The sequence below is a fragment of the Myotis myotis genome, unplaced genomic scaffold (assembly GCF_014108235.1).
Source record: "Myotis myotis isolate mMyoMyo1 unplaced genomic scaffold, mMyoMyo1.p scaffold_m19_p_7, whole genome shotgun sequence".
Taxonomy (NCBI): domain Eukaryota; kingdom Metazoa; phylum Chordata; class Mammalia; order Chiroptera; family Vespertilionidae; genus Myotis; species Myotis myotis.
Genome location: NW_023416379.1, coordinates 75,356,165 through 75,500,343, shown reverse-complemented (window position 1 = coordinate 75,500,343; position 144,179 = coordinate 75,356,165). Strand labels below are relative to the sequence as shown.

Sequence of the window (144,179 nt, the reverse complement as noted above, 5' to 3'; positions counted from 1 at the left end):
TAATTGGTTCTCTTAAATTTGTGTTCCAGAAACACAAATCTGGTTCCAAAAGATTGAAGAGTTCTGTAAACCTCTAGTCAATCGTGAAATCATAAAATGTTTGTAGCAGCATCTTTACCCATGTCCTATTGCTTCAATGTATTTGTGAAAGTTACTCAAAAACTTATTCCTCTCTCTTCCCAGTTTTTTAGACCACCCAATTCTGTGTGTTAGAATAGCTTGGTATTTGATGAAAAGAAGACAATAGTAAATAAGCCTTATAGTGTTCACTATGTCTGGGGTCTTATTCTAAATACTTTACATTATCATTAATTTTTAAAACTATTGCGTTGTAAGTTATATGCTGTTATTATACCATTTTAAAAATATGAAATCTGAGGCACAAAGAAGTTACATGCTCAAGGCAACTCAATGAGTTGTGGACTGGTGTTCAGTCCAGCTTTAGAAAGCCCACTTTCAGCCACTATCTAGACCAGTGATGGCGAATCTATGACACGCGTGTCAGAGGTGAAACGCGAACTCATTTTTTTTTTGGTTGATTTTTCTTTGTTAAATGGCATTTAAATATATAAAATAAATATCAAAAATATAAATCTTTGTTTTACTATGGTTGCAAATATCAAAAAATTTCTATATGTGACACGGCACCAGAGTTAAGTTAGGGTTTTTCAAAATGCTGACACGCCAAGCTCAAAAGGTTCGCCATCACTGATAGATTCTCTCTCTTTCTAATGATGGTACTATCTTTTTTTTTTTTTCCAATGGAGAGACTATTGGATGAGAGCTAGCATGGGAGTCACATGCTAGCCCCATCATCTCTTATGTTGAAAAAACAGAAAACATGGTCACATTTCATAGCTCAAAATGTGAAGGAAATACACAGTCACTACGTACTGGTTCTGCCCATCTTCTTGCTTTATTAGACTGACCAATAGGGTTTAAGAATCCAAGAAATAATAGAAAATGATTTGGTGCTCCTTCACACATATTTGACTTTATACTTCACATTGTATGAAAAAATATATAAGACAAGTGTCTTCATTCACTGGTGCTCAAAGCTAGTTAAAGAAGAAAAACGTACAGACAAATTTGAAACTGAGGAATGTCATAGAATTGAACCCGAGTTCAATTGTCTGGACATTATTCAGACATAGTCACATGGTGCAAAGTCTAAGCCTTCTGTAAGGCCAAAAGGAGTGGAGAATAGCTGATTCTAAGAAATCTTTTTTTTTTTTTTAAATATATTTTATTGATTTTTTACAGAGAGGAAGGGAGAGGGAGAGAGAGTCAGAAACATCGATGAGAGAGATACATCGATCAGCTGCCTCCTGCACATCCCCCAGTGGGGATGTGCCCGCAACCCAGGCACATGCCCCTGACCGGAATCGAACCCGGGACCCTTCAGTCTGCAGGCCGACGCTCTATCCACTGAGCCAAACCGGTTTCGGCAAGAAATCTTGATTTTAATTACCAGAGCTACCATATGATTATAATAATGGATTAAAGCAAACAAATAATGCCCTCCTGCTCACTCCCACACTCTAACTTTGGTCTTCCTGTCTATTTTTTCCAGGGGGGCAGAATGTAGGAGATTGGCAAGAGAAATTTCATAATCAGGAAATCACAATTTCAAAGTAATCAAAAATATGTCACCACATTTATGAATATAAATTGCAGAGTGACTCAAACTACACTAGGCAACTTGATTTTCATAGTCACTCTTTTAAGTAGATAGAAAATATTTTTATCATCTCTATTTTAAAAAGGAAGAATATGGAACTCGACATATTTAAGTGACTTACCCAAGTAAACAAAGCTATTAACTTGGATGTTATCCAGATCTTCTGATCCAATTCCTATGCTCCTTTGACTATAGCCTTAAGATTTTTAATTAGGATAGACAGAAAAAAAACAACACCCAAATCTCAGTAGCTTACCCCAAAAAGCTGCCTTTCTCACTCTTGCTTATATGGCCCACATGGTTTGGCAGGGTGTTCTGCTCCATATGGGTACCTTGGCTGATGAAGCTTCTCTACCTTGGAGCTACACCATCTGGAACTTGATGTCTCCTCAGTTGCTGAAGCAAAGGAACAGAGCACTGAAGGGTCTCATACCAGCAGTTAAATACCTCATCATTTCTTCTCATAAAGACATTATTCAGACATAGTCACATGGTGCAAAGTCTCAGCCTTCTGTAAGGCCAAAAGGGGTGGAGAATGGGATGTGAGTCAGCACTAGAAATCTTCTGGCATGATGACCTTGGATGAATAATGCTCACAGGTAGAAAAGGAGCATTAAAAAACATTATGAAATAACTTTTCATACCCCAGTTTCCTGCAATTAATTTTTATGTCTACAAATGTCAGAATCAAGAAATAACATGCATTTAAATCCAAAACACATCTAAGTGAGGAGGTGGAAGAGGAGGAGGATATAAAGGGGATAAATAGTGATGGCAAAAAGAAAAAAAAAAATTAAAAACCCTCAAAAAGTCCTTGTACTCTGAAAAAACAACAGCCTGGATTGTCCCGAGGTTACTGACAATCCTTGTTTAGGACTGAACTTCTAGGTGGACCCAACTTAATATGAAACAGAATAAACATAGCAGCAGGTTTGCTTATTAATTATTTTTTTTTCCTGATAGCAAAACATTACAACTCCCAAGATCTATATTACTACAGCTAGGTAGAGCTGTGCTATATTTGTAGCTAGAAGTATTGAGCAATTACAATGGGCCATTATAAGGAAGGGTTATCATTCAGTATTTGCCCTAAACTCAGGAAGCTGGAGAAAGTAGCTAGGTAAATGACTAGAGCATTTCTTGGAAATCAAAGAAACAGCATGATTTAATAGAAAAGGGTGAACTGCACAATCAAATGTTCTTGCTTTGTTTCTTGATTCTGCCATTCATTGAGCCTCAGGCTGGTTCAATATAAAAAGGATATAAACATTAACACCTGTCTTACTGGGTAATTGTGAGAAACCAATGGACCATTTTTTTTTTTTTTTTTTTTTACGAAATCACTCTCTGGGCTACAAAGGACTAAAATAAAACTTAGTTGTTATTCAAAATGTGTTGGGTTGGTACAGAGGAAATAAATAACCATGGTCTGACCATTGAAAATGTGGCCAGAGAAACTTTCAGTTCTTAAGTTTGTTTTTTTCTTAGTTCTTATTGTTGGTATTCTAAACATGGTACACTCTATTCTTCCTTCCTCTATGTAGGTTCAAGATATTTTATGGCTAGGAACAATGATCACTTTTAGAACCATTTTTTCCTGAATTTAATTTTACATAATTAGTAAAAGTAAGGAGAAAAGATGAAATAAAGTTATTTTGTCCTAAAACATTTGCCTATAAAGATATCCCAGCCCTGGTTGGTGTTTCTCTGTGGTTATAGCATCAGCCCATGCACTAAAGGTGACAGGTTCTATTTCTGGTCAAGGGCACATAGCTGGGTTGCAGGTTTGATCCCCAGTCCTAATCAGGACGTGTGCAGGAGGCAACCAATTGATGGGTCTCTCTCTCACATGGATGTTTCTCTCTCTCCCTCTCTCTCCTCCTTCCTCTCCTCCTTCCACTCTCTCTAAAAATCAATGGAAAAAAATATCCTTGGGTGAGGATTAACAAAAAATAAAGATATTCCATATGATCAATATGATGAGATTAATCCATTTTAAGGAAGATGTAGTTTGCATATTTGTCTTCATCAAGTAACATGAATTATTTTAAACAATATGTATATGGGTAGGGTCTTGCAATTTAAACTGTAAAGGTGAACTGGGTCAAATACATGAATAAATCAAATAAATAAAGAAATGAGTAATTCATTAAAATTAAATCTTTACTAGATAAAATATGTGCCCAGTATTGCAAAGCAATATGTCAATGATACCATGGCATTAGTGTTTTAGTTAGCTAATGGGTTGAACAACAGATATTGAAAAGCCATGGTTTGAGGTAATAAACATTGCTTTATATGAACTAATTTCTTCTGAAGTGTAATCCTCATTTTCACTTTTTTTCTAGAACTGAAATTTTAATAAGTACCATTTTAAGTTGCCTAAACAGCCAGAGGATTAGCGATTTTCTGGATATAGTGCTTCAAAGAGCAGGTAGTTCCTCATATCTCCAGCACACTATGGATATTTTCCTATGACAAAACTCAACCTTGCTATATGTCTTTCCTCTCAACTGGATTTGTTCATTTATTCATTCATTTGTTCATTCATTCAATGTATATTTGAGCTTTTTTCAGCGGGGCACGCTTCAGGTGCTGGGAATATAGCAGGTAAGGGGATAGAAAGTGAATGTGGGAGTAGGGACTCTTTAGAGACAGACAGAGGGCCTCTCTGAGGAGTTGAGCACAAATAGACACCTAAATCAATCAGCCATACAGCATTGAAAGTGCAAATTTGGAAGCACAAATTGCATTTGTGTCTGGAAGGAGAGTGTGCCACACAAAAGCCCAAGGTCAGAGTGCCCTTGGTGTGTTTGAAAAAGAAGCACATATGGCTACCTTGGCATGAGGACGTGAAAGTTGGGTCCTTGAAGCTAGATCCTGGAGGGCCTCATCCATCAGAATGAGAACTGTGGGCTTACTTTGAGATGTAATGGCAGCTACTGAATGTTTTGAGGTAGAAGAGAGGGACATGAATACATTTATGTTCTAGGGGCTGCCCCAGCTGCAATCTGAAGACTAGACTAAAGAGGATTAGTGTGCAAGCAGGGAAACCAGTTAGAAGACAACTGGGGCAAGCCAGAAGCCCACCTCCATACACCAAAGACATGAAGGACCATGATTTAAGAGGCAGACTAAGATGCCAAATTATCTAACGTCTGGAAGCTCACAAAGCCCTGTTTTGATGTGGCTGAACTTTGTGACTCTGTTTGGTTACTTATTCATATTGCTTGGAGAAGTTAAGAAGTTCTATAATCTTTAAATTCTAAGTTCCATGTATCAGTAAAATAAAAAGATACCCAACTTCACTTCCCTATGTAATGGTAACAGTATCAAAGGAGAGAATGTATAATCAAAGCACTGGGTAAAACATAAACTTCAAAGCATGCTGCTCTTCAGATGCTGGTATTATTATGCATAATTATTAGTCCTGATTTGATTTTCAGCAAAGAATTGTGTTTTCTTGAGAATGGTCAAAGAGAAACACAACATCATTCTAAAGTACAACCAAATCTTGCTAGCTAGTACCGCAAGAAAGGTAAATGGAATCTGAAGATGATCAGTTAATACCCCTGCCCCTTTCTTTTTCAGAAAAAAAGTGTCTTTCCTTGAAATTTGGGAGGCATAAAACTGACCATTATAAATACTTAAATCTGGTGGGGTAACTTTTAAAAGGTATTTCTGTGAAATGTCACTGTTTTCATGATAACAGTGAGCCATGGTGGTTTAATTGACTACAGTACATTGAAATTATAGCTGCATTTCAGAACAGTCAGACATCTGTCTATGCCTGGGTATTGGGACCTCCTGTTCAGACAAACAACAAAGCTTATAAAATGATGCTCCTAATTTTGAAGAATTTAATCACCTTTTTTGAGTGACTAGAGAAGCAAAAGGATGTTTCTCACAATCTCTCCATCCTTCCTTTCATCTTATTTGTCCACTCTCCTTTTTTCCTCTCACTGTATTGAAAATATTAAGGCCTACAGAAAAGGTAAAATGACTGCTTAAGGAATTCCAGCCTATTTTTGAAAACTTCTAATAAGGGTGTCCCTTCCTCTGTATTTGACTAATTATTTCCTTATAATTAGATTCAGTCCTTTCTCCAAGCTCTCCTCACTCAGATTTTCTTGTCACGGTTTCCCAGGAGATGACTCCACAATCAAAAGCCTTTCATTTTAGGGGAGAAAGGAAGGAAAGAGAAAACCATTTTTAAAATATTGCTCTTTCCTCCCATCAAGCCTTTTATAGACAGTGTGACATAACATTATTTGCAATCAGAATTCACATTTATGAAATTTTAGTTTTTATAAAATGCTTTTAATATATTATGTTTTTTAATTAAAAAAAAACAACATAGATACACACACTCAGACACAGACTAAAGCATGTATACAGAAGTAAGTGGTAAAACCAGAAAATTAACCTGTCTTTCAATTTTTATTCCAATTTTTTCCACTGAATCATAGTTGCCTAGAAAAGGTGTGTCAGTACAGTCCTGCAAATGTATACTCACAAATAATTTAAATATTTTAAATCATCTGCAGGTGTATCTGCCTTGACAGAGATTAGGAACATAGAGGATGGCTTCAGGGGATGGCTGCATCTGGACTGGAATCCCTGCCCCTTCCCACCCTAGCTTTTTCATACATTCTTATTGATTCAAAAAGTATGTATTGGTTACTTATCAACTAATGGGCATTGTGACAAAAACATGTGCCAGAAACCGCTTAGGCTCTCATTTTCTAGATGAGAAAACCAGAAAAGAAAAGCAAATTGCCAAAATGTGGAAAGTGAAGTCAGGAGAATGAAATGCTCCTGTATTCCAGTGTAATTCACTATCCATATGCCACACAGAGGTCCAAATGCTAGTAAATATAGGGTGGGGCCAAAGCAGACTTACAGCTGTGACTACACAAAACCCAGAGCTTATTCTTGTATTATTAATTAACTAGAGGCCTGGTGCACTAATTCATGCACAGGTGGGGTCCCTTGGCCTGGCCGGTGATCAAGGCTGGCCGGTTGAGGGGGAGGGGGGGCTGTGGGAGGTTGGCTGGCCATGGCAGGTTGGCTGTGGGAGTGCACCTGCATTGAGATTCTGCCCCCTGGTGGTCAGTGTGTGTCATAGTGACTGGTCATAATGGTTGCTTAGGTTTTTATATATATAGATTATTGAGCTATGATTGTCCAAATGAGCAACTGTAAGCCTACTTTTGCCCAACCATGTAGACTAATTTTATTTTTTAAATAATATGACTTTTGCAAAGGTTTATTGCTTTAAATTAACATATATATATATATATGTTAAATTAACATATATATATATATATCTCAAATGGACAAAATAGTTTTTGAATGTTTGGATCAAGCTGTTGGATGTTTAAAAATCTGTAACATCTATTCTTAACCACAGGTACACAGTAGTTAGCAAAAAAATAAATCAGGAAATAAACAATTATTTTAACAGATAACATATTAATGGTAACTGCTATACATACACATTTAGAATAGTCAAACATGAGCTATAGAGAGAAAAGCCATTGCCAAAACAAGAATAAAAGTTATCAAAAGCCATATAAAATACATCCAATAATTTTTCTTCATAGCTTATAAGACAGAAAACAAAGAAATGGAAAATATATTGTAAAATTGTGTCAGATAAATGTTTTACGTTATAATCATTGAAGGACAGAAAAGTCCAATGTAGTTAATTAAGGAGTAAAAGTAGGATGTGCTGTATATCAAACAGTACACAAAGTAAATTACATAGTGGGATTTATCTTCAGCAAATCTTAAAAATGTTAATAAAGGAAATTAAGGAATCTTTAAGAAAAATGTTAACATCTAGGAAAGTACATTTCATCTAACCATTTAATTTTCTAAAGGAGACATTAGTGGCACGTTTATTTGCTTGTAAACAAATCTGGGTGTCAAGGACTTTTGCAAACCTCAAAATATAGGTAGTTGATAGAAGAAAAATATGAATTTTTGTTTTTGTTTTTTTTGGCATAGTTCTCCAAGTGTTTGATTTTTCATTTTTTAAATTAAAGTAGTAGCATCAAACTAAAATGGACACATCAAAATTTAATAATAAAGTATACTTTTCCAGCTGTGTGTATTACCAGGCCTGTAATTCTGAGTCATTCACATTATTCCAAATCAAGTAAATACCTATGATTCAAGCCCATTAAAACTGGCCTACAGAGATAATATTTTGAAGTAAGAAGATAACATTTTTGAAATGCACAGACTTCTATGCCCATAACATCTCATAACCTCTGCTCAATCTACAAATAAATAGATAGAGGCAGGTGGTAGGTAGGTGGGTAGATAGGTAGATGGATACATAGATAGATACACAGATAGGTAAAGAGGCCCTTGCATTGTAGAAAAATATTGTGTAAAAATTTATTTCTAGATAATCAGTTGGAGTTTAAAACTATTGAGCAAATTGTGCCACTTTAAAAATACTTTTTTTTTTAAAGTTAGTAGTATAGCAGTTTTCAGCAGTTTTCAATTACCGTCTAAGTAAATGTTCTAAATAGCTTGAAAGATCATCCATCAAATTCTTTTTTTAATGCAACAGCTTTATTGATATATGACATAAAAAGAACTGTATACATTTTTAATGTAAATAATTTTATGAGTTTGGGTCTCTTAACTTCACATAATATGTTCTAGAAATGTAAATTTGTAGTTTAGGAACTCTGGTATCCTCACCTACCCTGTCTTATTTTGTATTTTTCCTTAGAAGACAGAATAAAATGCTTTCCTCCAATTTCTATAATTATTTCAATAAAGTGAAGCCCACAGACCCACCATTTGGGTCCTGCTATTGATACTTTCATCTTAAATGTGACTGTCTTTCCAAATGCCGGCTTAAAAATAAAAATAGCCTTAGCCAGTTTGGCTCAGTGGGTAGAATATTGGACTGCAGAAGGACCAAAGGGTTCAGGGTTCAATTCCGGTCAAAGGCACATATCTTGGTTTGCAGGCTCCTCCCTGGCTTAGGCCCTGGTTGGGGCTCCTGCAGTAGAGAACCAATCCATGTGTTTCTCTCACATCGATATTTCCCTCTGTCTTTCCTTTTCTCTTACACTCCCTCTAAAAATCAATGGGAAAATATCCTCGGATGAGGATTAAAATAAATAAAAATAAATAAATAAACATAGTTAACAAGATAGGTTTTCCAGAAACTTAACTGACTTGCTTAAAAAATGTTTTCTATTTCTTTTTGGTGTTTGTTATTTGGAATTGTGAGACTGATATAACCTTGGAGAATCCTATTCAAGCTAAAGAAACGTTTTTTGTGTTTTTTTTTAAAAATATATTTTATTGATTTTTTACAGAGAGGAAGGGAGAGAGAGAGTTAGAAACATCGATGAGAGAGAAACATCGATCAGCTGCCTCCTGCACATCTCCCACTGGGGATGTGCCCGCAACCCAGGTACATGGCCTTGACCAGAATCAAACCTGGGACCTTTCAGTCCGCAGGCCGACGCTCTATCCACTGAGCCAAACCAGTTCCAGCAGAAACATTTTGTTTACAATAATAATGCATGTGTTTTGGGCCAGCTCTTTCTAAATGCTAAAGCATCTCATTTAATCCACAGTAATTGTATGGGGGTTGGTAACAATGATATCCACTTAGTACAAGGGCAAATGGGACTTAGAGGGTGAGTACTGTACACAGGACCACTACATGCAATGGCTAGAGCCAAGCTATGAACCCAGGTAGCCTGGCACTGATCTTGCCTAGCAGCCTCACTCTAACTGTTCTGTGATATGTATGGGTTAAAGCCAAGGTAGGCAGCGCTGACTTAGTCTCTAACAGTGTTTGTTATATCTAGGCTGTTGTATTGGTTTTATGTAATTATTAGGCCCTTCTAAAAGGAATGCATAGCTCATGGACACAAACGACAGTATGGCTTATAATTTTCTTTTCTTGCAGAGTCCTCTTCTGGTTTAGTATCACAGCAATGATAGCCTCCTAAAGTGAGTTTGGAAGTGTTCCAATATCTCCTTTTTTTTTTTTAAGAGCTTAAGAAGATTTGATATTATTTATCCTTAAAATTTTTATATAATTCACCTGTGAAACCATCTGATATTGGACTTTTGTTTATTGGGACTTATTTGGTTACTGATTCAGTGTTCTTACTTGTAATTGGTCTTTTCAGATATTCTCTTTTCTTCGTGATTCAGTCTTTATAGGTTGCATGTTTCTAGAAATTTATCTATTTCTTGTAGCTGTTCAATTTGTTGGCATATGATTCTAGAGATGATCCTTTTTATTTCTTATGATGCTTTGTATTTCTGTGGTATAAGTTGTAACATCTCTTTTAGAACTAATTTCATTTATTTGAGTTCTCTCTCTCTCTCTCTCTCTCTCTCTCTCTCTCTCTCTCTCTCTCTCTCTCTCTCTCTTTTGGTGAGTCTAGCTATAGGGATCTCTGTTTCTGTTATCTTAAAAACAACTCAGTTTTATTGATCTTTCCTATTGTCTTTTTAATCTCTGTTTTATTTTCACTTTTTGTTATTTCTTTTCTTCTAACTTTGGGCTTAGTGTGTTCTTTTCCTAGTTCTTGAGGTGTAAAATTATGTTGTTTACCTGAGATCATTCTTATTCTTACTGTGGGCATTTATTGCTATGAACTATCCTCTTAGAACTGCTTTTGTGTGCTCCAAAGTTTTGGTATGTTGTATTTTCATTTTTATTTGTATCAAGTTATTTTGAAAGCTCTGTTTGATTTCTTCTTTAACCCATTGTTTAGTGGAATGTTGTTTAGTCTTCACGTATTTGTGAATTATTTCAGTTTCTTGTAATTGATTTCATACTGCTGTGTTTGGAAAAGGTGTTTGAAATTATTTTCATTTTCTTTAATTTATTAAGACTTGTTTTATGACTTAACATATGACCTCGCCTGGAGAAAGTTCCATATGCACTTGAAAAATACATGAATTCTGCTGTTTTTAGATGGAATGCCCACTAAATCTATCTGGTGTAACATGTTGTTTAAGTCCAGTATTTTCTTACTAATTTTTTGTCTGGAAGAACTATCCATTGATGAAAGTACAGAATTTAAAGGCTTTAACATTATTATATTTCTGTCTATTTCTTCCTTTTGGTCTGTTAATGCTTGCTTTATATAAAACTAAGTTTTAAGATAAAGAGTATATGGTATTAATAGTTCAGACTTTGTGAAAACTTCCCTGTAAAATTATTTTTTGGTACCTAGTAGACAAGCAGCAAATATTACCAAGTTAAAAATGATTGACTAGAAGATAATAATTATGATTTGCATGAAGTTGGCATATATTTAAGATTTATCTCAGAAAACAACAAAATACAATATAAGACATCTAGTTTTGGATGCCATAAAACCTGAGAAAAGGACACTTGCATCAATGCAAAGGCAATAATTTATTCACATAATAGCAAAGAACTCTACATTGTCATAAAATTCTTATTACTACGCCGAAAAGACTTGCAGACATTAATTTTCACAATACAGATCTATAACAAAACTGACATTTTAAGGTCAAATATGCTAATTGAATCTTGGTCAAATGCAAGATGCCTTATTGAAAAGAAGTCGGAATAATTAATCTTCCAGATAAAGTACCTGATGGATTAATAAAATCAGAATATCAGTTTAGGGTAAAGGCTAGTGAAAAAAGAATTAAATATTTCTTTTCTCTTTAAGATTACTGTTACAGACACTTTTGATGCCAATATTTTTCTCAAACTATTTTCTGTGTATGTTATTCTACTGAGGAATTTTGGTTAGTTTATCTTTCAAATTTCTGTCTGTTTTTTTAACTTCAGCATGTATATTAATCACATGGAGATATTGCTAATAATATAGACTCTGATTTAGTAGGTCTAAGGTAGGGCGCATGTTTCAGCTGCCGGGTCATCCCAATGCTGCTGGTCTGAAGACAGTTGCATTGGAGAGGATGTAGGACTGTGGTTCTGGCTTCTGTTGCACATTGGTATAACTAGAGAATCTTTAAAAATGACTGGTGCCAAACTATAAAAGCAAAAATCAACAAATTGGGACTACATCAATTCAAAAGCTTCTGCACAGCAAGAGAAACAATTACTGGATGGAGAAAATATTTGTAAACCGCATATCTGAGAAAGGGTTGAGAGACAACATGTATAAGAAACTGATACAAGTCAATAGCAAGAAAAGAAACAATCCAATTAAAAATGGACAGAAGAACTAAATTGACATTTTTCCAAAGAGGACTGCAGATGGCCAACATGAAAAAACATTCAACGTTACTAATCATTGGAAAATGCAAATCAAAACCATAATGAGATATCACCTCATACCTATAATGGCTATCATTAAGAAGACAACAGATAACAGTAGTTGTTGAGAATGTAGTCAAAAGGAAACACACATACATTGGTGGTGGGAATGTAAATTGGTCCAACCACTATGAAAAACAATATAAAGATTTCTCAAAAAATTAAAAATAGATCTACCATATGGACCAGCGATCACACTTCTGGGTATAGACCCAAAGGATATGAAAACTGGATTTTGAAAATATATATGGACTCTCATGTCGATTACAACATTATTCACAATAGCCAAGATATGGAAACAACCTAAATGCCCATCAACAGATGAGTAGATAAAAAAGATATGATGGAATATTATTTAGCCACGAGAAAGGAGGTTAGACTGCCATTTGCAAGAACACGAATAGACCTTGAGAGCATTAGGCTAAGTGAGGTAAGTCAGAGAATGATAGTACTATATTATATCACATAACTGGAATCTAAAAAAGTCACTCTTAAAAAGTGGTGCTTACTAAGGGATGGGGGGAGAATAATATTGATATTGTTTCAGTGTGTAAACCTGCATTAAGTAGTAAATAAGCCATAGAGATATAATGTACAGTATATGAATGTGGACAACAATGTTCTTCTACAATCATAGAACTTGCTGGGAGACTAAAGCTTAATTTTCCCAAACACGAAAAAGAAAGTATAGTTATATAATATGATAGCAGTGCTAAATATCACTACAATGGCAATCATATTATAATATTTAAATCTATCAAATTAACACATACATTTTAAATTTACACAATATATTTCAAATGTATTCAATAAAAAGATGGATTCATTTCAATTATAAACATATACAGATCCTAAATAAAATATTTACTGATTTTTTTAAAAAAATACTAGAGTCTGGCTTTAATTGTAAGACATTTTATTTACATGGGATATACCTGGTCATTGTGATTTTTTAAATTCCCAGGTTTCTAATAGGCAGTGAATTTGTGAAACCACCAGTTTAGAAGATATTTAAAACTATTGCATACTTATTTTTCTCACAAAATAAGTTAATTCTTTATTTTGGTTATTTTCATTTATTATATTTGTAGTGTACCTATGAACCAATATTGTGACTAAAGTATAAAATATGAATTAATTCATGACATTTCCCACCAAATCTAGATAATTGATTAAAATAAATATGATTACATGGTTCTCTTATAGTGAGTATGTGGGGAAATATATGTTCATTTGACTAATAATGAAAATTGTTGGCTTACTAAAAATATTACATTAAGTCTGCACATGCACACACAAATAGTTGTTGATTGGAAATTATAGGAAAATGAATTATTTCTTCTTATATAAAGTAACTTTCAGGCATTGACAGTTTATCTTCTTACCGCCTACCATCCTCTTCTCCAGGTGTTTACATAAAACTTGAGTGAAGCAATTGTTTCAGAAGCAGGGGGCTAGAGTAGCACCCAGGATGGTTGCTAGGGAAACCTAACTCTAAGTTGTGATGGGAAGCCACTTCCTTATGCCTATGTAATTTTAGTTTATGGATGTTCCTTAACTTATGGCAAAAAAATGGTCTGTCTCTGAAATACTTCCAATTGCAAAGACTTTACAGGGCTAGGTTCTGGATTTGAAAGTTCATAGGTGGATTTCAGATACATGAACAGTTCAATGGGAATAGGATCCACTGTATTTCATTAAATACTTAAATGTGTATGGGAATCACCAATTTTAAGAACTACCACTTAGAGAAATAACTTCATTCAAATGCCATTTTATAAAGAGGGAACTTGAAGTATAAGAAAACAAAATGCCCTTTTCTGGTAGAAACATTTTTTTTATCTACTTTATTTTTTTTATTTGTAAATTTAGATATTATCAGGAGTGTGGAAAGTTAATATTTTTATTCAAAAATATTTGCATGAGTACTTGACACCTAAGGACAATTATCTAATTGATTACTCTGGTGTGAACATAACTAGAGGACCTTATAAAAAGAAAACCTTCCTGTCTTATAGACCTTCAAGTCTTTTTGTTCCCTGTCATTTCTTATGTTTGTAATTCTTCTAAAGTTCTGGTTTATTTTCTTTCAACCAAATACTAAATTTATTTTGTAGGAAAAAAATACTTTAATGTTAAAAGTCAAAATCTGATTGCTCATAATTTATATTTTATTTCAAAAGAGGTCATCAGTGCATCTAATATTTAGACTAGTGAGGGTACCCAACAGGCTTTCATATTACACAGAAGGGCTTTTCTCTGATATAGTGCAGATGTGGCCATTATTTTTTCAGCATCTTACCAACAAATGTAAGTGGACTCAACTGAGAGTAGGAAGTGAGGCGGGGAAATTGCTATTATGATTAATTTTAACTGTGCTTATGCTCTTTTTCATCAAGCATAAATACAAGAAAAGTCAAGTGAGGACATCATAACATCTTGACAAAGCCAAACAAGCCATCATTAAATGAACAACAAATTAGAAATTAAACATAAACTCTTTAAACACAAGTTTTAAAAAAGTGTGCCAACCATCACTCATGCTTTGATATTATTGATATCAGTGTCTCAAATATATAAGCAATTTTAATAAAATGATGAAAAGGAATTTAAAAGATTTAAAGTATGTTCTAAGAGAGGAGAGTATTTACCTGTCCTGGATCCCTGTCAATCTTTAATTATATCTATACTAGAGGCCCGGTGCACAAAAATTTGTGCACTGGCGGGGGGTGGGGGGTGTCCCTCAGCCCCACTTGTGCCCTCTCACAGTCTGGGACCCCTGGGGAGATGACAACCTGCTGGCTTAGGCCCGCTTCCGGGTGGCAGAAGGCAGGCCCAATCCCTAGGTGCAGCCCCTGGTCGGGCTCAGAGAAGGGCCGATTGGGGAGTTGGGGTGCCGCCCCCTGTCATACACAGAGCAGGGTGGATCGGGAGGTTGTGATGCCACCCCCAGTCATGCTCAGGGTAGGGCCCATTGGGGGGTTGGGGTGCCACCCCCTGTCACACTCAAGGCAGGGTCGATGGGGAGGTTGCGACGCCACTCCCTGTCCTGCACAGAGCAGGGCCGATCAGGGGGTTGGGGCGCTGCCCCCTGTCACTCACAGAGCAGGGCCCATCAGGGGGGTTGGGGCTCCGTACCCTGTGATACACAGAGCAGGGCCAATCATGGGGTTGGGGAGCTCCCCCCTGTCACGCACAGAGCAGGGCCAATAGGGGAGTTGGGGCACTGCCCCCTGTCACACACAGAGCAGGGCAGATCAGGGGGTTGGGGCACTCCCCCCTGTTACACTCAGGGCAGGGCAGATGGGGAGGTTGCGGCTCCACCCCGTCACACACAGAGCAGGGCCCATCCGTGGGTTGGGGCGCCGCGCCCTTTCACACACAGAGCAGGGCCGATCAGGGCTTGTGGAGCTCCCCCCTATCAGGCACAGAGCAGGGCTGATCAGGAGGTTGGGGAGCCTTCCCCTGTCAGGAACAGAGCAGGGCAGATAGGGAGGTTGTGGCACCGCCCCCTGTCACACACAGAGCCGCAGGGCGATCAGGGGGTTTGGGCGCTTCCCCATGTCACGCTGCTCCAGGGGCCAGGAGGCCTCATGGCTCCGCTGATCCCAGTGCTGTGAGGCCTCACGGCTCCGCTTGACACAGGGGCAGTGAGGCCTCACTGCTCCACTGATCCCGGTGCTGGGAGGCATATTACCCTTTTACTATATAGGATAGAGGCCTAGTGCACAAGTGTGGGCCGGCTGGTTTGCCCTGAAGGGTGTCCTGGATCAGGGTGGGGGTCCCCACTGGGGTGCCTGGCCAGCCTGGATGAGGGGATGATGGCTGTTTTCAGCTGGTCGCACCCCCTTCATGGTGGGGGTCCCCACTGGGGTTCCTGGACAGTGTAGGTGGAGGGGCTGAGGGTCATTTTCAGGCTGGCGGGTGACTGAAGCTCCCAACCTCCCCTTTTTTTCTTTTTTCTTTTATTCTGGGATTTATTTACCTTCTGTGGCTGTCACTGGAGCTGAGAGCCGGCTTTAGCTCTGAGGCTCAGCTCCAGCTCTGAGACCTTGGCTGCTGAAAGCAGGTATCTGGTTTGTTTGGGTTCTATAATTGCAACATTGTTTCTTAGAGTGCAAGCTCAGAGCCCAGCAGCGGCAGGCAGGGAACCTTGGCTTCCTCCTTCACTGGAGCAAGCAAGCCTCTTGTTTGCTTCAGCTGCCTGACTGCCGGCCGCCATCTTGGTTTGCAGTTAATTTGCATACCACCCTGATTAGCCAATAAGAAGCATGTCAGAGGTACGGTTAATTACCATGTTTGTCTATTATTAGATAGGATAAAATATGCATATTTTCAGAAATTGTTTGGAATACATTATTTAAGCAAAGTAAATGCACTTGGCTCTCAGGACTTCTGATTGAAAGTCACTTAGAACACTTGATGAGATTGGAGCACTTCAATGCTGTACTCTGCTAAACTTTAATTTCTTAATTCTGAACACTGTCAAATAAAAATAGTGATTGTAATTATTAAGGACCCTGCCTTCGATAGAGGCACCAAGGAACATTACCAGTGATGATGTCTCACTCAAGTCACTGTCAGTGCGCAGGGTGCAACCCCCAACATACTTTTGTAAAAGAATAAGTAAACCCACCTGTATTGCACTGGGAACATATTGACCACATACATTTAATGCCATACACTTAAAGGGATTAAACTAGTCTGTGGTTTTACTGTCATACATGTTGTGTTTTATTTTAATGATTTGCCTTTATTAAATTTAAAAGTCAGTTCCCCAATTTTTATGAAATACTAAATAAATAATAAAAAAAACAGTTAAAAACAAAAATATCTTAGAATCGAGTCTCTTTTAGTTGCCAAATTGGTATTTAAATAATGTCTTACATGTTAGCACAAAACAGTCAATGATGTCTAAATCAACCCCAATTCACATCATGGCTAGAAATCTAAAAAAAAATTAAATAAATAAATAATGGCTTTGTTGTTTTTAGGGAAGATATTCAACCATTGGTATTAAATGTTTTCTATACAAGTGTTTTATTTTAGAAACACTTGTTTGAATTGCCAAGGCCTAAGAACTATTTATTGAATAGGTGTGCGAGGGTGTAGTTAGACATTTTTACATGCATAATGTTAATTCATTCCAGCTGTATAGAAAACAGTTTTTAAAAAAGTGAGTTTTCAAGGTGATAGAAAAATTAAATTGACTCATTCTTATTTTAATTTCAACCCAGGAATTTCAGGAAATCCATGAAGTTTTGAAATAATATTTAAATAACATTTTATTCTTATTCACATAAACATGAGAGCAACTCCTGGATAAGAGTGAAAAATGATGAATTTTATGGGTAATACTCTGTCACAGATATAACTGATTTTCCATGACTTTTGATCTATATGATCTTGGAAAATTTATCCAAACTTCAAGTACCATCTCAGAAAATAAGGAAATATAACAGCAGCTTCATTATGGTGTTCTGAGGGTGAAATAATATATGTCAAGGTCTTGGGGCATTATATACTCAATGCATATACAATTAGTAATCTGTTATTGCTTTATCATTCTACAGGGTGGGACAAAAGTAGGTTTTTCATTGTGAGTATATAAAACAGTTTATTCTTATACTATTATTTATTAATATCTTATTGTTTTCTATACAAAAGACTAGAAACCTACTTTTGCCCACCTTGTAGTTATGTTATTGTTATTAATGTGGTTATTGTAACACAACTAGAATGATTGTGACTCATTTTTATACATGCTGTGATGAAGACCAAGAGGAATAAAGTGTCATTAGCCCTGTGCAGATACATATGTTGGTCATTCTATCCCTCCACTGGCTACCATCATTCTTAACACTGACACTGATACTTCTTATTATTTGATATAAATATTGTGATTGGCATTTTACAAATCACACATAATAATCTCCTCCCCAAAATGTATATGGAGTTATTATTCAGAGGTGAGTCTAAAGCATTAAGTTATTGAGTTTTTACCTCTGTTTCAGAGAGCTGGTGACTAATAAAATGAAATCAAACCAAGAGTCCCTCTATGAGCCTGGTATAGCCATGGGCAAACTACGGCCCGCGGGCCGGATCCGGCCCGTTTGAAATGAATAAAACTAAAAAAAAAAAAAAGACCGTACCCTTTTATGTAATGATGTTTACTTTGAATTTATATTAGTTCACACAAACACTCCATCCATGCTTTTGTTCCGGCCCTCCGGTCCAGTTTAAGAACCCATTGTGGCCCTCGAGTCAAAAAGTTTGCCCACCCCTGGTCTGGTATCACTTGGATATCAAAGCCATACAAAGATATAACAAGAAAGAAAATGACAGACCCATGTCTCTTAAGAATATAGATGCAAAAATTTTGAACAAAGTATTACCAAACTGAGTCCAGAAATGTATTAAAGGGATTATATATCATGGGCAAATGGGATTTATCCCCAGAATACAAGATTGGTTAAACTTGATCATTATAATACACCATAGTGATAGCACAAAAGGGGTGACCACCCATTATCATCTCAACAGATGCAGAAAAATAGTTGACAAAATCCAAAATATTTGCATTATGAAAATTCACAACAAACTAGAAATAGAAAGGTTCTTCCTCAGTTTCACAAAGAACATCTGTGAAAATCCACAGCTAACATAGTACTTAATGGTGAAAGGCTGAAAACTGCCCCCCTCCCCCAAGATCAGGAAGAGGAGGTGGGGGTCTACTTATTCTATTCAACATTGTACAGAAGTTCTATCAAATTAGGCAAGAAAAGGAAATAAGAGGCATCAAGGTTGGAAAAGCAGAAGTAAGTCTATCTCAGGCAGATGACATAAACTTAAATACATAAAACTCCACTCTCTATAAAGCAGAAAATACAAAGTATCTATTTCACAGGTTTTAAAAAAAAAGAAAACACCAACGATTCCACACACACAAAAGTACTACAGCTAATAATGAGTTCTGCAAAGTTGCTGGCTATAAGATCAATATGAAAAAATTAGTTGTATTTCTATACACTAGCAATGAATAACCTGGAAGTGGAATTATCAAAAAATCCCATTTACAATATCATCTGAAATAACAAAATGCTTAGAAATAAATGTAACCAATGACACATACATTTTACAGATGCAAAAATGTAAAATATTGTTGAAAGTAATTAAAGAAGACCTAAATAAATTGAAAGACATTTCATGTTTTGGAATTGAAAGACTTAATACTCTCAATATTGCAATACAGTGCAAATTGATCTACCAATTCAATGCAATCTTTTTCAAAATTCCAACCACCTCCCCCCACTTTTTTTCAGAAATGGACAAGTAGATTCTAAAATTCACATGGAACTTCAAGAAACCCTGAACAGCCAAAAATAATATTTAAAAATAAGAACAAAATGTATGGACTCACACTTCTTAATTTTAAAATATACCACAAAGCTACAATAAGTGAACATTGTTATACTGAAATAAGAATAGAAATATAGATAAATAAAATAGAATTGGGAGCTTCAAAATTAACCCATGTATCTATGGCTAACTTATTTTCAACAAGGGTGCTAAGATCATTTAATGGGAAAGAAGGGTTTTTAAATGGTTATAAACTCACTATAAAACTACAGTAACAAAGTCAGTGTGGTGTTGCTAAAAAAGTAGACAAAAAATTCCATGGGACAGACCAGAAACTCAGAAATAGAACCCCATAAATATTGTCAACTGATCTTTGCAAAGGGGGGAAAATAATACAATTGTGCAAAGAGACTCTCTTTGACAAATGATGCTGGAATAACTGGACATTCAAAGGCAAAAACCATGAATCTAGTCAAGGCCTTACAACCTTTACAAAAATTAACTCAAATATTTCACAGACTTAAATATAAAATGCAGAACCATAACACTTCTAGAAGACAACACAGCAGAAAATCTAGCAGATGACCCTAAGTATGTCTATGACTTCTTAGGTACAATACCAAATGCATGATCTATCAACAAAGTCATTGATAGACTGGACATTATTAAAATTAATTACTTCAGCTCTGTGAAAGGCAATTTCAAGAGAAGACAAGCCACAGACTGGGGTTAAATATTTTCAAAAGACACATCTGGTAAAGAAATGTTATTCAGCCGAAACCGGTTTGGCTCAGTGGATAGAGCGTCGGCCTGCGGACTGAAAGGTCCCAGGTTCGATTCCGGTCAAGGGCATGTACCTGGGTTGCGGGCACACCCCCAGTAGGAGATGTGCAGGAGGCAGCTGATCGATGTTTCTAACTCTCTATCTCTCTCCTTTCCTCTCTGTAAGAAATCAATAAAATATATTTAAAAAAAAAGAAATGTTATTCAAAACATACACAAATAAACCTCTTAAAACTCAATAATGAAACAACATATACCAAAAGGGCCAAAGACCTTAACAGACATCATACCAAAGAAGATATACAGGTGGTAAAGAAGCACATGCAAAGATGCTCTACATCATAAGTTCTCAGTGAAAGTACACGCTTAATAGAATGGCTAAATTTTGGAGCACTGCTAACCTCTAATGCTTGCAAGGATGTGGAACAACAAAACTCTCACTCACTACTGGTGGGAATACTAAATGGTACAGACACTTTGGAAGACAGTTTTGTGATTTCTTCTAACACTCAACATACTCCCACTATATGATCCAGCAACCCTGATGCTTGACATTTTCTCAAAGGAGTTGAAAATGTATGTTCACACAAACAACTGCATATGGATGTTTCTATCAGCTTTTTTTTTTTTTCAAAATTGCCCAAACTTGGAAGTAAATAAGATGTCCTTCATAAAGCAAATGGCTAAATGAACTGCGACACAGCCAGATAATAGAATGTTATCTAGTGCTAACAAGGGAAATGAGCTATCAACCATGAAAAGACGTGGAGGAACCGTAAGGCCACACTCCTAAGTAAAAGAAGCCAATCTGAGATCTGTCCATTCCCCTCAGCCACCTTGAAGAATAGTCTCCCAAGAACGAGAGTGCAAGGGCAATACCTGCCTGTCTCAACATCAGTGCCTGGCCCCATGAGATCTTACTCTACCCTTTGGGCTTGGGGTCATTGAGAGAGCTCTATGTTCTTTCCATAAATGTTATTTTTTATAATGGCAAGTGGTGAAAATGGGAAAAATAATCATAAAGAGTAGAAAAAGATGACAAGTTTCATCGCAGTCCTAAATTGCAGACTGTCACCAGATGCCTGCATACTGAATAATGTCCATTCAAACTGTTACATTTTTTAATAATACTCAATTCCCTTAATTCCCACACTGCTACGTTCCTTCTGACAGGATCATTATATTAACGTACTACCTAGAACCCTTATCTTTTGTCTCGCCCTTCCCTAATCTAGCCTCCCCGTCACTGTGTGAGGTTGTTGCAATAGCCTGACCTTGCTCACTTACCTTGCTTTTGTCCCTCCACTACATACATGTTTTCTCCTGCCTCCCAGTCCCTAGGAAATGCTGCCTCCTCTGCTTTAACACCGGCCAGCCTTCACCACTTAGTACTCTCTTCCTTTGCTTCAAGGAGGTAAGCTCAAGAGTGACTTTCCTTGTAGGGGAGCCATCAATTTTTTTGTATTCTCAGGCTGAATTAGGTGTTTTTTTTTTCATGTTCTCATGACACTGCATCCCTCTACCCTAGAAATGCACAGTGATTCTCTCATATAATTCATTAGTGGGCTGTGATATAACTGAGGCTGGGTTATATCTTATTGATCTTCATGCCCCCAGCTCTTAGTGAAACTCCTGGGCACTTAGGACATACTCCAAAACATTTATTGAAATGGATCTATCAAATGATTATAGAGCTGCAAAAAAGGTGGTCTCATCTCACATCCGGGTTAAGAATGTAAAACCTAGGACAGCCCATATACCTGGTAATCTGAGATCTCTAAGCAACCTAACTCCAACCACTACTAGAGAAAAAAAAAAATCGGTGTTGAGTATTATTTTCCTTTTATTTGTCATTTTTAATATATTCAGGCAAGTGAGAGAGCTAAAAGTGGCAGACAAACAGAAGTACTCAGACTATTGTGAGCTACATTTAAAAATATTTTAACACTTAGAGTAATTGAAATGTGTAGCAAATAATATTCACACCATGAGAGCATATAGTTTTACATTTTTTTTCCAACAAATGCTTTTCAGATCACTTTCTATATAACAGACACAGTTCTAAAAATATCAATTCATTTAATTCTCATAACAGCCTTAAGATGTCATCACAGGACCAATTTGGGACTTTCTTTACAGACTTGTGATAATAAGCTGACTCCTTTTCCCAGCATCCAACAGAAAGACTTTAAATTGAAGAGAATAATAGTATCTACAAAACTACAAATTCTTTTCAAATGTCCTAAAGGGTATCAAAAGATCTAAGGAAGAGAGCACATCAAAGTGAGTACTGCAATAATTATCATCTCTAATGTACTTGCAAAAGGGGAAACAAATAATAAACTGGAGTTTTGAGTGAAATTTTTGTATGACCTTGGAGTACCACATATTTAAAGTAAATCACCTGATAAATAATGGACAGAAGGCAATAGAATACTCATAGGATCAAGATAAATCCAGGCTTGTCACAACATAAAGCAGATAACAGAACAAAATCTTGAAAATAGTCTTCTCCTTATTTACACTTTTAGTCAAGAGTGATTAATTGCAGATAGAAGACGTAAAGAGAGCAGATTGAAGTATAGACAAGTTGAAGTGCTATGAAATGAAAGCTAAGGGCACTGAGTCCTTAGTAAATAGCATACTGGTCCATATTTACGAGCCAACTGTCAATGACAAGGAATTTGCACACATTAATGAATATAGATTGGTTCTAAAGTTGCAACAATCTTTCCTATTTTGAAAAGAATAGTACATGGAGAAGGAAAACACCAATATTAATAAGTCAGAGGGACACATATACCACTGGATAAAGTTAGCAGAGTTGTATCAATGAACTTGAATGAAGCTATAGAAGGCCTGCTTGTCAAATTTACTGATAACAAGAGGTCTAGAGAAATGACTAATGCTTTTATATATTTTATTTTTTACAGAGAGGAAGGGAGAGGGATAGAGAGTTAGAAACATCGATGAGGGAGAAACATCGATTAGCTGCCTCCTGCACACCCTCTGCTGGGGATGTGCCCGCAACCAAGGTACATGCCCTTCACCAGAATCGAACCTGGGACCCTTCAGTCCACAGGCCAATGCTCTATCCACTGAGCCAAACCAGCCAGGGCCTGACTAATGCTTTAGATAACAGGATCAGCATTTAAGAAAATCTGGTTAAACCTCAAATTAACAAAAGTAAATTAATACATGTGTATCTCATTTGGATATTCTACTTATACTAGTATGTCACCTTTTCACACAGTCCTCTTTTGACCATCTATTTCTAATATGGCCTTTGGTATTCGCCACTCACCATTACTTCACTCTATTTAGTTTTCAACATAGCACGTATCTTTTCCTAATACCTTCCTTATGTGCTTATTAGTTTGTTTTCTTTCTAACTTCACTGGAAAGTAAAATGCATGCAGTAGTACTGTAACCTTGACTAACTTGTATCACTGAGAGTGAAACAGAAGCACTAAGTAAACATATGTCAAAAAATAAAATGCCTATTTTTTTTCTCTTTTCTTAAAAAGAAATTTGACAAGGGAAGAATGGGGAAATCCAACAACAGTATTTCTTAAGAAATAGGGCATCTGTAGAATAGTAGAAGCACTAAGTACTGGGTGTTTTTGTCACTGAGTAGTCATTTGACCTTTGGTCAATCATGTAATTTCTTCAGAAACAGTTTACTCATCTGTGAACAAGGCTGATAATAGCCCCTCAGAGGTTTTATAATAATGTGTATAAAATAACTTTATAAACTATAATGTACAAAACAAAAGTGAAGAATTATGATTGGGGATCTGGGTAGGGGGTTGAGTAAATGCTCAATATGAACCCTCAAGTGTCTTGTGACTTTTGAAAACATAATAAGATACAAACATTGGAAATAATAGTATACATTTTGTACTGGCAAGGCCCAACCCAGATAATTGTATTTCCTCTTACTTGCATGTTATCTAAGATATTGACAAATGTCTAAAGGAAGACCAAGGAGATATAGGTTGTAGAAATAATGTCATTTGTAAAACATTGGAAATAATTGGGGGAAAAGTGACCATAGGGAGCATGGGAAGGGGAGGGGACTGTGGTGCTTATTTTTTTCAATATTCTGTATTTTTTTCTTTATTGATTATGGTATCACATATGTGTCCTTATCCTCCCATTGTCCCTCCCCCCCACTCATGCCCTCACCCCCTGGTGTCTGTGTCCATTGGTTAGGCTTAATATGCATGCATACAAGTCCTTTGGTTGTGATGCTTATTTTGAATATGTGAAGAATTGTCACGTGGAAGACTGATTCCATGTAGCACTAAGATGCCAACTAGGAATTCGATAGAAAAGACTAAGAAAGACAAATGTTGGTTAAAGACCTTGTTTCAATGTGTGGCACAGTTTTCCAAACTTTAGAGCAGTCCCATAATGGTGGATGTAATAAATTATGGTGTCACGTCCAAACTAGGGACACATCAGGCTTCTAATATTATGCTGGAGTCTAGCCTAGATGATTCCAAGGTCCTTCCCAAGTCCAATTATAATCAATCAAATGCAATATTCCTATCATGCTTACTGAGAACGAAAGGATTTTGAACTCAGACTCAGACACATCCCAAAATACTTTTCTTAGAGACCCAATCAATTAATGAGAGAATGACAGGTGATATCAATCCTGAGTCCATGAGAAGGGAGACCCGTGGGTGTGGTAATCACCAGAGAGAGCTCTCCTGCTTCACCCACCCCATCCAGCTGGGAATCCCCTTCATGCTGTTTGGTATGGCTCCTCCGCTTGGGAACATTTAACTGTGAGCGCATTTATGACCCTCGGTGTCCTTTAAGAATCTGCTGCTCTATTTCACATGACACTTGCTGTTGCAAATACAAATTCTAACTAAATATGTCTTAAAAAGGGGGTCTCATTTCCCAATTCCGAGGGGGAGATGCCTGAAAGATTCAGCAAGTGCTATATTGGAAAAGCCCCACAAATGTTCAACTATTTGCCTGAAATGACTTTTGCCCAGTCCTGCTGGAGGAACACAGCGGCTCCTCCTCGTGCCCTTTACGTTGACATCACAGAGACAAAGGCGCCGAACCTCCCGAGTTCACCCTGCCCTGACATGCTTGCCATGTGCACAGACCTACACGCGTACGGTTTAGAGAAGCTGCAGGTGAGACATGGAGCAGGAAATGGAAAGTAGGAAAGACGGGAGATGGGACCCACAGAGAGAGACACAGGTTAAAATCATCTTCGTTACTTTCTCCCCTCCCTCTCCAGCTCTCCATCCGCGCGGGAGGAGGCTGCGGGCTGCGGACTCGGTGCTGGAATGAGGAGTAACTGAGCCCGAGCCGAGCCGAGGTAGCGTCTCCTCCCGGTGTCATTGCTGCAGCCTCCAGTGCCGGGTCCGAGGTCCTCAGCCGCCTGGCTCCCCGGCGCCCAAGCGCCCGGCACACGCAGCCCAGGCGCCGCCGAAGTTGCGGGGCACAGGACTCCGGAGGAGGCATTGGCTCCTGAACTTTTCACGTCATTTGCTGCTCGGGGCCCCTTCTCGCCGCTCGGCGCAGCCGTTCCCACCGCGAGTCCCCGGTGCTCATGGGGCAGGGCAAGAGCCGCTTGCAGCACTGAGCCGAACCGGACTCGAGCCCCGTGATGTCCGGCACCAAACTGGAGGACTCACCCCCGTGTCGCAACTGGTCATCCGCCTCGGAGCTGAATGAAACTCAAGAGCCCTTCCTAAGCCCCACCGACTATGACGACGAGGAATTCCTGCGGTACCTGTGGAGGGACTACCTCCACCCGAAAGACTACGAGTGGGTCCTGATCGCGGGCTACATCATCGTGTTCGTGGTGGCTCTCATCGGGAACATCCTGGGTGAGTCCTGTCCCCGGCAGCCCTCCAGAGGGCTGTCACATACCCTTCGCCCCGGGCTGCACAAGCTCGGAGACCCCTCCCTCCCCCTGGGATGCAAACAAAGAGGTCCCTGCCCTCCGGGTGGGGTTTTCTATTTAAAAAAAAAAAAGTTTTCTGATTTTCGGAACCAGGACCGAGCCTTGAAATAGTGATTCTTTTTTTGTTTTGTTTTGGGTTTTTTTTTCTGCAGAGAGAAGCGGGGGAACCGCGTTTCTCTTGCGAGCACCTGGGTTACAAGTGCCAGCAGAGGGGCAGCGAGGGCCACCGCCAGGTGGATTGCGGGAGTGGGGAAATTAGCCATCCTTTTGTGTGGCCTGGCTGGCGGTTTCGGGGGCTTTGGGGAGAAGTAGAGCTGGCAGAATGAAAAGCTGTTGCCTAGGAGGAGCAAGCTTGCTTCGGCGTTTGAAGTCACTAAGGATTCGTGGCGAGGTGGAGTGCCCCTTGGCGAGGAGGCGTGGGCTCTGTCTGGAGGTGGGCATGAAAGGGCAGGGAGTGGAGACCCAGGAGAAGCAGCGAGGTGCACTCAGGCACTGAGGGCTTAATTATAGAGGAACTATGCTGGGAGCAAGCAAGAAGGAGGGGCATCTGAGAAAAGTGCCAAAGAGATCCCAATCATCCATCCATTCATTCCTCATTCATTCATTCATACACTCAACCAATATCCCCCCCCCCCCCCCAACATGCTTGTTGCCACGCTTCAGAAAGATTTGTAACTGGTTGTTTTGTGTGTGTGTGTGTGTGTGTGTGTGTGTGTGTGTGTGTGTTCCCCCCAAACAAGATCAATTTTAATGCTAGGCTTATCTCTATTTGTCCCTGTCCAGATTTGCATACAAAACCAGCCCATTCTCCATCTCTGTACAATTTCTGAGGGTTGGGGAGTGGGCGTAATGGTGATATGATGGCTGTGGTGGTGGAGTTGATTAGAGCAGCTGGGGAATCCACTTAAAAAGAGCTTTAGGAGGGCCTTGAGGACTTAACATGAATTGTGAATGGACCGAGCATGTGCCTTGATGAATGGAGAGTGGGAGGCAGTTCATATGTAGAGGGCAGTGTGGAGGGAATCTCTGTTGAAAAGAACAGGAGGAGAGTGGGGAGGCTGGGTGAAGATGCTCTCTCGGTGATGGTTATGAAAAGGGAAGAAGAGGAGTGATGTGAAATAGGCTGGGAGGCTTTGAAGTCCAAAGCAACTAGTCTGTAGCTTCTATGCAGGGTGATAAGGAACTTACCAGGCTTTCAGCATTCAGCTCAGTCTTACCTGCTCTCTCCAAGTGCGCCAGGCTGCGCAGGAGCACTCAAAGTAGCAGGTAGTGAGAGTCGTTGGCAGTATATGACTGAGAGGTGTTCTGGAGAAAGTTGGTAGACTTAGTATTTGGTAAGAGAAATAAGACACCTCTGAGAACTTTAGTTTGCTCTTCCTGTATTATTTTAGACTTTTTTTCTTTTGTTGGTTTTTAAAAATATAAACATAAGGGAATATTTTGGGGATGCCAACAAGGTGGATGAAGGTGCAGATGCGCATGATTAGGGCCCTTGGATATAAGAACACATCTGTTAATAACAATGCCTTTCTTGTTTTCCTTCTTCTTGTGTCCATCCTTAGTGTTACAACTATTCAGACTCATGGCCACCACTATAGCAACACTGCACTGCATTATGCCAACACTTAATATAAGTGAATAATCCAAATTGAAAAATCTGTTGAGGACCTAATGTGTGCCAGACCCCTTCATATACACTCTCTCACTTAAACCTCAAAGTAGCCTATATTTGACCTAAGAATTTTGACTTAGAGAAATGAAATTACTCATTAAGGAACATGCTGCAGATTCAATTCCATTTTTTTTCTGACCTCATATCCAGAATGCTTCAAGAATGTTCCACTCTAGATCGATCTAGAAAGCATATAGAGAATGAATTTTTTACTCCTGATTGTCTGCAAGTCTATTAAATATACTTCCTGTTCTCTTCTGCACCTATGTCCAATGCTAGTAAATTACTACAGGGGGTTAATTCTATTATTCTATTATTCTCTCCAACAAAAACCTATCCATAGGGAAATGTTATTGCATTGCAGTAAAATTTTGACATGTCTTGAAGGGATAGCTACAAATCATATTTCCCCTCTCTAATTTTATTTCAGGCTTAATCTCTGTGATAAAATTTGCTCCTCTTTGCTGTTATTTCATCCTGGCTTTGCACAGACCTGTGATGCATCCTCTTTATATCCTAATTGGATAGTTTAGGGGCACATGCTTGCTAATCTGGGGAATGTTTTAATCTCAAGAAGTACGACAACTTGTTTCATTACCTAAGGAAGAGAGTACTGTCCATAGCTCCAAGTGCTGAAATGGCCATTTCCATTTAGCTTACAAAGAAAGCTTGAATCAAAGCCCTCTGCTTTCAAGATACTGACAGCTATTTTGTTCAGCACTGAATGACACCGAAATCCTCTCTGGCTGAACTGAAATTCATTCTTTACTGACATATTCTGAAAGTTGATGCGGTTAAGTTTGACATTTAAACAAATGAGCAGTGTCATTATTCACAGACAACTTCCTGCTCTTTGATGTCACTGTCAAATTTGCAAAACAGATTAGACTGAGAACTGCTTTTTTGCCCCTCTGATATAAGTAATTTTATTCAGAGATTGGCAGGACAAAAAATCATATTATTCTTCAAGATAAAAGGCAACCTTAGGTTTGAAGGTGAAATACCACAATGTAGGTATCAGATGTCATCACTGACCCTTTGAGTCCATTCACCATTTGCACTTGCATGTAACTGACGACTTGGAAAATATCAACCTTGTTGAACTTACAAATATAATGTATCAGTTAGAAGGCATTTCGACCACAATGCCCTTTTGTGAAGTGATGTAACAGGATGATGAAGTCTTCATCATCCCCACCTTATTTTCTTTAGTCCACAGTTCCTCTCTCATTATATGCCCTCTCCACTATCAGGTGATACTTCCCAGAGATGGAAAGCAGTTTCCTGGGAAAAAATGTGACAAATTCATAAAAAAATAAGACAAATATTACTATACATGGAGTTTCATAAGTATAATCATTCTAATATAAGGCACACACATTTCATTATATAATTTAAGTCCTAGGGGTGAAGGTGGGACAGTGTTCTTTTTGAAAGCAGTGTTTGCCAGCATTAAATTATGCCCCATAAAACCTATTCCTGTGTATATCTTGTACTATAGCCAATTATTTGACTAGTACATTTTGCGCAATATTACGTTTTTTATTAAATTATGTATTTTGGGGGAGAGGGCTCTTGGGGACAACTCAAAGGAAACTCTTTAATGTAATTCCTACATGTTATCTTTGTAGTTGAAACTGAGAGATGGGTTCTAGTCAGTTTAAACATTCAACATTAGGAGGAAGTGAGCAATTCTCTGCCTTTCTTCTGCATTTAAAGATACCTATTTTTTACCTGGATTGTGTCTATTTTCCTGTTGGTGTTGCCATATGAAAAATAAGGAGAACATTCAACAAATGACATGACAAGAAGCTGTGTTTCTTGCTTCCTGTGTGACCATTAACAAATTATTATGAGTAAGCTCTCCAAGTCTGGTTTTTCCAATTGAAAATTAAGGGTGGTAATGCCTGACTTATAGAAAGCTGATGAGGATGCAATATATAGATACAGAATATACATATATATTCATCAACACATAGTAAACACTAAATGCCAAGTTCTATCCCTTCATTCCCATTGTTGAAGTCCTTCCCCCGTGTGGTTTGCAACTGTTTTCTGCCTCCATGGCCAGTCTGTAGTTCTGTAACTCTTAATGGCCTCTGCTCTAGCCTTCTTCGGAACTGAATATTTTACTGAAAGGTATTAGTAAAATGGATCTGGCCTTTTTCTCAATTGAGAATTTTTCTATCAGCTATTCATAAAATGGAGTTGGCACATGTTACTCTCCTTTTCCATCCCAGCTCCACCCACCCATCCCCTAACAGGTGCTTAGTGCCTTTATACTGAGTGATTTGCATTGCCTTCCCACCTCTCTGTGAAAGTCATTCCTATCATGATAACTTTTCCTCTCTCTTTCATGGTTTCAATTTGCCTGCACTGGGTCCATTCACAGAATTTTTAAATTGTTAGCTGGTTGGTCTATCACTGTTAATTTTTAAATAGAACCCATGTACACACAGACACACACAAAAAACGGCAATAATATGTTGGTTTAACTGAGTTAAAGCACACTGCTCATTAAGGGTTTACCCAGTAGCAGGTAAGCTAATTGGGTGGGTGGGATGGGAAGAATATCTGTCATAGGGGTGCTTCTTACAAGGCAACTCTTTATGTCCCAGATGTGGAAATGGCAGAGTTACAAGTTCTCACTATCCCTCAGACTAAGAGACATTTCTTTGATGCTTCTTCTGATGCCCACTTCAGCTCTGTGGGTGTGCGTAAGCCCAGCCTTTCCTCCACAGGAAGCAGAAAGAGGTTAGAGATAATACCTTATTCATCTCCTCCAGGACTCCATAGAAGTCATGACTAGTGACTGTAAAAGGTAATATTAATATGGTCATTAAACTTTGAACGTGTATGTTTTTAGAATGCAAAATGCACCCTGACATATCCCACATCCTTAGTGCTGTTGGTTCCATTAAGTAGTGGCTCACTAGTAAGGTTCAGTCAATGTCATGTGATGGACGAAGCTGAGGGTATTCATTTCTAGTTCCTTTCCTCACTGCAAAGAGAAAGGAAGACTATTTATTGTGTACTATATGCCAGGCTCCACAATGAATGTATTTCATTGATGCCTCATAACAAGCTTTTACTGAGGAATTTAATAGCTTTGTTTTATAAATGAGATAAATAAAATTCAAAAAGCTATTTTAATGTGTTCCAAAGTTTAGTCCTACAGTAAGTAGCAGCATTAGGTTGCAAATAAGGATCTATCAGGTTCCATGGCTCACTTGTGTTCCATTACTTCATCCTGTCTCTCTCCTTTGCTTCTAATTCTGATTAAGAAACACAGAAGAAAGGAGAGTGGAAATGATACTTAGGTGTGCCCTCTAGACAGCTTACAGAGTTGTTCTGGCATGTTGCCATGGCATTTCTCTGACAGACTATAGCTGTGAGCTCATCTGATAAGCTAATCAAGGTCAGGCTACAGTTACTTCACAAGAGAAAAATTCAAGGTAATATAGGTGCTGCCAAAAATACTTTTGCCTGGTCAGGGGGTGATTCATTGGATACAGGTTAGGTAATTGTGGCCTAACCTGTATCCAATGTCTTGTTTTGTTATTGAAGGTGCTGGGTTTAAGCATAAGTTAAGACTGAGGTTCTATCATTCAATATCTCACATGACCTAAAGATCTTTTCTTTCTTTTTAAGTTTTCAAACCTACACATCCATTTTATTTTATTTTTTCATCCTATGTTATAATTAATGTTAACTTTAAAATTATAAAGTTATTTTGATTTAACTGAATAGGTCAATCTTTATATCGCACAATATTGTTCCTAGACCATAATGGTGTTACATAAGTCCAAAGAGGCATAATCCATCACACCGGATATGAAATGACCTTTAGACATTAACAATAGAACATTTTGAGGTGAAATACATGACATATATGACCAGTATTTTAATAGATGACTCATAGGACTGAATTTGTTAATTTTACCTTTGTTCTCAAAGAGAGATGATTTCTTAACCAAGTAAATAGATTTCATACATATTTAAAATATTTATTGCCAGTAGAACTGTTTTCTAATAAACAATAACAAAAAACTGTTTAGAATAAATATGTACTTTATTCTTTAAAATATTTTGGGATTATTAACATTAAGTCTTTTCCAGTAATTTGCTTTCAATATGAAATACATATAAATGATGTTTAATATTTATATAGTATTTCACTCTTCAGAAGACATTGTTACTTATCTCATTTACTCTTCACAACAATCGTATTGAGTAGGTCTTATTTAGGGGGGGGGAAGAAATCAAGTACTTGAAGTGATTGAAAATCACCTTAAAAGAAAAGTTTGCGTACATGGAAATACCAAGGGGCTTTGTGTCACCTTGGGAAAGTTTGCCATTTTCCTATAATAGAAGATAACAGGATGAGGGATGCTAACTACCTTTGCCTGGCCTTTAGCTGTGATGTCTTTGTACCTGATTTTGGCAACATTCTGTGTTCAGATGTACATTAACCAAATTCACACACCTGGCAAAAATAAAATAAAATTGAGTTCCAGTGTTTAAGTATACAATAAGAAGTCACTCTTGCAAGTCCTAGAATACTTGAAGTCCTTTTAATCATCACAGACTCTTTCTGTAAAGGAATCTTTATGAGAGCTTTGTTGGTCTGAAGAGCTGGGCAATGCCATACTAGACCCTGAATTCTCATTGGCTTAGCATCACACAAGTTTATGTCTTGCTTATTTAACATCTAATGTGGGTTGGAGAGTCTGTTCCATCCAATAACTGGTGGTCCAGGTGCTCTCGTGTTTTATATACCATTTTAACAGGTGGCCTCCTTGGTAACCAGCCTCCAGGGTAGCTCCTGACATTCCTTCATTTTCTGGCCTTCACATCCTTGTGGAGTCCTTTTCCACATTGTGCCAGGATTGCTCTGGGTAACCGACAACATACAGCACAAGGGATAGTATGTATCTTTCAAGATTAGAGCTTTATTTTGCCTTGAGTTCCCACTCTCTCTCTTGCTCTTGGATTTCTTGCCCTGGAGAAAGTAAGATGCTTCATTGAGAGTTACCTATATGATAAGAAATGGAAATATCCATCCAATATCCATAGAGGAAATATGGCCTCTAACAGCCACATGTATGATCTTGAAAGCAAATCCTTCAGCCAGATTGAGTCTTGAGATATCTGTGATTGCACATTGACTGAAATTTAACAGGCTCTGAGACAGAACAGTCTGGCTAAGTTTTTTGCAGGTTCCTGACCCTTTAGAAGGGTATGTAAAATAATACATTTATTGTTTTATTATTATTATTACTAGAGGCCCAGTGCACGAAATTCATGCATGGGTAGGGTCCCTAGGACTAGCCAGCGATTAGGACTGATTGGGACCTTCCAGCTGCCAACCGGGGCCTTCCTTCCCCCAGCTGCTGGCTGCCAGCTGGGGCCTTCCTTTATTCCACTCCATCCCTGGTGGTCAGCACACATCATAGCGAGAAGTCAAACTCCCAGTCGGTCAAACTCCTGAAGGGACAATTTGCATATTAGCCTTTTATTCCATAGTTTTTTTTAAATTTGGAGGTAAGTTGTCATATAGTGTCTTAAATTGTCATGGTAGAGTGTGAACTAGAAAAAATATACTGGCTTCTAACTACTTTCGCCCAGAAGCTACACATGTCAATTTTACCCATGATCACTTGGCCAAAACCAATCACATGCTATCACCCTAATTGCCAGAGCAGCTGAAAAGTGTGTAAAGGAACCTCATATCTGTCATGGAAACCATACACTAGTTAAAATAATTTTTAACTTGAATAGATTCAGAACAAGGAAATTTAAAGGAATTGTACTTAATGGCATATGGCTAAAATAAGCTGATAAATATATCCACTTCACATTTTGAATCTCTGCCAATAAAAGTAACTTAAAATATTGGGAAACTTTGCTAAATTAATTACTATGCTAAAAATCTAGGGTACAAAGGTATTAGAAGCCAAGGAACCTATACTCCAGTTGGAGAGAGAAACATACCAATAGATTCTTTCTTTTTTTTTTTTTTAAATATATTTTATTGATTTTTTACAGAGAGGAAGGGAGAGAGATAGAGAGTTAGAAACATCGATGAGAGAGAAACATCGATCAGCTGCCTCCTGCACATCTCCTACTGGGGATATGCCCGCAACCCAGGTACATGCCCTTGACCGGAATCGAACCTGGGACCTTTCAGTCCGCAGGCTGACGCTCTATCCACTGAGCCAAACCGGTTTCGGCTAGATTATTTCAATATAATGTGGCAAGTGTTCTGACAGACGGTTGTAGGATATAGTGAAAGCCTATAAGAAGGGCACTCCATTCCAATTGGGGGATTAGAGAAATACCCAGGAGGAGATGACACCTACACTGGGTTCTAATGCATAAATCCAAGTTATACAGGTGAAGAAAATTGGGTAAGGATGTTCTAAGCAGAGGAAACAACGTGAGCAAAATCAAAGATGCGTGAAATAGCATGGGCTATGAAGAGAGTGTTAAGCAATTGGGTAACTCAAGTGTAACTGCAGATGAGGAGAGTCTAGAGGTAAGGCTGGAGCATTAGATAAGGGTGGGGTTATGAAAGGCCTGTGTACCAGACTGAGGATCTTGGCTGGCTTTGACACTGTAATTTAAAGGGAGCCTTAAAAGTTTTTAAGGAGAGTGCTGCCATTGGTTTGCATTTTTTCATGAGAGCATTCTGGGCTTAATGTAAAGAATAAACCCAAAAAGAGGAAGACTTGTAAAGGTTTTACACTGGAGTTTGAGTCCTGTTTGGGGCTCATTAAATGAAGTCTACTTCAATAAAAAAAAAAAGATAATAAAAGACAATCAAAATTATCTAAGTAATTATTTCTGTAAGGTTTTCTACATGCTATATAAGGAAGGAAATGAGAAAAGAAGAAAGGGAGAAAATAGAGAAAAAATAAAGGAAGGGAAAAGGAAGAAGACTAAAATATAGGAAAAACTGTTTCTATTTTTGCTTTGCTGAATATTTAAATTTGAGAAATTTCTGTTTACATAATTTTTCATATTATTTTCCTGAAAGATGTATGTATGAATATTACATGTCATAGCTTTATTAATATTTTCCAATATTCTATACAGCTTTCACTAAAATCATTTTTATAGTAACTTATTGTGGGGATTTCAAAAAGTTACTGTAATCCTAGCCAACTTGACCTTTAGATCTTTTTTATCCTCATATCGAGACCCCAAAAATGAAAAATTTGAGATCTATTAAGCATTTTTTATATATTCCAATGAAATCCCCAATTTTTGCTCCAATTTAATTGCAATTTTCTAATGCTCATTTGAAAATTTATTCTAAATGGCATTTTTATCATTCAAATAATCAAAGGAGATATCACATTGACCCCAGGTCATTCCTAAGGGAATTACAGGGAACATTTCTCTACAAGTTGACATGGTAACACTTCAAAATTTCTAAAACTGTGGTTAGTTTAAAAATTTTACACAGTAGAGTATAGAGATGTTGTTTTATAAAGTTAGCACCTGAAATTTATATAATATTATTAACCAATGTTAAACCCAATAAATTTATTTTTAAAAATTAAAATATATATACAAAATTTTAAAACTGGAAACAAATAAATATATTTTAAAAACACTTTTATTTGCTATTTCTAGTTCTCATTGGGAATACAGTGGTGGGATTAAATATTGTAATATCCTGTTTTTCTTTGCTTTGTTAATCCTCACCCAAGGATATTTTTTCCATTGATTTTTAGAGAGTGTAGAGAGAGGGTGAGAGAGAAAGAGAGAGAAATAGAGAGAGAGAAACATCAATGTGAGAGAGACACATTGATTGGTTACCTCCTCAGGAGTCCCAACCAGGGCCAGGGATTGAATCTGCAACCCTTTGGTGTACAGTCCAATGCTCTAACCACTTAGCAGGGTTGCAATGTTCTTTTCTAGATTTTTAGTAAGTTTTTTTATACCTACTGACTGACTCTAAAATGAATTTGTAAAGGACAGGGTTTATATCCATGTGTGGCCTTGATTTTATTAGTACATTGCTAGAAATGGAGTAAAAAAGGCACTGTCTATAAGAATTCATTTCATCAGTTTAGAGTAAATTTGATGAGTCATCCACTTTGTTAGAGAACTACATTGCTTATAAATACCATTTTGAAGCCAATTCATCTTTTTTCAAATGTGCAGATTGTGCTAATCTTTTTGGATAGAAGTACGAAGATATGGTTAAGTGCTTATGAAACCATTTTGATATTGGGTGAAACTGAGTCAACTTTTCATTATGATAAAATATCTTAAAACTTAATCACTTCAATGAGACTACTTCATGTAAATGTTCTCCAATTTTAGAAAGCTTTAAGAAAATACATTAACAAATCTCACTAGCTGGTATAAGAAATGACTTCATAATTATTGGGACAATTACATGCTTGGTCTTGATATATATTTCAGACAACCCAAGCCTAGAATGACCTTCTTCTATAAAGTCAGCAGAGATAGTGATGGTGACTCATAGATTCCTGAAAGTCAGTAACCCTAGTTCATAGACTTATATGGTTTATTTTTCCTGGGCGTAATAGACTTTGCAACTAATCAGTGAAAGGAAGTCAAACTATCTCAGTGGAAAAGAGAAATAATTTAATAACTTAGAAACTCATAAATAAAAACGTACATGCGCACACAAACACAGAGACACATTTGGGGGATTATAGTAAACTAGAGGCCCGGTGCACAAAAATTTGTGCACTTGGAGGGGAGAGGGGGTCCCTCAGCCCAGCCTGTGCCCTCTCGCAGTCTGGGACCCCTCGGGAGATAACGACCTGCTGGCTTAGGCCTGCTCCCGGGTGGCAGAGGGCAGGCCCAATCCCTAGGTGCAGCCCCTGGTCAGGCTCAGAGCAGGGCCGATTGGGGAGTTGGGGCACCGCCCCCTTCACACTCAAGGCAGGGTCGATAGGGAATTTGCGGCGCCACCCCCTGTCACGCACAGAGCAGGGTGGATCAGGGAGTTGGGGTGATGCCCCCTGTCATGCACAGAGCAGGGCCCATCAGCGGGGTTGGGGCTCCGTACCCTGTCACACACAGAGCAGGGCTGATCAGGGGGTTGAGGAGCTCCCCACTGTCACTCACAGAGCAGGTCAGATCAGGGGGGTTGAGGCACCGCCCCCCAACACACACAGAGCAGGTCAGATCAGGGGGTTTGGGCACTGCCCTCTATCACCCACAGAGCAGGGCTGATCAGGGGGTTGGGGCGCCGCCACTGTCACACTCAGGGCAGGGCCGATGGGGAGGTTATGGCTCTACCCCGTCACACACACAGAGCAGGGCCCATGGGGGGGGGGGGGCGCCGCTCTCTATCACCCACAGAGCAGGGCTGATTAGGGGGTTGGGGCACCTTCCCCTGTCACAAACAGAGCAGGGTGGATAGGGAGGTTGTGGCCCTACCCCCTGTCACACACAGAGCCACAGGGCGATCAGGGGGTTTGGGTGCTGCCCCCTGTCACGCTGATCCTGGTGCTGGGAGGCATATTACCCTTTGACTATATAGGATAGAGGCCTGGCGCGTGGGTGGGGCTGGCTGATTTGCCCTGAAGGGTGTCCTGGATCAGGGTGGGGGTCCCCACTGGGGTGCCTGGCCAGCCTGGGTGAGGGGATGATGGCTGTTTGCAGCTGGTCACACACCCTTCAGGGTGGGGGTCCCCACTGGGGTGCCTGGCCAGTCTGGGTGAGGGACTGAAGGCTGTTTTCAGGCTGGGACTGAAGCTCCCAGCCGCTCCTTTTTTTCTTTCTTTTTTTTTTTTTTATTCTGGGCCAGCTTTAGCTCTGAGGCCTCAGCTGCAGAAAACAGGTTTCTGGCCTTTGTTTACCGTCTGTATTTGATACAATGTTGTGGTCCGGCTGGCTGAAGCCCGCTGAGTAAAGCAGGTTTCTGGGTTTTTTTTAGCTTCTATATTTGCAACATAGTTGCTTAGAGTTGCAGCTGAGAGGCCGGCAAGTTAGGCAGGGAACATTGGAGTCCTCCGTCACTGAAGCAAGCAAGCCTCTCTGTTCGCATCAGCTGCCTTGCTGCCGGCCACCATCTTGGCTGTCAGTTAATTTGCATATCTCCCTGATTAGCCAATGGGAAGTGTAGTGGTCATACGCCAATTACCATCTTTCTCTTTTATTAGATAGGATAGCTAATAGGATTTTAATACACCTTAGTTTTTTTTTCATGCAGGTGTAAGAAGGTACCTTCTGAACTTTAAAAATGCCAAAACTGGCCTTGACTTTTCCAAAGTCAAAATATATTTTCAATTATTCTCTGAGTTAAATAACTAGCTTTTAGGAAAGCAAAAAAGATTAATACAGTAGAGATGAGTAAGTCCTTGAATTAACATTCACACAAGGAGCATCTTGATCCCTTGATCATTGTAGCATAAGTTAATTCCTTTGGACAGACTCACTATATTCCTGCTCACAATCTCTAACCCCTCTGACCCTCTCATGGCTGCCTCCTTCTCAGGTCACATGTCACACTTTCAGACAAGGTCTCTATGAAGGCCCAGTCAGAATCATTACCCCCTCCCTTGTACTATGATACCATCCCATTTTATATTTGGCATTGAATTATTATTTATTATTTGAAATTATACTCTTGATTTACTTGTTCATTTTTCTGTTTATCCCTTAAGTATCATGTAAGTTCCATGAGGAGAGGTCCTTTATTTTTTCTTTCTGGCAGGTGCATCCTCAGTGTCTAGAACTGTGCTAGGTGTGCAGCAATTGTTAGCTACCAACTGAATTAGACTTCCACCAGGAGAAATACTTTAGTGATGAGTACGTTTTTTTTTTAAAAAAAAGGCATTTCGGGCTTGAAATGTCTTTGATATAAACATTTAAAATAAAAGTTCAGTAATTTGAATTATGTTTGTGATAATTTTGGTCAATATCTTAAGGAACACACACTTTAAAATGAATATTATATAATGACTAAACTAATGATTCTGGAGAACATTTGCAAATCTCTCGCCAGCACTGAAATCCCCTGGACATTAACATGAAACTGTTTGGCTCTTGTCATGAAAAACAAGTGGGATTTACAAACAGTGAAGGTTTTTCTTTTCCCCCTCAAGAAAGTTATACCAAGGTCCTTCCAAATAACATGATATATTTCTGTAATAACTGAGGAGAATATGTAATGTACAAAATTCTTACTTAAGCCCTCTTTGCTCTTTGTTTCAAAGTAATTCTTATTTGTTGTTGTTGTTTTGAAAGTCTAAGGAAACATTTGTGATCTAGATGCAGTAAGGGAGCTGAGACTGAAATTTACCAGGAATCCACACTTTCTGCAATAAAAAGGGCCAAACATACCCTCATCTGAGCCCAGGATGTTTCAGGAATGCGCACAGCACCTCAGCATTAGGAATCCTTTGTCATTCTGCCCATTGCCAGTGACATAACAATTCTGGTTACCTTGAGATGGAGCACAAGAGCAGTGTTGGGAATAGCTAAATAGTTCTAGACACTTTATTTAATAAGGAACAAGAAAAACAATGAACAATTTTTACTAACTCTGGACCTCAGTTTCCTGAAATATTCATCAATTTATAAAATTTTAACAATCAAAGTGCTGTCTTGCCTGGAGAAGGGCGGCATTGCTAATTTTGGCAGACACTTAACCAATTAAACCAATTTTATTAATTTTTCTCGTTATTGTAAGTCAAATAAATTACAGTAGAATTTACACATTAAGCTTTTTGGAGGTGTTATATTGCTCTAATTACATAACTCTTCAACGTTTTAGTCAGTCCTACAACCACCTATGTGATTTGGCTATTAGTCACTCTTTTTCCAAGGTAGTAAGTAATAGTAAACATTCCCATTTAATATTAGAGAGCTGCTATTGTGCTGTTGGAACAGTTTCCCATATTATCACTTTGCTTCCCCAAAGGATGAGAACACTAAATAAATACCGTGTTTTGTTCCCCATTTCCATTTCTCCTTGGATAGTGAAACTATTCTCGTGTGCGTAATAAAAATATAAAGTGGGTAATTAAAAAACCCACAAATATTCCTGTGCATTTTTGTAAACTCAGCTGAAAGGGTCTGGAGTTTCAGCGACTATTCACCACTGTCCCGGGGATCTGTAACTCATTGTAGGTACCTGGCCACAGAGGGGGGAAGAGGAGTGGCCGCAAAAGTCAAGCCTGGCATAGATTTTCTCTCCTGGTAAACAGGAGTGCATAAGACTTCTCTGAGTGCCCAGTCACAATCAGCAACTATGGCAGTATCTACAGATTGTTGGTTTGAAGTCATGAAAATAGATCTTTATCATCCAAAAGGAGGTAAAAGCAACATAGAAAAGCAAAGGATTCCGTCCAACTGTAGCAGCAAAATGTAGCAGCACACACACAAATAAAGCAACCTGAATCAACACCCAGGTTTTCTAGGGCTTATCTAATTTGGAGCTATTTCCTTTTTTTATTTCATTCAGCAAATATTTATTGAACACCCACAACATGTAATGTGTTCTATTACATTCTGTGGAGGAAGCACAGTAGTGAATGAAACATGCTGCTTACCTACAAGGAATTTCTAATCTTGTGGGAGAGACTAGCATGTAAACAATAGATGACAGTATGAGGGTTACTGAAGAGGCATGCATACTAAGTGTTAGAACATGGAAACATAAAAATTGGATCTGATTTGGGGTAGGAAGTACTCTTTCGCTTAGTAGGTAGCATTTGAGGTATTGTTGGCATGTGAGTATAATTTTGAAAAGTTCCAAAGGATGAAAAGAAATTATACTAATTTGATGAAGTCACCAGAGTAAATTTATGGTTGCTTGCAAATATAGAAATAATTATGCTGGTCATTCAGGGAATTCCAGTATGACACAGGCTTTCATGAATGTTTTTGGGTAATTTCAAGTAACGGAGACTTCAAGTAATCTCCTCTGATGCTTTGTATTGCTTTTCTGGCCTTCTTTATTCTGTGGGAATCTGCCACACAGATACCTGTTATGTTACATCATGGTAGATTCAATGTAAAAAGTTTAAAATCCTGGAGTTATTTGAAAATAAGTTCTGATATATCAGAGTGCCCAAAGGAAGATAGTCTAGGGTAGTGGTCGGCAAACTCATTAGTCAACAGAGCCAAATATCAATAGTACAATGATTGATATTTCTTTTGAGAGCCAAATTTTTTAAACTTAAACTATAAGGTAGGTACATTGTTATTAACTTAATTAGGGTACTCCTAAGGCTTAGGAAGAGCCACACTCAAGGGGCCAAAGAACCACATGTGGCTCGCGAGCCACATTTTGCAGACCACGGGTCTAGGGCAATGGAAAGAAGTGAAAGTTATGTGAGATAAACATATTGGGAAGCCAGTTCAGAGCCTGTTGAGACTTTTCACAAAAGTGATTATAAGGGTAAAACCAAAGCAGTGGAGTTGAATAGGAGAAACAATGAAACATATATATTGGACACTCTGGGGATAGATACTGGTAACCCATCAAATGTAAGGATTTGTTGGGAACAGAAAATAATCTTCTGAGTAATAGATATTTTTGCCAAAAGGAAGAATATTGATCATCTCATTTGTCTTTTTCTTAACATAGAAATTATAGAAAGAAAATCAAGTGTGAGGAGAGGGATAATCATGAATTTGGCCAAGGCAGGTTGAGTTAGAATTACTAGAGGAATATATATGTGTAGCTGTTCACTAGGAAGTAGGACTTGCTTTGCCACATGCCACTCACAATTAGTTTGCTACTCAGAGAAGGATAAGCAAGTAATCTACACAGTTTTTGTGAGAATTACTTAGGCAATGTCTTCTGGGGTAATTAAAAGCATGCTAGGAAGTATACATTTGTTAATAGGTGAATCAAGTGGCAATTTCTTTTTTGCAACACTAAAATGTATTTATTTATTTATTTATTATTGATTAAGGTATTACATATGTGTCCTTATCCCCACATTGCCCCCCACCCCCCAATCATGCCCTCACCCTCACCCCCTGTTGTCTGTGTCCATTGGTTATGCTTATATGTATGCATACAAGTCCTTTGGTTGACCTCTCCCCCTTACCCCCACCCCCCCTACCTTCCCTCTGAGGTTTGACGGTCTGATTGATGCTTTTCCGTCTCTGGATCTGTTTTTGTTCATCAGTTTATGTTGTTCATTATATTCCAAAAATGAGTGAGACCACGTGATATTTATCTTTCTCTGACTGACTTACTTCACTTAGCTTAATGCTCTCCAGCTTCATCCATGCTGTTGCAAATGGTAGGAGTTCCTTCCTTTTTACTGCAGCGTAGTATTCCATTGTGTAGATGTACCACAGTTTTCTAATCCACTCATCTGCTGATGGGTACTTAGGCTGTTTTCAAATCTTAGCTATGGTAAATTGTGCTGCTATGAACATAGGGGTGCATTTATCCTTTCTGATTGGTGTTTCTAGTTTCTTGGGATATAGTCCTAGAAGTGGGATCACTGGGTCAAATGGAAGTTCCAATTTTAGCTTTTTAAGGAAACTCCATACTGTTCTCCACAGTGGCTGTACCAGTCTGCATTCCCACCAGCAGCTATTATGTATACTTAGCAGCTAAATGAAATAGGCAAAACTTCTTCCCTCAGGACACTTATATTCTAGTGTGTTATTTAAGATATATTTTGACAGTAAGGCCAATAGGATTTGCTAATGGATTGCATATGGGTGTGAGAAAAAGAGAGGAGTCAACATGATCATGACGAGTAAATGGATGTTGGTTCAATTTATTGAGATGTGGGATGCTGGGGAGGAGCAGGTTTGAAGTAGGGAAAGGGAAAAAATCAAAAGAATATACATTTTGAGATAGTTCATCCACACTAATAAAAGAGAAAGATGCAAATTGACCGTACCTTCACGACGCCCATTAGCCAATCAGGAGTGAGTATGCAAATTAACCCATCAAAGATGGTGGGTCAATTTGCATACACAAGCTCCAAGCGGCCAGGGGTGGGGTGGGACGCTTGTGTCATGGCCATGGTGGCAATGCAGGCTTTCCACACCGCCCAGCTGCTCCAGGACTCTGGGTAGTGTGGGAAGGCAGGAAGGTGGCTCCGGGTGGAGCAAAGGCAGTGCCAGCAGCCAGGGGAAGGAAGGCCCATTCTTGAATGAATCTTTGTGCACCAGGCCTCTAGTTTGAATATAAAATAGGAGTTTAAGCATTAAGTCAGATGAAGTAAACCTGTGATTTATAATCAGTCATCTTTTATGTTCATGTTTTTTTACATACCCCCATAGATATCAAAGACTATAGAATGAACTGGGTAGTGAATACAAACATTTTTCTTACATGTTATTTTATTCTTGGCTTTCTCCTGTGTGATATTATCACAAATATGTTTCCTTAAATTGGGAAAAGGATCACCTTGAGCCATGTATGAAGAAACAAAAAATTAGGGTGCATAGTAAAAATTTTGTTTCAGGGCCTATGTCAGACTTATTGAGTCAGGTTTATGGTGTGGTAAATCAAAAATCGACATTTTCTTTCTTTTTTAAAATAAATTTTTTTGATTTCAGAGAGGAATGGAGAGGGAGAGAGAGATAGAAACATCAATGATGAGAGAATATTATTGACTGGCTGCCTCCTACACGTACCCTCCTGGGGATCGAGCCTGCAACCTGGGCATGTGCCCTTGACCAGAATCGAACCTGGTACCCTTCAGTCCTCAGGCCGACACTCTATCCACTGAGCCAAACCAGCTAGGACTAGAATGGACATTTTCAAAAGAGCCCCAGTACACTGAGATGAGAATCCCTGCCATGGGAAAAGGTAAAGTCGGCGTCCTGTTATATGAGGATTCCTATATTTAGAGATGAGCTTGAGAGCCAGGTAATTTTACATTTGACACAAATTAAAGAGTGCCCATAAAGAGCTATCAGAAGAGAGAAGATGAAAAGACTTGACTTGAAATGGGATTAGACAGAAAATGCAGCAAGGAGGCGTTAAATGAGAAAAAAACAAAGCATTGCGAGTGTGGGAGTCCCAAAAGTCCAGTGATCACTTTGAAGTGATAGTTACTTAACATTTTGAGCAGAAGTAGCAGTGGGCACACTGACTCAATTTATCATTGTTATAGTCAGTACACATTGTTTGTTATCCAACTTTACCAAAAAAGGACATTTCAGAAGTCTGGCATGATGAGCAGAATTCACTGCAAGCAGAATTAGTAATGCAATGATTGAGAAAAATTCTAGAGAAAAATAGAATTAGTAGTGCAAAGCTTTTTCTTTCTTCTGCATTTTTTAATTTATGACTTTCTATGTGAAGTCATTCTTTCAGATTGGAAATGAAATTTACTTCCTATTCCTGTGTCCCTGGAACCTTGAAATAAAGTCTACACATATATTTTATGCCTAATAAACGTAGTTAATTGGTTATCTCATGGAAGGCATCTGAGGTTTGCTATGAAAAGGTGTTTGACAGCACAAAAACACATGAAAGCCTGGCTTTGATTTAGGTCCAGTGATTCTGATTTATTAAATCAGCATTTAATAAATGTGAGGAGTTCTTAGTCACAGAATAGAAACTAGGATTATGTGAAATTCTAAGAACCTCAACAACTTTTTGGCCATAATATTGAAGATATGGAAATACTGGATGGATGCGGATGAAGACAAGGAATAAAAACTTTCCTCCAAGGGCTTGTCCACACTAAGGTTTGAGAAATTCAGTTTTTCACTGAAATAGGCTTAATCCTCCAGATATAAACAAGGAGGAAACGTAAGCCTCTGGGCAGCTCCATTTAAATCCACTGCAGACAGATGGTTGCCTACCCTTTTCTTCAATATATTGAAGTTTGAAAATATTCTGCTTCCAAAAAATAGGTGTTACAAAAATATTGTGAAAGTTGATAAGACTTGAGACATATTTGGTTACAGTTGGTTAGAGAAGAGACATTTTTATTATGGACAATAACAGTTCAGATTTGGTATATGTAAGTCTAAATGTTTGTCTATACATTACATATATGTTGCATATAAACATAAAAACTTGGGTATACTCCCATGTACTTTAAGGAGTTAGTGGCATTAGCCATAGATAATTTACTTCCCCTTTATATTCAGTTGAAGCTATTCAAATTTAAATTTTTCATTTGCATTTCAAGAAAAATATTTAGGATCTATCTTGGCTTTTATGAAGAAAGCCATTATCTTCAATTCTGCAACTGGATCCCAGGTTATTATTATTTTTTATTGACTAAGAGTACTGATGAAGTATTGATTGATAAAAACATATTAAACACATTCTCTACTAAATCTAATTGTCTTCCTCTTTGCAAGCAATCGCTAAGTATTATGTGTTAATCTGAATACCCTGAATATATCTTCTGAACAGGATACAAGTTGTAGTTTTATGAGCATCTTTCTATTCAACATTCTAATTAAATGCTTAAAGTTCTATTTTTAGCATTGTATCAGCATAAGAAAACATGATCTGTGCTCAGATTTAAAAAGTAAAGAAAATTTACTGAGGGTTTCTGAATAATGATACAAGGTCATAGGGACTGATTCATTCGGAAGGTCATGGACTGCCATTTTCTTGAGGGAAAATGTCAGCCTATGCAGCCTGAATCCTGATGTTCTCCAGAGATCTAACGTGGGTGGTCTGCTGCTGTTGAACAGGTATAAATGAAATCTAAGACATGAAAAGCATTCATTCATTCATTCATTCATTCATACTTGAAACAATTATTAGGCATCTATTTATTGCCAGGCACTCTCCTTGATACCAGAAAAAACAAATATAAGAAAGATACCATTTTCTTCAAGGTGTTAGCACTGTCCCAGAAAGGACAGAAATGTAATATATTAAAAAACAACTCCACAATGTTATATATCTACTATTAAATAGATATGAATAGTGTAGTGAAATGTAAGATTTAATGTATAAAATTAACTTAACAAATGAGAAGAAAACATTAACACTGGAGCCATGAGCTTCAAGGAAATAAATGGCAGGAGGAACAAAAGATGAAGCAAAAAAATGCTGCTGAGGCAGGGTACAAGCAAGCCAAATGTTTGCTACCTCCAGCTTTTGGTATTCTCAGAAAGACAAAAAAAAAAAAAAAAAAAAAAAAAAGGCTGTGTCCTTGAGAATTGCTTTCCCCTTTCTCTACATGCAGAAAACCCTGGAGTTTATTCACCTCTCTGGCAAACCACAATTTATGGAGGAATTCCCACTGCCTTCACCCGAAACTCCTGTTTACCTATGATACTTTTTGTTGTTGTTAATCCTCCCCAGAGGATAATCTTTTATCCATTGATTTGCAGAGAGTAGAACGGAGGGGGAAAGACAGAGAGAGAGAGACATCAATGTGAGACACATGGACTGTTTGCCTCCTGCACATGCCCCGACTGGGGCCGGGATTGAGCCTGCAACTGAGGTACATGCCCTTGTCCAGAATCAAACCTGGGGCTCTTCAATCCTTGGGCTGATGCTCTAACCACTGAGCTAAAATGGCTAGGGCTACCTGTGAGACTTGATCAAAGTATCATTATCTCCAAATTTCTCATCAAATGTAATAGTTTGTTTTTTTATTATTATTTTCTTTTAAGTGATTTTTTAAAAAGTAAAGTCATTTAGAGTTAACATCATTAATTTTATCAATGTAGGACTACAATACTGCAGAGTTAGTTCCATGAAGGAATGCTTATATCCTTTGCTTTCTGACTTGTGCGTGTCTTTTCTTCTTCTGTTGCTGCCTTAAGACTGCTTCTCAACTTTTACCTCCTCAGCAATGAGACATAAATGGGTAAAATTCTTAAGTTGGTTGTCTGCCCCAATAACTTTAGGCAAAGTTTTATTTATTTTTCAAAACAGGTTTAAAAATAGTGACCTAAAAATGTTTTGTTTCCTTTGTCTAAGTTCCCTTTATTTTCCATGGTCATAGATAGTTGTGTTACAAGGACAGTGTCTCCTAATTTCTATTACTAACTTAACATTATTAGGAAAGGTAATAGAAAGTTATAAATCTTAGAATATTGTTCCTATTGCTATGGTAAAGGCTTAGGTTTTGCTTAGCTTTGGGATGAATATACTATTACGGGAACCATTGGTTATTTGCAAGTTCATTTACTTAAAATTCTAATAGGAGAATATATAGGGGTAGGCAAAAGTAAGTTTACTGTTGTGAATACATGAAACACAGAGTGTATTCTTGTGTTATTATAATCATAACCTGCATGTCTTTTTTCCATAAGAACAACTGTAAACCTACTGTTACCCAAGTCTGATTTATGTTAATTATCTATGTGACTTCCTTTTAAAAGAGAATAATGCTTTATTTTTTAACAACAATAGTAAATGAAATAGAATTCATTGTAAACATGTTCTTAATATTACAACCCATTCTCTTTTTTAAAATAACAAGTATGTTATCTGGAAACACTGATCACTTAGTAAAATTTAGAAAATAATATATAATTAAACATGGATGTTTATTTTCAAACTAGAGGCCTGGTGCACAAAAATTTGTGCACTCGGGGGGGTCCCTCAGCCCAGCCTGTGCCCTCTCACAGTCTGGGACCCCTCAGGGGATGACCATGTGCTAGCTGAGGCCTGCTCCCCAGGGGATTGGGCCTAAGCTGGCAATCACACATCCCTCTATCAGCCCGGGAGCCCTCAGGGGATGTCCACTTGCCAGCGGGGAGCAGACCTAAGCTGCAGTCGGACATCCTTATTGCTGCTGAGGAGACAGGAGAGGCTCCCACCACCACCGCTGTACTGGCAGCCATCAGCCTGGCTTGTGGCTGAGCAGAGCTTCTCCATGTGGGAGCTCACTGACCACCAGAAGGCAGCTCCTGAATTGGACGTCTGCCCCCTGTTGGTCAATGTGTGTCATAGTGACCAGTCATTCCAGTCTTTCTGCTGTTAGGGTCAGTTTGCATATTACCCTTTTACTATATAGGATAGAGGCCTGGTGCATGGGTGGGGGCTGGCTGGTTTGTCCTGAAGGATTTCCTGGATCAGGGTGGGGGTCCCCACTGGGGTGCCTGGCCAGTCTGGATGAGGGGTGGAGGGCTGTTTTCAGGCAGGCCAAGGCTGCAACTGAAGCTCCCAGTCTCTCCTTTTTCTTTCTTTTTTTTTATTCCGGGATTTATTTACCTTCTGTAATTGAAACTTCATTGTGGCTCCAGCTCCTGAGGCCGGCTGGCTGAAAGCTGGTATCTGGGGCTTGTTTAGCTTCTATAATTGCAACATTGTTGCATCCGGATGTCAGAGCTGGGCCGGGGCAGGCGGGGAACCTTGGCTTCCTCCATCACTGGGGCAACCAAGCCTCATGTTCGCTTCAGCTACGTAGCTGTTGGCCGCCATCTTGGTTGGCAGTTAATTTGCATATCACCCTGATTAGCCAATGGGAAGCATAGTGGAGGTATGGTTAATTACCATGTTTGTCTATTATTAGATAGGATTAGAAAATATATCTGAGATGCTAACTAATAGGCAAATTATGTGTTATTTCTACTTCACTAACATGATAGGTCTTAAAATATTAATATTAGGGTCTGATTTTAAAATAAACCTGATGAACAAAGTCAGAAATAAACTTGAGATTTACTTTGGGAAATTTTGTTCTGTTCAGCATCATAATATTTAATTCCATAAATTTGGTATGTATGACCATTGAAACACCAAATCACTGAGATATTGATAATTCTTTATCTTTAAATCTGATGCTTTCTCAATGAAAGAGCTATTGGCCTCTTGAATTTCTATGAAGAAATTGTGACTTTTAATTAAAATATAATCATATGAGAAGAAAATATTAGATTACAAACAAAAGTGAAATGAGTCATAAAACATTTAAAATCTAATAATTTGGACAGAGACACAATGTTTCCTCTAGTCATGTTTTCCAGTAAATGTCTCACCAAAAACACTGTGAAAATAATAATTATGAAGTCATTAACTTTCAGAATAAAGGGCAGGACTAGAAAGAAATAAATGAAGAAGGTACCCAGTAATAATATAGAACAAAAGCGTAAATGAAGATAAAATAAAAATTCAATAGGATATTGACATTTTTAAAAGACAGAAACATCACAATATAAAACTCCTCAGGAGGGGAACATTACACACACACACACACACACACACACACACACACACACACAGACATGCACACACAGACCCAGATTAATAAAACGAGAGGAAAAGCATGCCAAAATGATCTGAACACTGATTTAAAACTTTTTTTTGTTGTTGTTAATCCTCACCCAATGATATTTTTCTATTAATTTTTAGAGAGAGTGGAAGGGAGGGAAAGAGAGAGAGAAACATTTATGTGAGAGAGACACTGAAATCCAGGTACGTGTCCTTGACGGGAATCAAACTCGGACAGACCACAGGCCAGCGCTCTATCCACAGCCAAACTGGCTAGGGCCTGACTTAAAACTTTTGAAATGTATTTGGGTAAAGTTTCATGGGGAAAATGTTTTATCAAGGTGATCTGGGCACAAACTCAAGATAAAAAAAAAGGAAATAGCTTAATTTAAAATCAGAGAGAACTATAATAGCTAAAAAAAAAATAAAAGAAAAAGAAAGAGTACAGAAGATAAAAAGGAACACAATTCCGTATATCCCCCAAATGCCTAAATATCAATAGCATAGGGATCTGTTATAGATACCGGTTGCCTTTGGTCTTCCCAACTACCACATCTCCCCTTCTTCACATATCAGCATTACCTCTTCCTTTAGGAAATTGCCCCCTTGCTATTCCATGTAAATGCAGTGGAGAGAGGAAAGAAAATATCAATCACAGCATCACCCACTCCCCAACCACAGTGCTTGGCAAAGGGATGATAATCTGATCCAAATAGAAATAACAAGCTTGTTTATTTTTTGCACTTGGGATTATTAGACCTAAGAGATGCCTAAGATCTTCCCCTTTGCCACAGAGAAGAAAATCATCTCCTGTGGGAGAATTAAACCAGTTTCCAGAGACATAGACCAAGAGATGGAGAGAACCCTCATGATATTACTGGAATCCCTATATCTAGTTAGCCCATCCCTTTCCAGGTACATGAGCTTTTATTTGTTTACTTTCATTAGCTTTGGATGGTATTTCTGCAAAGTACTGACTAGAACAGGAACCCACCTGTGTGATACAGGTAGTGAGAAGGAAGAAGTCAGAAAATGAGAGTGGAAGAATAAAACAAAGGGAAACATGGAGAAGGAGCGTGGGAAACTGACCAGCTTTATTCTTTGACAGAGTTTACACTCCTCAGCGAGGGTTATATAAAAGGGTGAAGATGATACAGATGCTTACAGCCTGGGTGGTCCTCCAGAGAGCCCTGGCTGAATGAGTACACTGTTCCCTCAGGAGCCTTAAATCTACCTTTAAGGCTAACCTTACTGTAACACTAACAAGAAACCTGATCCTTCCTATAACGCTAACTGCACCCTAACACTAAACATCCTAACTAACCCTAAGCTAATAGTAACCCCCAAACTAATGCTGATTCCAATTATAGGCATAACCTTATTGTCCCCCAACTTTGACCTGAGAATCAACTATAAAGCTAAACCCAATCTTTCCTTTAAAACTTATTCCTAAAACTAACCACAATCTTATCTCTATATCTAATCTTAAAACTAACCACAGCCATAGCTCTAACTCAAGCCTTAACACTAACCCCAAACCTGTTTTTAATCCTGCCTCTAACCATAACCCAAACATTTACCCAAAACCTATTTTTCACTGACTAACCTAATCATAATCCTAACCTCAAGTTTACCTCTACTTCAGTTATAACTAAACTCCAACCTGCCCCAACACTAACTGTTACGCCCAAACCTACCTCAGACCCCAACCATAATATAAATTTCAATCCTACCCTTAATCCTAACTCTGACACTACATGTATATCTAATTGATAGTCCAAATATATCTCTAATTGATAATCTAAAACTAAACACAACCCTATCTTGAGCTCCAACTCCTATATTAACCTCAATTCTACCTGTAATCCTAACTCAAATATTGGCACCAAAGATATCTGTAACACTATCTATAACCCTAACAATAAACTAATCTCAAACATAACTCTAATTTTAATTATAATCTAATTCTTCCTCAAACTACACTACTAAAAGTAATCCTAACTCATTTTTATGCTAATGCTAACACTAAATCTATTTCTAATTACAATTATAAACCTATCCCCATGAGTAACCCATGATCTATTTATCTTTAACCCTTTCAAAAAACTCAGGCCTACCTCTGGTACCATGCTAACTATATACCTAATACAAAATTTACCTCAAAATGTAGCCTTAACCATGACCCAAATCCTACCTATTAACCTAATCCCATATCTACCAATAAATCTAACCCTAAAACTAACCCCAACTCTAATCTCTATCCATGACCCTGTTTTTAATACTAACCTTAAATTTCAAAGTAACTCCAAACCTATCTCTAATCCTAACCCTAACATTAACCCCTATTTTTAGCTCTATGTCTAACTCTAAAATAAAGTCCAAACCTAATTCTTATCCCAACCTTAAAATTCACCCCAACATTATCTCTAACTCTAATCCTAACATTAACCTCAAACCTACCTCTAATGAACCCAAATCCTGCCCTAATCCCAACCATAATTCCGACCCTGACCCATAATTTATTTTAGCATCCATTAGTGTTCTGGGGATCACTGCTTTGTTTTATTCTCTTCCGACTTCTCTCACTTTATTTTGATAATGAATCAAAAAATATCACTATGGAGTCAGGGTCTTAGAACTACGGCATTATCCAGAATTTGTTTTGCTGCAAGTGATAAAACACAAAAACTAGCCTCACAAATGTAAGTAAGTGTGCATGTTTTGAGGGAGGGCAAGGGGCAGAGCAACTGGCTCAGGAAGTGAAACATCCTGATGGCCTGGATTCACAGTTACCTGGATTTGAAGGTCCCAATACTTGCCATCAGGCTCTGGTCTATCTCCAACTCCATACTCTTCTGGCTGTTAGCTTCATTTTCAAGTTTCCTGTGACAACATGGCTGCCGATAACTCTGGGACTATGACTTACCTGGACCAACTCCTGTGGTTAAGAGTACTCCTTTTGGCCCTGGCTGGGTTGCTCAATTGGTTAGAGTTCCATCCCTTGTCCTTGCACACCTAGGCCTTGGGTTAGACCACCATTCAAGAATCAACCAGTGAATGCATGAATAAGTGGAACAATAAATTGATGTCTGTCTGTCTCTCTCTCTCAAAAAAAATTTTTTTTAAAAGAATCCTCCTTTTTTTCTGGTTGTTCAAATGTGAATCCCAGGATAAGTTTAAATGGAATCTAGTTGATTTTGCTTGTGTCAAATTGCCATTCATAACTAATCATGACTACATTGAAATTATGATCTGCTTGGCCAGCTGTAAGTGATACCAACTTTTTGTTTTGTTGTCTGTTTCTTTTGTTGTACAGAAGCTTTTTAGTTTGATATAGTCCCATTTATTTATTTCTGCCTTTACTTTCCTTGCCTTTGGAGTCAAGTTCATAAAATGTTCTCTATGGCAGCCAACCAGATGGGAGATGATATTTGCAAACAGACAAAGGTTTAATTTCCAAAATATATAAAGAACTCATAAAACTCAACACCAAACAAACAAACAAACAAACAAAAAACCAATTAACAATTAAAAAATGGGCAGAGGACCTAAAAATACATTTCTCCCAAGAAGACATATAAACAAGCAATAGATATATGAAAAGATGCTCAACCTTACTGGCAATTAGGGAAATGCAAATCAAAACTACAATGAGATACCACCTCATACCTGTTAGAGTGGCCATTATTGGCAAGTCAAACAATAACAAGTGTTGAAGAGGTTGAAGAGAAAAGGGAACCCTCATGCACTGCTGGTGGGAATGTAGACTGGCACACCACTATGGAAAGCAGTCTGGCAATTTCTCAAAAAATTAAAAATAGACATACCATAAGACACAGCAATCCCACTCCTAGGTATACAACCAAAAAACTCAAAATCATATATTCACAAAAATATATGCACCCCTATGTTCATTGCAGCATTATTTAAGGTACTAAGGCATGGAAACAACTAAAGTGCCCCATGATAAGAGGACTGGATAAAGAAGATGTGGTACATACACACAATGGTATATTACTCAGGCATAGAAAAAGATGAAATAGCGCCATTTGCAACAACAGGATGGACCTTGAGAACATATGCTAAGTGAAATAAGTCAATCAGTAAAAGCTAAGAACCATATGATTTCACTCATATGTGGGATATAAAACTGAAACTCGTGAACACGAACAGCAGTGTGGTGGTTGCCATAGGGAAGGGGTGGGGGAAGAAGAGGGTCCTAATATAAGGTGACAGGAGGAGATTTGACTTTGGGTGGTGGACACAGGGTGCAATATATAGATCTTGCAACATAGAAACCCATTCCTGAAACCTATATGTTCATGTTGACCAATATCACCCCAATCAATTTGATATAAATAATGCCCACTCTCAGAGACAGGAATCGAGGGGAGTAATGCCATTGGAGGTATTTATATGAAAAGTGGGAGGCTTGGGGGTTCCCCGAAAGAACCAGAAGGATACTGCTAATAGGAGAAAGAGAAACAGATGCTGGATGACAAAACCCACTAATGTCCACTACAAATTTTGAAGAAGGATTTTTCTTCATTATGTCTACCCCAACTTTGTCATTTTAAGAGGATATTGTAGATTTGACCATTATTTTAATACAACATTTTATAAATCTAGGGATGGATTGGCATCTTGAAAATTTGGAGACTACTTAACTAAAAATGCTTAGACAGGAAAGAATTGAAGTTTTAGGAATGTAAACAGTGTCCTATCTTGGGTAATATAAGTGTTTGCTAGGGAAAGCTGACTCATGACTTCATTTTCTTTCTAAGATTTTAAAAATATTTTTATTGATTTCAGAGAAGAAGGGAGAGGGAGAGACAGAAACATCAATGATGAGAAAAAAATCACTGACAGGCCACCTCCTGCATGCCTGCTATGGGGCTTGAGTCTGAAACCTGGGTATGTGCCCTGACTGAGAATCCACCGTGACCTCCTGGTTTATGGATGGATGCTCAACCACTGGACACACTGTCAGCCTCTCTAAATCTGAACACTACTTTTTTGTGTATAAATTTATTTCCTTTCTTTTGCTAATTTATCTATCCCAAGTATGCATAGTCAAATTTATGCATTAGATTGATTTTTCTAGTAAGAACATTATTTTATTTTATTTTTTAACAATTTTTATTAATTAAATTATTATATATGTGTCCTTATCCCCACATTACCCCCTATCCCCCCCCCCCCCCCCGGCCAACTCATGCCCTCACCCCCCTGTTGTCTGTGAAGAAGATTATTTTTAAAAAGCAATGGGAAAGTCTATACAAAATAAAATCATGAATTTAAGGATAATAGTTTTCAATGTCTCCTTTGTGCACTTGAAAAATTTACCTTTTTTTTATTTAAAAAGAATTAACAAGAAGATGTAACTGGGGATAATTTAAAGCTAGTGAAAAAAACCATTCACTATCATTGATGATGTGAGAAAAATATTACATTAAAATTCCATTCATGTTTCTGTGAATGAAATGAAAAATTCATAAGGGAAGGATCTAATCAGTCTATCAACAATCTAAATCCATCATAACATTATTCATTCACTGCACACTCTCAGTGTGTTCCGGACTTGAATGAATGCATTTTAAAAATCTGCACTGTGCTATGAACGTGAATGAGAACAGCAGTGGTTAATGGGTGTTCTTGGTGCCTGAGGAACCTGGGCCTGTTACTCGCTGCCCCAGGTGAACATTCCCATCCATCTGCTTTCTCCACCTGGAAGATCCACTCTGATTGCAGCAATCAAGAGGAAAATGTTTATCATTTATGATCCTTTTGTAAAAACTTTTAGGTGAATCTAGATGCACTTTTACTATATGTATTCTCTATCCTTATAATGTTCTTTTTTAAAACATTCAATAGTACTTTATTTTTTGTGCCTGTTTGTTCTCTTGTTTCCTAAAATCTTTATTAGTGATTTTTCAAAGTGGAACTTGCAAGCTTAATTCTACAATGGTTGTTTTAAAATATATCAATTGTCTAGTAAAGGCATCCATTGCTCTTTCTCACTCTGCCCTGCTTATAATTTTTCATGATTCCTTGTATCTATTTCTAGTTTTCCTGATTCTGTTCTCAAAATTAAAAATCTATGGAGTAATTTTTATTTTTGCCATTCATGAGAAGATATTTAGTATAATTTTGGCTCTTCTTATTTACAATTACAGGCTCAATACATTTTACGTAATATTATATATTCTATAAATCTTATTCGGTATAATAGTTTTCAGCATTTCCTTTGAATTCTGATTACATATTGACAAATTATTTGTTTTTTTTAATAATATATTATAATTGGTTACACTATTCAACTATAGTTATTCATACTTTCTTTTCCAGGGTTGATGTCTTGATTTTGATATACTTATTGGTTTTGTGGATCCAAATTCCTCTCTCCTGGCAGACAGTATAATTTTATTAGCTTTGTAAGTGAACATAAGATTGATTAGACATGAAATTATTTAGTAATAAAGTTTTAATGTCTGATTCTATACACATTTGTCCAAATGTCTTTGCACTTTAGTGCTGTGAAGAAATAATTTTAGTCAAACCTGCTCATTTTTCTCTCTCAGAAGTAACATGTTTTTCTCTCTCCCTGGTAATCATTCATATTATATGAAATTGTATGAATATATGCCATCTGATCTGAATCTCATGTTTAGAAAATATTTTTATTCTTTTCTTATTTTTGTAATAGTGCATATAATTCTTAAACTGTATCAGAGTCTGTTCTATTATCTTCTCTTACATAGTTTGATCTCATTCTCTTTTTCTGCTGAATTCTGGGAGGTTTCTCTTCACAGTGTTGATTCTAGATTATAGTGCCCCTAGAGTGTGTTTAAATCCTTCCCTTGAACTTCCTCTCATTATACTATTTTTAATTCATCTTTTGTTCATCTTTTAATTCATACATTTTGTTCTCTGTTTCCATCGTAGCTCATTCATGAATCCTTACTCTTCTTCCAGAGGAGTCACCATATTCCTTCATTTTTGGAAAAACTCAAACAAAATGTTTCCCAAAATTTTCACCTGTTTCTTAGAATAATTTTTAACTTTGCCTTGTTTGTGAGTCGTCTGTCAATGTTTTGGTTTTAGTCGTATATCTTTCTTCCCTCCTCCTGCAATTCATTTTTTTATTTACAGACTGATATACAGCCCCCTACCCCTAATTATTTTTTTCAGAGGAGTTTTACCTTTCCTTCCTGGTCACTTTAGTGCTGGCAACTTTTCCTCCTCAGAAATCAATCCACAATGTCAAGTTGATGAGTACGGAACCTACCTAAATGTATGAAATTCATAAGGCGGGCTTTCTGGGCTAGTATTGAAGTATTTTCTCTACAAATTATGTGATACTCAGACCCAAGTAGAATTAGCTGTGGTTTTGAATTCTTAATAGAAAGTTGAGTCTAGAGGATTGAATCATTCAGCAAAATCGACCCCACCTCACGCTCACTTTCTTGAGTACCACTTGTATTTTTTTACTTGGATAAATAAAAATTTCTTTTCATTCCCTCCTGTTTGCCTCCATGTTGTGTGCTTGTGTAGGTACAGACAGAGTGGAACTGATGAGAGCAGCAATAAAGGTAGGCATATTTGGTAAGTTTTCTAAAATTTTAGAGGATGGCCGTCTTCCTTTCTTGGTCATTGAAGCTTTTCCTATCTTGGCATTGGGTGCAGACAGAGCAGATGTACCAGACGTTCTCTCTCTTCCTTGCCGCCATTTGTCCTGTCGTGCTTTAGGCAGGGAAGCATGTGTAGCCCAGGAATTCCCATCCGGCTGCATCAGTGATGCATTTAGCAAAACTCCATTCAGACTTAGAACTTCGCTGTTCTCTTTTCTCTGTGTTTCGGTCATGCCAACTATTCAATCGTGAGCTTAGAGAACATACATAACAATACACATGTTCACTTCAAAAACACGTGTGAAATTCTAAAAGTAAATTTTAATGACACAATTCTAATTTATAATGAGAAAAATGAGATGATTTGTGTGCATTTATAAATATCTTATTAAATAGTAGAAGTCATACATAAACAATTATTTTCCTTGCTTAGTAACATTGATTGATTAGTAGTAAAATAAAATCCCAAGCAAAAATAATTTGTCAGGGTATAAATGAATCCATAAATTATATATAGAATGTATAGGAGAACTTTACATAAATTTGAGAGTTATATTTCACCTCCTACCTACCTGGAGGTTAATTTAATATTCTATACTTCAGGAAAATTTGGGGCATATTTAGTTTTACCAGATTATTTAGATACACAAACTGAAGTTTTATAGTAAAATATCTAGAAAATTAAGCCAGAAACATCTATTAACATCTACTTATATTTATGATATGGTTACCATTTTTGAAATAATTTTGACCATAGACATAAATATTAAATTTATTTCAGAAACAATCTTAAGCTAATATAAGAAAAGAACTAGAGATAAAAAATATTAAAAATTAAACAGAAGTTTCTTCATTCACACTGAAGATAAGATAAAGGCTATATGAGAGCCCATAGCCTTTCAGATTTGAGAATAAGGGTAGAGAAAATATTTCAAATAAAATTATATGGTAATTAAATTTTAAAGCAAAGCTTTGATAATCTGAATAAAATAAGATTTCTTTCATTTCTATTTTTTGCTATTCCAGCAGAAAATAATACTTCCTAGCTACATAGATCTGTTTTTTTTTTTCTTTCCACCACCAATTCTTGATAACCCCCTTTTTGCCCATTCACAAAATTTAATCTCATTGGATAGTATTTATGGAATATAGTATTTGTGGAGGTGATATCTCCATTAAAGGAAGATGCCATCTAAATCCTAGTCTTCATTATCTTGACCTTAACATACATGTTTGACTTCAAGAGCTGATTTCATGAAATGGCTTTTCTCTGGATAAAGCTCTGCCAAAAGTATGACAGGAACAAATGATATGAGGTGCAACACCCCTTATACACACACCAGATTTAAACTTCAGAGGCTCAAAGTTTATTAATGTAATATTTGGTTCAACATAAAAGTTGTTTTAAATGTATTTTTATTCCTTTCATAAAGTAAAAACAAGTGGTTTAGGAGAAAAAGTCACCTTCCATTATTCAGAGTTCTCCACGTATTATTGATATGTCAAAATTAGAATTGGAAGCACCAACATAATTAGATCAAGATACCCTAAAAACTCCCTCTCTAAAATTGCCTCTATAAAGAGAGAAACTTTGCCCTAAACTTTACATTCTCTCTGTGGATGAGTGTATAAAATAAAATTCCCCTCAGGATAGAAATATGTCCTTTATCCTATATATAAAAACTCATTTGACAAATGTCATGCATAGCTCAAAGCTTGAGAAATAGTGTTTGTTTTTATTACTTGCTATCTCTAATTAAACACTGGTATTCAATACTGTAGTCATGGTTTGGGGTTTCTGTTTTTTGCTTTTCCCTTGTGGGCCTAACTTGTGCCTGTTTGTGTTAGAAGTACAGGGGGCAGAGACATGAACAAGCAGACACAATCCCAGTCCTTGTGGAGTTCATTTTATTGGGAATTGAGAGACAATGAACAAAAGCAGTAAATAAATCTATAAATTACATTTTTAGATGAAATTAAGTGCTATGAAAAAATGGGAGAGGAGTTAGGGAATGCCTGATGGATATAGGTTCACCTTACAATTGGATAGTTAGAGAAGTGCTCATTGAGAAGGAAACATAAGTTCTTATGATTGCTTATAAGTTCTTATCAGATGTTCCATACAGTCCTCAACTATATCTCAATGTCTAGCTCTCCAGTTTGACTTCCAATTTGTGTGACATTTTGCATAAATGCTTTTTCTGTGCTTTCTCTTAAGGGTTGTGCATATTTTTTCTTACTGCTTTTATTCATTGTCTCTCAATTCCCAATAGAGTGGAATTACCATGGACCACACGCCAGAAGCACTCTCAACATATGATTCATAGTAGTTGGTGGATAAATACCTCAACTTTCTCTCCCTCCTGGGTGAGAAAAACCTGAGATGTGTTTACTACAGTATCACCATGAGGCCCCCGTCTTAATTAAGCTCAACTTACTGACATCAGTATCTTGTCCCATGACATTATTTTTATTAATTTTCTCTCCTTCCAACCTCACTTCTCTATTTCTCAACAGTATTTCTGGGGAACACTTCAAATAAATTACATTTTCTTGAATCATTTTTTTAGAATTTTTTTTCCTCAGGAAACCTGAGCTGAGGCTGAGGCCAGGCAGAGAGAGAGAGAGAGAGAGAGAGAGAGAGAGAGAGAGAGAGAGAGAGAGAGATAACATCATTAAAGTTGTTGCCCTAAGCAAGTGGAAGCCTGAATTTGGAGATTCAAATGTTCAAATTCAAGAATACCAAAATTTTACTTTCAGCCATTTGAACTTGAGATGTCTATTAGATATTAAGTGCAGAGGCCAAGTAGGTACTTATGAAAGTGGAATTTGGTAGAGAAGTCCAGGTTGAAGTTATATATTTGGAAAGTGTCAGCAACTACTTGATATTTAGTGAAGAGCCCAGATGAGATCACTAAGTAAATGAATATAGATAAAGAAGAGAAAACATCCAAGGACTGAGATGTAGAGTATTTTAATAAAAGTTAGGAAAACAACAAAACGTGAGAGGAGACTGAAAAGAATGACCAGTGGAAAAGAAATCCAAGGGAGCCAAGGTATTAACTGTTTTAAGAGCCAAGATATTTAGCTGTATCACATGTTACTAAGTGAGATGTGGAATGAGAATACACCATGAGGTTTAGCACTTAAGAATCATTAATAACCTTAGGAGAATGCTTTTTGTTATAAGGAGATAGGGGAACAATACGTAGAGTGGTTTCAAGAGAAAATAGGAGAGGAATTAGAGACATTGATATAGATCAGTGATTTTTAACCTGTGTGCCTTAATAACTTTTTAAATTAATGCTTAGAGAGAGAGGAAGGGAGTCGCGGAGAGACAAACATTGATGTGAGAGTGAAATATCAGTTGCTGCCTCATGCATACCCCCTTCTAGGGATCAAGCCCACAACCCAGGCATGTGCCCTGACCAGGAATTGAACTGGCAACCTTTTGGTGAACAGGACAATGCCAACCAACCGAGCGACAATGGCCAGGTTACAAGAAATTTAAGTCATACAATTATTGACTATTTAGTCAAAGGTGCTGACCTCTTTTCTCTTAGCTTATCAAATATAAAATAGTAACAGCCAGCACAATAGCCATCCAATGTGAATAAATCAAATTTATAACAATTTTTGTCAGATAGGCAAGAATATATATTTTTGGTGTACTACAGAACTTTAGTAATTAGTTTATGTGTGCCATGAGATGAAAAAGGTTGAAAATTGCTGACATAGGCAATAACTTCAATGAGGTTTACAATTAAAGTAAGAAACAAGAAATCGGAAGTGCTTAAATAGCAGAATAGTCTTGAATGATTTCTGGAGATTTTTTGTTGGTTGGTTCATAGCTTTGCTTTTTAGGTGGGAGAAATATCATCATTCATATTCATATCCATGCTTTTATTCTTGCTCTGGCTGCTTGCGATAGCACATGCATATTTATTGTTAATCTTTTACAGTTTACCTAGCCTAGATTTTCTCATGCACTTTTATGTTTGCACTGCCTTTTTAAAAACTTTTTGTAATATTATGTTTGTTAATAATACCTATTAACTTTATCACTTATTGAAACCATTCTATTTTGGGGGGAAGACTGAGGCCTAGATAAGAATTTAATATGGCTCTGAGAAACATTTAAAAGACTAAAGGAAGGCCAAGTATTGATTGAAGAAAATTTCAGATATTTTAATAGTAGAAAGGAATAAGTTATGGCTCAACCTGTTTAAATAAAAGTATGTGGGAATAGTTATACAAATTATCAATTAATTTTTTATAAAAATTAAAATATTTATTTGAATTTATAATCATTGAAACAATTTGAAAATTAGAGAACTTCTAGCTACAACTATAAAAATGTAATATTGTAAGATACTTATAAACACGAAATGATCTCATGACTGAGATTACACCTGGGAATTTTCTTCACCTTCTTTAAAAGAACAATATTTAATCTCCTATTTGTATTTCTTTTATGGAACTATTTATGTGTTCAAACAATAAACTAAGATAAAGCATGAGAAAAGATATACATTTTCAAACAGAAACTGGAAGAAATGGAAACTATGTGAGGCTAATAAGAATTAATAAGTATTTGGTTTATTTGAAAAGAAAAGTGATTACAAGGAATATGGTGAAAATGATATGTACATATCAGAATTTTAAAGCCAGCATTACTTTTGAAAATGTCAATTACCAAGAATTCAGGTTCATGTCCTTGGCTCATTCTAACTAGATAAAAATAATGGCTGCAATAATAAGATATGTGACATTTATTGAAAATAAGAAAGGTTTTATATGCATTATTACATATCAGTAAGATTTTACCATTTAATTAATTTCAAAAAATTTAACATGACTTGTTCCTCTTATAAAGATCACATCAGAAAAGGGAAAAATAATTGAATGATTAGAATGGGATAATTTTTTGTGAGTGTTATCAACATAGGGTCAATTTCCAAGTTCAGGATTTATCGTGCAATGAAAAATAATCCAGAAGACAGGAGTTTCATTATATTCCTGTCTTTAAAACTAATTGATGTATGAACATATAAAGTATGCTTACTTTCTTGGCCTTGGTTTGTTTTCTATAAAATGGGAGGATTCAGGAAAATGTCCAAATTATAACTCAAGAAACTCTTTTACTTAGGTATGAAAATTTATTTTAATAAATAAACACATTTTACTGAAAGAGTAAGGGAAATTTATTTTACACATGTGTGTTCCTAACTTGTAAAATAAAAACACTTAATTATGAAAGTATTTTTTTGACATTTCAAATGAAATATCCTATATAATAAAGAGGTAATATGCAAATTAGCCCTCACAAGATAGCTGCCTACTACCAGGCTGGCAGGGGGGTTAGTGAGGGATGACCAAAGGACTGAACAAGCAGGCTGCGTGAGGCTACTAGTCCAACAGGGGGCCATGAGGGGCAACCAGGCCAGCAGGGGGGGCAGTTGGGGGTGACCAGGCTAACAGGGGGGGCAGCTGGGGGTGACCAGGCTGGCAGGGGGGGCAGTTAGGGGTGACCAAGCCAGCAGAGGGGGGCAGTAGGGGGTGACCAGGCTGGCAGGAGGGCAGTAAGAGGTGACCAGGCCAGCAGGAGGGGCAATTAGGGGCAACCAGGCTGGTTGGGGGGGTGCAGTTGGGGGCGACCAGGCCGGCAGGGGTGGCAGTTGGGGGCAATTATGCTGGAAGGGGGGTAATGAGGGGTGACCAGGCCAGTGGGGGGTAGTTAGGAGTGTCCAGGATGGCATGGAGGGGGCAGTTGGGGGGCGACCTGGCCAGCAGCAGGGGGCAGTTAGGGGCAACCAGGCCAATGGGGAGGGGGCAGTTAGGGGCGATCAGGCCAGCAGAGGGAGGCAGTTAGAGGCGACCAGGCAGGCAGGCAGGTGAAAGATTAGGAGCCAACGGTCCAGGATTGTGAGAGGGATGTCCGACTGCCAGTTTAAACTGGCAGTCAGACATCTCCCAAGGGGTCCCAGATTGGAGAGGGTGCATGCAGGGCTGAGGGCCTCCCTCCCCCATGCACGAATTCCATACACTGGGCCTCTAGTATAATATATAAAAGAGAATGTTTTCTTTCTTTTGAACTCAGTTATATGTAGAAGTCAATAAGTTAAGGATTTGAGTTTTTCATGAGTTTAATGATTTTCTCTCTTTTCAATGGTTTCCATATCAAGTCTGAAAAATGTGGATGTTATGTCTTTTAGACTTGCTATTTGAAAAATACTAAAAGTCCAGTTAGATTATGAATATGTAGGAGACAAGGACCAAATTGATACTTTCATAGTGTTGTTTTAGGGAAAAAGGATGGAAACAATAGGGAAAAAATTTTAACTTAATTTAGGGAATAACTCCTAAGAATTATTGCAAATAATGTAAGAAGGCTGAAATAATGTCTTCAGTTCCTAAATGCTTTAAATGTTTAAACAATTCACTATAACGGGGGTATTTTACTAAAGACTTTTGCCGTGACTACGAGATCAAAATGGTGACCCATAAAGTTTCTTCTAACAGTAACATAGTATTACTCACTGTGTTTTATCCTCTAAAAATATCTAATATCAAGAGTATTCATGCAATAAACTATTTTTATAATTTCTTTATTGATTAAGTTATTACATATGTGTTCTTATCCCCACATTACCCCCCATGCAATAGACTATTGCTGAAATGTCAATCATCTGTTTTTTTTATGAAAAAATTCTGCTACAACTCCAGATATTGGAAAAAGCACACATTTTGTAATCTTTGTAATACTAGAACAAATTTAGCTCTAAAACCATGCCAATCTTTCTTGTTTTAATATACCTTTTATGGATCTAGTTGAGCTTTAATGACATCATCATGGATTATGGCTAGAGATTTTTATTTGGAAAAGCTTTGAACAACCATGATTGCTACCTTAATGAGGCAGGACATTTGATCTTTTTAACAAGAGCTATTTTTTTTCTTTTCCAAAAGAGGCAGAATTCTGAATTTTATCTGTAAACTTCCACTTAAGAATGCATTACTCATAAATTTGCCTAATTGCTGATTAGATCTAAACCATTAGGTATATATATTTTTGAAACGTGGGGTTTAGGGTGCAGACTTCTTCTCATGGATTCTTGCCCAACAAAGTTTGAAGAATAAACTCATGGACTAACAGATTTCTTTAATACAAATGTAGAAGTTTAGTGGAAGCATATACAAATTCCATCTGGGCAGGGGTGTCCCAGAAGGGGACTCCCTGGGAAGGGATCCCAAATGGTAAAGTACTGCTCTCTCTCTCCAGTGGTAAATATCTAAATAATCTGAATCTTCTGAGTCTCTTTTTCTTTGGTTTATAAAGGCTGTAGCTCTTTGTATGAACGTGACCTTTTCTAATTGGCTCATTTCCTTAATTTGGGACCCCTGTGCTTTCCTTGTTGGTCATTCTGCTACATAGTATTAGTTTAAAAGCTCAAAGTCCACATGGTGGCCCCCTTTTTCTCTCCCTTATCTTGCAACATTCCTCTATCCTCTGTGAAAATATGTTTCCTTCTTCCCTATATCCTGTGACTTTTCTTTATCCTCTATGAACGTGTATCTTCCTCCCCTGCTTATCCTGTGGCATTTCTCTGTCCTCCACATATCCATCTTACCTGTTCAGGTTGGAGTTGCTTTTGATCTACCTTATGGCTGGCCAGTTGTCCTGGTCTGAGATGTTTCATTGCCCTTATGGCTCTCCCAGCTACTCAGGTCAGGGCTGCTTTTGATTTCACTTATGGATGCTTTAATTGCTCAGGCCAAGATGCCTCTGTCCTCTCTGAACCTCCTCCCTTCCTGTCTCCCTGATTAAGCTAGCTAGCTAACCCTTATCATTTTGATGGGAGCAGGAAAGTTATTTGAGATTGTTTTTCTATTTGTTATTGATTTCCAGCTATCGCTTTCTGCTCTGATACATATGGATAAATTTGCACCTCACATTTTGAGCTGGTGTCATTCTTCGTGTGTGTGTGTGTGTGTGTGTGTGTGTGTGTGTGTGTGTGTGTGTGTGTGTGAGAGAGATATGTGCATTTCAGGACCTCCAAATTAAATCTGTAATAGAATCTGGCAATAACAAACATTTATAGCTGTCTATAGATGGACTCAGTGATGTGCTATGTTTCAATCAACATCAGTCTTAGATGAACTATGTAAATGGAAGTTATTAAGTTGACATTCATGCAAAAGTATTACTTACTGAAGTTCACATGGAGCTAAGAAGAGTACTTAGAACAATCTTGAATTACATTGTCATTTAAATCATGTCTCTGGCCCTAACTCAAGGCCCGAATATGGGTACTGTTGCCAAAGCCGCACTCAGAAGGGAGATGTGAAGTACTGAAAAATATTTGCAAGTTTAAAATTATTTTTATTTTACTTACCATGTATCTTTTTTTATAAATGTATTTTCTAAGTTAACTCTTTACATATTAACATTTGTGCTATGTTAACATAATGATAAAATCATCTGCACTATCTTTTAAATCCATTAAATTAGAGGCCTCTAAGGGAGTTATAAACAATTCTCCCATATGTTATTGGTATGCTTCATGAGATACAATTTAATCTCTAGGCTACCTGAAATCACATACTAAAGAATAATATATTAAAAGAGGCTTAATCATGCTATTTAAGTGTCATTGAAAGTGTTTGTTGATCAAGAAGATTTACCTAGAAAAAGATTATAGAATACCTCATTGAATTCAGCAGTTTTTCCAGAAAATGCCCTTTGGTTTCTTTTTTAGAATGATTCCATTGAAAACTGTCTAACTCAGCATAGCTTCTTTGTTGTTAAATAAAATGTTGTAGATAAGAATTATTACAAAGGTATGTTATTTTTTTAAATGTTTTTATTGATTTCAGAGAGAGCAAGGGAAAGGGAGAGAGAAATAGAAACATCCATGAGAAAGAAACATCAAGCAGCTGCCTCATGCACGCCCCCTACTGGTGATCAAACCGGCAATCCAGGCATGTGCCCTGACCTGGAATCAAACCTCCAACGGGTGATCTCCTGGTGCATGGGACAACGCTCAACCAACTGAGCCACAACTGAGGCAGAAATGCGTTATATTTTAAGCTGATATGATAATAGATATTGTTGGCTACATACTGTAAATTACTAAATACCATTAGACACACAATTATCAGAATAGGAGAAGTCTTCGTTAGTGCTGTGGGTTGTATTCCTAGCTCAAAATAACACCTTTTGGGGGGACCTGCTCTCCAAAACCATAGGACTGAGTGGCCTGCAGACATACCCTGTAACCCTGTAATTCTGACCCTTGATGAATAGCTCAGGGGTGGACATCAGCCCTGGGGCCCTCAGATGGTTTATTCTTTAAATTTATGGTGTGAACTGAGAGGCTGTAGCTAACCTCTTCCATCACTTTCATTAGACTAAGACCAGCACTCATATTCTACTTTTTCAGGGGGGATCTGAGAACCCAGCCCACAGGACTGCAAAAGAAGAGAAGAAAATAGTTAAGCAAGAAAGGAAATGGATGGCCCCAATGGTTTTCTATATTCTGATCACAGTCCCTTCCTGTGGCCAGATATAAACAGGTCTCAGGGCTCCGAATGGCATGCTTGTATCTTTATAAGCTTTTCTACTTATTTTCATATGTTGGAGTTGGTTTCTTTAATGCAACAAAAAGACCTTGACCAGTACAACCTGACTTTGCCACAATGTCCTGGATTTAAAAGCCCTTTTGGACATCGATTGGCATTGTTTTTACTTCTTAAGAGTATTACGAAGTCTTTTATTTTATAGCATTTCATTTGCTCATGAGGTCATTAAAAATAAATACAATTTTTAAACTTACAGTAAATTTTCAACAGTGAATGACCTGGACCATCAATCTCACATGTATTTTGCAAAGTATAAAATGATTATACTTCATATTCCTGTTAAAATACCTGAATTGATGCTCTGCTTGGTTCTGGAAAAGGCATGTTGCCTAAATGTTTATAGGAGAAGCTGGAGCTTTCCCCCCTATCCCTTCATTTTGCTCAGTACTTCGTTTAATTTAGGGGCTATGTGTTGCCTATCCCTATCTGCTCTTGAGTGGAGACACATTCCCAATGTCTTGGTATGTTTAAAAGCCTTTCATGGTCTAGTTTATCTTTTATGACTTTCCTTTCCAACTCTGTTCTCCACCCTATGGATATCTCTCAGATTGTTTAATACAACATGTCTCCCTAAACTTCGAGCCTGTGCACATATAATGTTCCCGATGTAGAGCTTCTCGGCCAATTTCTACTCCTTCAGGGCACAGTTTGAATATCACTGCACCTGGGAAGCTTTCTGTGATTTCCAAGGCACTGGGACATGTACTCCCATAGTTTGCTGGGCTATGTATCACAGTACCACCTTGTGTTATTGTTATTATTTATTCAGTGTCTTCCAGCTAGGCCATGAGTGCCGTTAGAGCAGAAATAACACTGTCCTGTGCCCTGTTTAGCACAGGGTCTCTCTATAAGGAAACAACAACAAAACAACAAATGTTAAATTGACATTAACAGACAGAATAAATACCTGTATTTACTGACATCACATGAATATGCTGAATGTCCAGCATTTGTTCATATATCCCTAGGCCAGTATTGAGGATGAAAGATGAAAATGACATCTCCCTAGAACCTCATCATGGCTGAAGTTCTATCCTGAGTGTGAGGTTTGCTTCTAGTGCGATTGGAGGAATTTTGATCCCTCAAGACTACACATATTTGGAAATGACACTGAGATCATCATGGTTAGATACCTTCCCATGTCATTTCACCTTTTCCTTATAGGCATCTCAACTTTGTTCAAGTGGCAATATGTGCAGCTTCAGTGATGAATCATGATTTTTCCAAAGCGACCAGATGAGTCCTCTTTCCTTTTCCCAAAGAATGGTATGGGTTGGGTATACCAATAACTTCTAGCCTATGAAATTTAACAGGAGTTCAGTTTGGGACATTTGGATAAAGAATTTGCTCTTCTCATCCTGGCCAGATAGCTCCTTTGTTAGAGGTCATCCTGGTTGCAGGTTTGATCTCTGGTCAGGGCACAATCAACCAATGAATGTATCAATCTGTGTAAGAATAAATCAATGTTTTTCTCTCTCTCTCCCTTCCCCATTCTCTAAAACCAATCAATAAATAAAACACTTTGCTCATTAATGAAAAATAAAAGCAGCATCAGGAAAAAATCCTTTCTTAAGACCATTTTCCTCTTCCTGGCATCAATGTGTGGAGAAAATCTGATACCAAGATTTGAGATAGATATGTTTCAATTATCTAACGACTAACTTGAAAAGAAAGAATCATATGCTGAAATGTCAGAATGAAGAAAAGCAGGAAATTGGGTTCTTTTTACTTCATGAACTGCTGACCTGAACCTGAGACAGAATTTATTGTGATTCTTGTTAAAAATAATGTGTCCTTGTAGTTTAAGTTGCTCTCTACAAATCAACACATCATGAATGATAGAATCCTTTGATCTAACCAAAATGTACCTGACAAGGGGCCACCTAGTTTTAAAGCCTCAGAAAAGATATTACCAAGGTGCTCCTGTGTTCTAGGGGATATCTTCCTATGATAAGTCACTGGCATTGTGACTATAACTCTTAGTTTCCATTCAGTGTGAATCAGATTGTGGCTAGATTACTTTCGGGAGCGGGGGAGGGTAGAAAATTGAAGTACATGAAAGGAAAGAGAGGCAGGAGGGGAGAGGGAAGACAAAAGCCAGTGTGGACTGTAAAGACCTGGGGTGTTGGGGAACTTGGGAAGGTTGAATGGAATGAGAGAAAAGAGCGTGAAACAGCAGCATGTGGAGCCCTGTGGAATGCAGAGGGTGCTGGGTGGGTTAGTAAATGCCAGGTTTCAGTAAGGCGACGGACAATCTTGTGACATCTTAAAGTTCTTGGCATGTAAAGCAAACTACAATTATTTACATGAGTTTTAGTGGGTCTTGCCACCTAGTGAAATTTGGGGGGAGAATTAAAAACGAGCCAGCAACCGGATGGTGCCATCAGCTAGAAAGCAGAATAGGAAGCCTCAGACTCTTCTGCACCAACTCAACCACAGTACATGGACCAATCCCTTTCGAGAGAACTTTAGAAACCAAATAAGAGGCTCCTGCATCCCAGGCAAACATGAAGTGAGCCATATCGGAACTGGTAGGAAAGTTTGTGGTATTTACTCACCATAGTTCACCCTGTTGGTACACCACAGAGTAATTGGAAGGAAATTCCCTAGTTTTGATTGCTCTCTGGGAAAAAAAAAGAGGAGAGAGAGAGAGAGAGCTGAAACATGCACATGACATTCACATTTCAGGGGGCTGCGCACGGGAATTGTTTCTGTCTTGCCTGAATCTAAGCACTGATGGGGAAGGGACGGGTGGAGGCCTCTGAGAACAGTGGCAGTGTCTGGAGTATCATTTAGTCACTCACTGTAGTCCCTCCCCCGGGAACTAGAGAAAAACCCCAACACCCACTTTCTTCCTGAGAAAGGAATGAGTTAGAGTGTGCGTCCAATGTTTCAGACTCTACATTAAATTTTTATTAAGATCATGGATTTTATGCTGTTTGTGTTTTTACTGTAATTTAAAAAACAAAACAGTTGCTAAATGTACTTGCACTAATTTGAGTTTACATAAGATGCTGCTAAAAAAACAAAAGAAAAAGTAAATAGTGGAGTTTACTTACTTTGTCAATATATATCTTGCTATTTTAGGGGATTTTTACTGAAGCAGAATGTATAAAGTATCTTTTCGTTCTGATGACTCATTTTTTCTAGTTTATTTCTCATTTTTTTGAACTGCTAGTTAATTTACCTAAATTATTGACACCATATTTGACATTTTGTTAAATTCTCCATTAGCAGCTGGAACCCTTTCAGCTACATTTATGTGATGCCAAGCAGCTAGTAGATTTGGTTAATTTGTGACAACAGTCCATCTGGTTACTTTGGTGAATAGGTCCTTAATTCTCTTTTATGTCTTCCCAGAATCATGATTATCCTGTGAGCATGAGTTAAAAATACAGCATCATTATGAAACTTCCTGAAGGGACTTTTATACCAATAAATGAGATAAGTTCCCTCTGTTTGGTGTTCTTTGATCCTAATTAACTTTTAGAACCAAAGTATGTTTGCAAAAATCACTATTAGCTGACTGGGTTCAGGAGGGGTCTTTTTTGACTATCTATTTGTCATTACTTCTGTTACTTATGTTAACAATGGGTTTTATACTTAGCTTTAGGTTTGTTGATCTTTTATTGCTTCAATATACTTTTCATGTGATAGTTTGTCAAATTTCTATATGATGTGCAACTTCTTCAGATTTAGGGTAAACTGCAGATTCAATTAAAATTCTAGTTCTTGTTAAGAGAGTTGAAGAAAAAATCTGACAGTTCACCTTGCATAAAATGTAATCATACTTAATTCATATACATCACCCATTCACTTTTACTTAATTGATCATTTTAGAATAATTTTGTTCATTATGAATAAGGAAGAAATTGCTCATTTAGCTTCATCAATAAGCAGTAAGCTTGTAAGCCAGATCTCTACCCGCTGATCATAAGTAATTTTTGAACAAATACAAGTGGGTGCATTTTCTGTAACTCACATTTTAGAGACAGTTGCAGACACTTTTCCAGATGTGTAATCTTATCCTCTATTTAGATGATGAGGTTTTTTTTTCAGATTTAGTGTTATCTTATATTCTTTAGTCTTGATTTAAAGTTAATTTATAATGTTCTATTTTTCTCACATAATTTTGGTTTCTAAACACTAATATTGATAAATGAAAAAGTTAGAAATTAGAATGTGAAAATTATATATTGTATGCTATTAGTCTATGTTCACATAAGTGTCTCTACAGCCTTCTGGCTGTCGGCCGGGATCTTCCTTCATTCCACGCCAACCCCTGGTGGTCAGCACATGCCATAGCGAGCAGTCGAACTCCCCGTTGGATGAACCCCCGAGGGGACAATTTACATATTAGCCTTTTATTATATAGGATGCAAACGGAAACATGACTTTACAAAATGGTATCTATGGTCACTTATCACCACAGTTACTATTATTTTTTTAATCTTGAATCCTTTTTTTTAACTTAAATAAAACATATTCTAATTCTCCCTCCCAACCTCCTATGAGATGAATTATTGACCATAATCCAGAGTAGCAGTGTAGTGCTGCACTATAAATGGTGAGCCAGAGGCATGAGTTGTTGTAAGCATGGTCTCTGTAGGCAAAATAAATAACTCAGCAAATGCTCCTTGAAAGATTCTACTATGATATGTTCCAAAACCTGCACAAGCACAGAGAATAAAAATGTGAACAGTCACTCCTATTTGTTCATTCACCATGTTCCAGTACCTGGAAATGCCAATGTGGTATATTTTAATTCCATATACTACACTTATATTTTTTAGATGTACAAAGAATGATATTGTAATTAATAAATTATAAATGCATTTAAATATTTCACTATAATCAAATTATAATAGTATTTTTATCAACAGAAATAACTAAAAGTATAATGTCTGTTAAGTATAACTTCTTTTAAGTATAGCTTTATTAAATTCCTTTGACATTCTTTGCCATATAGAAGGGTCTACATACTTGAAATGTTTGGTAAGTCCTACTTCATATGCTTATCATTGAAAAAATTAGTTTTATATGGTCCCCATGATGACACTGAAAGAAAGACAGGCTAGGCTGTTTTGTGCTTCTTCCCTAATTAAGCATCCTATATAATAAAAGCCTAATATGCTAAGTGTCCAGTCATCCATTCAAAGCATAATATGCTAATGATATGCTAAGGCTGCTCAACCACATGCTATGAAGTGCACTGACCACCAGGGGGCAGACGCTCCAACCAGTAGGTTAGCTTGCTGCTGGGGTCCGGCTGATTGGGACTGAGTGAGACAGGCCGGACATGCCCTGGAGCCCTCCCACAGTCCCTCTCCAGCTGGCCAACCTCTCCCATCCCTCCCCAACCCCAACTGTGCACCAGTGGGGTTCCTCCACCTGGCCTGTGCCCTCTCACAATCCAGGACCCCTTGGGGGATGTCAGAGAGCCAGTTTTGGTCCAATTCTGCTCAACACAGGAGCTGCCCCCTGGTGGTCAGTGCGCTCCCACAGGGAGAGCACTGCTCAGCCAGAAGTCGGGCTCACATCTGGTGAGCGCAGTGGCGGTGGCAGGAGCCACTCCTGCCTCTGCAGCAGTGCTAAGGATGTCCGACTGACAGCTTAGGCTCGCTCCCCATCAGTCAGACACCCTCCAAGGTTCCAGGACTGCAAGAGGGTGCAGACCTGGCTGAGGGACCCCCAACCCCGGAGTGCACGAATTTTGTGCACCGGGGCTCTAGTCAATGTATAATGGGAGCAGGTAAATAATATGGTTTTAAGGTCAGGGACATTGGGTTATGGAATCCTTGGGAGATTTATAAGAGCAATAATTATCAAATATTACCAATGCATATATAGAATGTGGTGATCCTCATGCCTTCTCCATTGTTCTTTTTTTTAACACCCATTTATTTTCTTTTTAAACTTTATTTTTATTATTGGCACTATTATAGATGTCCTCACTTTCCCCCTCCTTGTCCACCTCCATCCAGCCCCTGCTCCCTACTCCCCCTCTTGTCATCACAACATTATTGTCTGTGTCTATGGATTGTACATATATGCTCTTTGGCTTATTTCTTGATTTTCTCCTTTCTGATTCCCCTCCTTTTTCTTTTCCCCTCTGTGGCTTTATGGGCCTCATTAAATCCATATTACAATGTAAGATGAATTCAAGTGCCCTAAAGTACTTTCTATTTGTTCAGGATGGACTCCAAAAGAAAAAAACAATGATCCTTATGGTATTAATAAAGTATAAGGACACCTAAACTCACTGTAGTTATGTTCAATCTCTGAGCTTTATGAGTTGTGGACTGACATCAAATCCCCGAGGATTCTGTGCAATATAAAAGAGCTCATGAAAACAGGATGTAGATTATTGAAACTTTTTTTACGTTAAAAATGTAATTTTTTCTATTTCAAATTTAATGTGTCTATTTTACAAAGGGGATAGAATTTAAATGTTAAAATTTGGGTAATGTAAAACAAGAGAAAAACAGAAAAATCCAGTAATAATTATAATTGATGTTTACTGAGTATTTCATTAGGTGACAGGGATTGTTCTGATATTTGGATTTCATCACTTAGCCTTTAGAGCATTCTATGATGTCAATACTGTTTTTATCCAGGTGTTACAGATCATTCCTAGAGAGTTTTAAGTGACTAGCCAAGTTGATACCCTAGTAATATCCTTGATACACACCCAGTTGGCAAGTATTTATTGATTGTTTACTAGGAGTCAGGCATGGAGATATCAACATGAACATGTATTATTCAATTAATTTTTACATTAATTCTGTGGGGGTAGAAAGTAGTGTCTCTATTAGTTTTAGGCCATTAAAATAGGTTTACTAAAGTCACAGAGCTATTGCATATTGGAACCTGAATTAGAATCCAGTTCTTTCTGGCTCCATTTTCTCTCCCCCATTTCTTAAATGTGTGTGTGTGTGTGTGTGTGTGTGTGTGTGTGTGTGTGTGTGTATGTGAGTACAACATAAAAAAAACATTCCAACACAAAAATCATTAATGTTTTCAGATATGGGTTTGACAGGGGAATTTGGTACTGCATAAAAAGCTATCTTGAACACTATACCTAGCCAATCACACAGAACTATCATTTGACTATTGACTGTCCTTGTCCTTGTGTGTTTCTACAGTACGTTCCTATTCCCATGAAAACCACACTATTCTGGGGCCAGGTACTTCATCATCTCTAGTTTCCCCATGGTGCACAGTACATAATTCTAAGTAGATGCTCTTAGGGGAGGAGGTTGCAGGACTAGGTAAAAAAAAAAAAAAAAAAAAAAAAAGTGAAGGGATTATGCAATACAAACAAACAAAAACCCTCATACACACACACAACCATACATTGATTACCAGAGGGTTAAGGGGGGGATAAGTGGTGATATAAGGAGACTTGACTTGGTGCAGTGAACACACAATATAATATACAGGTGATATGTTATAGATGTGTACACATGAAACCTATAGGATTTTCTTAACCAGTGTCACCCCAATGAATTCATTTTTTAAAAGTAGATGGTCTTATTTACACTTGGTGAGGAAAATGGTGGTGGCAGTATAAAAAATGATCAGTCAATTTCCATTGTGAACAACAAAAGGAGAAAAAGGAAAGATAAATGGAAATGAGCAAAAGTGAAATTGTGATTTAGAAGTATAGATAAATCTATATAATGAAGATATCAAAATCCTGGCCAGAGAGTTCAGAGAAGATACATAAAGATGGTCATAACAGTTATTATTTATCCAAATAAGTAGTAACTTCACAGTTGGCAGACAGGAGATTACTTAGACACTGGTTAGAGTCTGAAAGATGATTCGGTAGGTGAGTTTGTTTGGGCCGAAGGCACTTTGGTGAAAACAGACAGTAAGGAAGGAGACAGTTAAGACTCAGAACAAATGCAGAAGTCATGGATGAAGTAGTAAGAGGATTACCAGGACAGTGATGAATAACAGAATCACAGCAGAAAGAATATGTGGACTTATATCATAACATGAATAATGATAGGGCCAGGGGAAAATAAGTCAACCAGAATGGGAAGTAAAAGGTTTGCAACTTGTATGCAGAAATTCAAAAAAGGAAGTTAAAACCTGGAGAACAAATAATGTTAACTTCCAATTTGGAAAGAAGAAATTTTAGTAAGCAAAATCAAAATGCAAAAGTTTGATATGTGACATTGTAGGATTTGGACACCCTGAGCACATGAATTCAGTTTATGACACTGTTTCATAGCATCTTTAGCTTGAAATATATATTGAAATATAAGACTTTCTGTATCTTACAGCCTGTAACTATTGAGAAGTCAAGGCCATAATATTCATTTTTTCTCATTGGAACCACATGAGCTTTCTTCAGGAAACTACTAGTTGTAATGTTGATAGACATTCTAAGTGAACCAAAAATTTTTCACAATAACAGGTCCCAATTGTTTGCAGCAGTCAAACAGATAGCTCCTGAAATCTCATCTATATTCCATATGTCTGCTGAGGTCTCATTCAAATTGCTGGATCAAGTGGAAGCAACTTTCTAAAACAATAAGTTTATTTGTATTCTTAAACCTTTGTAGATTGTTTAATTCAATGTTTGTATCTTTTTTTCTAAAATGACTTTCTTTAATATCATAACAACTGAAACATTTCTAAGGGCTTCCATTTCCTTTATAAATTCTGTAGTATATATCTCTCTATATAAAAGTGTAATATGCAAATCAACCAGACAGCAGAACGACTGGTCGGCTATGACATGCACTGACAACCAGGGGGCAGATGCTCAACACAGGAGCTGCCCCCAGCCCACAGGCTCTGATCACCTAATTTTGACCTGCCGGCCAACCTCTCAGTCCTTACCCCCAGCCAGCAGGCTTTGATAGCCCAATGAGGAACCAGGAACCAGGTGTGGTTGATGGCTGATGTGGGCGGAGCCAAGGCCCTGATTGCCCTGCCAGTCATCCCACACACAGAGGGTGACCTGCAGCAGTGGTGGCAGGGGACGGGGCCAGTTGCCGGCAGCCAGGGAAAATCGGCCCTGATTGCAGGCCAGGCCTAGGGACCCAACCCATGCATGAATTTTGTGTATCTCTAGTCTAGATATAATAAACTAGAATTATTTGACCAGTGACCATAAATTTAATAATGGTTTGTTTTTATGGGTGCTATTTACACTAATATCTCTAGTAATACTAATAAAGCAACAAGAAAGATCTTGAGATGACAGGGTCTTTAGAGCCACCTTATTCAAAATATATGGTTCATAGACCAATAACAATTATTTCCTAATTCAGAAACTTCGAGAATTTCTTCAAAATGTATAATATGAATTAAAGAAAAGTTGAATTTATGCATGAATTTAAATGAAATTCATTTAAATGAATGAAAGTAAATTTTAAAATGTATGATATGAATTAACAGAATAATGAGTTATAGAAAAGACATTATTTTTTTCTGAATATATATCCAATGATGTGGAGGCAGAATTATTGAAAAGATAGCATCAGCACATTTTTCACCATCACCTAGCATGGTGATGCATAGCATAATAGCATATTTTAGTTACTATATAAATTCCAACTTTGTATGAATGGATACTTGAAAGCAGATTTTTAAAATCCAAACCACTGTATACAGTTTTGTGTTTCACACAAAATGAACACTAATATGTTGAAACATGTGTAGTACTTTCCTGTCTTCAGAACCACCCATTCACCCTTTTCTCTAAATTCTGCATATATGTCTGGAGTGACAGAGAATTTACTTCACCTCTGTATAAAATTCCTTATTGAGAGCTGTGACTCAGTGAGAAAAATTAGGTAATTTAATGTTTTCCTTAATTAACCCAGCTAATTGCTGCTTTCCATAACCTTTATGTTCTTAGGCTCTTTCCCATACCACTCTCAGACTAAGGTGTCATTCAGAGATGTAGTATGAGTAAGCTCCAAGAAAAAGATACTTTTTCCCCCTCAAAATCATATTCCAATCAATATTGTAATTATACTACTCATTTACACACATTTCAGTAACTAAGCAAAAGTGCATAAAATTTATAGATACAATTTCTTATCTATATCTATACTAATAAAAGGATAATATGCTAATTAGACCAGGAGATCAGACATCTTCCTACCGTCTGACTTCCTTCCAGACAAAGCCATGGTGGTGGGGGCCGAGGCAGAGGCAGTTAGGGGCAATCAGGCCAGCAGGGGAGGGCAGTTGGGGGCCATGAGGCCAGCAAGGGAGGGTGGTTGGGGGCCATCAGGCCAGCAGGGGAGTGGTTAGACGGCGATCAACCTGGTAGACAGGCAAGTGGTTAGGAGCCAGCATTCCTGGATTGCAATAAGGATGTCCGACTGCTGGTTTAGCGGGATGGGGCCTAAACCAGCAGTCAGACATCCCCTGAGGGGTCCCAGATTGGAAAGGGTGCAGGCCGGGCTGAGGGACACCCCCCCCCCCCCGCATGAATTTCATGCACTGGGCCTCTAGTATATATATATAAAAGCCTAAGTGATCCGTTCAACTATTCTACCCTTTGACCAGTAGCTATGATGTGCACTGACCACCAGGGGGCAGACACTCAATGCATAGGCATGGAAACATGGAACAAACTGATGAATCTCAGAGGGAAAGGGGGATGGAGGAGGGCAGAAAGAGATTAACCAAAGATCTTATATGCATACTAGAGGCCCAGTGCGTGGATTCATGCACCAGTGGGGTCCCTGGCCTGGTCTGTGGGGATTGGGCTGAAACCGGCGTGTGAATGAATTTATGCACCGGTGGGGTCCCTCAGCCTGGCCTGAGGGGATCAGACCGAAACCAGCAGTCCAATATCCCCTGAGGGGTTCCAGATTGAGGAAGGGTGCAGGCCAGGCTGTGCACCGGGCCTCTAGTTTTTTAATAATAGACATGGACTTGGATATTCTATTGGGGTACTTCTTAATCTTTGACCAGCAAAAATTTTAATATTCATTTTTATTAATTTTTAAGTTGCTGGAGCAAAGTTAGACATGCATGAAGCAAATACTCTCTTTTAAGAAGAGAACCAAAATGAAATATCTATATAACATTATACAATGGATCATATTTTGTGTTATAATGGAGAACAGAATGAAAAGGAACACCCACTTTAACAACTAAAAGTGCCAGGGTTGTTGATTTCTAATTTAAACTATGATATTTGCATTTTTTTAAGGAAAGGAAGCAAAAATTTGTAAAAAACAACAACAATTGTCTATTTTGTGTAATTTCAAAGTAGAAATGTATGACTCTAGTATGGCAGGCTCAGTTATTAAGAAAATATTATTTAACCAAAAAATATGAAAGGAAAAGAAGGAAAAGCAAGGAACATGGCTATTAAAGGGAAAAATTGTCAAGGCTTGCAAAATTACTAGCTGGTGAAATGACAACCTAAAAACAAGCCAACATAGTATATATTGACAAGCCATCCCTTTAATAAATGCTCCATCATTCTAGACACGTATCTATCTTTAATCATACATTCTGTTGTTGCTCTACATTTCAGTACACCGCAGAATATTTCCTGATATAAGTTGCTTAGGCACATCAAATTTAAATGTCTACAATAAAACTCATAATCTTCTCACCTCCGCCCTGCCCCTCCTGCTGTGATTAATTTCTTCATCTCTGTTAATTGTCCAATATCTTCCACAGAACAGATGTGTCCTAGCCCATTTTCCTGAACACAATTTGGTATATCAAATTATCTCCTTTTTTTATTTCCAAGATCTATTCTAACAGAAACATTTGGCCTCAGCATATAATTAAAAGCTTAACAATACTAATAGTTGCTTCAAAAAACATCCCCTCTTTGTCAATGTGCAGCTATTTACATTCATTTGCATGCAATTCACTTTCATACCCATTCACTGGGGTATGAATATTACTTAGTCCACTGGGCAATTAATTAATACAGTCTTTACATATTCACTTATTAAAATGCACTGCGCAATGCCTATTTCCTTGGGAGTTCTCACTGAAGCCGTGGGGTGTGGATTTTGAACAGCTGCAGCCATTTATGCCATTGCTCTTGTTGCACAGAAGTGCCAGGTGGACGCTCATTTTTTGTTTTCTCTCCTTGCCTTGAGTTGAAATTTTAAAAATCTCACTTTCTCTGACATGCTGTCCAAAAGAGCTCAAAAACTATGATATGTTTATCCATCACTGATTGCGAGTCAAATTATAAGTATGGAATAAAGATCAGAATCTTCAGTGAAAGTTTTAAAATAGCCAGTGTTATAGTTTTGTTGTTGGATGACAGAGAATTTTATTGAGTTTTACTCTGTTAAAAGTATAATTTTTTTTAGCTGATTTATGTTGTAAGCTCTATACCAAGTACTATTATGTTCATTAAGACAGTTCTAGGAGATAGGTACTGACAGGTATCACATCCTGATACATGTCAAATCTGAAGCACAGAGAGGTTACGTAACTTTCCCAGGTTAAAGGATATTGAAGCTGCAATTTTAGTTAGGTTTTTAAACTCCAAAATATATGATTTTTACCTCCATAAAATCTGTTTTTGTTTGAAGAGAAATTTATAATACAAATAGCTTGATCATTTAAGAACCAGGCTTTTTTTCTAAATTCCTTTCAGGGAACAATATTTTATACTATTCCATACTTTTAGCAGTGAGTTAAAGAATTTAATGTTTTGTGATCTAAGAAAAGTGAGATTATTTTATAGACAAAGGTGCATTTTTAAAAATTAATTAGCTACTTTTTAAATCAAAGATTACTATACAGTATTATCAAAATTTATTTGAGTCATAATCCTGGACAAGCCTAAAATTAGTAATAATGGGGGAAGATACAAATAGTCTTTCCTTCCACTTATTCAGTTACTGTAACTATAGTCAGAGCTAATAAGTGAAATACTGACGTAACATTTTTTAGTAAGGTTAAGCATGTAGCAGATTCACTTATGTTCATCTATATACATAAAAGCCAAGTGACCAGAGCAACTGGTCGCTATGACATGCACTGGCGGCCAACTGGCCCGATCGGGGCCCCTATCGGCCCCTCTAACCTCCTGTGGTCCTTCCCCCGCAGCCGGCCCACCCCGATTGCTCCACCCAATTGGCCCCCCCAACCCCAATCTGGAGTGGGGCCAGCCAGCCAACCTCCCGTGCCCCCCCCTTTGGCTCCACCTCTGAACGGCCCCCATCGGGGCAGGTGGCCAGACCCCACCTGTGCACAAATTCATGCACCAGGCCTCTAGTTAAATATAAATTGCTATAAAATAGAAATCAATATGGTTTGTAGCAGAAAACTCTATAATTGGAGTTTTCCTAATTATAATGTACCTATGCCCCAGCAGAAAGGTTTTCCTTCAGTCTCTAACTAAGGTGCAAACACATTTAATGTGGTCCATTCTATTATCTAAAAGGTCATTCGGTTGCTTTCAGTCTTCATTCAAGACACTCTCAGACACTAACTCTATCAGGGATGTGTGTGAGCAGAATGACATGAAGTCCCACAGTGGAAGGAAGTACTCTGATTTACATATATTGAATTCTTTTTTTCTCTCCAGGATTAAATAATCAGGATAAATTTTCTAATGTAAAAAACAAAATCTGAATTATTCAAATGTTATGCAATCAAGAAATCACTCAGCAACCATTTATTGGACACTTACTATATTCAGAATAGAGGCCCTGCCTTTGGAAAATAAAAAGTAAAATATAGGTTCTTTAAGATGACACAATTTTAGGAAAGATAAACTATATTAGATGGTAAAAATATAAAAGTTGACAAAGTACTATAGGAAGAGGGGAGAGAAATGGCTAGAACAATCTGAGGGATACCAAGTTTAAAACAAGTCCAGATTTAATACCAAGTTTTAAAACAAGTTCAGATTTAAATTAAGGAACCATCATGTTAATTTGAAAATAAATTATATCTACAGTAGCCATCAAATTGCCCTATAAAAATTTGAATAAAAATTCTTTAAAATAACAAAGCCCTGGAGAGTAATGGGCTCTTCCATTTCCAAGTAGCCAATAAAAATAAGAATGTTAAATTTGAATCTAACATGAAAAGAGACTAGTGTTGGCAAAGATATAGAGTGACGGAGACACTCACCTTTGTTTATGAGAGTACAAGCTGGCACTGCAACAGTATTTTGGAACTCTTTGGCAATTATGTCATAATGGTGGTCATATACACAGTCTATGATAGCAATTCAGTCTAAGATATACAACAGAGACCTACACATACTAGTATATCTGTCAAAGGCATATAGAAGAATGTTAATAACAGCTTTGCTTACAATAGTCCTGAATTAGAACCAACCAAAATGTCCATCAATAGTAGATAAATGGTAATCTAATCTATATCAAAATACTGTACAGCAATGAAAATTATGGAACTGTATCTACACATACAACATGGATGATCTCACAAACATAATGGTGAGTATTCTAATAACATTTTATTTCTTGGTCTACAAACAAGTGTCTGTATAATTTGTCTAGTAATATATTTATGGTTTTTATACTTTTCTACCTGTGATACTTCAATAAAAAGTATATTAAAAGAAACAAGAACAATAGTAGCAACAATAAAACCCGTTAACTATAAGAGACAATTATGCAAACTGACCTTTTAAAAATAAATACCTTGGAACTATCTTCTCTCACTCTGTGGCATATATCTTTATTTTAAATATTTTTGATTAGTTAGTTTTATTAGGTGGCTTTATTGCTGTTAAATCTGTCTGCTGTGTTTCTAGTCAAAATATTTTAAGTTCTACAATTTCCCTTGAACATTTTTCCAATTCTTATTAATATTTTACATAATATTATGCAAATACTTGAACTTAGTCTTATTATTTAAAAAATTTCAGAAAGCTTTCTTCTTCTTTTTTTATATAGACTCTTTGTCATGCGCTATTGCCATCTTGTATGCCTGATGATTTTTTATTAAATGAGTGACATTTTGTATGAAAATTTGTAGAAATCATTTCATGTTCTTGATAGTTATCTTCTTCCATAGACAATTTGCCTTTGCTTTGGCAGGTAGTTTTGGGACAGAAAAACCTCAATCCAGTCAGTAAATGAAGGCATTCGAAGCCAGGTTTCATTCTTTAGGAGACCTTGTCTCCTTCAGGTTTATTCCTACTCGATTTAGCAGAAGGCCAAGGTTGCTGACTTATCTCCAGTGTTGCCTCCGTTCAGCAAGACTACTCAAGTTCCAGCTCAGCTGCTCCGTTCCTGTTGCTTTTCCTACTCGGTCCTTAGCTGCTGCTTGCGAATTGCCAACAGCTTTGAGAAGAGAAGGGGTGCTGGCTGTCCTTTTCTCCAGGATATTGACCCTCAAGTCCTCACTGCCTTGGCAGCTTTCCAATGCCCTGAAGAGATGTGTGGCACTTCTGGTTGTTTTAGGTGGAAGGTTTGCTCTGCAGCAAGGTTATCTGCCATTACAAGAAATGCAAACACTTTGTAATCATAAAACCAATGTACCCTTCAGTGCTATTATATTTAGTACTTCCGGGAAAAATTAGCCCTTCTTGAATATTTGCCAACTAAGAATATATGTGACTGAAATTGCAGAGTTCTATAAATATAAATTTTTCTCTTCTAACTGAAATTCTACTCTTATCCACTAAACTGGCTTTAATTGCTATCTTTATTCTGATGAACCCCCAATATTTATCTATATCTGAAATGTATCTCCTGAAATATAGATCCATAAATCCCAATGCCAAATTGATACTGACAGTAGGATAACTCACAAGTGTTTCAAACTCATGTATACAAAATGGAATTCCTCATCTTCCACCTGTTTACAAAGGAAGCCACCTCATCCTCCTTTGCTCTATAGGTCAGTGAGCAACATGATTTTCTCCCCAAATGCCAAGCAATATACCTGGTAACCACCCTCAGGTCTTCATGTCCTCTTACCCTCACATGTAGTTCCTCACTGAGGCCTCATATTGCAACCTCATTATTATTTCTTGAATTCATTCATTTTCCGCCTTTTTTTCCTCAGCACCTTGTTTCTTTGGAATTATAAAACACTCTAAAAACTGACCCCCCTGTTTCCAGTTCAAGAGTATGTTCAATATTTACATTCCCCCATAAGTCATCTTCGAAAAATAAAATTAGGATCTTGCAACTCCCTTGCTTAAAAGCCTTCAGTGATTCTTCATAACCTGCAGGACAATGCTCAAGTGGGTAAACATGGTATAAATACATTTCATGATTCATGAGTTGAATGTGAAATAAAGATTGAACCTCTAGAAGCTTAAAAAGAAATGTAGTTAGAAATTTTGATATGGAGAGGAAGAGAGAACACAATACAGACTTATCATTTTTGAAATTAGTCTCCTAGAGATAAGAATTGAAGTTGTGAGAGTAAATAATAGAGAAAAGAGTGCATAGAAGAAAAAAGGTAAGAGGTGAGAGAGGTAATGCATTTCCTTAAGGAAGAACAAAAATAAGTACATTGTGTCCTAACCAGTGTTGCTCAGTGGTTAGAATGTGGGCCCCACACACCGAAGGGTCGCAGGTTCGATTCCCAGTCAAGGGCGCGTACCACGGTTGGAGGTTTGATCCCCAGCCCAGGTCGGAATGCGTGCAGGCAACCATCCAACAGGAAGAAAAACAGAAGTCAGATGTCCTAGGATAGGCTGCATTTTGTTAATTGGTACAAAGGGGCCAAGGATGAGGACTGACCATATGTCTCTGAGCGGCTCTGAGGACGGGGAGAGGCCCAGATGCAACTCTGAGAGGCTGCACTGGGAACAAGTACCTGTAGAGAATAAAAAGACAAGGGTAACGGGAAATTCCTCTGTCAACAAATCCTACTGAAGTGAAATTACAGCTACTAGATGGAGCCATCAATAGAACTGCAGATTCTAAGACCCCGGGGCCTTCCACTCCCCTAAACTTCTCTGCAGACCCGCCTTAACTAGGAATGCCTATTAGTAACAGCACCGTTTTAGTCGTTGAGAGCTCCTTCCTGTACAGAAGCCTCGGTGCCAAGGAGGTTGAGCCCCTCCCTGGGAGGAATCATGCCACTCTCAGACAGGTGAAGAGTCACCCCTAGTTTTCCACTTTCCCCACTGTGGTTTTCCTCTCTGAAAAAAATTTTTTTGGATTTGATTTCCATAAATTATCTCCTCTGTGTTTCCGTTTTATAACATTCTTCTATGCACAGTGTCTTCCTGCCCATCTGTGTGTGTGAAGAGACTGTTTTCCTAAATCCCTTTCCAGATGAATTGTTAATTGTGGTCTTAATTATTCCCCACACTGCCTCGCTGATATCAACACCACGGTGACATCAGCTAGTCTCCATGTGATTTCCCACCCACATTAACATAATGAGCAGGTGCCGATGAAAACATATTTGTCAAATTATAGACTTTCATATTTTCCCGGGGAAACAAAAACTGAAATGCATTTTAGACATATTGTTGTGTATGCATTTATAATCACTTTTCCAAAAGTTTGCTTTCTGTTGCTATTAGATAACCTTTTGGGTGGCATATTTCACTCTACAGATGTGATTCTTGGCAGTAGCCCATCTGTCAGACTTTTGAAAACGAAACAAACAAAAAAAAGAAGTGGCACATTTGCCTGCTGTTCTTCTGAGTGCAGACAGAGAGATTTATAGATAGCCTTGCCAAGGTGTGGAGGTGGAGAAAGGCATATTGGCCCAGGAAGAGAAGGACACAATACTAAAATTAGGAAGGAGGGCCAATGCCACAGTGTGGGGTGCAAAGAGAATGAGAAAACAGGCGGGGGGTGTGGGGGGAGAATCTTAGGATTTCATGCAGAGTTTGTAATACCTTTTTAGGACTCCGAGTCAACTTCCCTGTTTCTAAAGTCTACATTCTGTAGTGTTTCTGGATGACTTTATGTCTACCTGCTTTCTTATGGGAGTGAAGTTTAGGCTATTTTCCATGTGTATTCAATTGCTTTATTTGTTATTTGTCAGTAAGGAAAACTGTTTTATTTCACCTTACCTCATTCATTTGTGTTTACTTGAGAAGATGGTGCCCATTTTATCCTTTGTAAAAATTTATTTTTGGTCTAAAAAATCTCACTTGGAAAAAATATATTCATTTCCTCGTTATAGAGAATATTACAATTTACTTGATGTTTAGAACTCATCCCTGAAGTGACAAAGTAAGCAGTTTCAAAGGCTTTCACTGACACGGTGTGGCAAAGTGTGGAACTACAGTATTTTTCTAAAGATATTTCCTGACAGGTTTATATGTATGTAATATAACAAATAACAATCAAGGACTTATCTTACATATCTATATGCATGCATTTATAGGCTCAGTTTTAAAAACCCGAAAAACTGGACAATCTTTTATTAGCATATCTAAATTATATCATAACCTACAAATAATTAAAATTATATATAAAAATCATGCAGTTACTTTTTTTGCAGTTACTTTTTTAAAACTGCCATTAATATTGTGGAACTACAGTATTTTTGAAACATTGTGTTTTCATTAACTCTTTTAGCTGTTTGTGAATTTTAAAAATTCATAAAATGAGTAATTAAGATTGTTCCTTGGCATTTCCATTCTGTGTTTAAGATTATTGAGAGACATCATTGTAGTTCAAAATTTTCTTTTCAATTTTATAGCATCATTTTTAATTGAAGTTGATTTTTAAATTTTGATAAATTATACATAACTGAAAATTTGCCACTTTCACTATTTCTAATGGTACAGTTCCATGATACTAAGTACATTCAAATTGTTGGACAACCATCCCCACTATACATTTCCAGAACTTTTTTCATCTTGTAAAACTGAACCTTTGGTCACCTTAAATAATAATACCTTAACCTCTCTTCCTCCCAGCCCCTGGCAACCACCATTCTTCTTTCTATAGTAATTAATTTGACTCAGTGCATAACAGAAGTAGAACTAAACAATCATTACCCTTTTGTGTCTGGCTTATTTCACATAGTATAACATCTAACCCTTGTTTTAATGTTACAATATTAAATAAATTTGAAAATGCTTAAAAAATTGATATACTTAATACAGATCTTTCCAAGATGCTCAGGAACACACACTATACCATGCTTAATTACCTCTTGATATCACAAAATCGATTATTATTTGACATTTCAAGACATATGTGTATGTTTAATAAGAGGTGCAATCTCACCTCTGAAGTTTACATGTTTTTAATTGTTATATCACCAGCAGATTGACAGTATGTCACCTTACATAGTGTGAGTTTAAATTTTTCCAAGTACAAATGTCAATTTGAGAGAGAAACATTTTCCATATCTGATAGATATTAAACTACAAGGAAACAGTTTATTATAAATGCAGAATAAAATGGCAACGGTGTTTTTAAACTAATATTTTCTTTTACTATTTGCAAGTCAATTAAACCTTTGACCCATTCAATGATTAAAATTATATATATATATATATATATATATATATATATATATATATATATATATATATATAATTTTTAAAATCCCTCTTTGCATCACAAGCTGCAGATGCTCCCATACATCTTGAGCCACCTTTCCCTCTGTTAGTCTGTGGAGAAAAGATGGGCGATATATATATATAATCAGATTCTTACAGAAGGAGAGAAGGTAACCTTACAGAAGGGCAAGAGAGGGGGGAATGAACAGATTTTTATCTTCTTGGTACCTCTGCATCTCAAAAAATCTCTACTGTAATAAAGTCTGTGCTAGAGCTGGAGTGTCATTGACTGCATTCTTGCCTTCAAGAATGGCCTTTAATCCCTGTGTTCTCAACTATTCCTCTTTTGTTCGTGGTTAATGAGGGCAGCCTTTTCAGTTCAAACTCACTACAAATGGACTGGAATATTGATGGATCATGATCATTCAGAAAACTGGTTTTAAAAGTAATGCCAAGTTCATGTCTTGGGACCTACCAAAGCTCATCAGAATGTAGTGTATGGAGAGTTGTGAGCCAAGAGAATAATAGCCATTCAACTACATTATGTCAGCTGTCAGAGTTTACTCAAAGAGGAATGAAGAATATAAATGCTTTCTTCAGCTAGTGGGCTTTTCTCTCCCTTTAAAGCAGAGAAATGGGTAAATGTACTCATTAGTTTTAAGGTTTAGGAATAATTCTCTGAGGCTTGGTGCTCTGTTCTCCTAGCCCAGCAGGGCAGTGGCCCTGACCTGATGAGTTGCAAACTTACTCTAGAGCAGTGGCTCCTTCTTTGGAAATAGAGTCACTGCAGATGAAATTAGTTCAGATGAAATCCTACTGGAGTGGAGTGTGTCCCTAATCCAATAGGACTGGCATCCTGATAAGACGACAGCGTGTGAAGGTGGAGACACAGAAGGTGGAGACACCATGTGATGGTGAAGGTAGAGATCGGGGTTATGCAGCCGCATGCCGAGCAATGCCAAAGCTTGCCAGCAAACAACCAGAGTAGGAGACAGTCCAAGCATTCTCTACAGGTTTCAGAGGGAGCATGCCCCATCGACGCCTTGATTTGGGGCTTCTAGCCTCCAGAGCTATGAGACAATACACTTCTGTTGTTTTAAGAGACCCCATATATTGTACTCTGTTATGGCAGCCCTAGGAAGCTAGTAGAGTTATGACATAGCAAAAAAACCAGTTTCCCACTATTAAAAATGTTCAAGCCGGATAGATCAGGCAGATAACTGAGGTGACTTATGCATCAAATGGCAAGTTATATTGAATGGTCTCTGTTGAAGTCTTGTCAAATAGATGTTGGCCACTTCCTTTTCATCTTCTGCTTCAATAGAGGGCATCATATAATGGCATAGCACGGCAGATACGAGTTAAACCTAATCTCTAGCACTTATAGCTATATGTCCTTAGGTAGGTTTCAGAACTTCTCTAGCCTCAGTTAAATATGAATATTAATAGTCATCACTTCATAGTGTTATTATGAGGTTTAAACTAGTTAGTAACTTAAACTGCTCTACTTAGAAGAGTACATGGCAATAGAAAGTAATATAAAAGTGTTGGTTGGGAAAAAAAACCCACACTTGCTTTCACATTGGTTAAACAGAATGCATTAACACTTTCTTTCCATCACTGCTATTTCTCACCTCCAAAATATGGAGAATTAAGAGAACTTGGGGGGGGGGTGTCAACCGGGGAAAAGGAGACACATTTAATACTTTAAACAATAAAAAAATAAAAAGAAAGAACTAGAACTGCTTTCTTTTAAAATATTGTGGGGTTTGGGGTTTTTTTGGGGGGAGGGGTTTGGGTTTTTGGTTGATTTAAAATTATACCACTTGGACCATTTATTAACCAAGTATCAGTGGCATGATGCTTCTGACAATTTCCTTATAACAAGGCTTGATAATGTGTTAGTCCATGCTAGGGTGGGTTTGTGCAAGAGAGGGGGGGGGGGGGGAGAGAGAGAGAGAGAAAGAGAGAAGAGAGAGAGAAGAGAAGAGAGAGAGAGAGAGAGAGAGAGAGAGAGAGAGAAAGAGATTGAGATTCAAGTGTTTCTGAGAAACAAATAATTCTGCAGCATCATTTTCAGATAATAAAAAACTACAGTTCCCCCTAATGAAGTTCACTTGAGTTTGTGGGTCCTAGGGTGATGGAGTTAGATAAAGATGTGAAGTTTTTTTGCAAAATTAAACCCTGGGAAAAGTAACCCTATTAAATTAGCATCTGTTGGTGACTGAAGGGTAATTTCAGCTTCAGGAGCTAGCGAAAGCATTTTTCAGTATATGACACTCTTAATAAATGATACATAATTGTCAAAAAGAAATCATCACTCAGTGCCTTAAATTTAACGAAATGTGCTTTTGTTTCTTCACTGTATAAAGTTACTAATCACTGCATCATGTGGGTGCATCGGAGACAGTTCTGGCAGGTTAATGATACCCCAGGCAAATCCCCAGTTACTTTCCGTGAAACAAACCATCAATAAATGTGGTAGCAGTGCTTGCAACTATATAATTCTGAAGTCGGTGATTATGTAACTGTTGGATATACAGACAGAGGGAGGGCAGAGGCTCAAGGCCTGGTTGTTCCTTCCATAAAGAGCAAGTCGGTGAGATAACGCAGCTCTTATACATCAGTGTATACTGAAAGGCAATGAGGCAGGCTCAGCTGTGAAAGCCTGAAAAGTATGTTTGAGTTAAGGTGATGTTTAGGGGCCATGAAGAGTAATAGAAAGAAGGATTGCATTTCTAGAATTTATATGGGCTTTGTTATAACTCCTTCATTTTCCCCAAAGAAGGTGATCAGTGTGGTGAAAGGTCAGTTCTTCGCTTGGTGTTTAATTCCAGTTCTTCTGCTTTATGAACCATTTGCCCTTAGACAAGTTCCATGAATTCCATGTCTCAATTACCTCACGTTGGTCATGATGGCCTCTCTTTGGGATTGTTATCCAAATTCAATGACCTCAGCATACAAGCCATCTCGCTCAGTGTTTGGCAATAACAGGAGCTAAATATTTGTTGACTTTTGTCTTTGAAGCCTCTTCATCTATTGAAGTTCCAGACACAGCGTTTGAGATCAGATAAGGGGAAACGTCACGGATGAGACAAACGCTGCAGTTCACTGGAAATAACTAGCTCCTAATTCAGCTCAATTCAGTAAATATTCCTTGAATATCTACTACACGTTGAGCACTGAGGGAACATCAAAAAAAGTCAAAGGTTGTTCTATAACTTCTGGGAATCATAATTCAACATGAAGTAAAAGTTAACACAGCTCTTTGATCCATTGAGAATTCTCTTGCAAGGCAAGTGAATTGATTTTAAGTATATATTCAGCATTCACACAGATTGATGAATTCAATGAAAATTCAGCACAACCTTAAATTATCTTTCCTTTGCAATATTTATTTGTGGACTTTATAAGAATATTAATTAGCTTGACAGTGTTTCTTCATGAGTATCTATTTTGTTTCTTTGTTTAGTTTACTGTCTTACTCTCTCTGGGCTACTATAACAGAATACCATAATCTGGATGGCTTACAAATGATAGAAATTTATTTCTCACAATTCCAGAGGCTGGAAAGTCCAAGATCAAAGTGTTGGCACATTCGGGCCTGGCGAATGACCACTTCCTAATCTATAGACAATAGACTTTTTGCTGAGTCCTTACAAGTAGTCAGAGATAAGGACACTAATGCCATTCACGAGGGCTCCATGCTTATGATGTAATCACCACCCAAAGGCCCACCTCCTAATACCATGACGTTGAGGGTTAGGACGTAAGCATATGAATTCTGGGAGGACACAAGCATTCAGTCCGTAATAGTTACCATTCCTTTTTCTTTCCAAATTAGTGTGTGTGGCAGTGTGGAAGAACCACCACATGAGGACGGTGACCAACTACTTCATAGTCAACCTTTCTCTGGCTGACGTGCTCGTGACCATCACCTGCCTTCCAGCCACACTGGTTGTGGACATCACTGAGACCTGGTTCTTCGGAAATTCCCTCTGTAAGGTGATTCCTTACTTACAGGTAATTGTTTCTGATACATTTTTGGTTCAAACACAGAGCTACGGAAAGATTACTTTCAATTATAGTCACAGTGCTCTATTGACTAGTTAGCTAAGAAAGTAATATACTTGCCCAAGGAATTGACAAATAAGGAAAACAAAGGAATCAGCAAACTTAAGGAAAGAAATACTTGAGACCTTCCATGTAAACAAGTTAAGCTCTGAGTTAAAATAAAGCAACAGAATGAGTAGATGCTGCGTAAACTTTTATTTCTTTCACCTCTAATTTTCTGATGATAAAATGAGGAATATGAGCAAAGTAATGATTGAAATTCTCCCCGTCCAAATAATAGACAGATACTTGTTTTTATAAGTGGTTGCATTTCATGCTGAGAAATTAGGAACCATGTGATCAAAGCAGTACAGTAAACAAGTTTTAGTGTAGGTTCTGAATAAAACCACCAGGTTTGGAATATCTGTTCTGCCATTCACCGACTGTATGCTATCAAGCCAAATACATAAGCTCTTTGTGATTCACTGATTTAAAAAGGATAATACTTTTAATTATAACTATAGTCTATGGTTGTTGTTAGTCTACTTACATAAATTTATATAAATCACTTGGCATAGTGATTACCTTCTGAAGGATATTATAAAGACTTAGTATGTTCTCAGTAACCATCAGTCATCATCATCATCATCATCATTAGATGCTTTATTGTTCAGTAGTAAAAGCAGCTTTCCCACGATTAATTGCCCTACAAGAAGATAAGAACAAATACTTTCAGAGAGTACATTTTAAATGATATTCTGATAGCTCTAAATCTTTAACAAAAAAAATTCCTAAGCTAGGGGCCACAGCCATAATACTCAAAGACATGGATGCCCTTTAGCAATTGGGCTGTGAGTAAAATGCGGGCCATTCTCTTTGTGTTCCCAAACCCCTTACCCATATCCATCCTCCACCATCTCAGTTCGTACTCCATCCAGTCTCCCAGAGGGTGATCATAGTATTTGGAGAAAACAAAAATGTGCTCCTAATTATAAAAAAAAATTCTCATAAGCAGAACAAGCAAAAATATTAATGTAGACACAGACCTTACACCCATCAGAAAAAGTAGTTCAAGATGTATCATAGATCTGAATTTAAAATACAAAACCATAAAACTCCTAGAAGATAATATAAAAGAAAACTTAAATGACCTTCAGTATGTTGATGATTTTTTAGATACAACACCAAAAGCATTATATTTGAAAGAAACAACTGATAAGCTGACTTTTTCAAAATTTAAAACTTCTGCTTTGTAAAAGACAATGAAAAGACAAGCTACAGATAGAGAAAATTTTTGTAAAAAGATAAACATAAAAGTACTGCTATGTAAAATTAAGGGAATTCTTAAAACTAATTAATAAGGAAATAAACACTCCAATGAAAAATAGGCCAAAGACCTTAACGAACACCACACCAAAGAAGTTATACAGATGGCAGAGAAGCATCTGTAAAGATGCTTATCTTCATACGTCATCAGCGAAATGCAAATTAAAACAACAAAATATCACTACACAACTGTTATAATGGACAAATTCCGGAACACTAGCAACACCAAATGCTGGTGGCGGTGTGGAGTAATACTAACTCTTATCCATTGCTGCTGCTGGGAATGCAAAATGGTACAACCACTTTAGAAGATGGTTTGGTGGTTTGTTGCACAATTAAACATAGTCTCACCATATTATCCAGCAATTGAACTCCTTGGTATTTCCCAAGGGAATTGAAAACGTACGCCCACGCAAAAACTTGCACACGAATTTGTATAGCAGCTTTATTTATAATTATCAAAACTTGGAAGCCACCAAGGTGTCTGTCCTTCAGTAGATGAATGAATAAATACACTGTGGTACATACAGACAATAGAATGTCATTTAGCACTAAAAAGAAATGAACTACCAAGCCATGAAAATATAAAGATAATCCTTATTACTAAATGAAAGAAGACAGTCTAAGGAGACTAACTATATTCTGTATAATTCCAATACTATGGCATTCTGAAAAAGGCCATTATGGAGAAAGTAAAAAGATCTGAAGTTGTCAAGGATGGGAAAGGTGGAATAGGCAGAACACAGGATTTTTAAGGCAGTGCAGTCTATATATATAAAAAGCCAGCGACTGTAACGCCAGAACGACTGGAACCACCAGTCGCTATGATGCCCACTGTGGCCAGCGAACAGCCTGATCTGAGGGTGGGGCCGGCTGGCCAACCTCCTGCAGCCCCTCCCCCGGCCGGTCCTGCCCCCAATGGGCTCCCACCACCCCAATCGGTCCACAGCCCCTCCCCCCAACCAGCCCCACCCCTGATTGGCCTCTCCCACCCCATTGAGGGCAGGGCAGCCGGCCAACCTCCCAAAGCCCCTTCCCCAGTGGCTGACCCCCAATCGGCCCCTCCCCCCAGCCAGCCCGGCCCTGCTTGGGCCCTGATTGGGGTGAGCTCACCGGCAACCTCCCGCTACCTCCTCCTCCTGACAGGCCTGGCCCCAATCCACCAATTGGAGCCAGGCCAGCTGGACCCCACCCATGCACGAATTTGTGATAATATATAATGGTGGATACATGTTCTTATACATTTATTTAAAACCATGGAATGTACAACATCAAGAGTGAACCACAATGTAAACTATGAACTTTGGATGATTAGGATGTGCAATGTTGTTTCATCAGTTATGACAGATGTATCACACTGGTGGGGGTGTTAATAACAGACAGGCTATGGATATGTGGGGGCAAGGTATATTGGAAATCTCTGTACCTTCTCCAAAATTTTGATGTGATCTTAAAAGTATTCCAAAAAAAATAAAGTCTTGATAAATACAAAAGTTGGGGGAGACTACAAATAGCTCATTAGTAGAAATTATACTAATTTGGATCTGAAATGCTACAAAAATATTTGCAACCCAGTAGTTTTTCAATGACCTCTTATACAGAGAAGTGATCATTTTTTAGGTCAGATTCTCGATAGAATAGTAAGTGGGAAATAGTAAGTGGAAATTATAAGCTTCATGGCAGGCATTAAGTTTGATAGGATTAGTTTGTGTCAGTTGGCTGAAAACCATGAAAGGGTTACAAAAATACACTGCAGCAAAATTATTTCAGAGAAATACTACATTGAGCAACATAAGAAAAAATCAGTAAGAAAGGGGTCTTTTGGTGTTTTCGTGGAAACACAGGGGAAATCATACTAGCAGAGAATTCTAATATTTCACCATTGCTGTGGTACTTCCAGCAAGCTTTGTATTTCTCTTGATTCCAGTAACTATCTGGGGAGAAATTTGGGGAATCCTATTAAGTTTCAAGATGGCTTTAGTTGCCCAGAGTCTTCTCTTTGCTGGGAGAGATAATTCCAAGCTCTCTTTATGAAACAGAACAGTCGCTTGTTAAGAGTGAGGTGATGCGTGAGGTGTGTATCATGCGGTAATAGGTGCAGTCCTGCTCTGATACACAATGGCCCCTTGTTGTAGACTAGGTATTCCAGATTCTACTAACACTCGAGGACTGACTGGAAGCAGTGGGAAACAGTGAGTGATGCCAGGTATCCGTCTCTCTGAAAGTCATGGACAATAATCTTCTACACAGCATAACTTACCAAGTCCTACAGTTGAAGGAATAGTCACCTCCTAATAGATTCTGCTTCTCTATAAACAGTGTCCAATCTAATCAACCCCTCAGTTGATCCTCTTCTCCGTAGGCTGAGGAGACAACTACAGAGTAACCACAAGATCTGAGTCAGATGGAAAAGACCAGATCTATTCATTACCTCATTCAATATTACCTGTTTGTTTGTTTGTTTGTTTACTATATTTTTATTGACTTCAGAGAAGAAAGGAGAGGGCGAGAGAGACAGAAACATCAATGATGAGAGAGAATCATTGATCAGCTGCCTCCTGCATGCCTCCTACTGGGGATCGAGCCCGCAACCCAGGCATGTGCTCTTGACCAGAATCAAACCTGGGACCCTTCAGTCTGCAGGCCAATGCTCTATCCGCTGAGCCAAACCAGCTAGGGCTCAATATTACTTGTTTATGGAAAGTTGCAAATCCAAAAAAAATATTGACACACTGGTAAAACTAGTATCTCCAAATTCTCACATTATTTATTACTCACTTTCTGTAGCATTTTCCCAAATGGAATAAACAGTGTCAATGGTCAATAAGCCAATAACTTAAATTTAAGTAGTTTTTTTCTTGAATTATAATATTCTGAAACTGATGGCTTTTGCACCTAAGAGGATACTTTTGTCCTACTGAATATTTTAAAATATATTACAGAATGCCCAGCCAGTTTTTAAGATTATTTTGTTATGTTTAAGATTCTTTGGACATTTGCTAATTCTCTATAATATATAGGTTCCTTTTCTTCTAAATATAATACAATGCAACCTTTAGATTTATGAATGATGTACTATAACACTTTGGCAAATGCTCAAAAATCTTTAAAATCTCACAAATATAACGAGTCTTAGATGAATAATTAAAATGACATTTTTATATCTTTAATAATTATACAAATATAAGACCATTAACATTTATTAGGCTAGTTGATGAATAATTATGATGATTTTTAACAAATTATATATATAATTTATTTTTTTCTTGAACTTACAGTTTCTTTTTCTGAGTGATTATTTTTTAATATATTTTTTATTGTTGAGAGTATTACAGATATCTCCAATTCCCCCTTTTTTCCACCCTCTTCCAAGTCCCTCCCATCCCCCCAAGTCGAAGTGATTATTTTTTATGAGCACAGAAAAGGTTCTGCTCAGGAAATGCCAGGAAAAAAACAGAAGCCAATAGAGATGTGGGTTGTGGGTGCTTGATGGTCAGACAGGCTCCTTCACTCACAGTCACACATTCCCACCTTCCAATCTGTTAGCGCCTGTCATCCAAATCTGTGATGTGGCAAAATTTCCACTTCTACCTGTCATGGATCTCTGAGGTCCTTTTGTCATTTCTATGTGCAAATATAAAACAGATTCATTCTCTACCCAAGAAAGCTTCCAGCATCACCCTGACCACAGGATGCCCACAGGAAGAGTGAATGACCAAGCACCTGACAACAGAAGAAATTCACATCATCTCACTTTACTTCATTCTCAACATTCGTAACCCCCCCCCCCCCAGGTTCATTTTTCAAATGATTAACAATTTGGTTAATTTGAACTAATATCAAAATCTAAATGGAAAAGGCACCCAGAAGAGCACTCCTGGAAGTGAAAAGCAGCAACAAAACTCTTCATTTATAATCTCTTATGATATGAAGAAATTTTATATCCCCCCAAGAAAATCAAGTAAATTGAATGCTAGTGTGTATAATACACCAATAAATATAGTCATCAAACAGCACATATTAAATCACTGATTGTCAAGGGTCCATTCAGGGGATTCTACTGCTGGATCAGACATACTACTAGTAGCAGCATAGTCTCTCACACAGTGCCCGTAACAGAGAAGGCACTGCCTGCCCATGGCTAACTGTAGGCACCGGGTGGCAGTCTTTCAGTGAATTTTTTTGAATAGATTATTACTATCTAAAAGTAGAGAGAAACACTAGCAATGACTCTGTAATTTGAACCATATTATGTCTAGCTCTTTCACCCACATTGATTAGAATTCATGAATAATAAATCACTAAACCTTGTTGAACATTTTACACTTCTAATTTCTTGATTGGCTAAATATAGCCCTGGCACAGCAGTTGTGAAAGGTCAACTGTGCAGATCAAGACCATAACAATTCTACCCCCAATTTAGCAATAGTATTGAGGGGCCTTGGGTGCTTGGCATATTGGCAGGGAAGTAATGGCGGCTGGTAAAAGAAAGGGATTGGTTTGGGAAAGAGGTTTGTATACACTCTAAGTAACACCAAGAAAATTCCCAGGAGTTATCAACTAATCTAAGCCTACTCTGATAGAGTTTAGCCCTTTAAGATTATGGCTATAAGGTGAAAATAGAGAATTTTCCAGTTCAAATTAAACATATGTGTTATTTTTTCCAGTTGAGGATATGATTTTCTGTGTCAGTGGAAAGTTTCAAGACAATATAAGGATAATAATCACTCAAAGACTGCCAGATTATAAATTAAAACATTTTGCCTGAAAAAAGTTTGCAATGTTTTCATTGTACCTTTTTTATGCTTAATAAGAAATATGATTTTTTTCCTAAAACATGTTTAATATTATTTTTGGCAGATATTTTTCTTAATTGGAAAGCACTGCATGGAATGTTTTTTGGACAATTTTAGGTATGGTTATTTGTTGTGACTGCCTTTCTAATAAGGTAAAAATATTCAGAGTGATCCATGTAATACCGGGTGCCTCTCTCTCTTTTACTCTGTCCTTTCTCTAGACCGTGTCCGTGTCGGTGTCTGTCCTCACACTGAGCTGCATTGCCCTGGATCGGTGGTATGCGATCTGTCATCCTTTGATGTTTAAGAGCACAGCCAAGCGGGCCCGGAACAGCATCATCATCATCTGGATTGTCTCCTGCATCATAATGATCCCTCAGGCCATCGTCATGGAGTGCAGGGCCATACTCCCCTCATTGGCCAATAAAACCACGCTCTTCACAGTGTGCGAAGAGCGGTGGGCAGGTAAGTGCACCATGGCCCACAAGCTGACATGTCTGTTACAGCTGCACACTGGTAATGTCAGTTGCAGAGCCACTGGAAAGCTGGCCTTGTGTATTTTATGGCCGTTTGTTCATAGTTTTGTAAAAGCATGAAAACCAAGTGGAAACCTAAAGTAGTTTCACAGAATAACTGCCCCTGTCCTGGTCCTTTAGAAATGCTATGTATGGTTATCTAGTTTTCAGATGGGACATGGAAGGAGGAGTTTATTCCGCAATTCAGATCTGGTTATGTTACCTTTTCTTAAATTCTCTAAAATGAAAAGGACTCATTTACATGAATTGAAATATGCATTCTGGAATGATTCGTATTTTATAAGATGGCACAGGATTATCTGGCCTCAAGTGTCAAGTTCCCCAATGGGCTTCAAATACGACTGGATTTTTCATTTGAAAACCATGTGCTAACTGGACACCTGGCTGGAGTTGAGTACGTGGACAAATGCTGTTCTCTGTGTCAAAATATCTAAGTTTGCTTTCTCTGTTCATAACATATTAAACCAATGCAATTTATCTCTGGCACAATTATGACATAATTTAGGAATTATATGAAATATGAATCCTTTTCCCTCCTATCTGATATATAAGGTATTTCATTTTAAATAAGCAGAAGCTTAGAGGTTTATGGTCCTTGGTCCAAAACTTTCAGTGACAGTCTAAGGCTTTCCTGTAACAGTGGAAACACTTTAATCAGTGCCGGGTGATGACACAAATCTGAACCCAGCAAAGAATGACTGGAAATTATAAAAATCCTGCATTTTAGCATAGCATGCACTAGTTCCAAAATTATTGCATGAAATTTGAGGGGGGAAAATCTGTCCTCTTCTGAATAAGTGTATAACAATGGCTTGTAATTACGGAATTTAAACATTAGGAAAACACTGTTTATTAGAAAGCTATACATGTATGCCTATTAGAAAGATGTACCCCAAAACAAGCAGTGCACCCATGAGATAGCTTGTGAATATGATATTTTCAAGTATTTGAATTAATTTATGTTAATTCCTACCCGGGTACTTTATTGGAACACTGAAAAGAGAAAAAGTCAACAACTGAGAAATTAGGCATATGCTTTCCCTATTGCAAGATAAAGTTTAAAAGTCGCTACGATTATGTTGTACATTTTCTAAAGTCCTATGATAGCTATATTTCACAATTTGCTCTTTCTATTACCCCAATTATTAAATATAATTTTTGTTGCTGAGATTTACTCTTCTAACATTTGGACAAAATTTACAGAGGGGCTAACATTTCAGCAATGCGTTAAAGTTGAGCAGGATTTCTTCAGACAGGGAAGAGGTAAAGGATGTCCCAGGAAGCAAGAAAACCTACACAATGGGCAGAAGAAAGGAAGAGGGTCCCAACTGACAGTTTCAGGAATGTAGGGCTATGTAGATTTATGAATGAATTGTAGTTGAATAGAAAGTGGGTTGGGGCCCATTGGTATGTGCCTCTTATGCAATTGCTTTATAATGAGTTACATTTGCAAACATCCTAAAAATCTCTTGGTCAGAATTCTTTAATTAATTCATGATGAAACTGAACCATAAATTCTTTGGTCAGTATTATGAAGCAAACAAATAAATGTAAATCTAAGCTTTCAGTTCAAAGTTGATATTTTTTAATTTTATGGAAATGGTGATTAGATAAAACACCCACTCACTATTCATTATGTGTCAATTAGATAAAACACCCACTTACTATTCAAATATTTAATAGTATTTTTACTAAAGTATTTTAGGAGTTTCATTTATAAGTTAATAGGCAGTTTTTATAAACTTTTCCTTATGTATATTGCCCTGAATAATCAGGTAATGTTAATTCCCATTAACAAACAGTGTGCAAAGGCAGTGAATTTTGACAGTTGTTACAATTAAGTAAATAGCCACATCATCTTCTAACTATGTTTGAGCAATACATATATAAAACTCATTTCAACCTTGAGTATTTTTATTATCTAGCTCTAGCAAGGACATTTTCAAAAATATTTTTTTAAAGAGCAATTATTGTTGAGTTCCTAAAAATCTAAACTCAGCCTTCAGAAGTCATTTAGGAAAATTACTTAAAAGTGATTTTATAGCCCTAACTGGTTTGGCTCAGTGGATAGAGTGTCAGCCTGCAGACTGAAGGGTCCCAGGTTCGATTCTAGTCAAGGGCATGTACCTTGGTTGTGGGCACATCCCCAGTGGGGGGTGTGCAGGAGGCAGCTGATCGATGTTTCTCTCTCATCGGTGTTTCTGATTCTCTATCCCTCTCCCTTCCTCTCTGTAAAAATCAATAAAATATATTTTTTTAAAAAGTGATTTTATATAAGCCCATAATTACTTAAAATTATTATAAAGGCTAAAATTAAGTGGCTCCAAATTGAATTTGATCATCTTTAAAAGCAAATAATAAAATCTAAAAAATTAGCTATTTCAAATCCTATATAATAAAAGCCTAATGTGCTAAGTGTCCGATCGTCCGGTTGGCCATTCAACCAATCAAGCATAATATGCTAATGATATGCTAAGGCTGCTCAAACGCTTGGTATGACATGCACTGACCACCAGGGGGCACATGCTCTGAGCAGTAGGTTAGCTAGCTGCTGGGGTCCAGCCGATTGGAACCGAGCAAGATGGACCAGATACACCCTGGAGCTCTCCCATAGTCCCTCCCCAGCTGGCCAACCTCCCGTGTCCCTCCCCAGCCCTGATCATGCACCAGTGGGGTCTCTCAGCCTGGCCTGCGCCCTCCCGCAATCCAGGACCCCTCAGGTGATGTCGGAAAGATGGTTTCGGCCCAATCCCGCAGGCCAGGCCCAGGGACTGGTCCACGAATTTGGTAATATTTTCAGTATGACAGAGTTCTCAGTTATTTTGCACAATGAATGAGACAGACAGTATTAAATGAAATTATTAATCACAATTTTTCAAGAAGAATCTGAAAGAATCCAAAGTAGGTTTTTATTTTGCTCACTAGACATTTAGTTTATGATAATTTTTACATATCATGAGCTTTGCCAATTTAGGCTATTTATAAGTCCATATTCAACTTAAAATGTTATAACTCAGATATATGTATGATACTTACAACCTTAAAAACATCAGAGGAATTATATTTTACATTGTCAGCTCTCTAAAGTTTAAACATTTTAAAAATCTGAAGGCCATTTTGCACAATTTTAAAAAATGTGTTGTGAACTGTGGTTTTTCTCTTTATCCTAAGTTATATCAGTAATGTAGTTATAAAAGCAGACAGTGATATCATAATTGTTTTACAACCAATATTGCAGTGTGAAAAGAGACAATAAACAATGTGGTCTCTTGATTCATATCTATCAAATAACCTTTGGAAAAGTCTGGAAAATGCTTTCTCATTCATTGTGCAAAATAACTGAGAACTCTGTCATACTGAAAATATTACCGGAAAGATGTGATATTTTATGGAAGTCATTATAGTCATCATTTCCTGTGCCTTGATGAGAAGAAGAAAAAACGACCACAAGCTGGAACTTTTGGTAGGCACATTTGACACTCAAAAACAAACAAAATGTATTAATATTTATTTTAATGATCTTAAAATATGTATTTGTATATGTTCATTGTTTGCTTCAGTAACATCAATTCACATTTCTAAAACTTAAAAATTCTTCCAGAATTATACCCATACGTTTTTGATTGATTGGTTTATAAGTGCATCGTTTCACAGGATGAATCTATTGGGAGGAAAGCAACTTTCTTTTTGTACTCAGTGATATAATTGTCTCATTATTCAATCATCCAGTGTTTAATGAGCAGGCACTATTTGTCAAACATCGTTCTGGACACTAGGAATATATAATTCTCTCCTTTTGGATTTTATTGCCAAATTGCTCTTTAATGGTCTGAAAAAACATAATAGTGGATCTTTTCTTTACAGCCAAATCCATGATAGCATCTGGTTTTTATGAGATTTTGAAAATCTATAAATATGTATGTATATGTATTAATAGGAACATTTATTAAAATATTTATTAGGCAGAGGTTACTAAAATATATTAAAGATTCAGGTAAACTTTAATGGATCCATAAACTTTGATAAGGTGGTTCAAATTAAATATTTGGGAAATTATTTTTAATTTACTTGCCATTAAATCCCTGATAGGAGTACTATGAAGTAGAAAATGTTTTTAGTTTTTAGATAATTAGATTAACATGTTGGCTCACAAATGGACCTTAACTCATCTGAAAGAAATTAAGTTCTCCTTAGCCAGTCTGGCTCAGTGGTTAGAGTGTCCACCCCCAGACTACCGGGTCCCAGGTTCAATTCTTGATTGCAACCAATCAATGTTTCTGTCTCTCCCCCTCCCTTTCCAGTCTCTCTCTAAAAAAAAAAATTAAGTTTTGTCTAATATATGATATTATTCTTTAATCTCTGATTTTAAAGCTGAAATAAATATCCATATTTGTTCCTTATTTATTGGTTTAATATGTATGCAAGAATTTATTCAGATATGCCTATTCATCAGTTGAGTAGAAACCCCAATTTTTAATGGCTGTCAATCTTCAAAATGCTGTTTTCTAACTTAGATTATTCTTTAGTTGGACAAGTTCCATGTAGCTACATTCTAGGTTATATATAAATGTTTTAAAATATATTTAAGACATTGCTCGTCAAGTGCAGAGAGACTACAAAGACAATTTCAACACAGACAAGTTAACATTTCCATGGTATTTCTGGGTTTCCAATCAGCTTAGACTCTAAGCATGAAATGAGGAATTTAAGATTATCATGTTACCCCAATTATGTATAATAATATCTTTATTAAAACAAACTATCCCAGCCTGAAAGTATAATTTTGCTTGATCAACTTTTCTGTGTGGGTGTTCATTAGCATAATATGCATTTACCAGCCAATTACATCTTTTCCCAAGTATTTATATAAATATACCGACCTCTGAATGAGCTTTCTCTCCCATCTGTTTAAAACTTCAGACTGTTATCACAGTGATGGGAACCATAGCTATAGTAAAAAAAAAAGAAAAAAAAAGAAAAAAAAAGCCTATTAAAATCTACCTTCCTCCACTTACTCAATTCATTTAGTCTGATGCAGACATCAAGGCCTCTCAGGTATGCGAGCTTCAAAGCTATATCTTTATGTGGGGAGCTCATGGGACACCTTCTTTAAAACAAACAAAAGTTCAAAGCCACTTAGGTGCCTGGAAAGTGCTGAGATCACTGTTCTTTGAAACTGGCTCACCAAATGCTGCTGGGGCTGTGGCGCTTCAAAGGGAATGGCTGTTTGTTATTCCTCCAGTCCGGCTGCTTGGGTTCTATCACTTTTTATGGAACTGGCCTGTTTTACAGGATAAGCTTGAAAGGGAACTAGAAACTGATGAGCTAGGTGTCAGCCGCTTGGGCCACAGAGAAGCTAAAAATGACTCGTTGCACTCTTAGACTCCTTAACCGCACACACCCCCTGCTGTCTCCTCTGAAGATTGTGGTAGGGAAATATTTCTATCAGAGAAAAAAGACTGAGATTTAGAAGGAAGAATAAGGAGAATATTAAACTCAACCAACTCTAGAAGATAAGGCTATGAAATCAAGTGGAGGATATTGAACTCAAAGATATGTCTAAAATATATTCAGTAAGAATTGAATGATTGTTCAGTAAGTGTTATCATTAGGATGGTGATCATCACAATTATTATTTGTTGATCCTGACTATAAATTGCCCTTACCACATTTGATGGCATACCTGAGTCTTCATGCTTCTATACAATATGCCCATTTTTAAGTAATGAAAATTTTAAAAAATGCACAGAGGTGATAGAATTATCCCTCAATGATAGTATGGAACCAACCCCATTGTCAATATCAAAGACAAAATGACTTGTGTAATTTTTAGAAATGAATTAAAAAAAATAAAACCTTTGTTTTGTTAGCTTTTAGTTAGAATTATTTCTAATTTTTGCATTTAATATCTATGGAACCTATGCAGGATATTTTTCTGGTTTTTGTTTTATATTTAAGTAAAAGTGACTGGATCACTGTAATATATTCAAATACTACTGTAAGAAAAATATCCTTTAAAGCATTTAAAAAAATCAGTAATATATTTATTTTAGGAAAGCAAAATAATCTCTCTATATAAAAGCCTAATATGCAAAGTGTCCCCTCAGGAGTTCGACCAAACAGGAGTTTGATCACTCACTATGATGTGTACTGACCACCAGGGGGCGGCGTTAAACAAAGGAAGGCCCCAGCCAGCAGCCACTAGGGATCCTACCCATGCATGAATTTCCTGCACTGGGCCTCTAGTAATAACGTTAATAATAATAATAATAATAATAATAATAATAATAAGCCATAATGACAGTCATTAATTTATTAACTGTTTGTTTAATAAATGCCTAATTTGTGATAAGATTTACTTGTGTTCATAGAATTAATGATAAGTAAGGAATAGTTATACTTCTACAGATGCTTATGACTAATAAGTGAGATGGTTATAAAAAAGAAAATACTCATGTCATTTTAAAAACTAACTTGGCCTGGCCAGCATGGCTCAGGGGTGGAGTGTTGACCTATGAACCAGGAGGTCACAGTTCAATTTAAGGCCAAGGTACCTGGTGGGGGTCATGCAGGAGGCAGCCTATGGATGATTCTCTCTGATCATTGATGTTTCTATCTCTCTCTCCCTCTCCCTTCCTGTCTGAAATCAATAAAATATATTTTTAAAAAACTTATAAAAATACTAACTTTAAAAATCCCTTAAAAATCTCATTTTTATTAAAAGTACATGCATACATACATACATACATACACAGCATACTTAATTAATTTTGTATGTGTTCTAGTAAATTAACAAAAAGAATTATCAAATGTTTGCTGTATTTATTTTTCCAATTTTTTCCACATTTGAAGGTACAGTTTATATTTTAATAAGGAGGAATCAACTGAGTTTATATTCTCTTGCTATTTTAACAAAAGCATTGGTAATTAGGTTTTGATTGAGTCATGTCCCTTCTTATTAATGTGAGTGTAGGACAATCCAATTTAATTTTTATTAATTAACCCCATGTAATCAAAACAAATAAGGGCTTTCGATAAATGAACACTTGACTGGATAGACTCTGACAGCACAAATTAAGAAATAGCTAATTGTTGTTCCTCTCTGGGTCATTAAATGAAATTAAGACTTCACATTTTGTACATACACAGACTGAATAAATGTGAGTAGTTAATGTAAATTATTGTTCCCCTTTGTGTATAGATGTGCCAGTGAAACTATATAGAAGGTAAATCTCAACAGTAACAAAGTTACCTTTAAAAATATCTATGAATTGTAAGATTTTATTATTTTGACTTTCATTTCAGGTGAAATTTACCCCAAGATGTATCACATCTGTTTCTTTCTGGTGACATACATGGCACCTCTGTGTCTCATGGTGTTGGCCTATCTGCAGATATTTCGTAAACTCTGGTGCCGACAGGTATGTATTTCAAACAATGTCCTTGTGTTTTCTTCAGGATGTGCTTAAAAACAAAATTTAAGAGAGGATGCTTAGCAAAGGATTGTGCATTTTCCTAAAACACTGAGGCTCGCTGGCCCTGGCAATATGTCCAGGCATTTTTTAGAGTGATAGTTATGGAGTGTATTTTATGAACTGCCTTAATGACTTTAAATTTAAACCTCTGTGATTAATTGATTTGATTTTTGTCTAGGACTGATATTATAAATTTTACTTTTGATGAGGAATAACAAATTAAAATTCCATTAAACTTTCCTGATGCATTTTTTATTATATGGGTTAAATATCCAACTTCAAAGATGTTTTTTTTTAGAACAATAGAAGATTCAAGCAGAATTCAGTGTTTTAGAAACTGTTGATAGTGCTGATTTGGGAATACTAAAATTTGTTAGGTAATGTTGCTTTTTCCAGTTTATGTAGTAAATCATCCTTCATCAAACATTTATTGTATTTTTTGTATGCATATCTGATTAAAAGCTAAATGTCTATGTCATTGATGAATTCCTAGCCTACAGAAGGGAGACAGTCAGATACAGAATGAAAATTACCTTAATAAATGTAAGCACAGGGAATCAGAGGAAGACTTAGTGGAGGGGACTCTAAGTCAAAGCAGGTAGCATTTAGGCTAAACCTTGATTTGTAGGATATCACCAAACAACACATGTAGTGGTTTATCAAGGCACAGACAAAGGGTAAAGCTCAGCCTCTTCTATTTGTAAATTGTATATTTAAGTGACATTACTTACAATATCTCTGCCTCTAAATTAATTGCCAGTACTTTGAGCTTACCTGGCTTGTGAAAAGCCATTCCTTCAGTCTGTTTGCTCTGACACATTTTACCCAACTGAAAGAATTTGTTGGGCCACTTTAATTCATTAAAATAATTTCACAAACCTTTTATTTGGTGTTTGTCTGAGGATAAGTCTTAATTGGAATCTTCTTCATCCCCTGTTATTCAAAGCAATTTTCAAGTTCATCTTTTAGTGGTTGGATATGAGCAACAGCTGCATTTGTCAGCCCTGTAGGTCTCATAATTCCAAATGTTCTGTTCCTCTATGTTTGCAAAGAAGTCCTTTCTTTTATGATCTCATAAATTCAACCAGTATCAACACGTATTAGTATTCTGTTCGCCAACCTTTTTAACTAAAGGAACAAATGCATGCCACTGTGAAACATAGGCGGCGATTTTCCAGATCCTAATGATGGTTTCCCCAACACTCTCCGCTGACCACAAAGCCAGTGCCACATATTTTAGGCTGTTTGTTACTGTGATACCCACTTCTTTTTTAAAAAAAATATGTTATTGATTTTTTACAGAGAGGAAGGGAGAGGGATAGAGAGTTAGAAACATCGATGAGAGAGAAACATCGATCAGCTGCCTCCTGCACGCCCCCCACTGGGGATGTGCCCGCAACTAAGGTACATGCCCTTGACCGGAATCGAACCCGGGACCCTTCAGTCCGCAGGCCGACGCTCTATCCACTGAGCCAAACCGGTTGCAGGGGTCCTCAAACTATGGCCCATGGGCCACATGCAAATATAAATATTGTATTTGCTCCCGTTTTGTTTTTTTACTTCAAAATAAGATATGTGCAGTGTGCATAGGAATTTCTTCATAGTTTTTTTTAAAACTATAGTCCGGCCCTCCAACGGTCTGAGGGACAGTGAACTGGCCCCCTGTTTAAAAAGTTTGAGGACCCTGGTTAGGGCATACCCCACTTCTTGATAGCTATTATACTAGTCAGTTTTTATTTGTTTTTTTAAGAGACCCATCACCACAAAGTATAAGGATTCTTTTCTTTTTTTTAATCCTCATCCAAGGATATTTTTTCATTGATTTTAGAGATAAAGGAAGGGGTGGGAGGAGGGAGAGAGAAAGAAGCATCAACATGAGAGAGAAACATAAATTGATTGCCTCCCATAGGCACCCCAACCAGGATGGGACCTACAACCTAGCTATGTGCCCTGACCAGGAATCAAACCCGAAACCTTTTTGGCGTATGAGACGATGCTCTAACCAAGTGAGCAGCCCAGCTGGGGCATATTAGTCAGTTTTTGCTAGGTTATTCAGCTATAGAAAAACAACTCCAAGTATGTGGCTTGTAATAGTAGTTTGTCTCACTCATGTTCCATGCCAGTGGTGAGAATGGGCAGAAACTATGCTCCACTTGTCCACACAATCTGAAGGACCATCACTTCCTGGAACATGCCATTCTGGGACTGAGGGAAAGGGCTAGAAAGTTGGAAGAAATATGTAATATCTCTTAGAATTCTGCTTTGAACTGACATATGTTATGTCTCCCCAGTTTTCAGTAGTCAAAACAAGTCATGTGGTTAAGCTTGACCATGGAGAAGGGAAGTGCCCTTTACTCACAAAGGGCAATGGGTATCGTCTTAGAAGCTGGGGAGTGAATAACTGGAAATGATCGACAAGTCATAAACATAGACTCAAGGCCCAGACCATATGAGTTTCAATCCTGACTCTACAACTTAATAGATGATTTTTGTTAACTACATACTTCCACTTCTGTGCTTCTCTTTCATCATCTTTAAAGTGCGGTTATATAGCATCTACATCACAGTGTTGTTATATTTAATAGATTAATTAATTCAAGTGCCTACTATATGGAAAGTGTTCAATAAATAAAATACTTAAATAGTATATGCTATTATTCAGACTTTTAACTAATTTTGTGTGTATTTCTAAAATAACAAGCACAGGTTGAATTAATGTACTATATGACTACTTTCTTCACTAGATTTCTTTTTGTAGCACTTTTCACTAACATTATAATGACTTTTTTTATTTGTCTATCTTCCTTACTCTACTAAGTTGAAGACAGTACACTTTCACCTTCATCTTATATCCTTCATCTTATATCCTTCCATTAGTACATGCTTAGCCCATATTAGTTGCTCAGTAAATAGTTTATGAGGAAAAAAGTGAATAAAAGAATATATGCTAAAAGAAAATGGTTAGATACAGGAAAACAAGGGGAATCCATTGCCCAGTTATTCATTAAAAGAAAAGGTTCAGAGGAAAATTAGAATTTGAAAATATTCTTGAAGGAGAAAAAATTTTATTGAGCATGTAAGAATAAAAATATTTTAGATTTAGACTGAGATTTAGATAGTGTTAAGAGCATTTTCTGTTCTATCTTTTTACTGGTTAATGTGCATTACACATAATAAGTGCTTATGGTTTATTCATTTATTTACAGATTGACCTAAATTTAAAACTACTTGGGGATACCTGAATCTATCTTGTTCATAGTTGCAACCCCAACAATTAACATGGTACCTTGGCTAAAGAACGTATTCAAAAAATGTCTGTTGAATAATTACATAACTACCAAACCTAGCCAATTTACTTCTTGGTTGTTTAAATTTATAGTGCTCCATTTCTCAAGCTCTAAAATAAGTTCAAAATTGGATTACAAGTTTAGAAATAATCTACATTCTTTTGATGGGTTGTCCTGGTTAGTACAAGCCACATGATTCAGAAGATTCACAGTAAAACTCCTGGGCTGTGAAACTAAAGACATTTACAAAATATATCGGAATAGAATATGGCAAGTCCAGCTGAGTTCACTTTAGCTGCTAAAATAAAGTAAATTAATCCCAAGTGAGTGCCTATATAGAATTCTGCTTGAGCAGCCCTCAGTGTCCAACTGTTAATGTCTATAAACAGAGTGGCAAGGCATGGAGTGCCATAGGCTAAACAAGTGGACCATTAATGAATGCCTGTCCTATTTACTCATATTACAAAGATGCATGGACTCTGTTACATACTTTGGAATTAATAAGTGTAAGTCTATTAGCGCCCAAAGTGTGTGTCCTTGTCTGACTTTTTCAAGACCTTTAAGAATCATTAAAAGAATTATCCAATGCTTTGCTATAATCAATGACTTCAATTCTCTCTTTGACAGTGACTCAAAGAACTCACTCAGTCTTGAAATTCTATAGACTTTTTACTAAAATTCCTCTTTTTAAAGACCTGCTTTATCTTAGTTTACTTGGCCCTGTGTGCATATAAGCATTCTTTCCAGTTCTAGCCCTCACCTATCATAATGCTTTGATCTTAATCAACATGTGGACTCATGTTCACTTATTCTGCAAATATTTAAAAAGCACCTAATATGTGTCTGGTACTCTGTATGGAAATGGAGATGAAATATGATAAATATTTGAGTCTGACACTAAATTTGAACATTCAAAGTTCCTTCCAATTATGAAAGACCTTCCCTTCTCAACTTTTATCAGTCTCTTCTACTTCCCTTGATTCCTCAACCCTCTTCTAAGAGAACTTAATTAATATTAGGTGATGCCAAGGCAATCTAGCATGAAGAAATAGACAGAAAATTGTAATTGCAGAGGCATAATGAAAAGACACTAACTCAAGTCCACACATAGAAAAAAGAGCACCAGTACTGGTAACTATGTATGTAAATATAGAAGAGAGTATAAATGTATTTTTTGTAATTATTTTCTCCTATTTGACTTTAAAAGACAATAGCATGAAGCAATAATTACAAAATTCTGAAGATTCAGCTTACAGTGTATAAAGATGTAATTCAGCCCAGCTGGTGTTGCTCAGTGGTTTGACCTAGAGGAGGCCAGGGTTCAATTCCAGGTGAGGGCACATGCCCAGGGCATGCAGGAGACATCCAATCAATGATTCTCCCTCACATTGATGTTTCTCTCTCTCTCTCTCTCTCTCTCTCTCTCTCTCTCTCTCTCTCTCTCTCTCTCTCTTTCTCCCTCTCTCCCTTTCTCTCAGAAATCAATAAAAATGTATTTTAAAAAGTTGTAATTCAAAGAAGAGAAAGAATGAAACTATATTTGAGAAAAGTTTTTGCAAATTATTGAAAGTAAGTTAGAATTAATCTGTGGTATTTCTCCTTCTCTGTAGAGTATATTTAGCATAATATACTCTAGGTCCATCCATGTTGTTGCAAATGGCAAGATTTCATTCTTTTTTTATGACTAAATTATATTCTATTGTCCATATGTACCCAATTTTCTTTATCCATGTGTCTATTGATGAACACCTAGATTGCTTCCATATCTTAGCTATTGTAAATAATGTTTCAAGGAACATAGGGGTGCATATATCTTTTTGAATTAGTGTTTTGGATTTCTTCAGATAAATAACCAAGTGGAATTTCTGGGTCATAAGATAGTTTCATTTTTAATTTTTTGAGGAACCTCCGTACTGTTTTCCTTAGTGGCTGCACCAATTTACCATCTCACAAACAATGCACTAGGATTCTTATCCTCCCTAACACTTGTTTATTGATTTATTAGTGATAACCATTCAGACAGGTGTGAGGTGATATCTCACTGTGGTTTTGATTTGCATTTTTCTGATGATTAGTGATGTTGAGCATCTTTTCAGATGTCTGTTGGCTGTCTGTATGTCCTCTTTGGAGATATGCCGATTCATGTCTTCTGTCCATTTTTAAATCACTTGTTTGCTTGTATTTTTGATGTTGAGCTGTACGAGTTATTTATATATTTTGGGTATTAATCACTTATCAGATATATCATTTACAAATATATTTTCCCATTTAGTGGGTTGCTTTTTTGTTTTATTGATAGTTTATTTTTTGTTGCAAAAGCTTTTTAGTTTGATGTAGTCCCATTTGTTTATTTTTGCTACTGTTGAGTTTGCCCTAGGAGACATATCCAACACAATATTACTAAGATCAATGTTAACTAAAATCTAAAAAAACAAAATAAATAAAACAAAAGTAAACTCATAGACACAGAGAACAAATTGATTGACTCCAGATGGGAGGACAGTTTTGGGAATGAGTGAAAATGGTGAAAGCGATTAAGAAGTACAGATTGTCCATTATAAAAATGTAAATGAGGACATACAGCACAGGAAATATAGTCAATAATATTGTAATAACTATTTATCGCAATGATCATTTGGCAAAGATATGTAAACGTAAATCACACGTCATACACCTGAGAATTAAATAATGTTGTATTTCAACTGTAATTGAAGAATAATATTTTAAGTCTTATTTTAAAAATGGTAAAATTTTAAGTTTTGTTATATAGGTTTAACCGCAATAATAAGAAAAGTAGATGAAAAAATGTTGGCATTAATCTAAACAGAAAGACTCAGTAAGATAATTAAATTGCTATACTAGAAAATGTCTACCTAACACAAATAAAGCAGCAATGGGAAAATAGAGGACCAAAATAGACAAAATATATAGAGAGAACAAATAGCAAAATGACAGATATAAATTATACCTTCTTAGTAATTACATTAAATATAAATGAATAAAACACTCCAGAGATTGGTAGGATATGTGAAACAAGCAAAAAACCATGATCCAACTCTATGCTATCTATAAGGGACACAGCTCATGTTCAAAGACAAATAGATTACATGTAAAATATTGTAACCAAAAAGAAAACTGGAGTAGCCATAATATTAATGAGACAAAAGAGACTTTAACAAAAATAATTGTGATAAAGAGGGACATTTCATAATGACAAGTCAGTCCATCAGTAAAATATAAAAATTTTAAACTTCTCTGCACATAACAACTGAAACCCACAGCACATGAAGCAAACACTACAGAACTGGAGGGAGAAACTGACAATTCAACAGTAGTAGTTAAAAAAGTTAATCCCCCTTTTTCAGCAGTAGGTAGAAACACTAGTCTGAAGATCCATAAGGAAACAGAAGACTTAAACAAAACTACCAACCTAATGGACCTAGAAATATCTGCAAAAAATTGTTCAAAAATCAGAATACACATTCATCCCAGTAGCGCATGGAATCCCAAGAGCACATAGAATCCTCTCCAGGTCAGACCATATGATAGGCCATAAAGTGAGCCTACAGTCACTTACAGTGATTAAAATAATAAAAATGTACATTAATGAAATGATTGAAATAATAAAAAGTACATTATTCTACTACCACGGATTTATACAAAAAATAATCCATAGAAATAAAATTAGGAAATTCAAAAATATATGGAAATTAAACTTTACATTTTAAAATAACCAATCAGTAAAAGAAGAAATCACAAGAGAAATTAGAAAATACTTTGAAATGAATGAAAATAAAAACAATACACCAAAATTTATGAAATGCAGCCAAAGAAGTGTTTGGAAGGAAATTTACAGCTGTAATAATAATAAAAAAATAAAATCTCAAATCAGTAACATAACATTCTACCTTCAGAGATTATAAATAGAAAAAAATATTAAAAAATGAAAGCCAATAGCAGGCAGTAAATGATAAAGATTAGAGTGCAAATAAAGTATAATAAAACAATGAAACATTCAAAGTGGCACAGACAACAGTGTGGTGATTATGGAGGTGGTGGAGGGTATAGGGATAAATTGTGATGGAAGGAGACTTGAGGTGATGAGCATACAATACAATATACAAATGATGTATTATAGAATTGTACATCTGAAACCTACCTAATGTTATTAACCAATGTCACCGCAATAAAGTCAATAGAAAGGAAATGAACATTTTAAAAAATAAAACCGATGGTTGCCAGAGGGGAGTGAGGAGGAGGGATGGGTAAAAAAGCTGGAGGGGAATACTAGTATAGTCAGCAATACTGTGATAGCTACACGGTAACAGCTGGTTACTAGACTTACTGTGGTGATCACATGGTAAGGTCTATAAATGCTGAATCACTATGTTGTGCACCTGAGACTGATACAATATTGTATAACAACTGCACCTAAATAAATAACTAAGCAGACTTTATTAAAAATAAAAACAAAACGTTCAATAAAACGGAAAGTTCTTTTAAAAGATCAGAGATAATGACAAACCTTTAACTAAGTTAGCCAAGAAACAACAGGAGATATCATCACGTCTTTTTTGTATTTTTTCCTGGTGACAGGGACCACAGCCATACTCCCTGGGACAGAGTCACTTCACGGGGACTGTTTCTGATGGTTGCAGAAGTCATCAGATGCAGACTGTTGAACCTCTCCTTCAAGGGAACACTCAATAATACAACTGCTAAGGTTCAAGTGATCTCTCAGAGATCATTTAGAAAACAGTTCAAGGCCATTTAGCAGACATTTATAGAGTTATTCATACTAAAGGTCTTCTGGAACTTTCCATTGCCATTATATTTTTAAATGTCTATTTAAAAAGAGACTCTCAGAATAGGAAAGATTCTCAGCTTCTGCCTCCTGCCAACCAATGGTAAGAATTTTGAGGGGGCCTATATGAAAAGGTTAGTCTTCATGACAGGATAGGTAGAATCAGAAGATAAATCATTATCTATTTTTTTTTCTAATTGAGGGCAGGTTTCTATTAACTTCTTTTGCTTCTTTTTGAGAGAGAATAGTTATGGCCGAAAGGAGCATCATGTTCATTCATCTGTGTGAGCATCAAAGTAAAAGTCTCTTCTCAAATTAGAAATTATCTAACACACTTGGATCTTGTGATGTATAAAGCAACAAAACCCATCCAACATCCATTCAGAGAGGCCACAGGGACACATTGATCTGTCGGGGTTTGCAGCACAGACATAAAAGCAACAGCTGAATGATCTTAATAGAACTAAGATGGCCGTATGGTGTGCTTGCTGGCACATTTTCCTTTCTAAAAAAATTACACATGCTGAATTTTATTGTTTTGCTCACTAAACCCTATCAATCTCCATGAGCTTATAATTAAGAAAATATTATACTTGGAGGGACTCCCTGCTTTTATCAAGTAACTTTGAAAAGAAATGGAAAAGTACAAGTTGTATAACTGTCTTTACAAATTCCAGGTATCTGAAATGTTCATGTAAGACCACAGGGGATTCTCAGTGTTTTTGTGTGCTTGTTAAAGTGCCAGACCATAAAACTGGTTTCAAGCAATTTCATAACAATACATAGTAAGCAACAAAGAATTTTTTTTCCTCCCTTCATTCAAAGGTTTGCAGCGGCCAAACTTGAGAACCCGAAAAAACCTAATAAAAAGCAAAAGGTAGCTAAGTCCTATCTCTCCAGCTGGCAGCAGATGGCAGTAGTGATACATGAAAAATCCATTCAGGTGGCTTGCAGTTACCTGCGTTTTTCCTTCTCTTTAAACTTCGGTATCTGAGCTGAACCAGGATTCCTAAGAAGATAATGGGGTTGTCATCCCTTTACAGTTTTAGCCAGTTTTCATTTCCCTCTTTTTTTAAAAAAAATTAAGAGTTTGTTTTTATTTTGTCGCAGTGGTTCTCAACCTTCCTAATGCCGTGACCCTTTAATACAGTTCCTCATGTTGTGGTGACCCCCAACCATAAAATGATTTTCGTTGCTACTTCATAACTGTAATTTTGCTACTGTTATGAATCGTAATGTAAATATCTGATATGCAGGATGTATTTTCAGGGGGCGCGGCCCATAGGTTGAGAACCGCTGATTTAGAGCCATTTTGGCTCACAGCCAAGTTGAGTAGAAGATACTGGGAATTCCCATTTGTCCCAGTTCCACTTAGGCACAGCTTCCACATTATCAACACTCTTCAGAGGAGTGGTTACAATTGATGAACCTACACTGGCACATCATAACCACCCAAAGTCTATAGTTTACCTTATGGATCACTCTTGATGTACATTCAATAGGTTTGGACACCGTATCCAAATACATTGTATAATATATAATGACATGTATTCATTATTATGGTATCATACAGAGTATTTTCACTGTCTTAAAAATCCTCTATACTTGCCTATTCATCCCTTCCCCCTATAGCCAATCACTGACTTTTTTAGTGTATTCATAGTTTTATCTTTTCCAAGGTGTATTGTAATTGAATCATATATGTAGCAATTTTAGATTGGCTTCTTTAAGTAATATGCATTTAACGTTTCTCTTTTTTATAGCTTGATAGCTGATTTCCTTTTTAAAAAATATATTTGTATTGATTTCAGAGAGGAAGGGAGAGGGAGAAATAGAAACCTCAATGATGAGAGAGAATCATTGATCGGCAGCCTTCTGTATGCCCCCTACTGGGGGGGGGGGGAGGTTCAAGCCTGCAACCCGAGCATGTGCCCCCGGGCCCGAATCGAACCTGGGACCCTTCAGTCTGCAAGCCGATGCTCTATCCGCTGAGTCAAACCAGCTAGGGCAATAGCTGATTTCTTTATAGCACTGAATAATATTCCATTGTCTGGATATATGACTTCTCTTTTAATAAAGAGATAGCTTTTCCATTTGTAGCTCTCTTTAGACCTTGACAAATGTGTGGTGTTTCCACATTTTTTTTTCCCATTCGAACTCCTATTTGGCACTTGGACGCATTATTCAAGAACATGCTCCATTCAAACATTGTAGGGAAGCAGGCTCTTGAACCTCTCAGACCACGGGTGTCTGGGACACGTTCCTTACTGTGTCGTATAATTACTTCTCCAAAGTGGAACTTTCCGAAGTCAGATAGCAATAGAGGGTCTCCGCTTCTTTCAGATCCCTGGCACATCATCTGTGGTTCAGAGGAAATGGAAGCCCCTGCAGCCTGTTTCACAGCCTCGAGGGTCAGGACAGCAGACCAAGTCCAGGATTAGCGCCGTGGCTGCTGAAATAAAGCAGATCCGAGCCAGACGAAAAACAGCCCGGATGCTGATGGTGGTGCTTTTGGTATTTGCAATTTGCTATCTACCAATTAGCATCCTGAACATGTTAAAGAGGTAAAGTTTACCTATTATTTGAAAGTAAAGTGACCTGTCATTTCTTGCTTCTTAAGAACTTCTTTTTTAAAGAGAAAAACTGAAGCCCTCTGCCTAGATAGCTTGTCAGGCTTGATAACTGTATTGTTGTTACCAGCAGGTAAGGCAAACGTCCATTTGGAGTGCTCAGACTGTAAATGCTCTTGTCCATGCAAATTCTCTGTTGAATGGCAGACACAAAGCAGATGTTCCCTGATCTCTTCAATCTAATTGCAGAAAAAAAGTTCTAATGCAAAAGAACTCATTTACAGCGGGGGAGTTCTCTTTTGATCAGAACAAATGGATTTTCCATAGTTTTCAAAGACACGGGGAATTGTGACAGAATTCCATCTCAAGGCTAAAAAAGAGATAAGAATGTTTTGTTAGCATTCTAGTTATGCTTAAAAGTATATTTGTGAGCACATGCACAAAAAAATGAACTTATGACACATACTGTGTTTGAATGTTTAAACAGAAAGAAAATCCATTTCCTAAAGTCATTGAATCAAGCTCAAGGTGAATATTAATTTTTAAAAAATCAGTTCAAAATTTTTCAGCCAGGGAAAGTCTGTCATGTGTTACACTGCAGACGCATTTAAGTTAACACAGTTGATCAACGCAAACACAGCCGATGCAGGAGCAATGAATGGTACACTTGAACTTCATGGCCAGCCAACTTTATTGGGAATCATCAGAACCGTTGTACGTAGACTGGTCCCAAAGTAATTCTAATTCTGTTTATAATAGACTTAGAACTACAACTAGGTTTGCTGCTCTCACTTTTCCCTGATTCAGGGTCAATATCATGTTCCTCGCAGCTGGGGACCCTGGAGAGATCTTTGGCTGGAGTCGCACAGACAAAAGGTGGTAGAATCAGCTGCAAAGATTTCTCATTCTCTTTGGCCCTTTTATTGATTGCTTTGTGGCTTTTTCAATGGCAGAAAAGTGGAAAATGCACTTTTGTTTAGTAACATTATTTACTGCAGGCACAGTGTTAAATGTAAAAGATTTCAGCCGCCTGGGTCCTTGAGACATATACTGGCTCACGAATAAATGAGCGACTTGACTCTCCATATCTTTCCACATTTTCCTTCTTATTTTTTCTTGCCCACAGCAATCCTATACACATTTATTGTGATCTTTTGCCAAATGACGTTTTCAGCCCCTAAGAACTTTGTAAATATGCTGTGAAACTGGATGAATTTTCTCCTTGCTTTTTTCTTTCTTTCTTTCTTTTTTTGTACTTTTATTTTAGTCCATCTAAATTCAATGAAAATTAGATTTACTGCTCTCTGGAATGCTCATTTGGATTTCCTGCATCTCAGCGCTTGTACTTTCCTTAAGCTACTTCCAAATACCTACACGTCCACAATATTTCTCTTATTCTTCCAACTTAAATACCTTCCTTTTCAAGGAAAGGAAATTGCTTTCTAAGGAGAAAGTCCATGTTTAATTTAAAATATTTTCAATTTTTGAGCATTCTGCCCTCTTCCATATAATAAATAAATAAATAAATAACCTCAAAAATCATTGTTCTCTTTACCACACACATTTTCTTCAAATGTGTATCTGTTTGCTCTTGCATAATGTAATTATTGAAAAGATACTCACCAGAATCACACTAGATTTCCTGTTGTCCTTTCTTTGCTTACAGAGTATTTGGGATGTTTACCCACACAGAAGACAGAGAGACTGTGTATGCCTGGTTTACATTTTCACACTGGCTTGTATATGCCAATAGTGCTGTGAACCCAATTATTTATAATTTTCTCAGTGGTAAGTTTTCAACTGTTTCTTCTATATAAGCCATAGTTCTAACCAAGGGTGAGGGACCAATGACCGGAGGTTGTGAACACTCTTGAACTAGATGAAGAGCTTAGGTGCTATACAGTGAGAATGTTTTTTTTACTGATGTGATTTGTCTTGAGGTTTTCTCCTTATGAGCAGGAACACATTACCTAGATGAACAGAAAAAAATTATCTAAGGGATCCCCCCCTCCATAAAATTAGGAGAAATGTTGAAATAGGAAGAAAGTGAAAATTGTGAGACCTGAACACCACAGAATATTGCTTGTCCTACATTAAACGTTAATTTCTAAAAATGTAAAATAAGTTTATCTGAAAATAAAATAGCCATGTTACATTATCTCCTTGCCCAACATTTGTAGCCTAATTGAGACTGAATTGGAACCCTTCCACTTTTAGGAACTTTTCTATTCACATTAATCTTGTGTGTAACATCTCTTGGGGTTTTCTCAAGATTCCTCACTGACCACAAAAAATGATATTCCTCCCAAATAACACCTAAGCTAAGTGGTGTACACACACACACACACACACACACACACACACACACAAATATCTGTAACTTATTTAACCTGTTTATGAATCCATACAATGATTAAAATTATTTAGCTAATTATTGTTTTATTTAGAAACATTTTGTCTGACTGACTTTTAGAACTGTGTTCTAATTAGCTACGTCTTTACATTGTCTTATTCTATAACTGGTTGGCTATTTCTTTTTCATTTCTACTTCCATGTATCTGATAATTATATATGGAGCGATAAGCAATTTACTTTATTGCACACTTAATAAAGTATGTGCATTTTGTAACTTCATATTTGGCCTTCTGGGTTATAAAAATTAAAAAAAGCAGTCAATAAGATTCTTTAAAAATAACTTTTTATTCAAACATTGCACATACCCTATATATGTATTATCTGTTTTAGTTCAGCTTTCAGAAAATCAAGTGGTATGTGTGGGAGGCTTGTTTTGTGTCCAGGTGCCCCTTTTCATTTGCCTTCCCTGCCACACCCAACCCCAGTTTCCAAAACAAAAACTACATTCGCTCTGAGACAGCCAGATAAGACTGCTCCGTGCTGTTCGAAGGGAGAAGGGGAGAGTGGAACTGTGCCTTAGAAAGCAGTGAGGAAGCAGTTGGCAAAGGGTTAGGGATGCCTAAAGCGCTGAGCCTTGCACTAAGCAGGTAAAACCTATTAGGAGGTTGTAAGGGGAAATGTTTGAAACAGAAGCCACAGAACAAGTCAAAATGCTATTATGTGGTTAAGAGTGAGCTGATAATCACTGGGGACTTATGTTCCTGCTGTTGTATTATCCCTTAACCTTCATCTTCACATTTAATCACTCAATAACCCAATTTGGTAATTGAGGCTCAGAAAAAATAAATTATAATTCCCAACACTGCCATTTACCCTGAAAAAGGTTATTGTTTCATTTTCCTACCTCTCCAATTCTGTGTCAGTAATTTAAAGACAAGGAATAACTTCTAAAGTTGGCGTGTGTGTGTTTTTAAGTGTTGTCTGCCTCTGCAGATTATAAAACTTTAGACTTTATAGATCTTTTAAGATATTTTTCTAGATATTTTGTTCAATTGATTGTTTCAGTAGAACAGTTTCTTCTGAGTAAAAGGGGTAAGTCTGTGTAGTTTCAGCTATGTGCAGCATAAGTTTTATCATTTTTGAAATTATTAAGTATTTCTGGACATTCTTCTACTGATGATCACTTTTATTATAGTTAACTACTTAAAAATAACACACACTCACAAATATACAAGGAATGAGACAGACCCCAAATACAAGCATGAAAAGCAGTCTCATTATTTTATGAAAATACCTCATTGTTTCAAGAGTCTACCAAGCTTCCCATAACGCAATTTCCTTTTCCTATTTTCCCCATCTTTGCAAAATGTGGCACCTCATTGTTAGTTTGGCTCAAGGGAGCCACTCAGTTGTACCCTACTGATGATTTGTTAAGACATATTTACACACAATTCTTTTTCCTTTCATTCTCCCCCGTTTGCCAGGAAAATTTCGAGAGGAATTTAAAGCTGCATTTTCATGCTGTTGCCTGGGCGTTCACCATCACCAGGAGGATCGGCTCGCCAGGGGGCGGACCAGCACAGAGAGCAGAAAGTCTCTGACCACCCAGATCAGCAACTTTGATAACATATCAAAACTCTCAGAGCAAGTCGTGCTCACCAGCATAAGCACACTCCCAGCAGCCAATGGGGCCGGGCTGCTTCAAAACTGGTAGAATATTGATTTACATTACAAGGATGCCTGAGTAAAATGATTCCTTTTTTTTTGAAATCTCTGTTCACGGAAATTTTATGATCTGACCCATCTGAAGCTAAAATTACTTTCTGGACCCATGTTTTTGCAAAAGAAAAACCTATTGCTCTTTGGAAATAAAGGTCAGTTTAAACCAAGTTCTCAATGATTGATTTAAATATGTTAGACTTTCAACTGAATTAATTTCAGGCTATTTCACTTTTAGTTTCCTGTATTATGCTTTGTGTGAATTAAATGTTTAAGTATTTCCAATCCGTATTATTTCAATTTCACATTCAAACTGGTTGCTAAAAATGACCCAAAGTTCTCCTGTAATTTCCTTTCAGCAACTAAAAGAAGTAGCAATGACTAACTGAATTAAAGACATGATAGTTGACTTCATTGTTTCAAAAAAAAAATCACAAGGGACTGTCATTCTGATGTGACATCTGAGAGAATATTTATTTACAGAAAAGCATATTATATTAGATAACTCAAGAGCTACCTTCCAAAACTACATAAAAGTAATACTATTAAACTTTATGTTTCATGAATTCTATCATTCAGTAACACAATTTTCTCAGGTTTGTAACTTTACCATTGCTAACATTTCTCATCTCAACATAATGGCCAGTAAGACACAGTGTAAGAATAAAGATTTTGGAGTAACTATGAATACATAATAATTTCCATCTCTAAGACTTCAACATTTAAGGGTAAGGTAAAGCCACATCATTGTACTGTTCTAACCAGTGAAAATGATGTAGTCGGCCTTGGTGGGTTCCATAAGGAATGCAATTTGCAAAGAAAAGCTGTGGACCACTACATCCCAGCTGGCTTCCCTATCGCACAGGTTAATACCATGAAGAATTGATGGTAAACATTTGCCTTTGTTTAAATCCCGTAAACATTGATCAAACACCTACCAGAAAGCACCAGCTGTGCTGTGTGCTAGGGAATGAGGTGGGGGTGGGTATAAATGTGCCTTTAAAAGCGCTCAGGTCTCCTGAGGGAGCAGGCTGGTCCAGTCCGCAAGGCAGCAAAGCGTCCTGGGGGACAGGTTCCCACACCAACAGAGCAGCGACACCCAGGATGCTGTTCCTACCAAGGTTGGCACTGTTTTTGTTTCTATTTAATTACAGCAACATTGTTGATGTCAGTGAATGCCTCTAGGCCTGCGGCTGAAAGCCAGGTGATTAGACTAATGGAGGGGCTTGCCCTTAACCTACACACAGATGGATAGGAGCGCAGTATATTTTGTACAAATGTAAGCTCTGGGGTTCAAAGCACTGAATAGTTCAAATTTGTTTTTCTGCAGAATTTTCCTGGTTCAAAATTCACTTCAAAATTAAAGGAAAGTAAAAAACCTTTTTGTAAAAACTTGCTCTTCTCATGTAAGAGCGGGTGTTCTTATTTATTGAAACAAAAATATGGACAATAATATTTAAGATTTCCGTACAAGATAGAAATTATCCTCTTCTTTTATTGCTTTTACCCAACCCATCACTTTTCGAAAGAAGTAATAAACCAAATTATACACGAGTCATTTTCAAATTTTAGAATCTGGGACTACCTTGTGCTTTTTACTACTTAAAGCAAAACTACTCTCACGTGAGGTTTATTGAAATTATATTACTAGTTAGCAAAACATTATCAATAAAATCAAAGTATTGTAACTCTTCTTTCTCCCCTTTGTACATTTGAGAACCTTTTTCTTATTTATGCTGCATGAAAGGAGGAGTTGTAATTTTCAGATTGTGAAAGAAGCTAGCACTTTAAATAGTTTGAAGATAACTTCAGATACTATTGATAACATGCCTTAATAGCTACGTAAAATCTCAGAGTAAGAGCTAAATCTTTAGACTCTAATATATCTAGTTTTTTGTTGTTTATCATTTAAGAATGAGAGAAATGAAAGAGAGAGAGAGAGAGAGAGAGAGAGAGAGAGAGAGAGAGAGAGAGAGAGAGAGAGAGATCATAGTTCTGTGGATGTGTGCCAAGGACAGACTCAGAAGTCAGAATTCCTTTGCTCTAAATCAGTGATTCTCCATGTGTGGTTCCTGAAATATCAGCATCAGCATCACCTGAGATTTTATTAGACATGCAAATTTCCACCCTATCCTAGATCTGCTGAATCATAAACTTTTGAGGGTGGTATCAGAAATCTGTGTGTTAACAAGCCCTACAGGTGATTCTGGAGCATCCTAAAATCTGAGAACCAAATCAACTGCTCCAAATAATACTACCTGGCACCTATTTGTCATCCCATGTGATATAAAGTGTTTTACTGCACAGCTATCTACAGTAGGGACCACTGTCAGCCTGCTTGGAGGTCTGAAAGAAGAGGCTGAGTACCAGTGTTGAATGTCACCCAATGTCATCTCCGTTCAAGAGATTACGGTTTAGGAAACAATTGTCCCTGAGCTACAAGTGCAGTGTGAAAGAAGACTGATTTTATAGCCCATGTGTGCTTTATGGCTACCTGGATGGCGAGTTTCTCATAAAAACACTTCCCATTTCCAACTTTTTTACACTAAGTTATTAAGGCTACATTTTAGAAGTAGTTTCTAAGAATAAATATTACCTGGGAAGAAAAGCAATCAAACATCAATATTTATGAGAAACTGAGGGAGTAGAATAATAGACTGTGCACATTGCTCTCAATACATTCATATACAAATCCTTCTAAGAGGTCTGGATTTAAATCCTCTTATCTTAATGGTTACCTTAATGGAGCAAATTAAAGAAATAGGTGTTCCCCAAACCTGCCAATTTATGGAACAAAGGGTCAACTCCTTACCTCATTATGTGCTAATAACACAAATGAGAAGATGTCTTATAAAAAGAATGTGTTGTGACTGTTTTATGCTATACATAAAATATGTATCTTTTTTATATTTCAAAAGTTTAATGTAAAATGTCATTAATGTTACTGAAATTTGTTATCAATAGGATGAGACAATTTTATCTAGTATGAATCCATTTGATTTTTATTGTTTCTGAATTCCTGCAAACACATGAAAAGTTTAATAGGTGAATTTATTCTTGGCAAAATAGGACTTGGGGCATTTCTTGGATATTAAATAACTGTTAGAAATCACTGATGGGTTAATTGCAAATGTGTTATGCACAATTATATTGAATTTCATTCTGAGTGTACATTGTTTTAATAAAGATACAGGTAAATATGCCTATAAACATAATTTGGATATACATAAACCTGAAATATCAGAATGACAAAATCCGAAGATACTTACTGGTCACAATTCATGAGGAGGGCTATTGTTATTTTAATACTAGTGTAATAATAGAATGTTTCACTTGATATAAAGCATAATAGTAATCACTTGCATTTCAAAAAATCTGAATAGTCATTACAATTTAGAAAGCTTTTCAATTCTAGTTAATTTTATAACAGATGACTTTTCTACTTCCTATAAGTTTCAAGTCAAAAGAAGAGTATATTCAATTAGGTCATGCACAAAATTAGTTTTCAAATGGCATGAAGCAAAATAATAGATTTTTTAAAAAGACCGTATGTAAACAAAGGAAATACTAGTAATATACTAGTAAGTCTCTTCTATTACTTTATGTACCACAGAAAACAAACTGCCATGGCATGAAAAACACTGTCATCTCCCAAAATTCAAAGGGATTGTTTTCTAGAGACTATTGCAATTAAAGAGGGGGCAAAAAGCCACGTATTTCTATTATCTTACATTTTCTTTACAAGCTTTGGAGTTAGAGTGTCTTTAAGTTTTCCATGAAATGTATTTCTCTAGTTGTTGTATCCCATGTGTGTAACGTCACTTGTTTAATAATTATCTTATACACTTAAAGTTCTTTATGCCTGATTTACTGTGTCTTCATGAAGAATTTTTTTTTATTAAATCCAATGTGATAGCACACCAACTACTGTGAAGGATGCTTGTTATGTAATTTTTAAGTAAAAACCATATTGAGAATTCAATAATCACATTCACACACTGTCCTCTGTATTGTATGAAAAATCTTGTGGTTGATTTGATAAGTTGGATATTCACTCATAACTAGTGTCAAATCTTTGCAGTTAAGGATTAAATTAAGCCCTCTGGTACAGTACTTAAAAACCAAATATTTTTCTCAATAAGGTTATATAACGAGGGATAATCATGATATAAAAGGTTTTTAATGCTGTTTTAAGAGCAGGAACTGTAATAAAGATGGTTAAGATTAATATAGAATTACTTCATAAAAATTATGTAAATCCTCATATGTATATAGATCATTAAATTTTGGACCTTTTATCTGAGTCAAGAGACTTAGAGAAAATGATGACCTTGTGATTTTTAATTTATTATTAGAGTAGTAAGTATAGCATTTCCATAATTAAGTAATTTATTTTTCTTGGTCATTATATAAAAAACTTTTAGCATAATTTTAAGTTTAATGATAAATTTTAAAAGAAGAAAATGTATATTTTCTTCTTTTCATTTACCTAAATGCTTCTGAGACATGACAGATGCAACTACCAAGGAATTTGATTTAAATTCATTTTTATTCCGCAATATTTATTTTAACCGGTATCAAAAATGGAACTAAAATATCTGGGCAAGGTAAACACTTGACTCCTTCTAAGGAATATGATTTGAGGGTGGGGTGGTTTCTAAAGATAAAGTGAAGCTCTCAGTAAAACCCCAAGAAGGACTAGCTATCTCAGTGGTGAGGATATTGTTGTTTTGTTAACATGTTTTTATTGATCTTTAGAGAGAGAGGAAGTGAGGGATAGAGAGACAGAAACATCCAAACATCCATGAGAGATAAACATCATCTATAGGCTGCCTCCTGCACGCCTCCTACTGGGGATCAAGCTGGCAACCCAGTCATGTGCCCTGACCGGGAATGGAACTGGTGACCTCTTGGTTCATAGGTCGATGTTCAACCACTGAGCAACACCAGCTGGTTGAGGATTTTGAGGAATCCATTAGCACAGATTCAGTGGTTCTCAACCAGTGGGTCTCGACCCCTTTGGCGGTTGAACGACCCTTTCACAGGGGTTGCCTAAGACCATCCTGCATATCAGATATTTACATTACGATTCATAACAGTAGCAACATTACAGTTATGAAGTAGCAAGGAAAATAATTTTATGGTTGGGTCACAACATGAGGAACTGTATTTAAAGGGCCAGAAGGTTGAGAACCACAGTTGCCTCTGGTCCTCCTAGTCAGCCCTGAAGAGACAGCCATCTTCCCTGTCATCTAGACCAGTGGCCATGAATGGGAAGGAGGGTATTGAAGAAAACTTTCTTGAAGCCCCTCTCTGGCCTTGACCTGCTTGGCACTGTTTCTCCCCCTCCAGCAGCAGTTGTTACCCCTAGTCCTACCCCCAGGCTAAGCATGGTCTAACCTCCCTCCACAGCCTGCCTTGCCCTACAGTTCCTGGACCTCCCATGACCCAATCCCAGACAATAGGCATGAGTCATTCATTGCCTCAGGTTGCTGTTAATCTCCTGTGGTAAACTGACAGCAAGTGGCTAATTTGAGAACAAATGAAGTGGAGTTCAAGGAAAAAAACTTTACATTTTAAAATTCAAAAGTTTACAATTGTACATCCAAACACAAGCAGTTTATTTTCTTCCCAGAATATCTGTGTTTATCAGTGGCCTCTGGATCTGTCAGCTCCCTTTCCGAGCTCCAGCTAAGTTTGTTGCCTCCACTTGGAAGGGATCTGAATTTTGGGTTTCTTAGGCCAAGGTCACAGCAGGTCACTGGGGACATATGCCTAAAGAAGCACTGGTTGTGCTGCTTTTGGAAACAAACATCTATCCCATCCAGAGTCCCAGCCTCTAGGCAATAACAGAAAGGTAATACTCAATTTGTAAAATACACAAACTGTTGCTATTATGCAATTTCTAATTAATTTCACAACATTTGAGTTAATATAATTCCCAAAGGGAGACTGGTGCAAACATGATGCTTGTGGGACTCAGAAATGTTTCCTTAACATTGCATGGCAACATGAAGCTTAATTTATTGCAGATGTATTAACAAGTGTGTCTCCAGAGGAAGTGATGCGCCTTTCCATAGGTGCACAGATATAAAAGCTCTCCTTTCAGTGGTTCTCAACCTTCCTAATGCCGCGACCCTTTAATACAGTTCCTCATGTTGTGGTGACCCCCAGCCATAAAATTATTTTCGTTGCTACTTCATAACTGTAATTTTGCTACTGTTATGAATCGTAATGTAAATATCTGTTATGCAGGATGTATTTTCATTGTTCGCGACCCACAGGTTGAGAACCGCTACTTAGATATTCCAGGTAAATGAAGTAGAGAACTTATTTATAAAGGTGTGTCTAGATCATGCAGAAAAACCCATTAAAGAATGGAAAACATGATCATTTTAAAGTATTACCAAGTCATATACATGTGTATGCATTTGTGTGTATAACTGAGTTATAGGTAACTGAGTGATGGCTGTAGGTAGGTAGATAGATAGATGATAGATATCACTCAGTTATTTAGTCTGAGAATATCCCACAATATAAATTAAGTTAATATCCCAACCTTTTAAAGATTTCCCTTCCTCATCTACTTTACTCCCCTCTTAAATTATGTATTTTAGTTTGGTGGCTAGTTTTCCTCAATGTTTACAAATATCTAGGTTCCATATTTCTGCTATTTTGGACAGCCTTTTCTCTAAGACAATTTTCTCCCTTCCTTTTTATTTATTTATTTATTTATTTATTTATTTATTTATTTATTTATTTATTTATTTATTTAGCAATCCTATGGTTATAACAATCTGGAACAAATGAAAAGGAGAAATCTATGAACTGCCTATGTCCTCCAGAATTTCATGTAAGTGGCCAATAAGAATCTAAGCTGCTCGATGCCACAGACCTTGTGTGTGTTGTTTGCTGCTGTATCACTGGTTTCTAGAATGGTACCTGGCAGATGGAAGTCGCTTGATACATATTTCTTGAATCAATGAATTAATAATCATCCTTTTGTTACTTTTTTTCCAAATTTTTCCCATGTTCCCTCTGTAACTTCCTGTCCACTGAGAGAAAAACATCCTATATTCTGAGAGTCTATAACACTCATACATTTTTTTTTTTTTACCAAAATTAAGCTGTACGTTGAGAACACTAATTCCCATTCTCCAACCACATCAAACTGGGATATTGCATGAGTGTTCTCCTTTTCGTCAATCCTAAACCCAGATGACTACTCTTCCCTTCCTAAGTGAAAGTTGGCCTCTTCATGGGGCTTTACCATTGCTGACCTCTCTCTGTTGCTGGCATTGCCAGCCTCTTGATCGCTCTTCCTTTCACTCACACACATCAGCGCCTGGCTTGAAGGCAGACTCTCCAGCCTGAATTATGCACCCGGAATCCAGCCTTACATTCCCTTGGTCTTAATGTGAAAGACTTCGACTCACTGTTCTTAAAGAAACCACTCTCATAAGGCAGTTTTACATAAAGCAGCTCATAGGCCACACCCTATACCTTATCTCTTATGGCAACAGATCCTCCTCTGACATGCAAACTCTCAGTCTATTGTGAGCCCACAGTCACTTCCCCATCCCTTAATATCATGCTTATGTTCCCACTACAACTTTCCTTCCCATCCCCGATGGAATTACTGTTAACCATTTTATTTTATTCCAGTTCACTAGTCCCATCCTGGGCTTGCCTTCTTCCCTAGTCAGAGAAAAATAAGACCATCGGGTAGTATTACGCTCATTCCCACACATTATTTACTTAAAAACAAATTATTTTTGCCCTGATGAAGAGATCATGGCAGTCCTTATACAACCAAGAGCCTGCTGTCCTATAGTGTTGGAGATCAATGCTTTGAGCAAGCCGCGAAGGTCTTACTGAGTCAGATGCGAGGCCAGCCACTCTCCTTTTATATGGGATTGCACTCCAGAGACTCTCATCTCTAGGTGGAAAGTCTGCTGTGGCTTTCATTACAGCCTTTCTTTACTATATCGCCGCTATTGTCAGCCCTTCTTATTCTTTCTCCTACGTCACAAGCTGGTTTGAAAATAATTTCATTTCTCTTTAAAACCAGATACGTTTGCCTAATTTGATTTTGCAAATCTGCTACAGCTCTTCTTATTGTCTAATCTTGGCTTTTAACTGTGTGTGTTTGGGAGCAGAAGAAAAGTCATTTCATTTTTTTCTTGACTAGCTATTAATAATTTTCTTTTCTTTGTTTTTTAAATAATTTTCTGATGTATTCATCTTTTTAAAATAGTAAAGCATCCATTTCAAATCCATCTGCAGCTGGGACTCATTTACTTTGTACACCCTGTGGCCTTAATTCCTTCTGTTGAGAGCTGTTGTAATAGACCTTCCTGTCCTCTGCCATCACGAAAAGATGGCAGAGCTCCGTTCATTTGATTATGAAGCTAATACTAGTGCATTTTCCCTACTCTAAAAGGAGGAGTCTCCATGTGCTCTGACAAACATTTTGGCTTTTAATAATTGACTTAATTAAAATATTAGAAAATTGTATATTTCTCTTCACAAAGTATGTATCCCTCCTTATATCTATATTCTACCAATTCTAAACGCCCACTTTCCTAACATGAAAACCTAGTCTACGGGCCTTAAGGATATATTATTATAAAGAAGCATTTATAAACCATGTTTTGTTCATTTGTTTTGTTTTGTTCCATCAATAGAATCTGAATAGTTAACTTTATTTATTTTTTTAAATATATTTTATTGATTTTTTACAGAGAGGAAGGGAGAGGGATAGAGAGTTAGAAATATCAATGAGAGAGAAACATCGATCAGCTGCTTCTGGCACACTCCCTACTGGGGATGTGCCCGCAACTAAGGTACATGCCCTTGACCGGAATCGAACCTGGGACCCTTGAGTCTGTAGGCTGATGCTCTATCCACTGCGCCAAGCCAGTTAGGGCTGAATAGTTAACTTTAAATGATTCTCCATGGTTTTTACACTCCTGTTGTTAAAAGGGGCCCTTCTCTTTATCTTCTTGACCCTAAATTGTGCTCTTATAATGGTTTATTTTGCACATAACTAGAATGGAGTATGATCATGGAGTTCAGAAGATTGAGAAAGACAAAAATATTTCCCTTATTCCATTAGCAAAAATTCATGGTTCAAAAGTAGATAACACACTGCATATTTGTGGTGGGAGATTCTTTCATGCTTATTACTCATCAACAAGTTGCATGCAGGTGAAAGCCAATCCTGAATGCAACTTGTTCAGGAAACCAAAACCATCCCCCTATTGCCTTTTCAAAGAGTGCAGGTAAGCCCTGAGAGTGAGGCTCATACTGGTTCTGAAGCACAGTATTTTCTCAAGAGCCAGGAGCTGTTGAGATGTCCCCCTGACAAGATTTACAAGGTTTTCTAATGGGATTACACATTAAGATATTTGAAAAATTTGGTTTAATTTTTAAATATTTGTTTAAATATTTGTTTATGTTTAAATATTTGTACAAAGGAATACTACGCAGATACATGATCCCTCTCTCTGTTACATAGTACAGAATGATAGTCAATATTTTATATATATGTGACAAAAATCACATTGCTGATAGAAGAATTCCAAATAGACCACTAAAACAGCTTTCTAATTATTACCATAAAAGAGCCTTAAATAAAATATTTGAAATAAACATTATTTTGTATACTGTATATATGCCCCAATAACACCACCAACCAAGAATTGTACAATGATGCTCTTGACATAAAATTCTAGTGTAAATCATGGTCACCCAAATAAGACACCTTATCCAATTACGTTTGTACTAGGGGCCTGGTGCACGAAATTCGTGCACGGGCGGACGGGGGGGGGGGGGTGTCCCTCAGCCCAGCCTGACCCCTCTCACAGTGCGTGAGCCCTCATGTGGTGTCCTCTGTGGGAGGCGACCGGGCTGATGAGGGGAAGGAGCCACCCCCATCACCCCGCTGCTGCTGCCACTGCCGGCCACCACAGCCACCAAGGTGTTTTCATGAACACAGATTCCAGTCCCTTCACTATGAAAAAATGTCTGTGTCGCTCCAGGCCTGCTCAAGCCACGCCACGGCGGCTCGGGCAGGACCCCCCTGTCTGTGTCCCAGCCCACCAACTCCTGCCTGCACGTGCCTCTGTCAGGAGTGGCCTCCACCTCCAAGGCAGCATGATGTTAGCGCTGGGCAGGCCTGTGTGCACCTCCACTGGGGGCGGAAGTCCCTGCCCCCATCCCTACCCACCAGCCCCTGTGCACATGCAGCCTGTTGACCGGTCATGACTGGGAAACCATTAGGACCAATTGGCATATTAACTCTCTCTCTCTCTCTCTCTCTCTAATTGAATATATATATATTCAATTAGATGAACTTGGAGGGTATATCAGCATAGTGAAGCTTAAAGCTGACATTGTGTGAGTGATTTACTAGAACATTTAAAAAATGGCCACAGTGTTTGATTATACTCTATATCCAAACTCAAATTATTGTGGCCAGGTTTTCATAGCAGGGACTACCAACCCATTGCTGTCTCAGAATCCCCTTGAGATTCTTGTTAAAAATGCAGATCCCCCTGGACACCGCCTCCAATGCCCACTTCAGTTGGTCTAGGGTGAAATTCAGAGATTCTGATTTAACCAGTCTAGGCTTGACTACTGATATATTCCCTGGGACTCCAGGGCTTCAACTGCCCACTTTTGTATTTTAGAGCTAACTCCATCATATCTTTAAAGAATATTTATAGTCTATGGGCCTTTCTGTCCACTTCTGACCAGAATAAGCAGCATTTCATTTAAGACATTGTCCTTGTTGGTTTCTTATTTTCAGAAAATTTCAACCGAACACCAGTTTCATGAGAGCTAAATTATATGCCTCTGCTTTTTTCTGGTTAATATAACTGTATTTATTCCAGGCTCTTGTCAAGATTCATGGGTATTCTCCCAGTTACAAATTTTCAACTAACAATATTTGATAACCAAAGAAGTTGTAAGCCAAAGCAAAACTTTACCACAACCAAATAGTAGCACTTTGGACTTACCTTTAAATAGACTTCCAAATGGCTTTTCAGAAACTAACTGGAGATAATTAGAACTTATAGAACACACTATTGTTATTTGCATATCCAAACCTAATCTAGGAGACAATACCTTTGGAGAATTTCTGTAGGGTATGCAGGCTTTTCCCCCTCCAGTTACTTTAAAATTCATCGTCATATCCTCAAGTCTTTTTATTCCTTTTACTACAGGCCCAGTGCACAAATTCTATGTGACTGGCCTGTGAGATCAGGCCAAACCATCTCTCCAACATCTCCTGAGGGGTCCCAGATTGCGAGACTGCACAGGCCAGGTCAAGGGACCCCACCATTGCATGATCGGGTCCCAGATGGGACGCAAGAGTTTGGCCAGCCAGGGAGAGACCACAGGAGGGACCCAGGGTGTGTCCGGCCCATCTCGCTCAGTCCCGATGGGCCAGACACCAGCAGCAAGCTCACCTACCTGTTGAAGCATCTTCCCCCTGGTGGTGGTCAGTGCATGTCATAGCGACTGGTCAACCAGTTGACTCTCTGCCCCCTGGTGGTCAGTGCACGTCATAGGGAGCAATTTAGCAGCCTTAGCATATCATTAGCATATTACGCTTTGCTTGGTTGAACGGCCAACCAGATGACCAGACACTTAGCATATTAGGCTTTTATTATATAGGATAGTACAGTAAATATGTACACACAGCCATTTCATGTCCTATTGTACTTTGATATGATGATAGCATCCTTCATTGAGAAGCATTGCAAGATAGAGCACTAACAACATGCCATTATGTTTACTTAAAAGTGTTGAGGACACTGTTCGTGGCATTCCAAGGTATCTTATCAAGGAGCATATAAAAATATATATATTTAGTCCAGGAATGCTTGCTTTCATCTTAAGGTCATTGCACAACCTTCAAATTACCTACTAGAAGGATTAGAGACAAATCTTCCCCGTGTCCACTCACACCTGAACAAGTGTGGCCAACATTGTACGGACTAATCCTCATGTAGCTTCACTTTGTTTACCTCCCTTCCTGTTTGCCTCCATTCCCTGGCATTTTAATTTTTATACTGTCCTTAAATTATTTTTGAAACAAATAAATACAAATAAATGTGTCTGAGAACACAAAAGATAAACATACCTAGAAAAATGTAAGATATTAATATTAAGCAAACCTAAAATTAGCTATAAAGCTACATATAACTTCATATATTTTATCAAACTACTTCTTTACAAAAAATTAATAATCTGTAACAGAGAGGGAGGACTTGAACTTATAAAATATATGAATAAGGTACAAATGCAGATTTTGGGTCCCAGTCTCCCTGACTGCGGCTTCTGTGGAAGAGATTGTGCTGGCTCAAAATTCCACAGCTGATTGGATAAGTTGATCCTGCCCATGTCACAACTGAAGAGTGAACTTGTCTGGTTTCTATATCTCAGGCCTCCCAAGGTGGAATTTGGTAATCCTCTACACCATGAGGACTTTAGAATCATTTTTATTAAAAAAAAATATCTCCCAGAAAGGATTTCTTGAAATGTCAACTCCATTTAAATGCTTTCCCAATTTTAGATGGGTTTCAAATCCTGATGGACATCCCAGTTCTCATTATTTTTCACAGTGATGCTGGAGAAATTAATGAGACAGATTTCCCAGACAGGAGTAAAAATGGGGTCTTTGGGGCACCTCTGAAAGAAGCATTTTCAGAAGCCCCATGGGAGGATTAGAGGTGGAAGAATTTTTTTTGGCGTAGTTACATTTCTTGGATTCCAATGTCCCATTTTCCCCAAGCCAGTCCTGAAAGAGGGACAGTAGGGAGTTTAGCAAAGCCAGAAACAGGGCCAGTGTCCAGACTTTCCCTTCCATGCTATAGTTGAGTGTAGTTCAGTATTCAGATCAGATTAAAGTCCATTAGTTCACGTGTGGAGTCCAACATGGCCATGAGTCATGTGGCCGCAGGGGAGCATGCCTCTGACATAGAAGTCCCAGGAGCCAGTTGTCCTGGAGCCAAGAGCGAGTGGCTCCTTTGTCTAGAAGTTTAAGTATTTAGATTGTGCAAGTGTGCTTGCAGTGGTCACGCCCATCCTGGCCAATTGCCTATTTCCAGGTGTGATTGATGGGCAAGCATTTTCCCACATCATCACTCAGACCTTACTGCCTTTGTCTAGGTCCTTCCCTCATTAATCAGTGGGGAATAGACTTGGAGAATGTTAAATGCAACTTTTTGCAAAGCTGTATAAAGGGCATGCCTATATTATTTGGTCTCCCCACCTACCCCTGCCTTTCCTCTGAAATTTGGCAGTCTGTTACATGCTTCTATATCTCTGGTTCTATTTATTCATCAATTTATTTTGTTCATTAGATTCCACATATGAATGAGATCATGTGGTGCTTATCTTTCTCTGACTGGCTTATTTCGCTTAGCCTAACACTCTACAGGTCCATCCATGCTGTTGCAAATGGTAAGAGCTCTTTCTTTTTTACAGCTGTGTAGTATTCCATTGTGTAGATGTACCACAACTTTTTTATCCACTCATCTGCTGATGGGCACTTGGCTGTTTCTAAATCTTAGCTATTGTAAATTCCGCTGCTATGAACGTAGGGGCACATATATCCTTTCTGATTGGTGTTTCTGATTTCTTAGGATATATTCCTAGAAGTGGGATTACTGGGTCAAATGGGAGTTCCATTTTTAATTGGATTGTTTATTTTTTTGGTGTTGAGGTGCATGAGTTCTTTGTAAATTTTAGATATTAACTCATTATGGGATGCATTATTAACACATATTCTCCCCCATTCCGTAGGCTGTCTTTCATCCATATATATAAAGAGCCAGGGGCCATCACAACCAAAACAACCGAATGGAGGACTGAACAGGCTGAGTGGGGCAAGCAGGCTGGCAGGGGGGTTAGTGAGGGACGACCAAACGACTGAGCAGCAGGCTGCGTGGGGTGACCAGGTCAGCAGAGGCGGGCAGTTGGGGGCGACCATGCTGGCAGGGTGGGGCAGTTGGGGGCCTCCAGGTTGGCGGGGTCAGTTAGGGCTGATCAGGCAGGCAGGCAGGTGAGCAGTTAGGAGCCAGTGGTCCTGGATTGTGAGAGGGATGTCCTACTGCCGATTTAGACCTATTCTGCAGGATTGGGCCTAAACCAGCAGTCAGACATCCCCCAAGGGGTCCTGGATTGGAGAGGATGCAGGCTGGGCTGAGGGGACCCCTCCACCATGCATGAATTTCATGCACCAGGCCTCTAGTGTTGTTGATGATTTTCTTTGCTATGCAAAAACATTTTAGTTTAATATAGTCCCATTTGTTTATGTTTTCTTTTGCTTTTCTTGCCTGAGGAGATAATATCAGAAAAAAAAATACATTGCTATGAGAAATATCAGAGAGTTTACTACATGTGTTTTCTTTTAGGAATTTTATAGGTTCAAGTCTAACATTTAAGTCTATAATCCATTTTGAGTTTATTCTTGTGTATGGTGTAAGAAGCTGCTCTACTTTCATTTTTTTTTTTTTTTGCAAGTATCTGTCTAATTTTTCAACACTATTTATTGAAACACACGTTACCCCATTGTATGTTCTTGCCTTCTTTATTCGATATTAATTCACCACAAAGGCATGGATTTATTTCTGGGGTCTCTATTCTGTTCCATTTATCCATTTGTCTATTTTTATGCCAGTACCATGCTGTGCTTTTGTTTTATTTATTTTTTTACTATGGCCTTGAGATGAACTATGTTCATCTTTCTCGAGATTATTGTGGCTATTCAGGACATTTAAGTTTCATATGAATTTTTGGATTATTTGTTCTAATTTTGTGAAAATGCCATTGGTATTTTGATATAAATTGCATTGAATCTATAGATTGTTTTGGGTAGTATGAACATTATTTTAATGATGTTAATTCTTCATATACATGGGTACAGTATATGCATCCATTTTATTTTTATCTTCTTCAATTTCTTTTTGCAAGGTCATATAATTTTCTGAGTACAGATCTTTTATCTCCTTGGTTAAATTTATTCTTCACTATTTTTTTATGCAATTGTAAATGACATTGTTTTCTTAGTTTCTCTTTTTGATAGTTCATTATTGGAGTATAAAAATGCAGAGAATGGGAATATTTTTAACTAGTTAACAAAGAGTACTGCTTGGTAGGGTCACATACTCTGGTTGAGGATGGAAATTAACAAAATAATAATGCCAACAAACAGTAATGAAATTTTCTTTATTATGATTCATCAGTGCAGAAACAGAGATCATTTGATTTGGGGATTTGCATATTTAGTGTATTTAGGGATCACAAGTAGAAGGCATCCTAGTATAATAAAGAACGTTAAGAAATTCCTTACTATAGGCTTCACGATGGGAAGCAAGGGAGTGAAATTAGGAGAGTAACGAGAGAATAAGAAAATCATGCAGAACTGAGCTATAGGTGGAAGTATAAGAACATAATTACAAGAAGAAAGAAAATTTGAAAAGGAAGGAGGTTGGTGTGCTTGGGAGGTGTGGCAGACTATAATCTTTCAAATATTGCTGCACCAATAGATACCCAGTTTCATATGCTGTTCTTACAATGCTACCGTGACATTCCTCCATTAGGAGGTGGAGGTCTGTGTCTCTTTCCCTTGAAATAAGTACCTTTTTGTCATTCCCTGGACCAAAATAATGCCGTGGAAGTGATGTTGCAATGTTTTAGAGGTTAACTTACAAAAGGCAACGCTGGCTTCCATTTGGCTTTCTCTTGGGCCATGTGTCATGGGAGCCCTGAACTGACATGTACAGAGCGCAGCATGTGGAGAAACTACATAGAGACAAAACCTATGTCCAAGGAGTACCAGATGCTCCAGTTTTCACAAGTCAGGCACCAGACACATGGTGAAGAGACTTTTGAGATCATCCCTCTGAAATAACTCTTCAATATCAAGAGAGATTTAAGCCAGACCACACAACCAAACCACTCCCAATTCCAGACCCACAGAAAGAGTAAGCTGTAGTAAATTGTTATTATTGTTTCAAGACACTACGCTTTGGCATAATTTTTACATTGCAATAGAAAAAAAAACTAATAAATTGGAGACATGGAAAAACATGCAAAGTAGGAGAAAATGGGTGGGGTGAGATAAAGAGAAAATGGGGGGAGATAAAGTGCTCTGCAGAAAAAGGCAATGGAATGGCTTTCAAAAGGAAAAGTGTGCTCTGAGAATCTTAATGAATAGTCAAGATTAGTGGCTCAAGTACCATTAATCTCAGGCCCTATTTGTAATAATTGAACTGTTAGGAAAATATGATTTGAAAATGAACATTACATCAACAGAGATGTTGAATTTGTTTAGAAATCTATAATAGGAGGGGAAGAACAAAAGCTGTTGGAAAAGTTTTTATGATAATTCCATTAAAGAGTCAAAGGCCTTTTCAGGAGGGGATTGCAGGGGAGTGAAAATATGATGACCTGCTTAACATGCTATAACATATTAATAACTTATTAATAGTTTCCGTAAAGCAGCAGACAGATGTAGAATATGGATGAGAGAAAAACATGTGAAATGACACCACAATGGGGGTGAGGAAAACTAATCTCAGGTGGGTGCTTCTAACTGAGAGACATGGGGCCTGCAGGAAAGAGCCACAGTTGCAGTATAGAAGCGACTCAAAAATTCACTTCAATTATATCTGCAGTCAGGAAAAGTGTGTTAGGTATAGAACAAATATAATTGAATATCTCTCCCTTGACCTCATATCCCTCCCCAGATATTTCCCCAATTCTGTTTCACTCCTTTCCTTGAAAGAGGAAATACCTATTGTCAGAAATTCTTCTGCTTCTATTTTATCCTCAATCTACTCTATCTAGGTTTTTGCACCCCAGGTTTCACCAATGCTTTATTATTATCACCAATGACCTCCACGTTGCTAACTTAATACTCCGTTCTCATTGTATTTAAGTTATTAGTACCTGGTTACCCACCTTCTCCTTGAAACACTTCTACTTGGCTTCTAGAATGCTTCGTGTTCATGGACTACTCTCACTTCATTGGCCATTTCTTCCCAGTTTCTTGTCACGTTCCTGACCCCGTATTTTGGTGCCCCCTCCCATGGCACTTAACTAGCCTCCCAACTATGCTTCCTGCTTTCACCTTAGCTCCTGTACTCTGTTCTCCACATAGCAGGATTGTGATCCATTTGTAAAAACTATAATCAATCCTATTACTACTCTGCAATGTTATTCAAGTAAAAAAAAAAATCCTAAACCTACAAATTCCCATATGGTCTGGCCACAGAACCCCTTTGACCCCATGTCCTATCACTCTGTCAGTCCAGCCACAGGGGCCTACTTGCTCATCTGGGAGCATACCCAAAACTTACCTATCTCAAGGTTTTATACTTGCTCCTCCCTGCTTGGAATTTCTCCCTAACTTGTCTCTTGAGTGTCTTGTTTCTTCACTTATCCTATATAAAACAGTAATTCTTTTGCCCACAACTCAGGCATTTCACTTTTTTTTAACCTTTCCTTATTTTTCTTCTTAGACTTACAGATATCTGGTATAGATGGTATTTATTTTTTATTTTGTTTATGCCTGCATATCCCAAGTAGAATATATGAAAGCAAGAGCTATGTCTCTTTTATTACCTATCTCCAAAACAAGAGCTGTGCCTGGAATATTGTAGGTGCTCAATAAATATCTTTTGAATAAATAAATGAATTATTATACTTAATAATGTTTAAAATATCCCCATAATAGAATACAAGGCAGACATAAATATGATAATTTTGATATAGACATATGTACATGGAAAGGTGTTTGTGGTACATTGTTAAGGGGACAAATCAAATTATAAAACAGTATGTGGAGTATAATGTTAAAATATATTTATAAAATAGGGGCCCAGTGCACTATTATTCATGAATGGGGAGGGGGGGTTCCCTCAGCCCGATCTGTACCCTCTCCAATCTGGAAGCCCTCAGGGGAGCCCTCTCAAATCCAGAAGTTTCTGTCTGTCTTTGCAATCATATGAGCGAATTGTCTGAGGCCCCAAACCAGTTTGGTTTGTTGCTCACAGAATGATAGAGGCATTTTTTTTTTTCTTTGTTTCATTGGTGGAGATTTCCTGGAAGTTTTAGGATATCTTCCCTTTAATTTTTCCTAGACACTCTGATTTTACTTATGTCTCTCACCTTTGCTTTCCCTCCATCCCCCACCGCAACAGTAACTTGCTCCAGGCTCACTTTGCTCTAGTGCAGCTGTGGGCAAACTACGGCCCGCGGGCCAGATCCGGCCCATTTGAAATGAATAAAACTAAAAAAAAAAAAAAAAAGACCGTACCCTTTTATGTAATGATGTTTACTTTGAATTTATATTAGTTCACACAAACACTCCATCCATGCTTTTGTTCTGGCCCTCCGGTCCAGTTTAAGAACCCATTGTGGCCCTCGAGTCAAAAAGTTTGCCCACCCAGGGTGTAGAAGATCTGTCTGCCACCAGAACTACGAATCCCAGCATTCCTGGTGCTCCCTGCGCTCTGGGCTTCTGCTTCCAGTCCTGGGGCTGCCATCAGAACTACTATTCCCAGAATTCCTGGTGCTCCCCATGCTGGGAGCAACTGAGGGAGCCATGCCCCCCCCCCCCCCAAGCCTTTGGCTCTCCTGCTCTGCTCTCTGCCTGACTACCAAGGGAGCCAAGTCCCCCCAAGGGAGTGACTGAGGTAGCGACTGAGGGAGCCACGTCCCCCCAAGCTGCTGGCTTCCCCCCTTCTACACTCCTCCCAGCGCCTGTGTATGCAAATTAACCCACCATCTTTGTCAGGTTAATTTGCATATTCACCCTGATTGGCTGGTGAGAGTAGCAAAGGGATGGTCAATTTACATGTTTCTCTTTTATTATATAGGATATATATATGTGCCTAGAAACATTTTGAAAGTTGCACATTGAATCTTAGCATCATTTATCTCAGGGAGTAAAATAACGTAGTACAGTTTTTTGGATTCTTTATTGTTTAAAGTATTACATATAGTATTACATATGTCTCCTTTTCCCCCCATTGACCTCTCCCCAGTCGCCCCACCCCCAGCACATGCCCTCACCCCCCTCTAGTGTCTGTGTCCATTAGTTATGCTTATATGCATGCATACAAGTCCTTTGGTTGACCTCTTACCCTTCTCTGCCTTCCCTCTGAAGTTTGACGATCTGTTCAATACTTTTCTATCTCTGGATCTATTTTGTTCATCAGTTTATGCTGTTCATTTTATTACACAAATTAGTGAGATCACGTGATATTTATCTTTCTCTGATTGGCTTATTTAGCTTAGCATAATGCTCTCCATGTCCATTCATGCTGTTGGGAATGGTAAGAGTTCTTTCTATGTTACAGCAGTTTCCATTGTGTAGATGTACCACCATTTTTTAAAAATACATTTTTATTGATTAAGAGGGGAAGGAAGAAGGAGAGAGAGAGATAAAAATCAATGATGAGAGAGAATCCTTGATTGGCTGCCTCCTGCACACCCTCACTGGGGATTGAGCCCAAAACCCAGGCATGTTCCCTTGGCCAGAATTAAACCTGGGACCCTTCAGTCCACAGGCTGATGCTCTATCCATTGAGGAAAACCAGCTAGGGCAATAGATGTACCACCATTCCATTTTTTAATCCACTTACCTGATAACAGGCACTTAGGCTGTTTCCAAATCTTAGCTATTGTAATTTGTGCTGCTATGAACATAGGGATGCATATGTCCATTCTGATTGGTGTTTCTGTTTTTTGGGGGGGGATATATTCCTAGAAGTGGGATTACTGGGTCAAATGGGAGTTCCATTTTTAATTTTTTGAGGACAATCCATACTGTTTTCCACAGTGGCTGTACCAGTCTGCATTCTCACCAGCAATGCACGAGGGCTCCTTTTTCTCCACATCCTGCATATAAAATTTGCATATTATGTGCCAGAGCCTTTGCAAACATCACATGACATCTACATCAGAATGGCTTACACAAAATGGATGCATTCCCACAGATCAGCAAACATTATCTTCTGATCCAAAGTGGGTAATGAAGTGACAAAGCCTGATAGGGAGGAACAGCGGGGCTTGGCTTCTGACAGGGCTTCTGGGCCTGTCAGTGGTTAGAGAAGGTTCACAGGCAGTTGAGGCACATACAGGATCACAGAGAAAGGCACACTCGAGGGGCCGCCCTGCACTGGCTCTAAGACCAGGGAACCAGAAGCTTGAGGAAGAGAATTCATCACAGGGGGCTACTTCTTAACTTTCACCTTTGTCCCTGTCCCAACTACATCTTCACTGTAGCTAGGAGGGAAGGAGACTATTGACTTGCACTTGGCTAAATTTCCTCTAAGTGGAGGACTTTGTAGTTGCTCCAAGTAAATTTCTTCCCCAAGAGCCTTTCCTGTGGGTGTTGTCTGGCAAGAGAAGGCCCATGACCGTTTGCTTTGAAGGAGACCTGGCATTTCTGCAGGGACATAACCAACCCAAATCGCCTAACTTCACTCCCCTAAAGAAGCTGTGGGAGCAGGAGAGGCCGGCAGACATCCTGGTTCTCAGTGGCTTTTATCCTCGCCGCAGCTGGTCACCAAGGAAGACCCCAAGGCCCTGGCTGTGGCTCTGCACTGGGACATAAAGAAGACGGAAACTTCCACAGGCCTGTGGGCAGGAGCTGAGCCTGCGCCTCCAGCAGCTACCGAGTTCGAACTTCCTCAGGAACATTTCAGCAAGGAGGGGCTCGCTGCCGGGAGAACTGCAGACTCCCAAACGAGCCCCGCAAGGCCCCGCAGAGCTGTGGCTGCAGATACGCCAAAGAAAGCCCCGTGACCTTGGTTTTGTTATCAGTAAATCCCTTCAGCCTTTCCAGCTACCTGTATACTCCTCTGCCCCTGCCTTGGAGCACGAGCTCCCGGGAGAGGCTGGAAGACAGCTCCAGATCTCAGCATCTGCCCTTCTGCCATTTTGAATGCTGTAGCTGCACCGATATACCCACCTCCTCTACACGTTCTTATGTCCTTTTTTAAATTGCGAAGGGCAGTGAAAAGATATTGTCATACTTCAGACTGACCATCCTGTTCTAAAGGTAGACATGCAGAATTTAAACAAGTAATGGTAAAGAAGGTGGCACAATAGTGTTGATTATGGCCACACACTTGTTTCTCAAATCAATGAACTTTTTTGTTTATCTGTTCAAAGGCATATATTAAGTTTGCAGACCTTAGGGACATACGGAGAGTCTCATGATTTCTAATATCCAATTCAGTATTGTGAAATTGTATCTGAAACTCTTTTCAGTTTTCTAATATGTTTTATCAGCTGGGGTATACGAGGTCATTAAGTTGATTTCCATGTGATATGACTGAGTCTCTCTGGGTGCAAAGCAGAGACTTCTGGTTTACATACCTTCTGTTTTTGTGCAAACTTACTCTTCAGGTTTTGTAATCTATAGTATCTCTCCTTGCAGGGAAAAGGTAAAGGGTTATCATTGACTGATTTTTTTTTTAAGCATGCTTGAAAGAAAGTAGAATGCTATTGAGATACATTGGCTAATTATTATTTTAGGTGAATTATTAAGTGAAGAAATATAACAGTGTGTCCCGGGGCCAGGGTAACACACAGAATAGAAAAACTGTTTTCTTCTGTGATCTTTAAGGAGGGCTCAGCTGTACTCAGCATCCTTTCACTAATGCCTGACACCCTTGGTTCTCACTTATTATCCCCATTTCCTTTGATAGCATACTTTGTTATGCCTCCTTAATTATCCTTAAATGAAAACCAGGACTGATAACCTGCCTACATGTGTACTTCCGAAAGTACTGAAATAATACCCCAAATGTAATATTTCATAAGAAACAAAAGGAAATTTCCAATAAAATGGCATGTATCTCTAAAGAGAAAAAAAAAAAGATATCGCTATGACATATGGCTGATATTTTGCTGCCTGTGGATTCCTCTAAGATTTTTATGCTTTCCCATCTTACATATAAGTCCTTTATCCATTTTGAGGTTATTTTTGTGTATGGTATAAGTTGGTGGTCTAGTTTTATTTTTGCATGTATCTGTCCAATTTTCCCAACACCATTTATTGAAGAAACTGTCTTGACTCCATTGTATGCTCTTGCCTCTTTTGTCAAATATTAATTGAGCATAATGGCTTGGGTCGATTTCTGGGTTCTCTGTTCTGTTCCATTGGTCTATATGTCTGTTCTTGTGCCAGTACATTGAGAACAGTGGCTTTGTAATACAGCTTGATATCTGGTATTGTGGTCCTTCCAACTTTGTTCTTTGTCAGGATTTCTGCAGCTATTGGGGGTCTTTTTTTTTTTATATTCCATATGAATTTTTGGAGAGTTTGTTCTAGGTCTGTGAAATAAACCATTGGTATTTTAATGGGGAGTGCATTGAACCTGTAGATTGCTTTGGGTAGTTTGGACATTTTAATGATGTTGATCCTACCAACCCATGACACGGTATGTTCTTCCATCTGTTTGTCTTCCTCTATCTCTTTTTTCAATGTCCTGTAGTTTTCCGAGTACCTTACCTCCTTAGTTAAGTTTATTCTTAGGTATCTTAATTTTCTTGATGCAATGGTAAATGGGATTACTTTTTTTTAATTTCTCTTCCTGTGAGTTCATTATTGGTGTATAAAAAAGCAATAGATTTCTGGGTGTTAATTTCATATCCTGTTACATTGCCAAATTCATTTATTAAGTCTAGTAGGTTATTTTTGGGAGTCTTTAGGGTTTTCTATGTACAATATCATGTCATATACAAATAATGACAGTTTTACTTCTTTTCCAATTTGGATGCCTTTTATTTGTTCTTATTGTCTGATTGCTATGGCTAGCACTTCCAGTATGATGTCGAACAGGAGTGGTGAAAGTGGGCATCCCTGTCTTTTCCTGAATAAATAGTATCTTTATTTCCTGATTTATGATATTCTGAATTTTCCAAAATTTTAACAATATTCTAAGTTTACTTGTACATTTACAAAATGCATATGAGTAATTTTTACATCAGGGGAAAAAAGACACTGTCTGGACAAATATTATATTATGAAATTTGTATTTCTATTTTAACATTTAGGATTTAGAAAACCTGGTTTAAAAAAAATAATACCTTAAATCCAAGAATTATATGTAGAATTTTAATAGAAATATCTGAAAAGTCAGTATATATACTAACTTCCAACCCTTTTTCACATTATTTTAATCTACAATTTGAGTAATACTGTGCTATCTATGCTTTGAAAAATGGTGTATAGAGTACATATCTGTGTAGATATGTAACAAGAACTAGAAGAAAAACAGACAAACATGTACATTAGTTGCCCATAAGTCATAGGATTATTGTGATTTTTTCCCCTTCACATTTATAATCAGAAGAAAAGATGGTTTTATCATTTTTTTAAAAAATATTTTTATTGATTCCAGAGAGGAAGGGAGAAGAAGAGAGAGATAGAAACATCAATGATGAGAGAGAATCATTGATGGGCTGCCTCTTGTATGCCCCACCCTGGGGATCGAGCCCACAGCCCAGGCATGTGCTCAGACTGGGAATTGAACCGTGACCTCTGGTTCCTGGGTCGATGCTCAACGACTGAGCCATGCCAGCTGGGTGGTTTTCTCATTTTAATGAACAAATGTGTATATGAATATGGTAATGATCTTTTAAAAGTAATAAAAAAAATTAAGTAAAACAATTTAAAGAAAATAAATCAAAAGGTAAATTGCCGGGGCTGACCGGCAGACCCTGAGCAAAGGATGGATGATTACTCTTAGCACGTTTCTGTGAAAGAGAGGGCTAAGGGACTACTTGGCTATCTCTGCCAAGTAGTCCTGTTCGCCTGCCTCCTTTGGCTTTTAATGTCATAACAGCTTGAACTAAAATTAACTATTAGATACCATCAGCAGGGTAAGCATCCTTGAGTAAGTATATGCTTCTACAAGGTCGGGTCTAAATGACTAAACATAGAGATTCTAGTAAAACACCCCAGGGGGTCGGACTTGTATGGAAAAGTCAAGGTAGGGGCTGCCGCCTTCGGCAAGGTCCCCTCAGAGGCCCCTGACCTTTCAGACATTCCAACCAAGTCCTGTGCTTCCTCACAGTAAATATTGGATATCTCTTAGTAAACTAGATGTAAATATTTTCATTTGTTGTTTTTTCCAATGCTATACTTAAGTACCAAATATTTTACAATGGAAACAAAATTTACTTTGAAAAAAATAAGAAGGTAATTTAAACAGTATAATCTGCTTCCAGTAGCTTTGACAACATATAAATAATAGCATGTTCCTGTATGTTATTGTCAGACATCTCTTCCATGGGATGTACAAATCCTTTCTCCAATACTCCCTTGGGAGAATTGATCCTATAAAAATAGTTCAGTCTGTAATTCAGCAGCAAACTTTCCCTACAGCTAATCATTTATTTCTCTAGAGGACAATGCACCATGCATGGATGACCTCATTTCAAAGGCTGCTATATCTTATAATAAAGGGAAGAAAATATGTTAAAATTAAAAATAAATATAAAGTACTTTGAGGTTATCTGGTAATAAGTGGTCCCTCCTCCAGTTAGTAATAAACTTACCAAAACAGCAGACACATAAAATCTTCCTTCCATGATGATTAGAATGTCCAGTAGACCCTAGCATTAACATGAAATGGGAAGCAGAGAGCACAACAGAGTAGGAAAACAAAATTTAAAGGAATTAAACATTTTTCAAAAGTTGGTTTTGATTCTGTTTTTAGAGGTGTCACGAATTCCTAAAAATTAGACCCAACTAATAGAAATTCCAGAGAAAGTCCAAGCCAGTATACAGAATTGCTGTTTCAGATATGAATATTAGCTATTTTATAGACAAAACTTTCTGTCATACATTTGACTCTTACAATTAGCCCAATTGTAAATGATGTTCTACTCTATAAATATTTAAATTATGTGTCAACGCAAAGAATATGAGCACATTAGAGTTGCAATATTTCTCGAGAGCTTGGAAGAAAATGTACCAAAATAAACCACAATATAGAGAGAGATGTCCAATTTTAGCTGAAATATTGTCTTGGGCTGCTCTGATTGAGTACATTAATTTACCCAAAGAAAGCAACAGTATGTAATATACCCCATTGTCATAAAGAGTGATATCTGGGGACTATTCTAACCTGAAGCCAAAAAGTATTCAGGACTAATCCTCCTTAATGTAAATCTTTCATCTATCTCCCCTGTTGGCATGCTTACATGCAGTAAATATACTAGCTAGGAATTAGATTTCTTCTTATGAATAAATAAATTGGCAATATCATTAATATTTCCATTTCTATGATCTTTCATAATGTTAGTGAGGTCCTAAAGGACAAATCCATTCTTTTTCTTTTTTTTAAATATATTTTATTGATTTTTTACAGAGAGAAAGGGAGATGGATAGAGAGGCAGAAACATCAACGAGAGAGAAACATTGATCAGCTGCCTCCCTCACACACCCGACTGGGGACATGCCCACAACCAAGGCACACGCCCTTGACCAGAATTGGACCTGGAACCCTTCAGTCCATAGGCCCACGCTCTATCCACCGAGTCAAACTAGTTAGGGCAATGGTCGGCAAACTGCGGCTTAGCAAACCGCGGCTTGAGAGCCACATGTGGCTCTTTGGCCCCTTCAGTGTGGCTCTTCCAC

General features: G+C 37.5%; 1 protein-coding gene across 1 annotated transcript; it reads left to right on the top strand.

Annotated features, from left to right (window-relative positions):
* The first annotated feature begins 25,436 nt into the window (after positions 1 to 25,436).
* On the top strand, positions 25,437 to 118,659 carry HCRTR2 (hypocretin receptor 2). The gene is made up of 7 exons (XM_036317461.1): positions 25,437 to 26,002; positions 89,422 to 89,600; positions 95,974 to 96,217; positions 103,594 to 103,709; positions 114,198 to 114,418; positions 116,091 to 116,212; positions 118,264 to 118,659. The coding sequence occupies exons 1-7, from the start codon at positions 25,780 to 25,782 to the stop codon at positions 118,491 to 118,493; spliced, it is 1,335 nt and encodes a 444-aa protein (XP_036173354.1). The 5' UTR covers positions 25,437 to 25,779; the 3' UTR covers positions 118,494 to 118,659.
* The last annotated feature ends 25,520 nt before the right edge of the window (positions 118,660 to 144,179 follow it).

Bases quoted from the DNA above. Each gene is read 5' to 3' on its own strand.
- HCRTR2 (XM_036317461.1), top strand. From the start codon at position 25,780: ATGTCCGGCACCAAACTGGAGGACTCACCCCCGTGTCGCAACTGGTCA. The intron at 96,218-103,593 runs GTAAGTGCACCA...CTTTCATTTCAG, and splicing joins GTGCGAAGAGCGGTGGGCAG to GTGAAATTTACCCCAAGATG. The intron at 114,419-116,090 runs GTAAAGTTTACC...CTTTGCTTACAG, and splicing joins ATCCTGAACATGTTAAAGAG to AGTATTTGGGATGTTTACCC.